General features: G+C 40.2%; 6 protein-coding genes across 10 annotated transcripts in view; 3 read left to right on the top strand and 3 right to left on the bottom strand.

Annotated features, from left to right (window-relative positions):
* Positions 1-2,798: 2,798 nt before the first annotated feature.
* On the bottom strand, positions 2,799-16,079 carry LOC102231105 (neuronal pentraxin receptor). 2 transcript variants are annotated; one of them, XM_005810943.2, is made up of 6 exons: positions 15,786-16,079; positions 14,859-15,595; positions 10,605-11,004; positions 7,884-8,125; positions 6,768-6,947; positions 2,799-4,618 (listed from the first exon to the last, which is right to left on the bottom strand). In XM_005810943.2, the coding sequence occupies exons 2-6, from the start codon at positions 15,588-15,590 to the stop codon at positions 4,373-4,375; spliced, it is 1,800 nt and encodes a 599-aa protein (XP_005811000.2). In that variant the 5' UTR covers positions 15,591-15,595; positions 15,786-16,079; the 3' UTR covers positions 2,799-4,372. The 2 variants fall into 2 exon arrangements, with proteins under 2 accessions (XP_005811000.2, XP_014328756.2); XM_014473270.2 differs by lacking the exon at positions 15,786-16,079 and having other exon boundaries at positions 14,859-15,771.
* A 7,902-nt stretch (positions 16,080-23,981) lies between these two features.
* Positions 23,982-33,372, bottom strand: cbx6 (chromobox 6). Of its 2 annotated transcripts, none has more exons than XM_023333263.1 (5): positions 32,951-33,372; positions 31,710-31,753; positions 31,526-31,591; positions 27,580-27,646; positions 23,982-26,075 (listed from the first exon to the last, which is right to left on the bottom strand). In XM_023333263.1, the coding sequence occupies exons 1-5, from the start codon at positions 33,017-33,019 to the stop codon at positions 24,873-24,875; spliced, it is 1,449 nt and encodes a 482-aa protein (XP_023189031.1). In that variant the 5' UTR covers positions 33,020-33,372; the 3' UTR covers positions 23,982-24,872. The 2 variants fall into 2 exon arrangements, with proteins under 2 accessions (XP_023189031.1, XP_023189030.1); XM_023333262.1 differs by lacking the exon at positions 32,951-33,372 and adding an exon at positions 32,354-32,936.
* Positions 33,373-35,221: 1,849 nt separating this feature from the next.
* On the top strand, positions 35,222-52,724 carry pla2g6 (phospholipase A2 group VI). Of its 2 annotated transcripts, XM_014473266.2 has the most exons (18): positions 35,222-35,306; positions 35,956-36,176; positions 37,575-37,784; positions 39,613-39,793; positions 41,596-41,783; positions 42,118-42,214; positions 43,104-43,286; positions 43,550-43,658; positions 44,761-44,892; positions 45,984-46,068; positions 47,033-47,196; positions 47,289-47,439; positions 48,303-48,439; positions 49,422-49,576; positions 49,674-49,725; positions 50,010-50,125; positions 50,257-50,330; positions 51,548-52,724. In XM_014473266.2, the coding sequence occupies exons 2-18, from the start codon at positions 35,962-35,964 to the stop codon at positions 51,684-51,686; spliced, it is 2,388 nt and encodes a 795-aa protein (XP_014328752.1). In that variant the 5' UTR covers positions 35,222-35,306; positions 35,956-35,961; the 3' UTR covers positions 51,687-52,724. The 2 variants fall into 2 exon arrangements, with proteins under 2 accessions (XP_014328752.1, XP_023190321.1); XM_023334553.1 differs by lacking the exon at positions 44,761-44,892.
* A 7,757-nt stretch (positions 52,725-60,481) lies between these two features.
* LOC111608551 lies at positions 60,482-63,721 on the bottom strand. Of its 2 annotated transcripts, none has more exons than XM_023333379.1 (9): positions 63,535-63,721; positions 63,022-63,336; positions 62,708-62,941; positions 62,538-62,636; positions 62,141-62,356; positions 61,671-62,003; positions 61,000-61,354; positions 60,850-60,910; positions 60,482-60,684 (listed from the first exon to the last, which is right to left on the bottom strand). In XM_023333379.1, the coding sequence occupies exons 1-9, from the start codon at positions 63,590-63,592 to the stop codon at positions 60,496-60,498; spliced, it is 1,860 nt and encodes a 619-aa protein (XP_023189147.1). In that variant the 5' UTR covers positions 63,593-63,721; the 3' UTR covers positions 60,482-60,495. The 2 variants fall into 2 exon arrangements, with proteins under 2 accessions (XP_023189147.1, XP_023189148.1); XM_023333380.1 differs by having other exon boundaries at positions 60,850-60,907.
* Positions 63,722-82,635: 18,914 nt separating this feature from the next.
* LOC102233791 (platelet-derived growth factor subunit A-like) lies at positions 82,636-95,019 on the top strand. Its single transcript, XM_023334597.1, has 6 exons — positions 82,636-83,344; positions 83,624-83,720; positions 89,013-89,120; positions 89,268-89,461; positions 94,065-94,191; positions 94,498-95,019. The coding sequence occupies exons 1-6, from the start codon at positions 83,282-83,284 to the stop codon at positions 94,506-94,508; spliced, it is 600 nt and encodes a 199-aa protein (XP_023190365.1). The 5' UTR covers positions 82,636-83,281; the 3' UTR covers positions 94,509-95,019.
* A 19,247-nt stretch (positions 95,020-114,266) lies between these two features.
* The window catches only part of LOC102233535 (dnaJ homolog subfamily A member 3, mitochondrial-like), a 7,901-nt gene continuing 271 nt past the window's right edge, over positions 114,267-121,896 (top strand). Inside the window, exons 1-12 of the mRNA XM_005810951.3 lie at positions 114,267-114,505; positions 115,530-115,666; positions 115,790-115,873; positions 116,005-116,214; positions 117,571-117,723; positions 117,833-117,980; positions 118,142-118,206; positions 119,203-119,331; positions 119,834-119,949; positions 120,208-120,302; positions 121,487-121,618; positions 121,751-121,896. The exon at positions 121,751-121,896 is cut by the window's right edge and continues 271 nt beyond it. Coding sequence (XP_005811008.1) covers positions 114,307-114,505; positions 115,530-115,666; positions 115,790-115,873; positions 116,005-116,214; positions 117,571-117,723; positions 117,833-117,980; positions 118,142-118,206; positions 119,203-119,331; positions 119,834-119,949; positions 120,208-120,302; positions 121,487-121,605 — 1,455 coding nt within the window. The 5' untranslated portion in view covers positions 114,267-114,306 and the 3' untranslated portion in view covers positions 121,606-121,618; positions 121,751-121,896. The remainder of the gene's footprint in view (positions 114,506-115,529; positions 115,667-115,789; positions 115,874-116,004; positions 116,215-117,570; positions 117,724-117,832; positions 117,981-118,141; positions 118,207-119,202; positions 119,332-119,833; positions 119,950-120,207; positions 120,303-121,486; positions 121,619-121,750) is intronic.

Raw genomic sequence — 121,896 nt, 5'->3', positions numbered from 1 at the left:
CAACTATGTGATAATTCGTCACAAAAAAATATTTCTGAATTGTGAAACTGTTTTCAACTGTAGGTATTGGTAAGCATTGAGCAAATACAGGCTGATTCCATAAACTAGAATATGACTGAAAAGTTCCTTTGTCAGCAGTTCCATCACCAAGTGAAAGACATTATATAGATAATAAGATTATTTCCATTTTAACATATTTATATTTTGTAGTAGGTTTAACACCTCCTAAAAGGTTATTTTTAAAAGGTACTGTTAACCTGACAAGCCTGATCAGGACGTATATCCTAATTTATTGAATAAGACTGTCTGGCATTCACATGTAAGTTTTAGCTTTATTTTTAGAACTAAAAAAACAAAAGGCCTTCCAGTAACTGTGGGTGCATCAGCCCCCTTCCCCCCGCTCCCCCTCGTCCCCGCCAGCTTGCACCACAAAGTTACACCCTTGGTATGGCTTATGTTTTGACAGTACAGCTTCATACACGTTAACTATAAACGGCTCACGCGCCGTCAACGCGAACTTTCAAAAGCGGGACTAAAACAGCCTTAAGTCTTTTTTTTTGCCAAAAGTGATTCCTTCCCTCCCCTGCCCCCCGTAAATCGTCTTTTGCCAATAAATAAATAAATAAAAACAAAAAATTACTTGGTGGGGGTTTTTTTTGTGCAATAATCCCTTTTGGCAAAAAAGGTTGACAACATAATTATTGCTCTATGACAAAAATTTACTTGCATTCAGGCCCCTTTACTCTGATACCCCTCACTAAAAATATTCCAAAACATTACCAGGAAGTCCCAACAAAGATGGGCTGAGGACTGCAGTCTTGGGCGAGTCAAAGAGCAGATTAAAGAGATTCTGACCACAGTCAGAGACTGGTAGATGGCTGTAAGAAGTGTCTCACTGAAGTCGTTTCCATAGTTATAACAGTAGCTTTACAGCAGGTTTTACAGCAGCGAGGTGAGGCGTTCAGCGGCACTAAAATCCATCTGTTACCTTCGTAATCTGAAGGAAGCTTCAACTCCTCATGCCCCTTTCAGATGCCGCAGGCGATATGAAAGAAAACCCAGTGATGAATATTTGAGCTCCTTCAGCTGGGTGAGGCGACAAGCAGCTTTTGTTTTTTTTCTCATGAATCGCCTCCCTCGGAGAGGTAATGAAGGTGGGCCGCATCCATAATTCAGCAGCAGAGGAAGCAGATTGCTGGGGGGGGGGGGAGAGGAGGACCCCATGTGACTCTGCTAGCGAGTTGTGACAAAGGCGATATAAACAGAAAGATGGAGCCAAGAATATCAACCAGGCTGTGAAGAAAATCAAATCTGCACTGACTGACTATAACCGAGTGACTGGCTGATGACTGACTCGTTTTTTTGTCTCCTGAATTAGACGCTTCTACTTCACACTTTAAGCTTTTATGCTAAATATGTTTTTCACACACTTGTTAAAACTGACTCTATGTTGTGACAGATAATCTGTGATGAAAAAAATTGATCACCTTCCCCCTCTTCTTGAGCTACTGTTACCATCTGAGGAAACGCACAGCTCCCGGCCAAAAAGCATCCAATCAGAGCCAGGAGGCGGGTCTCAGCGCTGTCAATCATCCTCTTGTACTCTGCTCAATGGGCTAATGGTGGGGGGAAAAAAATTACTGTTACAGGAAAACCGTTCATCGCCATCATGGCTATGCTTACTAGCTTAGCATTCATGACGGGCTAGCCGTTGGGTAGGCACTGTAGCATAGCAGAGAGCAAGAACTGGGAGTAAGGCAGAGGAGCTAGATATTTTTCACAGATTGTCTGACTCATACTATATTATCACGACATAGTGGCACTTTCAACAAATATGTAAAAAAAAATTTCTAAAAGTTATACTGCAGCCTTAGCCCTCTGCTTAGGCTGTAATGAGCGACAAGAATGTCAAGAAATGAGCTCAAAAGGTCAAACACTAGAAGCAGCCTCATATCGGAAAAACACGGCTTAAGTACTAATGTATTCGTTTGAAAGATTTCAATTAGTTGCAAAGGACAAAAGGATAATCTCGAGAGAGACTAATTATTTTCTGGTGCGTTATCAGTGGGAGGCTGCTTTGTTAGCGGACAAGAAACGTGTGGGCCGATCAGCAGTCACGAATCAACGCGGTCCCAGTTAAAGTCATGAGTAACGCCGTCTGTCTGCTCCCGGGACCAGGCAGACTTTCTGGGGTTGTCTCTAATGAGCGCTGCTACCATCTCACACAGACGCAACACGTGTTCTCACGCTGTAAACATGTTGTTTATGTTGTAATCTGACCACAGCTAAGTGCAACTGCTCGCGCGCCTCAGCCTGCGGGGAGATCTGGATCACACTTTCTCATTGCGGTTTTTATGTCTGCAGGTCCGCAAACGGTCTTGTGATGGTTTTTACGTTTTCATTTCTGTTTATTTTGAAACAGGGGCCCCACACAAAAATGGTTCCCGATGACGCAAATGAGGTGATGAGAAAGAAGAGAAAAAGAAGCGAAGGCGATGATTTAGAACAAAACGTAACAGAGGATTTTTCTTTTCTTGGCTGGAAAAGCAGAGCTGTCATTTTTCTGCATAGTGTCGACTGGATAATTGGTCCTGTTGTTTTGAATAGATTTTCTTTCCCCCCTCTGAATAAATTAAAACACTATTTGAAAAATGATTGTTCTAATTTTGTCGGGTTATGTGTGATTTCAACTTCAAGGGAAAAGCTAGATATGCATAAACATGCAACTTTCCCATTACAGTGTGAAGTCAGTGGAAATGGGAAATTGAGAAAATCAGACACAACAGGGGACGAAAGGGTGCAGCGTTTCAAAAGCATCTTTTCTGTTTATTTGCTTGTTGTCTCTTTTTTCTTCTTCACTTAGATAAAGGCGTGTTTTTTTTTTTCTTCTTCCACATAACAGCCAATTATATAACAGATTTCTTCATAACTCAAGAATCAGTCCAATCAATCCACTACCATTAAGCATTTTCTCTGAGTGGTTATAATTTCCTACTGAAATATTTCCTAATGGGAAAATCTGACTCATTTGCAAGTTTGTCTTTTTCAATTCTCTTTTTTTTTTTTTCTTTTTACAAACAGGAAACACTCATGCAGACATACTTATTTCATCTGGTTTTACATTCAGGGAGCATCACAGTTTCACCAAACATGCCGCGACCGCCTTGTGTCCGACGCGCAGTCAGGGAGGCAAAGTGTTTATTTTTAGAAGTCAGAAGAGATACATGTGTTGTGCAGCAGCAGATTTTTAATTCGTCCCCTGAACGGTGGGACGGTGAAGTATGAGACGTTCTTACGGCGAAGCAGGAGAGCGGACTGGAACAGAGCGACATTACCAAGAGGACGTCACACTTGCACATTGAGAGTCAAACGTTTTACTAAGTTGTGGTGTGCGCTATAGAAAATCTAAAATCACAATTACTCAACAGAATCATGTACATTAAAAAAATAAAAAACAAAAGCAACAAAAAAACAACTCTTTATTTTATAATCTTGGTGAAAAAGTCAAAAAGAAATGAGCACAAACGCCGTCTCAGGTTTCATTTGAAGCGTTTTAGACGAGCGTGGCGAGCGGAGACAGAACCTGGTGTCACTGTGCCGCCTGAGAAACCTTAGGAATGGAATAACTGCAGCTTCGTACGTCACATAACCACACAAAGCCTGTACAATCCCCCAAGGTTACATGACAAGACGCGTCTCCGGCTGCGTTTCCACTGCAAACGTGCGCAAAAATGTCTCGATTTTCTGCCAATTGTCGGGAAAAGAAACACAATTTCGCAATTGCTGTGTTGCCATCAAATAAGTAACGGCATTGAAATCACGCGAATACGTTTGTTCGCACAATAAGTCAATAAAAGACATGCCGTATTCGTCCTCCTACCACCTACAGTGTTCCTGCTGTAGTATTGTGAAATTTTGCCACTCATCCTATCGCAAAATGTTTTTTACTGGAAAACGTAAGTTTCAGCGAAATTGCCTCTAGTTTCCATTAGGCGAATTCCATTTTGCGCACTCTTATGGTCAATGGAAACGCAGCTTTGCGATAAGAAACGTCCTCATTGAAACTGTAAAAGCCAGAAGCTGATCCACTGTGCTGCCTTTGCAAGCGATCCTGTGACTGAAGGCGCTGTGTCTCGCTGCAGAAGTAAACACATGTGCGTGTACACCAACACAAAGAACTAAACGAACACACCACTCTTTACAGCTCGGTAGCACAAACCGTTCAGTTGACCAGGAAGTTTCCCCGCCCGCCTCGAAGCAAAATATACTCTAAACTCCGGTTTGGTACACCTTTAAACATCAGAATGGACTCCTACGTAGACCGCCAAACAGAGCCGTGTTTGGCTGGTTCCCCCCCCCCACTGTGAAGCGTTCACTGCTTGGGGCCAGAGGGGCTGGATCTCTGGGCGGCGTGGCACGGGTCCAGAGACTCCTTGGTGGCGCCGTTGTAGACGTCTATGTCCTGATCGGTCCAGGGGGCGATGTTGCCCAGCGCCGAGGAACTGCAGTCGGCGAGAGCGGCCACTTCGGCGGGCTTCAGCACCCGGTCCCACAGGTTGAACTGGGACAGCTCCCCAACCAGAGCCTGGGACGCGTCGAAACGCCCGCCTAGCGTGTCCTGGGGTAGAACAAACAAACGATTGTGACCAACAAATGGCTGAATGCCAGTTGAATATTTGCTTATTTCATCTTAAGCAGTGCTTTGCCAAATATATTCATCCACTGAACTTTTAGCAACACAAACTTATAAACAGTTATGCTAGAAAAGCATGAAAAATGTAGGAAATGACGGAAATGTATCTCATTTGTCTGAGACTCTTATATACAGTAGAAGTGAGTGAATTGATCCAAAATATCCAAAATATTGATATCAGTATCGGATCAATATCAGCTTGATGCTTTAGTTTCAGATTCCCTGTTGAAATATGTATTTCATTTTAATATCGCAGTTTCTCAACCTTAACTCGAAAACAAAATTGTTTTGATTTGCTCTCATATTATAATTTTTTATTTATTATTGGGAATAAATGCACATAAACTTGTTCTACTTTTCTGTTTGTCATGCTGACATGTTAATAATGTATTTTATAGGCACCTATAAACTTTGTCCAAATTCCGTCTAAGGCTTTAACAAAATAATTAAAAGGAAAGCCTACAAAAACACCTAAATGTCAAAAGCTTGATGATACATCAGACCTAAATAATAAAGAGCACTGATACTGATACTGGTATCGGTATTGGTATCAGCGATACTGACCCTTTATTTACTTCGGATCTTAAGAAAAATAATTATGAGCTACTTTTTTATACTCCTTTATGCAGGGTTTACATTTTGTCTGAATAACAAAAAACTGTGACCATCAAGGAAGAGAGGATAAAAGACGATCATCGGAGTTATACCAAACTGTGTTTTAATCCTTTTTTATCATCGTCATCAACTCACGCTTACACTGACCTACTGTAAGTCTGTCAGGAAACCGGTCTACTACTGTGTCCTCTGACCCGGTTAAACCGTAATGAAAAGGGATCAAAATCCCAAGCCTCGCTCAGAAGCACCGATTTATGATGATTCTACAGAAATAAGATTAAAAATCTTTATTCTACTCCAGGGCTGCCGCTTGTGGTTGTGGGTTGGGGGGGGGTTCCAATAAAATCTAGTCAACACATCCACACAAGAACAATCCATCAGCTGTTTACAGCAGAGATTAATAAAGTGCTAGTGCCATCGAAAACCTACCCATCAAATCAACTTGTTTAGCATTGGCGCATCGCTTTATTGAATTGGAAGCCCTGCTGTGTGCTTTACATGTACAACGACGCAGAATGAGCGTTGGGTTTTTTTTTCTTTGACAGCAGCGAGGAGGGATAACACAAGATTTTATCCTGGTTACGTAACGTAGCTGACTGACTAATGAAGGAGGGTGGCAGCCAGCTGTACGGATCAGCACCGCTGAAGTTCATGAGGCACCGGCTACTCATCTGCTGATCAGACGTCCTGTCTACAGGGTTTCTGCGGACGTTTGATGGTCTTAAAGTGACAGAAATTTACATTAGAAAACAGCATGTTTTGTGATTCTCTCTACAGCCACATTAACCCACATAGTGAAAAAGGGTTTTTTGCACAGATTGCGCCCAGCCTCGTGTGGATGGGCAACAGAAGTGAGCCAATGATTAAGACGAACGTTGTCCGGCCAACCGGCGTCAAATTTACGCTACCTCATGACATACATAAAAAAAAAGGTAGCTAGCTAGCGAGGGTATATTAGCAGCCACTACTAAACACGAGGTGGCCTAAACCACCTCGTGTTTAGTAGTCTACCTGTTGGTTTTTTCAGTTAAAGATTTCTGTGGCATTCAAACTTTTGCCTTACAGGAAAAAAAAAAAAAAACATAGAATGCAGCAGATTAATGCTGCAGTGTGTCACTTTTACAAAGACGCATATTTGTTTAGACTGTCGCCATGTCGTGACAGTTTGTTATGAGACAGATCATTTTTTCTATGAACGTCACATACTGCAGCTTTAAAAGTCCCGCCACAACAACATTTAAGAATTATGATGAACATTTTTAAGGCCAACTTACGCTTTTTGAAAACGCATTCAAGACATCTTGCAGCCTTAATTTTCGATACGTGAATGTAAGACGTTTCTGAGGACACGCTGACACCATGTGTCTGTAGCTGTTATTCATTCATTCATTACAAAAACATCATTTCCACAAAAATGGCCTATTCTCCAACATTTTCTCCATCCATCTGTCCAGCCCACCTGCTCCTGTCCCAGTATGAGGACTCCTCCAGGCTTGATGGGATGCCAGGCAGCCAGTCCCTCTCCTCTGCCCTTCATCTTGCCCCCCTGGTAGGCCTTCCACACCCCGTCTCGCAGGGTCCAGCTGACACAGATGTGCTGCCACTCGTTCTGGGGTAGGGACAGAGGAAGCTGTGCCACCTAAAGGTAAAAAAGAAAAAAAAAACCATGATGGTGGTGAATAACGTTTGTTTCACCTCCTGCAGCTGTAAACAGTAACAGTTGTCTTTGTTGACATTTTCTTCTACTTTAATCAAAGTGAGGCAGGTAGCTATCATATGGCTATCACATCATGTAGCAACTTAACAAATGTAGAGGTGATGAAATGCACAAAGTAAGCGTACATGATTAACTGCACATTATAAGGCTGCAGAGTTCAAGTATTTTTTTGTCTTTCTGATTGGATGAAAACGATCCGTCTGTTAATCGCTGGTGGTGAGGTTTTTTTTATCTACGCTTTCGGTTGCGAACGCAGTAGCTTGCATGTTAACAAAGTACTTTTCATACAACAGAGACATAAAAAAAAAAAATCGCACAACTTTTTGGCCCTCTTGGTGTTCCATACATGAGAAGCAGGAACGTCAAGAGAGGAGCGCAACGCGTCCGACGTCGCAAATTTAGCGACCGAATGTTGAAACATAAAACGCGCGACAGCACAAGTTATTGTTTGCTTACAAAGACTTGCGCGCTCACATCGGTTTCAGCGCACAACTCAGGTTGGTGGCACGAAGACGACGACGCAGAAATGCAGCTTTTTTTTTTTAGCTAAACTGCATGAAAAGTGTTTAAATGTCTCACCGTGGAAGGCGTGGGTGTTAAAACCCCCATGGCTGCGAGGTCCATCGTTATTTAGCTTTAGCTCAAAGAAACCTCTAGGACACCTTTCACCTTCAACTTTTACTTTGCTCAACTTCAGCAAATTTCTTCCGTAGCGTGTCATTTCCAGCCCTGTCGGATCGGCATCGGTTGAGACTAAACCTCAGATATCGGCATCGGTATCGGAGAAAGTGGATCGCTGCATCCCTGAGGGTTCAGCAACATTTAACGACTGATGGGGGTGAGAAAAGCTCTCTCTACCTTGTCATTTATGAGCAGCTCCACAGGATTGTGGACTCCCTGCAGCAGGACCAGCTCGTTGGGCTGCCCGGGCACAGAGTACGAGAAAGGGGTCCCGATGCCCCCCTCTTTGGGCTTGAGCCACACACAGGCAGTGAAGGCGTACATCTCGGTAATCTCTCTCCTCACCAGGCCGTGCATGTAGCTGGTCCGCATGGGGAAGGAGAGGACGAAGCCGTCGGGAAACGAAGGCTCTGTCAGTGCTTTGGAGACACAGAGCAAGGGAAATGAGGAGAGGTCGTCAGAGAGCAAGACGCAATGAGAAAGAGGGACTGACAGGTGTTTACTTCAGTGACAAACCTATTTATTTCAGTAATTTCCCGTAATAGTTTATTTACCCTCATTGCAGAAACTTTTGCTATTTAAATGTATTCAAAATGTCAAAGTACCATTAAGGCATTTTTCTCTTCTTATCCAGTCTTAGAAAGTTTGGGAAAGTACAAGGTTTCATTTCAGCATTTTTTTATAGGACTGGATCAATGTGGAAAATGAAAATAAGAGAATGGAAAAAAAATATTTGTATTTCCAGGCTTTACTCCATGCTCCATTACTTTAAATGTTGTGTTCTTTCTTCCATTCCTTCATTCCTTGTGTCATTATTTCTTTACACTCTTTCTTTTTTGACTCCTGAATGTTTCTGTCCTTCCATCCTTCTTCCTTTTTTTCTGTCCTTCATTCTTCCATTCAGTCCATCTTTCCTCTTTGTTGTTCCAGTCCTTCCTTCCTTTGTTTATGTCCTACATCCTTTCCTTCCTTGTACCCTTCCTTCTTTCTGTCCTTCCTCAACTTCAGCTGAGTTTATTTAACAGAGCCAATTAACTACAATTGGTAATCTTGATGGACTCAATTCAAGCTAAAATTATTTTTAAAATAATACTAATAATTAACAACTTTATTATTGCTGTTATAATTTTATTTGTCATTTATTTATTGTTATTTTCATAAATAAACCTAAGAAAAAAAAATCCAGAATAAACATCTGCTAATTTGAATGGTAGTGCTTAAGAACGTTTTGTGCACATTGCAGCTGTTTACCAATCTGCTCCTCATAGAGTAACACACACATTAGGTGGCTAATTAGTTGGGCTATCTGCTGCGGTAGCTAACCTCCAGCTAACTGCTCAACTTCGCGGTAGTTTATCAGCTGTAGCAGCAAAGCATTGATACATCATCGATAAGAGTGATTGGTTGTGCTACTTTTGTTTCTACACCAGAACAACCGATTTATTTACACCACTTTTCCAAAGAGCTGAACATTTCTCTCTTGTAAGAAAAGACAGGGTGACTACGTCCTCTTTTACTCCTAGTGAAAACTTGGGTCACTGATCAGGCCTTGTATCTTAGCAACGGTGTGATGAAAACATGTTAGACTTTTCAAACTATAAACTTGAGAAGCCTTGCTCTACCTTAAGCAGCCCAGGTTTAGTGGGAAACTGTGTTTGGGTAACTGTGTAAATGACAAACTTTGATTTTGTTGTAGGTTCTGTTTTTTCCTCCGTCTCTGTTAACCTCGTTTAACTGCTTACATGCAGCTTACATAATCATGCTTACATGTGACTGCTGGCAGTCACACTTAAACAGACTGAAACTGATTAGACTAAAGACTAGGAGAAAAAAAAGCTAAACTCGCGCTACAGTCTTTGGCTCACTTGGTTCCATCCATAAGCTGAGCTAACTGTGGCCGCAGCGCTGGACGGTGAATGTAACTCTGTATCTGTTCATGTATGGCTTGTAACATGATCATTTTTTGGCATTAACGTTTGTTTTTATATATAACCAGATCTCATCATTTCTCAAGGTAATTTAATTTCTGGTCGGGTCCTGAAACGGGTTAACAGACCCGCTGGAGCACAGAGACAAAATGAATGAACTCCAACAACTTGGGGGCTCGTCCGACCCGGTTTTTGGGTTCCTGAGACCAGGACCCCTTCAGATGGGGTCTAAATTTGTGACCATATGTAGGGGGACATTCACTTAGTCATATTGTTTAGGAGAAAAGTAAAATGGTAGACAAGAGTATTGGCCAAAGCATTGTTGAGGACGCACGTTTCAATTAATTAGGTTGTTTTGGATCTGGGGGTCGGTTGAAACTTCGGGTAGAATCTGATCAATTCACAAAAAATAGCCCCCTCCTGTTTGAGGGTGAAATTTAGAAAATGTCTGTGGTTTTTGGGTCTAAATGGAGAATAAAATAGCATTGTGAGCTAGAAATTGTGTTTTTGACAAGATAAAGGATGAATGAGGACCCACGGCTATTGCACCTTGTCGGGGATTAGGTAAGTGTTCTTGAAGCTTCCTGCCATTGCTAATCTCTCTCTTTATCCTTTAAATTCCTAGATTTTTGTTTGAAATGTACCTATTTATCATTTTTCGGTTTTCCAGTGGTTTTCTGCCTTGAGACTTGACGAAACAGAGGTTTAAGTGACGAAATCAAATCCAAACTTAATGAACTCTATTTATAGCTGTATTATTCCCTGCTTGACATTTCCCAACCCTCAGCCCTCATTAGCCATCTTATTTTCATCCACACAGTGTGTTTTCCACTGCTGTGATGACCCAGTTCACCCGCGGCGCTCGTTAAACTTTCATTTCGGGCGCCGCTCTTGGTGCTTTCATGTCAGAGCGCGCGGATGCGGTTATCCGCTTCCTCGCGGGTATCGGTTTACTCCCACAGACACTCACTGTGCTCCAGTTCCATGATGCGGTGGTTGACGGAGTCAATGCCCTTGTCGATCTTCTCGTGCTGATCTTGCGTCTCCTTCCTCATGCCCTGGCGCTCCTTCTTCAGCAGTTTTATCTTCCTCTCCAGTTCCCCTTCGAGGTCCTCCACCCTCCAGACGCTCTTGCCCCGGCCGGGGGAACCTTTGGAAGAGGTCGGCCGGGAGCCGTGGGAGTGCGGGGAAGCAGGACCACGGCTCCCCGGGGCACCCCGCGCTGCTGGGGACGGAGAACCGCCGGCCGACGAAGATGGAGTCCTGCCAGTGTCCCCGGTCTGGGTGTTGCCGCCGCCGTTGCTACCGCTGCTGCTGCTACCTACGACCGATGAATCTGTGAGGTTCAGGGCTCCGGGACCTATCTCCGCCTGTAGAGTGGAGGGGAAAGATATTATTCTTTAGCAGTGCGGAGAAGCAAAAGGTCAGACACGTACAGAAGTTAACAAAAAAGAAGGGAAAACAACAGTTGTACTAAAAGGCATATATTATGTAGAAACAAAGACAAGGCTTTTACCAGCAGTTTCAGCTTGATGACCTTTATGCAAGGCCAAACAGAAAAGTTGGAAGAATTTATGGCACTAAATTGGGGCCATAAAGTTTGTTCAAAAGAGAAAAAATTTGAAACTGGAAAAAAAATTTGAAGCTGAAAAAAAAACCCTGAATATGAAAAGTAGTTTTGAACATTTTTTTTTTTCAGTTTCAAATCTTCTTTTCAATTTCAAACATGTTTTTTCCGGTTTCGGTTATTTTTTCAGCTTCAAATTGTTTTTCTTTTGAACAAACATCATGGCCCCAATTTAGCTCCGTAAGACATTTGCGTGTATGGATGACATAATAAACCTGGACAACAGATGATATGAAAATTACAAACCTTACAAATAAACTGATATTAACTTTCATCTTAACTGAGTGGCTCAACATATGGAAACCCTCCAGCATCTTCGCTCTTATTTAAAACGTTAAATCTGATCCCTGGTTGTTCGATTTGAACAACCTTTAAAGTTTTTAAATCTTTATTTCTCAGAAATTGTATCTGGAGTGGAACTAAGTTTTTTATGGGCTCTTCATTTGATGTTATAGGATTTCATTTCCATCAAGCCATTTGTTTGGTTTGATCCATGACCTTATAATGACAGGTTTTGGATTAAACCTCATTGTGTCAAGCCTTTCTTAAGATTAAATCTTACACATAACAATGTTATAAACTCATTTTATTGGTCAGTGGTTGTCTACAATTTCTGGATATGAGGGGGGGAAAACACACTTCCTAAAGCTGCTATTTTTTTTTTTTTTTTTTGCAAAGTAAGTATTTTAAAATGAGCTGCTGCCGTACTGATAATCACTCAAGCCGTTAATAAGATGCAGAGCATAAGCTGCAGAAAATAATAAATAACGTGTCTGCGAGGTTGATGTAAACAGAGGCAAATCCGCAGGAGTGGATGAGACGTTTGCGAGGGCGATGTGTAATATCAAGAGAGTTGCTGAGGCGGTGTATCTCCACATCAAGGACATAAATTCACACTGATGGAGACAACCTTGTGACTGCGCTCACCGAGGGCTGGCAGCGATGCAGCAGGGCTTCTGTGTGTGTACGAGTGTGAGCTTAAGACTTTCTCCACCTTGCAAGGCCCATTTTTTCCCAACGTTGTATGGATTTATGAGGTCCGACGCGATAAGAAGAGCTGCAGTTTTTGGATTGGGTGACGTCGACAGCAAAGTTTTGATGCGAGTTTATTTTGGGTTTAGCGTTAGGGCCAGGCTTCAGAAATGAACGGAAGTCGACGTGAAGGTGGGAAAACAAAACATGCGTGCGTGTGTGTGTGTGGATAAACGTCTTCTGTTTCTCAATCTCAGAACACGCACGCACACGCCTTCGGTCTCTAAACCCCGAACCATCTCCAGCAGCCTTTATCCCGTCCGGCCAGCTTCATGTTTTATTTACGACAACGTCCGAGTGTTGGATGCTGAGCAGGCGGCCGACATAATGGGAGGTGGGGCGCGCTGGGATGTGAGGGCCGGCTTACGTGGAAAGATTTCCCCCGAGTCTGTGGGAGCGGGAGCAAGGCATGATGGACATTTGTGTCAAGACGAGTTGGTTTGTAGAGCGGAGGGGAAGGAATAAAGACGGACAGGCAGCCTGTGAGATGATTCAGTTATTTCTCTCGCTCAAAATATATTAGCCTCATTTTCCAGCAGCTGCCCAATGCATAAGCAAACTAGGATGCTACTTCGGACCTCCAGGCCAGCAGGGGGCGCTTGACTCCATGCGGCGTACAGACGTCAAACTGTCTTTGAATAATGAACCGACTTTAAAATTTGCTATGAATGTTAAAAACACAACCAAGGGCGTAAATCCCATCTCATCATTGGGGGGGACCATAAACAGGAAAATTTCTTAAGAGCAATTTTGAGGGGGTCGGCGAGGTGCCATTGAAAAGTTTATAAACCACATTCAAGCTGCAGGACCAAAAATGACTAGTGATGCACATCAAATGGGTTTTTTTTTCTCAGTAAGCAGCCTGCAGAGAAGTAAAACTAAAATTCAAATGTTGCTTAGATATGAGTTTTGTTCAGTCTGACTGATCTAATCTCTGCTACACCTTTACAAAAATGTAAGGTTCTAAATACAAAAGCTTTAACGAGTAACTGCTCTTAATAAAATTCCTCATTAACATTGATTTATTGTAATGGCTCCCAATACAAGTTATGGCCTATTTAAATTATAACTTGTTAAGTTGCTTTATTTTTAAGCCTTTTTTAGTTTCGTCATGTCCTGGGTGACAGAGATAGAAATTAATATCTGGGGAGTATCATAACTTAAAGGGAGCACTTAAAGCACGAGAGTTTATATAGAAAAATATTCAGATTTTATTTTGTGGTTTTAAAGGCTCTACGTTGAAGACAGTGAGAAATAAAGGCAAAACTTTTTGTCAATTTCTATCTGTTCTCGGCTCCCACGCACAGAGCCGGGTCCACTTGCTCCCTCCCGTTTCAAACTCTTCTAATTAACCAAAAGTTGAAGAGCTAAATATGAATGAGATGTTTGCTACCTTTGACAAAAAAGCTCAGGTCTATGAAAGCAGTGTAGCAGTTTTGCTAATGAGGCAGCTTGTCAAGATTCAGTCAAAGTACCGAAATAACAAACTGCAGTCTGATTTTTATTGTTAATGTGTTTCTTCCCACTGAGCAGTGAAAGTCAATAAAATGTTTACGTGTCTTTTGCTGTAAGTATTTACTTACTGGAGGGGGTTTTACTTGTGAAGCAGAGCCACAGCTAACAGTTAGCTACTCACTCTGACAGCCTGTGCCGTTCAGCAGCTGTTGCTCCGCCCACACTTTGGACTGAACCATTATTCTAATAATGGTAGGGGGGGACCTAAAAATTAATTCTTATTTTTTTCTGAGATAAATGGCAGATTTATTTCGTTTTTTGTTTCTTTTGCCTTTTCATATTGATTTTATTTAAATGCAAACGTTTCTTCAATTGTTTTTGTTTTGGGGGGGGGGGGGGGGGGATTTCTAGACTTTTCCAAGTCCCCCCCTCCCCTCCCCCGGGATTTACGCCTATGAACACAACTATACATCCAGCTCTAATGACAAGAACAAAACGGGAAATTTTAAAAACTACTTTAGCTAAAGAATTAGTAACTAGTGTAGAATAATCAAGTCGAGGCTTCACTGTGTTTTATGCTAATCTATAAGGTGAAACGGCCTCAAAAGCGTTAAAAAAATTCCCCTTTTGTGTTTCGAAACTAGATTGAAGGTTTGATGATTACAATTTTTGTAATTAATGATTACGGGAAACACTAGGAAAGATATGTGACAGGTTATTAAAAAAAAACATATGTCTTTTGAAATGGCTTGGATAAAACCAAGAATTGGGGAAGAAAAATAATAAAAATGACTTTCTTTCAAAAATTATGGATACCATTAGTTCCAATCACCTAATTACTGAAATCAAAAGATTTGGGTTGTGTGAAGTTTTGATTTTCCACGATAAAAATGATATCATGTCTTGGTTTTCGAGTGTCACTCCGGGGCAATTACTGTCCCCCATTTTCTGCCCTTTCCAGAACTTTATAGAGACACATCTTCTTGTTCTTCTTTCAAAGTCACATATTTTATGAAAGGCAACAGGAAAGTTTAGTCAACTTTTTAAAAAATTTATTTTGGCATTTTTATGTCCCTCCTTCCCCACGCCCTCCAACGCAGGCCTACATACCTCTAGTTTTTCGATCCGGTCCTTCAGGTCCATAATGGCCCTGGCCAGCTCCTCCACCGCCCGGGCCGTCTGCAGCTGCGCCGCCGAGGTAGAGCTCACGTCGTCCCCGGCCATCACGCGGCGGTTCCCGCTCCACACCCCGACGCTCCGCGCCGGCGTGGTCCTCTCGTCCTCCAGGCCACTCTCACACTCGCTCAGCTTTCCCGTCAGCTCTCGGATGGTCCGCTGGTCCATGAGGATTTGGTCGTTCTGCTGTAAGACCATCTGCCGGAGGTTCTCCGCGGTCGTCCGGAGGTCTTCGTCTCCGCCGTTCCCGTACGGAGGCTCATCCGCCTGCTGCTGCTTCTGCTCCCGTTTCTGCCTCAGATCTTTGGTCTTGCACTCCCCAACAGGCAGAGGAGTACAAATCAGCCGACTGAAGCTGTGCTGCTTCGCCGACCCGCCTGCCGTCTCCTTCCCCAGATTCAGCTCGTTCAGCGTGGGGACCTCCAGGTCGATGCCGCCCAGCCCGTTGTCCACTTCGTAAGAGCCCGGGCCGTGCAGAGCTCCCAGCGGCCCGGCGTGAGCCACCGACCCGGACTCCAGAGGCTGGATCAGCGCCTCCGAGGTCATGGTGCCGTTATCGCCGGCGGTCACGCCGCGCTTTCGGGGATAGACGCTGGCGATGATGCAGATGACCGCGCCGAGGAAGGCGAGAGAGCCCGCTCCCACCAGCACCACCACGAACTTCATCACGCCTGTGAGAGCCGAGGAAAACAAACCGGATCAATCGCCTTCACAAACATGCAGCATCACTCCGCACCGCAACGAGCAAGGAGGACACGCGCTTACACGCAAAGAGCCTTACAATCACGACAAAATCCAATACGTGTTAACGAAAACAAGAGGTGTTATTTTTTTTTTATCAGGAGAAAACGTGACGCTTACGTCGACTTCAGCTGATTCCAGAAGCGCTGCTGCGTCCTGTCTTTCGTTCCTCCCTCTCGAGTGTGATATCGACGGCACCGCGCTGTCTCGACCTGCGGGGATGCTCTCCGTCTCTGCGTTGCTAAGCTGCTCTCTCCTCCGTGCGTGCGTTGCCATGAGGACGGCTGCTGGAGGAGGAGCGTGACTGGTGAGAGTAGAGGTGAGCCTCCAGCAGAAGCTGCGCGAAGCAAACAAGGCCGTGATGGATCTGTGGGGGCGCGCGAGCGTGTGAGAGCGCGCGCGCGCGCCTCGCCGCGTGCATCTCTGTTACTGAAAGGGCGCTGGAAGAAAAACAGCAAAAGTCCATAGCTGTGGACGCGGAATGTAATGTTCATCTGAGTTGGTTGTTTTAGTTTTGGAAAGAAAACATTTTTATTTTTTTTACTCAGTCAGCCGAACTGAGGTTGTTTGAAGCCCTAAGCAGAATTTAAGTTGGAGGGACGTAAACCACTCACTGCATCAACACTGACATATCGTTTATAATATGGGGCTCCCGAGGTGTCCAAAGTGTTACTTCGGAATATAAAAAAAAAGATAAAAAGAAAATGTTCAATTCATTAAAGTCTGTGTAACTAATTAATCAAAATTAACTTGTTAAACAGCAGGCTTTACTTTTATCTAAAAGTAAAACCTTAATGAAGTACAGTTCATTAAACCGCATACAGTGTCCCATATCCTGGAGTAGCTTCTGACAACAGACTGAATATTTTTCATACCGAAAAAATGGAAAACCCTCAGTGAGTTACAGATTTATTTTCTACAAAACTCAAACAACTTTGTTCATTTTGTGGATATATTGTGTTCAGTTTAGTGTTAAGCAGTTGAAAATGGTTCAAAAGAAACATTATTATAATACAATCCTGGGAGATGGAAGATGACATTAGAGCTAAACGGAAAGCCAGAGCCACAAACCAAGACGACATGGCTCAACAACAAAAAAGGAATATTTTATGATATGAGAACCAAGTAAGACGACATGATCACACAACACAAGGGGATGACATAACAAGCCTTTAGCAGTACAGACTGAAATAAAACTGTCAATGTTTAAATGTTCTGTCAGGTTGATATTTACACAGATATGTTCACATTAAAATTAGTTTTGTAACTTTAGAAGTGCTGTTGACAGTTGTACATACCTAAATGTTAACTCATGTTTAGTGGACATATTATACAATGCATATATATATATATATATATATATATATATATATATATATATATATATATATATATATATATATACTGTATATGTAATATATTTATTTTTGAACCCTCTATTCATTCTTCATTACCCGACACCGTTCTGCATAGACCCGGCATCAAAGTTGAGGAGAAACATGCAACGATGTCTAAGCAGCTTATTCTTTGGGCCGGCCCTGAGGGTCGGCGTCACAAAATCTTTTGAAAGGCACCAAAAACAAAAAACTCAAAATAATCTGTATTCCTATTCAGTTCACTTGCAGTTGAACCCCATCCTTAAGCCCTCATGCACACATGCCATTTCATAAGCCGACATCCATGCCAAGTCACATGTCTGTGCATTCACAGATGTGACACAAGCCTAATATGTAATTAATGCAAAACTGGGTCACAAACACACAAATTGTTTGGGGGGAAAGAGGAATATGGAAATAATAATACCAATTTCACAAACTCAAGCAGTTTTTACTATGTTTTATCCTCCTAGAAGTATTTTTGCAACATGACAAGAAGGGCTACGAGTTTCTGTAAGCTTTAGACCAGTACTTCTCAAATAGTGGGGCGCCCCCCCCCCCTCCCCCCCAAGGGGGCTTGGCGAAGTGTCGTGGGGTGAGGGGTGGTTAGTGGTTAGGTTTCTACACATTAATAGCTTTTTATTTACAGACCATCTTGATTGGAAAAATGAAATATCTGAAAAATAAAACAATGTAGAAAAAAAGTCAAAAATCTGTCATTTAAATGTTGTGGTTTAAATATGAGTCACCCAGTAATATAAAGTTTTACAAAACCTTATAATACTGTTTTCTGATGAGACAAACATCAGAAGAATTGAGTTGCTAATTCAGAATACAGAAACTTACACAACCAACCCAATACACACACACACACACACACACACACACACACACACACACACACACACACCTCGTCACTCAGGGTGCCTCTTATTAAACTGAGACGTCTAATTTGGTTCCATCTGGGTCTGACTGAACGCTGACAAAAAATCCAAATGAAAACAGCTAAAGGTGACACCTGGTATGTTTCAACACCGTCTCTCTACCAGCAAAGTAGAGAGACGGTGGCAGGAGTTGTTTGAACTATTCATCGCAGCATCAAAACACAGAGATGAAAACCCAGGATGCCCTTAATGTCCCTCCAAGCCTCAGTCCTCCTGAAAACACACACACACACACACACACACACACACACACACACACACACACACACACACACACACACACACACACACACACACACACCTCCCCCCCACACACACAGAATCCTGCAACCCTAAAACAGTGTAACAGCGACACCCTGTGGAGGATTTGGGTGTTTAACTTTAATAATCTCTGCTTATACTATGGATAAAATAACCATGACTATAATAAAAACATAGTCATGTTTTTCTATTATCATTATTATTATTTTTACATTAAATGTAACCAGATGTTGGTAACAAGCCAAGTAATCCACATATACAATGACATCAAAACAAACTCATCTTAAATAAAGTTATGCCTAAATAGCTGGAATAACACAGCATATTTGTTGTTGTTGAAATCTGTCAGTATTTAGAAAGCATCCATGCAGCACATCAAAATGATATGACTACTAAAAGCACAGAGAACTGTACAAAAAAAATTTATATTGCTAGTGTTAAGAAACAGTAATAACTTGTAGAAAGCTTGAGAAAGACCTGCAAAAAAAAAGTACATAAACTAAACAGAAATGGTCTTTATGGACAAGCGTTACGCAAGACTCCACTGCTGAAGAAACAAAGCTTACTAGAGCATGATTAAAGATGCTGCTCCAGATTTGGACAAGCCAGTGAAATACTGGGAGATTATAGTCTGGTCACTAGAGAATTAAATCTTTGATTTCACTGCACATGTTTGGAGGAAGGATGCTTTTGTCCCCAAAAACACTCTGATAAAAAGTGAGGTCTGCAGATGGGAACATCGTTGTTTGGGCTGTAGACTTCGCACAGTTGAAGAAAAAATTAATTCTGAAATGTAATGGAACATTCTTGATAAGAATCCAAATAAATAAAATAAATACATGTGTTGGTTTCCACACAAGACAGCTGTCAAACTGACAGTCAAGGAGATTCTTCATTGGTTTTAGAGAAAAGATGCAAAACTATGAGAACGGCCCAGTCAGTAACTTGATTCGTATGCAGCTGGATTTATAAAAGGAAGTTAAGAACCAGAATGAATATAAAGAACCCAAAGAACCTTCAACATCTGAAGACAGTTTGAGTGAAAGTCTGTACAATGCATCTGACTAGTTTCTCCATACAGGAGACGTCTTCGAATGGCGATAAACAAGAAAGAGTTCAACAAAGTATTGTGTGTTCAATACTTATTATCTGTGTAGTATTATTTTGTTGACTCATCTCTTCATTTGCGCTCTAACTTGCATTGCATTATGTGTAATTCTTGAGTTATCACCAACAGTTTTTGAACTTCTTGTCAATAGCGATTTTACAAAACATATCTATGGAGAAAATTACTGAAACCCTGAATACTTATTTTACCCGGTTTTCCATCACATATACAGTCTGAACTGCAGAGAAATACTTTAGATTAAGGCTTCTTTATGTGCTCCAATGGCCTAGTTTAAGTCCAGACCTATAACCAACTGAGACAGATATAACATAAGCTCTAAAACTGACCAAGCACGTTCCCTTTTTTTACAAAGAATGGGCAAAATAAATCAATAAACAAAATAAAATAAAAAAATAATCAGCGTTATAGCTGAAGTTTTACTAAAAACAACAAAGTATCATTTCAGGAGGCTGGATATAAAATGTAACCCAAAATTATAAAACATTATTTTAAAAAATAAGTAAATAAAACATACCTGGAGTGTTGTTGTGATTATTTCAGGCTTTGTTTGAGAAATGTAATCTCCCGTGGCAACCAGCTGTGCAAAACGCCTGGGTGGACCTAGCTCCGCCTCTCAGGACGGAGATCTTCTGAAGGCCGAGGTTTAGAAAAAGAGTTTTTAAAGAGACAGAGGCACAATTTCAAGGTGTTACATAAAGAAGCCAATTTTTTAAAGTCACATTTGATATACACTGAATTTTTATAACAACTGAGTTCCTTGATTGTTCTGTAAAATGACACTTATGTGGCTGGAAAACACATAATACTGGCCCTTTAAGGCAAAGAAAGAAAGAAAACCGCTAATCAGGTTCACCGGTACTGCCACATTAATAACAAAGTTGTGTGTTTAGAATAAATTCTTATGATCTATTTGCAGTTTAGTGCAGCTATATCTCCATTAGCCAGCAGAGCTGGCAACTGGTGGAAAAACAATGACGCCACTCCTAAAGAAACCTTCGAAGTATTTTTAGAGCGCTTTTAATCAAAGGCCTTTTACAAGAAACACAAAAACAACACGTAACAGGTTCACCGAATACATTATCTGTACAGCAAGAGGTTGCAAAAACATGCTTCACAAACATTTCTTCATGTCATTATCGACCTCCGCCTTCTTCTCGTCACCATCGGTACAATGTACTCATTTCAAATCATCATAAAACCACAAACAAAAAAAAAACTTGCAGTCTCAACACATGAAAAAAACCCCAAACCATACGATCATTAACGATGGCTCATTCAAACAAATAGCCTTACATTAAAATAATTATGCATATTTCAGACACGTATTAAAATACAGTACAAATATGAAAAAAAAAAAAAGCTTAAAAAAACAACAATCCGTAATTGAGCATTTTCGATTCATACATTAAAACGAGGATCCTTCAGTTTGTCCTTTACATGCTGATCCAGCACTTGGAAATTACGACATGAATTTACAAATAATTTCAAAGGGGGGAAAAAAACAAAGAAAAAAATTAAGGAGAATATAGAGCCCTATTTGGTTACATAACAGGCCACTAAGTTGAGTTGTGCTACCCCGTATGAGAAGAAAAGCATCGCTCTCCAGACTAATACCTTAACCATCTACTAACTGCTAGTGTCACCACCACCTAAAAAGAGAAGTAAAATACAGAACATGAGAAATATTTTGAAAATCATCTCTCCATGCGGAGAGAAAAGCTGTTTTTTGTTTCGTTTTTTTTTTTAGTTCACAGCATGTTTGGAGTTAAATAAAAGATTAAAGGAGACAGACATCTTCATTCGTGGTTAAAGTAGTTAACTTATTTCTTCTCGTATAACGGAATAAATCCAACAGCGGTGTACTGACGTAGCATTGACGACAAGAGCCATCTGGTACAAAACAAACATACGGATACGTCCTCTACGTCTGTGCCTTCAAGGAAAACAAAAAACAACCTAAAAAACCTCATCAGAAACAGTGTGAACTTCTTACAGTAATGAGATCCTTACAGTCACCAAGCTGAAGTCGCGACTATCTAACAGCTGTCCAAAGAAGAGCCAAGCAAGAAGAGTGGGAGCACAGCTGTAAGGCAACGCATGCGGAAAAAGGTATAATACACAGAACCGAGTGGAGGACTGAGAGGGTCCAGGAAGAGCAGGAAGCACCAGAGAAGAAGAATCTGAGAGTCCAAAAATAGGATCACAGTCAGAGGTTCTTTTGCTGCAAAGAACGAGAAGAAGAGATCGAGAAACTTTTTGAATCATGTGGGCGGAAAACTGTTCAAGATAAAAAAAAAATATTTTGGATCATTTGGGACGAAATGAAAGAAACGAAAGAAGCAAAATTGAATGAGTTTGAGTGAAATTAATGTTTGACGCTCAAACTCTTTCCACTTAATGAGCTAAATAAATATTTAAAGTTAAATAGCTAGCTACACTTTCTCCTTCATTCAGACAATTATTGATGGTAGATATTATCAGGAAGAGAATCGGTATCGGCCATCATTAATCATTTTTTTATTTCGGCATCGGTCCAATATTAACAACCTTTACTTATTTCCTCTTGTTTCTTCAGGGATATATATATATATATATATATATATATATATATATATATATATATATATATATATATATATATATATATGATATTGTTATATATTGTTTATCAGCCACAACAGCAATACTAATATCAGACATCGATATCGGCTCAAATTTTCATATTGATACATCCTCAGAGAAAAGTTACTCAAAAGATTGTTGCTAGGAAACCAAAGAGTGAGTGGGGTTAGTTGATACCAGCAAAGTAGCTAAGCTGGACGTGAAATGTTGAGCAGCTCAAGTCTTTGCTCTGCCTACATCGCCCAGAATGCTGTGCCATTCTGGATCAGTTCAGTCAAATTATGTATGATGTATTATCTATTCATTGTGATCACATGTATGTCGTAATATATATTGTTATATGTAATGGAAACGCAGCTAGTATCATGAAACATGGGAAGACGGATAAAGCTAAATACAGGGCGGTTCTGAAGGAAAACTAGCTACAGGCTAGAAAGCGAGGACAACAAGCCCAAATGTTCAGCCAAAACTACAACTGGATGCTTTAGGAATGGAAATGCACAAGTTATACAGTACCTAAAAGAGAATCCGAGACAAAACCTAAAAAACGATGTGCAGAATCTGGCTGAGCTCAGCAGAAATAGATGCCGACTCAGAGGAGGGTGAATACTAAACCCTGCTTCTTTCACCCCCCACATCACATTTACGCCATACTTTGTTTTAGTGTATTCCAAACAACTCAAGTTTGTGGTCTTAAAGGGAGAAAATGTGGAAAAACCAAACGCCTCTAATGTTCCACAGATGTGAAACATCAGCCCGTAAAAATCACAGAATCAGAAACAGTGGTTGGTTCGTTTAGCTGGTTGCTTCTGGACCTTCGAGACCTTCCTGGGTTGAGAGGCTAAGAGCGAATGAAGCAGCTGAAGAAGGAAGCTGTGAAGGTTTGGGAGAAACTGAAGCAAGAAGTACGAATTTTGGCAAATTCAAAAGTTGGTTTTGCATTGAAATACGTTCCTACTCTGCGTTTGTACCCATGTGTGTAAGACCAAAGAGGGGGAAAAAAAAGGCCTCGAGAAGCGGATCGACTTCACTCAACGTGTTTTTCGATGCAGTCAAGTGCATTGCATTCACCTCGCTGTACTGACGCAGTCTTCAGAGTCTAAGTGCAAAAAAAAACACATCTCTAAGTTAAAACATCGGAACCCCCGTCCGATCACGTCCGGCGGGGTCAATAGCTTGACCAAACACCCCCTGGTGTTGCTGATGGCAACCAACATGGGAATGGAGAGTCCACTTTGATAATGGGCAAACTCCTTTCACTTCCAGCAAGTGTGCTCGATGAGAGCCCGCACAGCAGATGGGTGAGAGACGCGCTGTTAGGACAACTGGTATTTGCGACAAACAGGCACCTCCCCCCCACCAGCATGTGTGTATCAAGTGAAAGAAAACAAATTCTGTTTTCTGGCACATGTGTGGCGCCAGTTGGATGTAATATGGCAATCTAAATGGCAAGAAGGCATGCAAGCTGCCTCTTTTTCTTTTAGAAAAAATATGTTTTCTTGTAGTATTTTATGGCTGAGTGTTATTTAGTTACATTATATTTGAGGGTTTCCCCCAGTCTATTAAAAGCCTGATGGGCCACCAGGCTTTTCTTGCCTCCCACCACCAGGGTAAGAGCTCCTTGTTTATTTTAAAAGGAAGTATTTTTTATAATCACACCAATAACATTGATAGCAAAGATGGGTTTATAGTTAAAGAGACAGTATTATGTTTACAGGCTCACAGTGCCATATTATAGCACAGTCAAGTAACTATGTTAACTACTTGTTAAAAGAAATTATATATACATATATATCAAATACGACTTAAAATAAATTTTACTTTGTAATTTAGCACTTTGAAATTGGACCTCTGTCGCTTTAAAAACTCCTTCAGGAAGTCATCACAACATTGTTCCTCTATTAACCCTTTAACGACATTTTTACCAGGGTTGCACTGAGAAGTAGCTCGCATAACGAGCTCAGCAGATGTGCAGTTACACCAGGTGTTTGCTAATTGCTGACTGGCTAGTCTGAAGGAGCCGAGTGAGAGAGGCAGAAGCTCGGAAACTGCAGCTCAAAGGAGTTGCGTCTCGAAGACAGTGCCAGGTTCACCCAGCCGTGTTACGCAACTGAATGGTTGACATGGAGATTAAAGGATTTCTCAAACATGCATGAAAGAATCAAGGTAACAACCAGGTATGTTTTTGATGAGAGAATATTATAACATGATGTAAAGCTCCAAAAAGTAGATTTTACATAAAACTGCCCCTTTAAAGCATCGAACTGGGTGCAAGGCCGAGATGGCGGACCAATCATCCTCGCACACTCTGGTTGTGTACCTCTGTATTTTTGTAATCGGCTAATTTTCCCTCAAAATTGTCTATTCGGAAGGTGTTCTCGCAGAGCAGCTTCGCCTGTAAATGATCCCTCTATGAAGGCTGTCTTTTCAGTGAGTATCGCACCAAAGTAAACGTCAAGTGCAAAAGACTCACCGCTTGCTTGACTCACTCAACACAACTCTCTAAAAGCGCAACTATAAAGGCTGAGTCTTGCTTTAAGAGGTTTTGCTGAGCGAGCAGAGAGACTGATGTGAGAGCGTATTTGTTTCCAGTCAACTTTTAACATTCTTTAACAAAAAAACATGGTGGGCCGCTGGTGGACTGCCCTAGAGCACTGACCACTGGGTTCAGCAAGTTCTCTGGGGGAAACCCTGTATTTCATTGAGTATCTAACAAATAGATTATCTATAGCGTATCTAACCGCTCTGTAGAGAGGGTAGAACAGGGCTTAAGTGGCAACATTGGCATGGTATACTTTATATATATACATATATATGTATATATATATATAGTTTTCTATCCCAAATGGTGTTACAGTTTGTATTATTGGATTTCTTATGGCTTCGGGACGGAGGAGTCCTCGGACGTTGCGGCGGGAGGAGGTGTGGAGCCGTTTTCCACGCTAGCGGAAGGCGAGGCGGGCCCTGACGCCGGAGAGGGAAACTCTTTTATGGTGACCGTAACGAGGTTGGTGGTTACATCAGTGACCACCACGTCCTTGCAGCTTGGTGCCATTTCCGGGTGCCAGTCGGGGTCTCCCTCGGCGGGGACCCTTTTGGATTCAGGGGGGAGCGAGGATTGTTCTGGAGCCACGGAGGAAACCGTGGAGGGAGCTTTGTGCTGGCAGGGACTTCTGGCTTCCTCAGAGGCTTCGGAGCAGTCCATGGCATCTTCGTCCTGATCTTCCAAAGATGGAGACGGAGAGGGGGGGACTAAGATTTTGTTTGCTTCTGAACATGAGGCATTTTGGGTTTCTGGAGATTTACTGGATTTTGACTCCTTGGAGGCTTCTGTGGCAGGCTGAGGGTGTTTAGCTGTGACGTTGGTGGAGGTGGAGGAAGAAGAAGACGAAGGAGGCAGTGCCTGGCGCTGTGAAGAGCTGCTGTTGCTGTGCCTGGCTCCTGTAGTCGAGCTGGATCCCGTTTGGGAGTGAAAGGACATGGGCCCGCCACACTGCAGCCCGAAAGGCTTCCCGTACATGGGGAAGCCCAGCATCTTTAAAGGAGGCTGGAAAGGTCTGTAGGGGGCCTCCCCCTTCCTGCCGATGATGCGATTACGAGACGGGATGTTTTGGCGACCCGTCTGCACGTTCCTGGAGCCCGCCGCGCCGCCGCCACCCCTGCCCGGCTTGTCGATCACCTTCAGGTTGAGGATTATCCGCCCCCTCTTGACTTCTCGGGGTTTGACCCGGCGGTTCAGGATGCGGACGGTCTCGGAGAAAGGGGAGACGTGCATGCGGGACTGGAAGCCACTCGAACTGGAAAAGGCGGGCCGCGTGGGATCTGCGCGAGGCAGGGGGCGCCTGGACATCCGGTGGCAACGGTGAATGTCTTTCTTCAACTTGTGGGTGGCCGCGAGAGAGTTGAGTTTGGGGGAAGGTGCTGGCGCTGACGACGAGGACGAGGAGGAGAATGGTAAAGCATTAGGAGCAGCAGAGGAGGAGGAAGATGCTCGACTGGAAGCGGTTGAGGAGGACCGAGGCGTGTTCTGCCGGCTGCTGGAGGCGCGACTGGTGGGCTCTGCTTTCTGACCGCGACCCTGAGGAAGAGGATGAAGTTAGAGATCTTACAAAATTAAAAGAACAAGAGCTATTTATCTTTTTAGCTGTATTAAGATGGGCTGCAATATTTTAGTTAGTACATGTGGCGATATTAAGCTATGTAGAAATATTCTATATTAACAAATATCATGTAGGAAATTCATTAGAATCAAAAGATTTCAGTAAACAGTGGACGACCAGGGATTCACTGACACAACTGCCTACGAAAAGCTGAAATCCGAAAATACTTGACTCCCCCCAAAAAATGCGTATAACTGCATATTTTAATAGTTCAAACACCAAATATACCTTAATATGTATTAGCAAGCACAATGGAAACTGTTTTAGTATCTATTTAGTATTTATGGTTTTCCGTTCATGGAGCTACAGCCAATCAATGGCAAGGACAACGAATGGAGCTCCTGGATTGGCTGCTTTGCAAACACCAGCCAATGGCGTGACAAGCAGCACTAAATGTCTAAATATTTCAGTTTTCTCAGCTGCATTTTATTTGTGGTTGCGAATGTGAGGAAACAGAACTGCTGTGTAAGCATATTTCATCCGATTCAAAATAAAAGCATGAAAATAAACATCTAAGTACGTGTAGAATTTTTAACAGCTGATAAGCAAAACGTTAACACAGACTTTAAAACGTATTCATCTGAAAGTTTACAAAAAAGCCAAGTAAATTAGTGCTTTAAAATTCATCTGGAGAAAATCAATTCAGGGTAAGCTAAATGTGCTAACATTTTTAAAGCTAGCAAAAATGCGAAAGGGCTAAATAAAAATTTAGCCCCTCTATTAGCAGAAGTGTGCCCAGCACTGATTGTATCTCATTAAGCACAGTTCTGTAACACATCTATTGGTCAAAACTATTGTTTTAAGACTTCAGAAAATCCACCTTAGATCAAAACACTTTAGAAAAACATCATGATATCAATGATAATAATCACTGACTACAAAAAATACCAAATATCTATGGATTTTTTTGAGAAAAAAATATTTTAATTAGCTTTGACTGAGCTGAAAGTGGTGTGGAGAAAAGATGGAGTTAAGTGGGTCAAAGTTTCCGTCTGAGGAAGGCAGGCCTTGCTACCTAAACACAAAACATGACACGGGACGTGTGCAATATCTGGCTTTTGCGCCTTTCTGACAGCGCTGTGAATTCTCAGGCTGATTTCTAAAAAAAAAAAAAAAAAATGGCTGAGTGAAAAAGAAAGTAGGTCAGCTCAAATGTCTTTCTGCCAGCTCCACCTTGTTTTCATCTCATTTAGTAATGACAGAACACGCGCTGATGCGGGAATCGAAAATAGACATCAAAAGAACTCGATGGCCTGCTTGTAGACGCCACGCTCCAGTTTCCTGCAACGGGCTGAAAAAACTTGGATATTTTATTGTATTTTAGAGTTGAGAGGGAGCTTTCTAATCGCCTAGAACTACAAAATGGACATTTCTATTCATAAGCAGGAGCTGTGTAAAAAAACAAAAAAGTAGAAGTCATACCTTTGCCACAACGTTTTTGGGTTTTGGCCCACGTTTTTTGGGCCCGTGCATTTCCCTCTCCCGTTCCCTACAAAAAGGAAAAAAAAAGGGAAAACTTAATTAGAACTGAATGAGGAGCAGGCAGATAGAGCACCAGAAGTCACATTTTAATTGGGCCTTGTTCTCATCCTCCCTCTCTGTTCTCGTGTCCAATTTTGTTTCCATTTGATGTGTCAGTTTTAGCTCTGACTGCTTGGGTTTCCTGTAAACATCTCTGAGAGCAGCATGGGTCTTTCAAGTGGCTTGGAAGGACACACAAATAGAAAGCTTCCTCAGATAAACTTTTCAGAAGCAGTGACGAAGAACAGAAAAGGCAAAACAGAAAAAGGCAAACACCAGTTTGAAGTACATGAATGAAAATGAAAATCTACATTAACGTCTTTATGGGAAGACGCAGCGGTTTCGTGAGTGACTAAGTAACGGTAACGGATTATCTGGCATGTTTCTCACTACGCCCACATGATGTCTACAAGAACAGTCTGGGGATGTGTCACCCTGCTCTGTTCCAAGCGACAAGGCAAAGACGGGTCTTCTCAGCAAGAATGTACAATCTGACACTTCTGTGTTTACTTGGAAAACCTTCTGATTATCAAGGACTGGGAATATCCCGAAAAGCTCCTTTCATCTTTGGGAACAGAGGATTAAGCCATGTTTTTTCCCCTATGTCCAGCTAAATTGAGATCATTAGTCAGAGAAGCAGGTGACTCTTTTTCTTCCGACAGGAAAGCCGGTTGATGTTGATGGGATAATGGAAGGAGCTAAAAATATGGCAATCCTGGGAGGAAAATCTACTTAGCAGCTTCAAAACACTTCAGAATGAGGCGGTTAAAGACCTTCTGACAGGAAGATGACCCTAAACATAGAACTAGAGCTACAACAGACCGCTTGATGCCTCATTTCTACTGAGTGGTACAACACGAGTCATGTGATTGGGTACGCCGCTTTGTCTCTCTATTGCATAAACGGCTCTAACAACCGACCTGTCCTACACAATTCCCGGCCCCCCTTCATTTGTAAGTCAGTAGCAAAGGTAGGGTTAAGGTGGAGCTACTGCCAAAGCTCCAGGACCGGACAAGGTGTCAGGCCAGACGCTGAAAACCTGCGCCGACCAGCTGGCAGGAGTGTTTCTGGACATTTTCAATCTGTCCCTGCAGCTCGCCACGGTTCCTGAGTGTCTCAAGTCTTCCACCATCATCCCTGTACCGAAGAAGAGGTCCATCACCAGCCTGAACGATTACCGGCCTGTCGCTCTGACCCCGGTGATCATGAAGTGCTTTGAGAGGATTCTTCTGAGGTACATCAGAGACTTCATCCCCGCAAACCTGGACAGCCTTCAGTTCGCCTACAGAGCGAACCGGTCAACAGAGGATGCTGTCTCCATCACTCTGCACACAGCCCTGACCCATCTGCAGCATCCCAACACCTACGTCAGGATGCTGTTTGTAGACTTCAGCTCAGCATTTAATACCGTCATCCCAGACAAGCTGGTGCTGAAGCTACTCGAGGTGGGGCTGCCCGCTTCCCTGTGCCACTGGATCAGAGACTTCCTCACCAACAGGCCTCAGGTGGTGAGAATAAGTGGCTCAACATCGTCCCCACTGGTCCTCAACACAGGCACGCCGCAGGGCTGTGTGCTCAGCCCAGCTCTCTTCACCCTGTTTACACACGACTGCGTGGCCATCCACCCCACCAACACAGTCGTGAAGTACGCGGACGACACAACAGTAGTGGGTCTCATTTCAGACAACAACGAGACCCACTACAGAGAGGAGATTCTGCAGCTCACTCAGTGGTGTTCAGCCAACAACTTGGTGCTGAACACAGGGAAGACCAAGGAGGTCATTGTGGATTACAGAAGGTCCAGGAGGGCGGATCACACTCCCCTTCTCATAGATGGAGAAGTGGTGGAACGTGTGGACAACATCAAGTTCCTGGGCCTCCACATCACGTCTGACCTCTCCTGGAACACAAACACCTCCCACCTGGTGAAGAAAGCACAACAAAGGCTCTTCTTCCTCAGGAAACTGAGACGGGCTGGACTTTCCTCACGGCTGCTCGTGAACTTTTACAGGGCGATGATCGAGAGCATCCTCTGCCTCAACATGACTGTGTGGTATGGTAGCTGCACAGCACTGGAGAGGAAACAACTGACACGGGTGGTGAGAACAGCACAAGGCATTGTGGGATGCCCCCTCCCAGACCTGGACTCCATTTACACAGACCGGGTCAAGAAGAGAGCTGGATCCATAGCCATGGATCCCAGCCACCCAGGCCACAGACTGTTTGTGCCGCTGCCATCAGGCAAGCGGTACAGGAATATACGGACTACAACAAATAGACTGAGAAACAGTTTCTTCCCCACAGCCGTCAGAGCCATTACTCCCTGCCGCCCCCCCCTCCCACACATATCATAACCTCGCAGTCACACATACATATCCCCCACCCCCACACAGCCACACTGTTCTGCACTTTGCACTGTCACATTATCTGTACTTTGCCATAATTGGACCTGCTGCTACTTCTTTGGTGTGGTTGAGTGCCTTTAGTTAATTTAGTTGTATATATTGTTATTATTATTATTGTGTGTTTGCTTATTTATACTGTATATATTTGACCTTTTGCACGGGAGCTGCAATGGAAATTTCGTTGAATTCTGTTCAATGACAATAAATGCTATCTATCTATCTATCTATCTATCTATCTATCTATCTATCTATCTATCTATCTATCTATCTATCTATCTATCTATCTATCTATCTATCTATCTATCACACAACAACTCAAAGCGGATGTCCACCACATATACTGCAAAAGTAAATGGGTAGAAATCGTGGTGTGTAGAAGTTACTGATTACAATACTTTGTTTTGGTATGTAACATAAAATCCCACTGAAACATAATGCTTGTAGCGATAGCAAGGCAAAACGTGGAAAAGGTCTATTTTTGTGGGGAACCTTATCCATCTTTCGCGTCCTTGAGATGACAAGAGTGCAATTTTCTCTGCTTCCATCCGTTGGCGCGGCAACGTCACAGCTCCAATCATGATAACACGATAAACAGGAGAACGCTGTACGCTCTGATAAACATGACTAACTCTGCAGACTCTCACCACAGCACAGCGCTCAAACTGCAGCGGCTTCAGTAAGCTGGAGACAACCTCCGCTCTGCAGAAACAAAGGTCAGCACCGAGGTCGTTTCTACCCACGGCTGTAACCTTTGACACAGAGTCTCTGTGAAAAGCGTGATGTACTCGTCTTTTTTTTTGTTTTAATGCGCTTATTGACCTTTGCGCAGATTTGCCCTCCGTAATGCTAATTCAGACATGCTATTCTGTGAAAATCAAAAGTGCTGTTACTTTGTTGTTGTTCCTTTCACTTTGCTTCTCTTTGGGAAACTTTTGTGCAAAACAAACACGAGAAACATGGACACTGGATACAAGACTTAAAAACATACAAGTTTATGCAACGCATGGATTTTATTCTATATAAAATAGACGATTGGACAATATACAAAAAAAAAATCAACAGCCTTTGTTAATATGTAATATCATAGCTTTTGTTTTATCTTTACTCTGTGTTGAATTCTCCTTGTTCATCTGATAAAATAAATTCTGACAATGTTGTTTGCATAAGTTGCTTAAAATCACATTTATGCTACAGCGAATAATGCATTCACTACTAAGAGTAGAGCATCCCTTTGTTTTATTTTTTAAGACGTTTTCATTACATCTACATCCCTTATACGTGAAATGACACCAGCTTCCACTTTAATCCAAAATTATGTTTCCCCTAATTTTAGAGCTAAATTTCATAAATCTTATTTTATAAATGAACAGAAGAAGCCATATATGAGAAGGTGAAAAGACTCTTTTAAAAAAAGCTGAAATTAAGGAACTGAATTGACTCACTTTTGTTCAAAACCCAGAAGGAGCCTGTCGTCCAGGATGTTCTCCTCTGGCTCCCAGGTGCTGTGCCTACGCAGCAAAGAAAATAAAAAAAAAAAAAACATGAGGTCATGCAGTCGACCAGAAATTAATTTAGCTCATTAGCAGCAGCACAGCAGAATGTGAAAGGATGGGATAAAACACTCACTTCATTGCCCATCCCTTCCATTTCACCAGATATTCAAGTCTTCCCTGTAAGAGAAAATAACACGGATTATAAAAGAAAAGAAAGCAGTGACAAAATGTTTTAAAACTTTAAACTTGACTTGGGAATCCTCTGCAAAAATATATGTGTCCACATGTTACTGACTGCAATTTTTCCATTAGCAGTCATTGTGAGTTTTAAAAAAACAAAGCACTTCAATCCTTCTTTATTAGAGGATCTTTGCACTTTTATTGAATGGAATCTCTCTATTTAGAGAAAAAGAACATTCAGTCCTGATTCTTTGTAACATCAGTGTTGTTTGTTGCATTGTCATAACAAAATCCAGCTACAACAAGTCTACTCTATTTTTTAAATCATCTTTATATTAAAAAATATACTGCTCAGTCCCACATAACTTTAGCCAAAGTTAATAACCCCCATAAAGGGTCTGAAGACCTACATGTGTCTCTAGATCTGCCGGTTGCAGCAGACCCCCTGCTCTCCAAGAAAGCTACGCATTAAAGTCAAACTCCTGTTTTTTGAGTTTCTAAATTCTTGTCTGTTTTTAGATTTCCATGCCTTGTGCACACTGAAGGCGTACAATGAATGTACACAAAGTAAAAAGGCATTTCTCGTCTGAAACTTACAACCGCAGCCCAACTACACCAGTCTGACGTCGGTCCAACATAATCTATACAGCATCTTCCAGAACGTACTGGCCACACGAAAACTTCTGGAAGTCCTTCCTTCATCGACCATGCATGGTAAAAAAAAATCCCTTCTAATGAAGTTTCGGGATTAAAAGACCAACATTTTAGTACGAGCTGCTTTTAAGGTTCCGTTTGAGGCAAACCTCTAACGTGATTCTTGAAGCATTAAAGGTTTTAAAACTGCACACTTTGACTCTATAGCTTTAGCCGCAATTAGCTGGCATGAAAAAAATAAATAAATAATGCCCTCCTCTCTGCTTAGCACAGCCCACATCGGCGGTGCTCGGATGTGTTGTTCTTTTGCAGCTAGCCGCGTCTTTGTGTCGCTTTTCCTTTTATTACTCTGCCCCCAGTCTCGGTGTAAAAGCATCGGCTGGGACGAGCGTTAGCTTTAAGCTAGCCACGGCTACCAAACTATCGGTATCCGTCAGCCACCAGGCCGCCATAGCGCTGCATATGAGACGGCAGACCCGGTCACAGCCTATAGACGGGACCGCGCGCCGTCACCAACATCTGCAGCGACGCGACGCTCACCTTACGGACGCGGCGTTTCAGTATGGCTTCCGCCGCGAAAATGCGATCTCCCGCCGCAGAGAGCTCCATGCTTGCTCGGCCCAACTAAGCTGCCTGGCGTCGGTTTGTTTCTGTAAAGTCGGTGAGCTCCGCGGTGTCTGCTGTAGTATAAGACCAACTGCGAGGGGAACACACACACGCGCGCGCTTTGTCAGTGTGTGTGTGTGGAGCAGAAACAGCAGCGGTGCCGCGGCCAACCCAAGTCACATGTCCGGGGTCATCCCTGGTTGCCACGGCAACTGACCCGCGCGGACCTGGAGGATGCGAAGAACCGCGAGCGGCTCGGAGCGCTAAAACGCGCTGCTGCAACGTCACACTTTACGTTCAGGGATCGATACTTTCTCCACTGAAGGAATAGCGTTACCTTCAGAGCGGCTTCACGGCGTGTTATAAGGTCTTTCCAGATGGTTTTCGTTAGAAAAACAGCCAACAAATAAATTAAACAGCCTGGGCTGGGAGTCAGTTATATATATATATATATATATATATATATATATATATATATATATATATATATATATATATATATATATATATATATATATATATATATATATATATATATATATATATATATATATATATATATTAGTCTTTCATGTAAGAATAAACACGTTTCTGACATTCACACACCGCGTTTCAACATCTGTGTGCTACTGTGTTTGTGGGGAAACTTGCCTTGCAGTCTGGTGAAGGATATAAACTACACAACCACTCTACAGCAGTTAAAACAGAAAGGAAAAGAAAAAGAAGGAAAACAGTGTAAATATCTTTAAAACTAAAGTGACAAAGCAATTGTACCTAATCACATCTTAAATTCAACTGACTGACCAGAACCAGATTTTTTTTTTTTTTACTGACATGGTCATACGGGCTGTCTTCTTATGCTTTTCTAATGTTAATACAGCAACGCCTAGCTTTCCTTTTCTTCTGTGCAGAGCTGATAGGAAGATGGACGACGGATAAACTGAGGACAAATTTGAAAGAAACTGTAAAAAAAAAATAAAAATAAGTCCAAAACATTTGACATTGAGATGTGAGTACTTCTTCACGGCACTATGAAGTCATACTATGAATTTTTAATATCCAGGTACCCTGCAAAACAGAAAGTCTTACTAAATAAATTTGGTCTACTTTCTAGACAGAATGTCTTTGTACACTTAGAGATAAAAATAAACTGACAAGTAACTTTTCAGCAAGATAGAAACTTGTTTTAAGTCAATAATTCCTTAATATTGATGAAGAAGTACTAGGTAAAAGTTTTATAATTTGCAAGTAGAATAAGACATTTTGACTAATGTGGGGAAAATGGCTCAATCCACTGGGCGGTTTGTCCATAAAACATATACACATATAATATACATGCATTAATATGGGGGAATACAACACTATCTTTCTAATAAACATTTGATTAAAGAGAAAGGTAAAAGCTCAAACAGTATTTAGTGAATATGTTTGCAAGGTATTTGATCTATTACATATTTCTGCTCAAACTATTTAAGGATCTGTCTGTGAGTAACAAGTAACCAAAGCTGAAATTTTGCTGTTTTCATTGGCTGGAAATTCACAGGAAGGTAATTAATACTTGACTTTCCTCCTTTCATGCAAGTCCACAAACTTCCATTGAGCGCACATTGCGTCACAATCGCTGCATTTAGGGCTCATAAACAAAATAAATCAGACAAGGATTTACAAAATCAAACATTATTTATTCAGAATATTACAATTATGGCTAGTTTAAATATAATTAAATAGTTTAACATTGATATGCTTAGATAATATGATAAAATGTAACTTAATTTAGATTAAAATACACTAAAATAATTGTTTTTTATTAGAATTTGAACTTATTACCGTTGTAAATAGTTAATAAAAAATATAATGAAAATCATTTAATTTCTAGACTAGGTAAACATTTTTAATAGAGTATTACTGAATTTTATATATGTATTATTTATTTCCAAGTTAAGTAATACTAACAAAATATTACTTTAGAATTTTACATTTAACAGTTGCTGTATATATGACTGTAAACAAGTTAAATCTCGTAGGATTTTTATCTTCAGACTAAAACGGGGCATTGGGGCAGTTAGACCTTCTTCCATTATGATCACTGTTAACACATTCTCCTGTGAAACGAACCGGAGCGTCTCCTTCAATCAGGCCCCGCCCTCCTCATCCAGCGCGTCTCAATCCTGCGCTCTGATTGGACAAGCTCGCGCCAATCAAGGTGTTCAGAGCAGGTTTGGTTGCGGCGTCGGCTGCTGATGTAGCTGTCAAAAGTCAGGCTGTCCGCCGCACCGACAGCAGCTAGCAGGTAAGCTCGCTGGTTTTATGCCAGTTTAATGCGATTAGCAGCAACTGACAACTAAATGTCCGCATCATCTTTACACTGCGATTATTAAGGAACTTTAAACCAGAAACATGGAGGGCTGAATGTGGTTTCTATACGTGATTCTGCAGAGTGTAGCGCTGGTATATGCGCTCCCTATACGATAATAGATTCAGGAAATAGGTGAATATCATTGGTGGAGTTGTTTGTTCAACATCCAGACGATGAGCAGCTGTATTTGTATTTAGTCTTCATAGAAAAATGAAGGTCACAGACCGAGGTGGCGCTGTTAACAGCTACAGTCAGCCCTGCTGGTTAAACCACCAAACACAACATTGGAAATCAATTGTGACTGTACATGTGGAGCTCTTCTTTTCTTAGAAAGGGTGTTACTGAACAGCTAAAGTAGCAACATAATGAAAGTATCTGCTGAAAAAAACAAAAAAAAACAACTTGTTGCTCCACTTAAATTGTGACATCACTTCCCAGGGGACTAAATAAATCATTCATGCTGACAAGAATCCCACAGGTGTTCCTGGAGAAAACTCTAGTAAACGGAGGGATGCTAGTTTAACACACGTTGTAGATCAGAGATCACAGATTTACTCTGATTAATCGTGTTCCTCGTTTTAAGGTAGCGATGCAGTTCCTGGGCCGGCTGCTGGACACCGTCTCCTCCGTGTCGACCCTCTTCATAAACCCTTACCGGGTCAAAGACGTCCAGCTGTCTGATTATGGAGGAGGGGGCAAAGTTCGGCTGAAGGAGGAAGGACGCATGGTCCTGTACAAAAACACACAGTGCCAGTCATGGGACTGCGTGCTCCTGTCCCCCGAAACGCCCACTGTGGCCCTGAGGTCAGTATAGATCACCACTGTAGAACGTTATTGTCCTCATTTTCCTCCACAGTGGCGGTTTGTTTGTTTTTTTATTTATTTTCGGTTACCTTTGACCACCATTGTTAAGCACGTCTATAGTTCTCTCTCATGTAGATTAAAACCTGAAAAACAGGCCTTGGATATTTTAAGATGACCTCAGCTGCTTCAAAACCCGTAGAACAAGTTAAGGGACATTCTGTGTATTTTTCCTAGAGTTACTCGTGGAATGTATTGTTTGTTTTTCTGAATTTTCTAAAGCCACTCCTAAAACGTGAACTGTCTGAGTGTTAAAACGCCAAATATTCTGAATACGCAATTATATACAAACATCCATAAAGTGCTTTGCTAAAATACTCCCATGCCTTAGACATTTTCAAACACAATGTTACCAAACACAAATGCGATTACTTTTACGTGATGGACCGACACAGAGTGGTGGTAATTCTGAAAGTGATACATTGTATTCAAACATTTTGTTTTGCAACAAAATATGTTAAACATTTTACAGCAGTGTTATTGTAGTTAAATAAAACTAACAACATAATGAAAACTGAAATTGAGGAAACCTTTTTGTTAACCAAATTAAATAAAAATGGTGCCTAATGGGGAAAAACTAACTAGAACTATATTGTGTGTTAGTAAAACTAACTAAAACATACTGAAATTATACATATGATATCCTTCAGTTTTGTGTTTATGAATCTATTTATTAGCCTTTCAAACTAATTTTAAATTAATTAATTTTTTCCTGTCACACAAGCAGTTTACGTCAGCTGTTGGCAAATTATAGCACTCAGTACTTCTGGTGGCACTTAGCTGGACCACAAAATGGCGGCGGCAAAAGTTGGGATAAAACACCAGTAGTGTTGGTTGCTCAACAATTATTGAATCAATTTTTTCGTATGTTCTTATTACCAAATTGATGTATACATAATCATAATGCAATACTTTGACCTTTTTGAATTCTGCACCTCAGAACTAACTAAAACTACTGCAATAACTAATCAAAACTAAACTAAAACAAAACAATCTAGCAAACACATGCCAACACTATTACAAGCCTGTTTTTCTGCCCCTTTTTCTCGAATACCCCTAAATAAAACAGACAGTCATATTTTTATTTGCTAATTATGTTAAGTCATGTATTATTTTTCTTCCTGTTTACAGAGTGTTATGTTGGGTTATTGCATAAAATCCCAATAAAATAAATAAAAATAAGACTTGAAAATATTCAAAAGCTGCGCTTAACAGAGATAAGGTGTTATTCTCATTCATAGAAATCAAACTGGTTAGGTTTACCACATTTCTACAGGGCAAAGTTCAGTTTCTCCTTTCACTTCTTGGAAATGTTCTGGCTCACCACTGCGCCGTCCGCAGGCTGTTTCAGGTGGGGTCAGAGGAGGATGCCATGAACTGGTTCCCCCAGTACGCCCTCAAGCTGCGACCTTTCTACGAGATTCTGCCCCTGAAGGCGGACACGGCGCAGACCATCGTGGACTGCCTTCGCAGCCACCCTGACTGGAGCTCTGCTCACATCGCCGTGGAGACGGGCATGAGAGAGTGCCTCAAACATAACTACGTTCAGAGGTAGCTAACCACGCTGCTACATACTTTGTTCATGGTATCTTACCTTTCAGTAATATTGAGAGAGCAAATTAACATGATTTATGAATCACATCCAAAAGAACAGAGGTGACCAAAGTGTTGTGCTCTAAACCTCAAAACAGATAAAAACTATACGATATATGACACATCGTGATTTTTTTTAACATATTGGTATCGGTCCGGTAAATGAAACCGAACAGCCAGTATTGGTCTTCATCTTGTTGCCATTTGCTTCTGGTAGTTTTTGTTTTTTCAAATGTGTTGAAAAGGTAGAGAAATACATATAATATTATTAAATGTCAGTTATCATCCATAAGAGCAATATTAATATTGGATATCAATATCATCTCACATTTCTATATTGCCAAATACAGCCAAAGAGAGATTTAATGACGAAAAACAAATTAGGTGGGTTAGCATTAGCATTAGCTAATGGTTCCTAACAACTCATGCTGTCATTCAGGATGTATCACTGCAAACTGAGCTGCCAGGATGTCATGACGGGTTTGAGACCGCAGCTGTCTTCAGACAGAGGCCTCTTCAGATTAGTTGGAGGACTGACTGCTAGTGGAGAATCTTCTTGCCTTCATCATCATGTACATTGACTCTTAGAGGATACTTGGATGATAAGTTACAAGAACATTTAATTTCCCTTTTGAATAATTAAAAGCATTTTTCATTTTAATTGAATCATAAATATAAAAAATATGAACCAAACTGAACAAAAATGGCAACATAACTAAATGTTATTGTTGCGCTTTTGGTCCACAACACGGGGTGACCTATGAACCTGTGAAATGGAAAAAGGAAAATGGTTTCTAAAATGTAATTTGGTGCCAAACTATATACAAAACTTTAAAACATTCCACAAAATGTTTTAAAATCGATTCTGTAAAGTGGCGCCAACGCAGGAGGGATTCTGTCTCGCTTATTATTTTCAGATTTTGAAGTTATTAAGCCTCGTTATCTTCATGCCTTTTCCAGTGTGACTAGACATCAGTATTGAAATGTAAGGAGGTAATCCTTATCAAAAAGTTAATAAAAAGCGACACCAGCAATCCAGGCTGGAGCCCAATGGAGAAAAATAATGGAAAAAAATGGGAATACAATGTTTGAAGACGTATTAGCCAGATCAGATGAAAATCTTCAATTTGCTTTTGTTTATCTGTAGAATTTAATTAGCCATTGAGCATTTTCCCAATATGGATTCTTGAGGGACACCACAATTGACAGATTTACTCTTCCAAAAACTAACAGATTTGGTATACTGCAGAGAAATTAAGGCTTTGTAAGCTTTCTTCTTGCCAAAGGTAACAGAAGTAATAAACAGTCAGCATGGGCCACTCCAGCTAACAGGCGTTCAATGCCATTAAGGATTTAAAACGCCTTGAAAATGTCAAAATCAATTAAGAGTTATTTTAAAGGTTGAAGCCCGTTAGCCTCTAATGCATTCACTACACTGTTACTTTCTTCGACTAACTCCTAGATCCCTGTTTTACGCATCATGAAAAGAAAATCTAAATATTCTGTTTGTACTTTTGGAAACTTTCTGTTTAGTTTCCCAAAATTCAAACTAGTAGACTGACAAAGATTCTCAGCAAGTTCAAAGCTCTCCTCGGTCTGTGCAGCACGCCATTAAAACACAAGCCAGCCGTAAACCTAAAAGCTCAGCCAGCTGGCCGTCGATTCTCTGTGGATGTAATGGGAACCTCCTGGGAGCCTTTTCTTAACAGCCAGCATAGCTGTTTGGCAAGTCATTCTCCAATGTTGTACTTTAAAATGTCAAACCTTTTACAATTTCTGCTCTCAGCCAGATCAACGCGCGGGACGCGTCGGGCCAGACGCCTCTGCACCGGGCGTGCGAACGGGGCGACTTGGCGTGCGTGAAGGAGCTGCTGGACGAGAGCCAGGCCCGCACCGACATCAGAGACCAGAACGGAGAAACCCCCATGCACTACGCCTCCAAGCAGGATTCTCCCGTCATCATCCAGGTGAGACCTGAACAACGCCCAGGTCAAAGGGCGCTCAAAGCCCGAAGGGGGTTGCACTGATGATTGATGACTTTTGGTTTTGTTCAGCTATTAAATGTGTTTCAGCCCAACTTCTTATTCATATGTTTTTAAAGGAGCAAATATAAAACAAAAAAAAGTCCTGGATATTCAAGGTCAAACCGATGCACTGAATCTCTTGACAGCATGGCGTTGTGTTACTTTCCCACTAGGGATACGTAGTTGTCGGTGACAGGTGTTAACACTTGGGGAAATGCGAAGGTAAAGCCTGCAGCAGCCTGTCACAAACATCACACCTGACTTGTTGTGGGAAGAGTTCTGCAGGTCAAGGGGCGCATTAGTTTTACTGGAAACCGTATTTTGAAACGGGCTGCTAGTAATTGTACATTTTTTCAAAGTATTTGGACAAGTGCACACAGGCTGCGAGTCTGGGAGGAGGTGATCTGTAGCTAGAAGGAGGAGAAATGCTCAGAGAAGTTGACAGATTTGGAGAAGATTCAATGTAAGCTATAATTACTGAGGTGTTTAAAACTGAAGACAATGGAAGCCCAGAGATCCTGTTTAAAAAGAAGCTGCTTTTTATACTAAATGTTGATACGAGGGGTGCACAGATTGGAGTTTTATGATTTTCATTTTTAAATAAACCTAACAGACTGATTCTGATTTATTTTGACTTAAAAGAAGCTAAATGTAACAACAGAGTTGCTAAGTTGTTAGCAACTTTAGCTAACAACTTGCCTGCATGTGGGCGGGTCTTTCACTCAGTCTTCTCTCACAGCAGAGCAAAAGGCGACAGTGACTGATTTTCAGACCTTTGCGGAGGTCTGAAGAAGTTACATTTCTTTGCAGTATGTAACTTTTACAAAAATATGTTTTTTTTTACACATTTGTTAAAACTGTCAAAATGTTGTGACAATTTTGTAGCAGAAAAATAATCTGCGGGGGAAAAAAATCAAGTTTCTCCTCCCGTGCTGCTACTGTGGTCTGAAGAAAAGAACCGCTCCCAGTCAAAAACAACCAGTCAGAGGCAGGAGGAGGGTCTTTGCGCTGTTGATCATGCTTGTGTATGCGCTGCTCGATGTACTAATGGCGGAGAAACAACCTACTGTTCCAGGAAAACTGTCACCAACTAGCCTGAGCACAGCATAGCAGAGATAAAGGGGGAGGGTCTGAGTGGTGCATATATGAGGCTACTGCAGCTTTAAGTATCCTCAATCATGCAAAATTAAGAAAATTAAAGAAATTTGTCCGGCTGATTTATCGGTGCAACTCTAGTTGAGACATCTCTACAATTTAAGACTGTGAGAGACCAAGACATCATCATTTTCAGCTTTTAACCTTTGTCTACTTGAGAGTATACTTTATTTTCGGCTTCCTTCCTTAGGAAATACTCCTGGAGATGGTGGAGTTAGCATGCTAGCGGCGCTAACTACTCTCATTCCTAATATAAAACTCTAAACGCGATTTTGAACGTCAACTGCCCTCTTACACCCACAATGTGACCTCAGCATCCAAAATAAATAACTCATGACAACTCAGGGGCAGGGATACTCAGAAAAATGTTTGCATTCAGTTCTTATTTCTTCCGATAAATTAGCTCTTGAAAAGGAATCAGAATTAGCTTAAATCTGTATCAGCGGGTCAACGGTTTAGGAAAACTGGAAATCAGGTTGGGTGTGGCTCTGATATCACTAGAAATAATAATTAAAGAATACTTCACAACCTGTAATTAAGCAATATTAATATTAATATTAAAATGTAACTTTCCACGCTGTCCTGCACAGGCTCTGTGCTCACGGCTGTGCTCAGGGGTGAACGAGCTCAACAGCAACGGAGAAACGCCGCTCCACGTGGCCTGCCGTCTGGGCCGGGTGGAGTCCGTCAAAGCCCTGCTGGAGGGGGGGGCCAAGTGCGACACCATGGGCAGCACAGGAAACCCCATCCACACTGCCATGAAATACAGCGAGAAGGGGTGAGTGGACAAACAAAAGGAACAAGCTGGAGTTGCCTTTCTTTTCCTCGCTGTGCTACAAGAATTGTCTCCAGGAAGGAAGTGGCTCTGTTTGTTGTTCCTCTGACCTGCAGACTAATTAAATCAGTGGAAATCGATGTTTATGATTCGTTTTGTGCTTTGTAGTAATTGTGTATAAAACATCATTATAAAACGGCCTTACACACGCATAAAACAGCATTTCAGCTAAAGTGAAACTTTGACAAACCTAGCGAAGGTGCCATAAGCATCGGAAATTATAAATGATTCAATTTAGGAAATGTGAGGTTGTCCATGTTGTGTGTTTGTTTGTCAGCTGCGTGGAGGAGATTCTCAAAGCAGATCCGTCCCAGCTGCAAGCCCAAGACTCCGTGTACGGAGGGACGCCCCTGCACTGGGCCAAAACCGCCGAGGTAGAGGCTTCTGCTCTAACTGTTAATGTTACATATTATTAATCAATCGCATGATCAATTACAATGAGCTCCATGATTTACATTCTGATGAGTAAGATATTTTGAAAGGGCAACTTTGTTTACAGAGACTCAGTATGGTTCATTTCCATTTATCAGTTTTGGTTGTCATGTTTTATTTTGGATATTTAAAGTACCTTCTAGATTCCATGTTAAATATTCTTTATGAAATTAATGTTTTACTAGTTGTGATGTACTAGTTGCGATCCACTTTTTTCCATTTCCAATACCGATATCTGAGGTTTAGTATCGGCCGGTACCGATCTGATACAGAGAGCTGGATCTACTTGAAACGTTTTTTTTAAAAAAAACACAGACATAAATGTACTAAATTACAAATTTATTTGCTAACTAAACATTTCATATTTAACGTTTTTACATGCCTCTTGGTCAAACATGTAAAAAAAACACAACTTTAATTTGCTCAATTGTGCATTTAGGATCAGGCACATTGTCACAAATACCCAATGTAGAATTTTCTAAAACATCAGGACCGTTACAGATATTTATAGTGGACTTCTGCATTTCTATTCATTAGTCTTTGAGAGGGCGGACGTGCATTATTATGGCATTACTAATACATTACTTGGAAATTATCTCAAAACAATAATATTATCGTTTATCGCAATAATTACAGGGCCAATTTATCGTCCAGTGAAATGTGTCATTGTGACAGGCCTGTTAGATGATTTGAGGTGATGGCAGGAAGCTACGTTGTTGTTTCATTTAAAGCATTAAATGAATCAGCTTCCCCATTAAACTTTAAATGAAACTTTAACCTTTAAACTTAAAATGAAAAAGGAAGGCGTCCGTTGTGCTTCCTCTCTGCCAGATGTGCCGCATGCTGCTGGACCGCGGCTGCGAGATAAACTACCTCAGCAAGACCGGCGAGAGCGCCCTCCACGTTCTGACCAAGAAGGGCCACTTTGAGGCCGCCATGGTGCTGCTGACCCACGGGGCCAACGCCAACCTGAAGGGCCAGGACGGAAACACGGCCCTGCACCTCGCTATGAAGGTTCCTGTTTTAACAGACGGACACATTTGTTCGTCTTTTTATGGGGTTAAAGCAACACCGTCTCATGGACATTTACAGATTATATTGAAATAAAAAATTTAACTCTTTAGTGAATAACAATCTATACTGGCAAAATGATTTCCACTGTGATTTATTATTAAAATACTTCATATTTGATGTTTTGATGTCATTTATTGCATCAGAAATGTAGTTTATTTCCAAACAACAATAATGCTTATTTTTTTTGTGCCTATTCTCACTAGATGGACCACATGGAGCTGATTAAAGGTTTGATCGTGTTTGGCGCCGATGTTGAGATCCACAACAACCTGGGAGAAACACCCGGGCTGATCGCAGCTCGCACCAGCAAAGGTGGGCGAGATTGACGGTTAAACCGCGACTGCTGCTAGCCTGGTTTGTTAAAATAAAATTAACAATAAAGTAAGTTGTTTTTTCTAAACTAAGATGTTGATACAAGTCATTGGATATCACTTAAAAGCATGTGCTGCAGTGTAAATAACAGAAATGTGCATGCTTACAAGTGAAAACATCCAGGAAAGACTTAAGTTAAAATTCTGTATTTTAAAGTGTAATTTTTGTATTTATTAATGAATCTTTAGAGGCATAAAAAGAGGATTTTTTTTCACAGCTTAAAGTAAAACTAACCCTCAGTTTAGTGTTCTTTTCTGTGACATTCAGAATATTACTTTAAAGAGTTCGTGATGTGATGAACTACTTAAAAGTTAGAGCTTTTAAGTTGCTCATCAAATTATTTTTAATCCATGACGCCTTGGTTTAGTCAGAAATTTCAGTTAATTGGACTATTGTTAATTTTTTTAATATAAAAACACTCAAAATAAATTGATCTGATAATCCTCTAAAAATGTACAGAAATCACTATTTTACTTTGAGTTCCTTCATTTCTCAGTTTAAAAAAAAAATAGTTTGAAGAACCATTTCTGTGGATAGCTAATGTGTGGAAATAAATGTGCTTATATTTCAAAAATAGAACAATTGTAGAGCAGCCTCTATATAAACATGCAAAATGTTGAAAAGACATTAAGTACATTTAAACTGTTACCAACAGATATTATACCAAAAATAGAAATGCTTGCCAAAAGTTTATGTCTCTTAGATGATCCAAACATTATTATTTTATTATTAGTAGTAATAGTACTTTTTTTTTTTCAAAATGGATCTGTTGTTGACTTATAAAGAAGCTTCCAGTAAAATCTGAGTTTGTTCTGAGTGGGAAATTATGCTTAATTGAGTTTCCTGTCATTTATTGATTTGTTTTTGAAGATGCATGACGATTGCTAACCGTTTACAAATCTCTCTGCTTACTCTCCTCCCTCTCTGTCTGTTACGTATCTCTCCATCTCAATCTCTCTCTCTCTCTCTCTCTGTCTGTCCTGTGTTCGTGGCATGCTCGCGTGCCCGCCATGTTGGCTTGTGTTTTGTACTAACCTGAAAGGTCCTAATAGAAAGATCCTGCTGGACATGCTGTGTAGTGTAGGAGTGCAGCGCTGCCTTCCTCGCTCCCCCAGCAGCCCTCCTCCTCTTCCTCCTCCTCCAGTCTCAAACAAGACCAAGCCTCGAGCCATAGGTAACGCCAGCACCCAGGAGCCTGAGAAGACCCGTTTGTTTCAGGAGCTTTAGCACTAAATGAGACACATTTTGATCAGGGCTGTGCAGGGTTTCCCCCCAGAGATCTGGCCAAGCCTGGCGGAGTCCACTGGGTCTAAACCTTGCTTAAGCTTTCTTTGCCATCACTGTGACTGGTGTTTATAAAAAAAAAAAAATTTAAAATAAATAAATTAGACTTAGCCTGGTGGGAACGGGGGAGGGGCAAATAAAGCCTGGTGGCCTGCCAGGCTTATAATGCCCTGGGGGAAACTCTGATACTTATTTTCATTTCACAGTGAGGTCATAAATCTTCATGAAGGGCCGGTTGTGGCAGAAAATATTGAAAAAATATAAATAAGTGTCTAACTCTTTATTCGATGAGTACTTGTTAAAATTAAATTATATTGAACATCTTTTCACCTTGATGTAATTTGGCAGAATACAGATAAAACCTCCTTTGATTAGGTTGATAAAACAGTATTTCAGCATACAGTTGTTATCTTGAAGGTTGTATTTATGTGGCCCGTTAGATCAGAGAGGGCCACATAAAAAGCTATGGCGGGCCGGATTTGGCCCTCAGGCCTTGAGTTTGACATGTGGATTGTATAGATCAACAGCTGGATCTTTCAAAGCCTTTATTTTTGTTAGTTATGATGATTTTCCACTCACTGCTAATGAAAACATGTTTTTTAACATTAGAATATTACAACAGAACAATAAGAAATATTACTAAAAAAATAAATTTGGGCTAAATGAAACTCATATTTACCTCCTGCTTAGAGGTTATTTTCAAACGGTACTTTTAATCTGACAAATGGGCCTCTTATTATTGCATTTCATCAAAGATGACTGTGTTTACACTAAGGCATTGCTTGCAATTTTTCAGTGCTCTGAAATTTAAACTAATTTATTTTTAGTACAAGTGCATCAAGCTTAATAATTTGCTATTTTAAAGTGATACTTGATGCTTCTTTTCGAACGGCTTCATAGCTTTTAGAAATCCCAGTCTCCTCTTCGCTTTTTTATCATTTTGACAGCATGTAGTTACCGGCTTTTATCACTGTTTTACAGGGTTTCAGGACATCCTGTACGTCGGGGCTGCAATGGGAGCAATTGGCAAATCTGAAATTGATGGACAAGTAATGGAGAAAAAGAAGTAAGTGTGTGAAATATTTGTTGAGTGGAAATGTATTTAATTTCTTTAATTTTGGATGATCAGCCGATATTTGCATGAGAAACCGATCAGATCTGCATCCGCAAAGGTCTGAATATCGACCACTGAGCCCTTTGTTCTGTTGTGAGCAACTTGAAAAAATAAAATAAAATCACCAAAAGTTAGAATCAGCAGTTCAGGCTTTTTCAATATCAGTGTTTGGTCAGAAAATTGCAATCTGTGCATCCCTTATTCTGTTATTTTGTTGTAATTCGTGTTGTTCTACAACAGGGGTGCTCAATACGTTGATCGCGATCGACCGTTTTCTCGGAAGTAGGAGACAAACTGAACGCCGCCGTTATGTTTTTAAAAACATAACGGCATAACAAACTGAATGTTATGTTTTTAAAGTAATCTCTGCTCGGCTTGTGGCAGGCGGTTGCCACGGCAACGGGTGTGCTAAAACGACAGAGAGAGAGTAAAAAGGTAGGAGTGGCTTAGAGTTGATCGCCTGTTCAGGTTATTTTACCTTTGCTTACGTTTGCCGTGGCGCATCACAGCCGCTGTAGTTTCTGAACGTTCAATAAACGACAAACGTTGGACTAATTACCTCGTTCGTTGCAGTGTACGTCAAAACAAACATCAAATAGGACAAATATATTTCATTAAGTAACAAACAAATGGCTTCTACCGTGATAACTATGTGAAATTAAATTAATTGTCTAATATTTTAAAATAAAGTTTGGTGCTCCTCTGGCATCTCGCTTTGAGCTCAGAGTCTGAAAGGATCTTCCTCCATCAAACATGCTATTTATTTTTGTCTCTTTATTTAGTGGAAATATTGATGGTTGATGAGATTTTCTCATCAAAAATTTATGATAAAGTAATAATGTCATTTATACACTTATCTAATTTATTTGTAATTTTCTTTAATGGTTAACAGTGTTTAATCCAAATTTAACTGCAGGATAGACAGACTGCTTTGTCTGGACGGTGGCGGTATCAAAGGACTGGTTCTGATCCAGATGCTGATCGCCCTGGAGAAGGAGGCGGGTCGGCCGACCAGGGAGCTTTTCGACTGGGTCGCTGGGACAAGCACCGGAGGCATCCTCGCGTTAGCAATAATCCACGGTGTGTTTTTGGTTTTCTTACCTGGGTGTGTGTGTGTGTGTGTGTGTGTGTGTGTGCCACCAGAACTAAAATGTTGTGTCCTCTGTGTGAAGGTAAGTCCATGGAGTACCTGCGCTGCCTGTACTTCAGAATGAAGGAGCAGGTGTTCAGAGGGTCCAGGCCTTATGAATCCGCACCGCTGGAGGACTTCCTGAAGAAAGAGTTTGGAGAGAACACAAAGATGACAGACATCAAATTCCCGAGGTTTCAATCATATTGTGGCATTAAGAACATTTCAAAACAAGTACTAGAAATGATAAAAAAAAGAATATTTGTAAAGCAGCAAGTGATACAATGCTTTAATTCACCAGAACAGCAATTACAAACATGCATAAATGTGTTGGTACTTCCTCCATGTTAAATAAAACATTAGTGTCCCATAAAGAAGTTCAAATTCACAAAAGGTTAATGATATCACTTTTTCTGAATTAACACAAATGAGATTTTGCTTTACTTATTAATTCGGATGAATATTTTGTTTAAAAAAAATTACCTGATGATAATCCCACAAACTTTTGTGTCAGTTTGCATGCATTATGGGAAATTTCAGGTTGTCTTTTTTTCTTCCGTCAATAGTGGTATCCATGGAGATGATTATGACTTAACATGTGACAGATTTGTCACCATCAGATCTTAAAACTTAAATTGTCTTTGATGGGTTTCTGTTATACGTTTCCATAATTTGCATAAGCAAACAGGTTGATCCAAACTACGACACCAGGCTACCCACCAGCATGTTTGCTCTCTTTAATAAGGCTGAATGCCTCACAGGACTCTGTGATGCTAACTACAGTTGGCATTAAGGGTCATTAAATTTAAAAAAAAATCCAAAGGAATATCAACAAATTTGTTCATACTGTATTTGAAAAATAAACAAATGATCTCAGCATAATTTTACTTGCTTACTTAGTCATACACTAAAAGTACAAAGGTAAAATCAATCATTATAAGCAATACTGGTCATCTCATAATTGAATAAATCTGTTCTCATAATTGAATAAATCTCCTCCTGTACCAGCATCTTAGCCGTCCTTTCTCCATTTCTCGTTTTCTGTCTGTCCGTCCAGGGTCATGGTGACCAGCGTTCTGGCCGACAGACATCCAGGTGAGCTCCATATCTTCAGGAACTATGACCCTCCGTCTGTCCGCAGAGAGCCCTCCTACACCACCACCGCCACCTTCCAGCCTCTCACCATCCCACAAGGTACCCACCGGACTTTAAAAGTAGCTTATCGCTCTCATTTTATATATGTGCACCTTTAGCACCACTAGATGGTGACAAAGTGAGAAGTTCTCCTGCAGAATTAGTTGGTTTTTTTCCCCATGTCACTTTTCTAAATGAATGAAGAAATGCAGTTGTGCTGTTTGAGTGTCAGCCATGTTGTTGTTGCAGGGTGGGAGGATGAGGATGTGTTGATAGTAGGATACACAGATGAGCCGCCCAGAAAGCGTAGGAAGGTGACAGACGAAGGTGTGTAGACATGTATGTAGGAGAAAGTTGAGTCATGAAATTGTTCACAACGAAAAGCCTAAAATATCTTGAAATGTTGCTCATTTAGATCTTAACATCAGACAGATTAGGCATCTCTTCTTTTTTTTGTTTTTCATCTGTAAATTAAAGTAACATGACAATCTGTGTGTAAAGAAGTTTCTATTCTTAAACATGCAGAAAGCTGAAGCTGCTTGAAATGAAGTGGCTTCATAAAACTGCTGTTATCAAGTTGTTCTATAAAATGGTGATATGTGCCTGGAAAATGTATAATACCACCCCTAAGTATTTTGAGATAAATCTAATGAAGAATTAGCATAGTCATAAAAGAGATTTAATAGTTTTGTTTTGCCTTATTTTTATAGTAGGTCAGAGTTCCCAACAGTTCCTAAATTTATTCTGAAGAAGTAACTCAAAGACCAAAAACCCATTGAAAGGAGCACTCACGTTCTTCATCAGATTGGGATTAATTCAGTCTATTAATTAGGACGTGAATTAAAAACACATGAAAAAAATATAGTGTGAAATAGCATGGAAGCAGAATGTTATGGTAAAACCCCAAAATCATAGCAGAAACCTAAATGAATCTTACTTTAGCCCTTTCTGAGCTCATCTATTTTCCCAGAGCAAACCTTCTGCTTTAAACCTAAAAGCGTCAAACTTCTTCACCTTAACATAATCTGTGTCTTTACGTCAGAACAACTCGTATGGAGAGCCGCTCGCTCCAGCGGCGCCGCACCCACCTACTTCCGACCAATGGGCCGCTTCCTGGACGGAGGGCTGTTGGCCAATAACCCGACGCTAGACGCCATGACGGAAATCCATCAGTTCAACAAGTCATTAAAAGCTGAGGTAGCAGATTTGCATGCTTTGTGATGTTGACTCATCCCTATATGTACAGCTGCACTGAGCTGTTCTACAGATCAGTTTTATTTGTTGTCTTTCTCAGGGTCGTGAAGCGAACATCAAGAAGCTGGGCATAGTTGTTTCTCTTGGAACAGGTGGGTCTAACAGAAAACTACAAATGATGTGACTGAAAGATCAGCTTATGAAAGTTTTAAGTCATTTGCATCCATCATGCATATCTGCAAAGGCTGTTTTAAATGCAAACAGCAATTTAAAACAGCACACAAAGGCAGTTATCTGTCTTTGTGTGGGATTTAATTGTCCCGTCATGTGCTGCAAATAAATTTCTATGAAATGCAACTTGCTTTCAGTTCTATTTTCACAGTCAGGGATTTTGCGGTTTCTGGGTGAAGTCACTAGTGATGTTGTGTCTTTCCAGGCAAACCTCCACAGGAAGTGGTGACCTCCGTGGACGTTTTCCGACCGTCCAACCCTCTGGAGCTGGCCAAGACGTTCGTAGGCGCCAAGGAGCTGGGCAAAATGTTGGTGGACTGTGTGAGTGCACCACTCTAATCTTATGCCTAGCTGTAGACATTTCTCATCTTATTTTTTTGCACCTGATTCATAATCAAAACATTCTGCATCGTCTGTTTTGTCTTAAATTCAAAACCTGTCTGGATGCGCAGTGTACGGACTCTGATGGCTGCACCGTGGACCGGGCCAGAGCCTGGTGTGAAATGATCGACACCATCTACCACAGGTCAGCTGATCGCCAACATGCCACTTTCTTTGCTATATCCTGATTTTTCAGTTTTCATACACTTCCCTATTTTTTGCCAACATATCAGCTAAATCACATCTCTTTCTCAAAACCCCGGTCGGACATTTTTGCAAGTTTTCATGCGTACAACAGCTGAATCAAATGACTAATTAACCTTCTGAGGATGCAGTGAACTTCTACAGAATCCAACAAATGACCAAATATTTGACTCGTGTCTAATGAAGAAGATAAATGGGAAATGTCCCGTATTTTCTTGCTCCACGATCAACTGAATGGTTGTGACACACGAGTGAGGAGTTGAAAACATCCCATCAATAATACAGTCCTGATCCTCTGGGGAGGCAGCTGCTGGTAACCTGCAGCGACTATGAACTAGTCGCTAGCGAATTTGGCGTAATTAAATGAAACAATGAAATATTTTGTTCAGCAGATAATAAATCATGTTGAAAATGGTGAACAACTGTCTGGATTTAAAGCACTTGAAGGGATTTATTGAGCCTGCATAAAGACGATGACATAGAGCATCCGCCCTTTGGGGGTCCCACCAGTTTTACGCATTGCTCAGGTGAATCCTTGGAGTGGCACATTCCTCTGGTTCCACAATCAGCAGCATGTTCTGAAAGCATACGGCGCCCGAAACCTTAGCGGCTTAACTCTTTGATGTTAAAGCACTAAGCCATCCGATATGGGCTGCTGATGGCTTTGTGTCTTTGCTAAGACTCATTAATCATTTTTTTCATCTCATGTACTCAACTAAATTTTACTAGATTAAAAGATGATTGTCAAATACTTGTTAAATTAGGAAACAGGATACAGAATTTGAGCTAGTAGTCTGTAGTGGTGCATTGTAGATGGCATGAGTCTGATGAGGAAATGTCCAAAAAAGGCCTCAGAGACTTTGGAGATGACTAACTTGAAAAAAACGTCATAAATATTTCTGGTGCAAACCTCTTTAAGGTTTACAGTATCAGTATGAGTGTGGATTTGTAAAAGTGACCAGAATTAATTGAGCATATGACAGGAAGGAACGTTTTTTGAGTTTTTTTAACGGGCATTTTCCCTAAAATCAGACGAAGTTAAAAGTTTTTGTATATAAAAATTTGATTGCTCCTGATACTTAAAGGTATAATGCATTCAAACAGGTTTGCCAAGTACTGCAGTAATTAATTGATTTGTATGCATGTCTCGTTGTGCAGACTGAGTCCCCAGCTGTCTCAGGAGGTGATGCTGGACGAAGTGAGCGACGAGGTTCTGGTGAACATGCTGTGGGAAACGCAGATGTATCTGTTTGAGAAACGGGAAGTGCTTCAATCTCTGGCGAAAACGCTGCTGTGAGGCTGACAGGAGAAAGAGACGACAGAGAGGGACCGCAGATATAAACCTATGAATATTTAACAATCTACAAGAACAACCACTATTCTAAGAGAACAAATTATTTTTGGTGCTTCCTGAAGGGCCTGTTTGAGGACAAAGCACTGAAACTTTCGACTAAAATAAGTGTGAACCACAGGAAGGTTTAAACCTGACTGAAATCTGCCTGAAAGTAACTTGGCATGAATTTATGAAGGGGAGAGACGTGTAGCACTGACCTTAGCACTGACCTTAGTACTGACCGTGTTTTCTGCTTTCTTTACCAGGTTCACAGTTTTTATATAAACATACATTCAGTTTACACAAAAACCTCTCCAGTATAAAAACTTACCATACTGGTAGGTTTGGTAAGAGGAGTACATACCATAAGTGCAAAAACACTTACACTTACCATAGAGCAGTATGGTAAGTACTACTCTATGGTAAGTGTAAAAATACTTACACTTGCCATAGAGGTACGTGTTTTTACCACTTACCATAGAGGAAGTGCTAAAAACAGAATTGGACACAGAAACTGTCAACGTCTGCTGCTGCTTCCCTCTCTTCACTTTGTTGAAGACAAACGGCTCAAGCGACGTTTTCATTTACCCTCTCATATTCATGCAAGGCATCTACAAAACCACTGGAGTTAGACGTTTTGTTTCTGTGTCGGCGTTTTCTGAAGTATCCACCTGAAAATGCTGAAGGTTATTTTCATTAGAGCAGCTGATTTGCCTTACACGTCTGTAATGTTTTCTTTTCACATATCATCATTTGTATTCATTTATAAGTTATTAATATTGTCGCATTATTTAGACGCACTCCTACGCTCCTTACTGCCTATTTCCAAATGTTTTCTGTCTCCATAATGTGAACTGGAAACTTTCGCAGAGACTTAAATGTAACAGATCACGGGACCTGCTGCTACTGCTAAACATAACGAAGGCAAATAATGATTTTTTTTTTTTTTCTATCACATATTGAGGTGTTTACTTATATGGTAATAAATTTTATTACTACTTTTTTGTTGTTACAGTTTATTGCAATTTTTGATCCCATCAGATTGTCAGCTCTTAAAAACACACACACACACACACACACACACACAGAGAGAAAACAAACAACTCATAAAAACTGATGAAAACGAATTGAAACATGGTCAGCGCGACCACATATTAAATAAATTAATTAGACGAAGACTTATGTTTTAACATCTTTATTTCTATTAGTTATGATGATTATTTTTTTTGCTAAAAGTCAATTAAACAACATTTAGGATTACACCAGACCAATAAAAAAAAAAATAAACCATCTTTAAAAACAGAAATGTGGGTTTTATTAAGACTTTAATGCCTTCCTCAAGTACATTTTTAAAAATTTACTTTTAATGACAAATGAGGCTCATCAGGATATATATTGTAATTTATTGAATATGAATGTAAATTATGTATCTAAAATCATGTCATTCCAACATAGTCAAAATAAAAAGAGAAGGCACTTTAAAAGAGCTCCAGATATCTAATTACATCCAAATATGATTAAATCCCATAGTTCAGGGTTGTTAATTTTGCAAAGATACTTTTAAATAATGAAATATGCTAAAAAAATATATGAATTCCTTTTTAAATCTAATATTTAAAATTACTTCACACTTTCCCTCCTAAAACAATACACGTTTATGAACATTTTCTTAAGATTTGAAACTCTTATTTTCAATAACTTTACCTAAAATAAACAAAAAAGTAATATTCCTTTATGACAGTAAGAAAACGGCAAACTTAAAAACTACACAAAATTAACTTCTGCAACCAGTTATTGTTGCATTAGTTTTTATTTTCAAAATCAGATAAAAATATTTCCGGATTAGTGGTCTGTTATGTAATGAAAGCATGTATCATCCGCATATTGAAATTTCTTTTTATCTTCTTTAGCTTGCCTTGAAAAGCCTTAGTCATTTCAGGTTTTTTGTTGTTAGAGCGAAAGAGAGTTCCCATAAAAAAGTCTCTGGTTTCACTTCCTCAAAGAGGCAGCTTGCGTCCAGTAAGTGTTTTCTTCATTGCACTGGGTCTGACTTTCAAAATTATTTCAGAGTTTCAGAGTTATCACATTTACAACAGTCTCAGCTGACCAAAGTGCTTCACAACAAACAACATCAAAGGCAGATAAAAATAGAAGATAAGATTAAGTTTGGCAAAAATAATAAAACAAATATAAAATTGGCAAAAATACCAAAAGCCATCTATGCAGGAGTTTCTTAAAGAGATACAGGCCCAATTTCAAGGCCTTAAATTAAAAAGTCAAATTTATTTTAAGACATTTAATATTTAAAGCAATTTTATAACTAAAGGTAACATAGTTACTTGATAGAGCTATAAAATGGCACTATGTGCCTTGAAACTATATAATACTGCCCCTTTAAGCCCTTAGATAATAGTTGTCAGAACAAGTAAGAAACGGGTCAGGGCCAAGCATCAACAAGCAGCAGGAATATGATGGTATATTTGAGAGAACAAATTTCTCTGTTCTTGTGGAGTTTGCATGTTGAAAAATTAATTACTAGATTTAAACTTGGCAATAAGACCTGATTTTTGTTGGCCTTTCAAAGTAAAAGTGGTAGAATCTCTTCAAATTAAAATCTTGCTGTAAATAGTTGAATTCTTACAAATATGTGTCCCAGAGTCCTAATATGCTTTAAAACCCAAAGTTGATGCATTCTGAGCCATGCTCCCACCGGCTCAGCTTATAACATGAAATAAGATCAGCTACCATTACTACACGGATGATACACAGCTCTACATTACGATGTCACCAGGTGACTCTGAACCATCCAATCACTGAATAAATGCTTAGAACAGATAAATGTGTGGATGTGCCAAAACTTTCTCCAGCTGAAAATAAACAAAACTGAAGTTATTATTTTTGGACCTAAAGAGGAACAATCTAGAGTTATAGATCTAGAGTCAATGCACAGCTTCAGTTATTACAACTGAAAACCAGCGATCAGGCCTGAAACCTGGGAGTAGTGATGGACTCTGACCTGAACCTCCAGAGCCACATAAAGACAGTTACAAAGTCGGCCTCCTATCACCTGAAGAACATTTCCAGGATTAAAGGACTAATGTCTCAGCCAGATCTAGAGAAACTCATCCATGCGTTCATCTTCAGTCGTATTGATTATTGCAACAGCGTCTTCACAGGTCTGTCCAACAAATCAATCAAACAGCTGCAGCTGATCCAGAACGCTGCTGCTCACGTTCTCACTAAAACCAGGAAGATAGAGCACATAACACCAGTTTTAAAGTCCCTCCACTGGCTCCCTGTAGCTCGGATTATTTAAAATTTTTTTTTTTTTTTCAATTTTCAATGTTTATTAAATCCTTCAACAAGTAAACATACAGTGAAACCGATGTTGACAATATCGGTACTATAAAGTATACAACATTAAGTAGTTATACAGAGAAGGATCTGAGTTTTAACATTTTCTCCCCTGACCCCCCACCCCACCCTCACCCCTCCCATACTCCCCCCACCCCAGCCAACAAAAGGAGCTAAAGCAAAAGAAAATATACTAAAATAAAATTAAAATAAAGTAAACAAAAAGTTCAAACACACTGCATCTTTTATTCTGGACCAATAGTGTTTGAGCCTTATCTCTCTGGTTTTAAGAATGGTTCCCACGTACTCTGATACTCCTCAATCTGACCGTTTATTTTGTGTATGAGTCGTTCGTAAGAGGCAGTTTCTAAAAGTGCTGCATACCATTCTGTATAGGTAGGGATATTTTGACCTTTCCAGTGTCTTAATATAACTCGCTTAGCCGTAGTGAGGGCAATTTTAAGCCATTTTGCCTCCTTTGTTCCTATTCCGACCTTGGATTATTTTAAATATTTTAAAGAATAAACTTTAAAATACTGTTGTTAGTTTATAAATCACTGAACGGCTTAGCACCACAATACATTAAAGATCTGCTGTTGTTGCATCAACCTTCCAGACCCCCTCAGGTCTTCGGGTTCTGGCTCTGCTCTGCATCCCCAGAACCAGAACCAAAGGAGGAGAAGCAGCTTTCAGCATCTATGCACCACATATCTGGAACAAACGTCCAGAAAACAGCAGAAGAGCAGAAACACTGAGTTCCTTTAAAGAGGCTGTATTATGTAAAATATCATATTTATATCATATTAAAATGTTATTCAGTGATTTAAAATCTACCTTGAGTGTCACCTTGATTATTTTCTCAGGACCTTCTTGCTGAAAGGCAACTGTGCTATCAATTGTTCAACCATGCATAACCAAAAATCACTCCAGAAATATGTAAAATCGTCCGACTATCAGGAAAAATTAAATGGATAAAAATGTTTACTCACTAAAATATTTCCAGGCTCCACATGTGGCTCACTTTGAGATCATTAATTGCAAATAAGTTGAAAACCAGGCATCATTTACCTCCCATGACACAATAAAGCACTTCTCATAAAAGCCTGATTAAAAAGCATTAAATACATAAAACTTAGATTCACATGAGCGCTGGGTCAACAGATTATTACGAAAAGGTACATTTTAATTTTTTTAATAAAAGAATTTACAAAGGGAAACATCCAATATAGATTTCTCATCGTCAGTGGTATATTTCAATTATTTCTGCTTATGTGCTTAGATAAGATGCTTATGCCGTCTCTGTTTTAGGAGTGACATGACACAAAAACTATGACAGATGTAGTTGATGTCCAAATAAATAAATAAATTTATTGTACATGTTCTCAGTTTTATGAGAACATGTACTTTGAGTTTCCATTAGCTGTAGACTTAATCCTCTAAAGTGTCATAGATAAATTCTTGAAATATCTCTATTTATGTTTAGTGAGTCTATATGGCAGTTTCCCCTTATAGCTTTTAAATACTGAAACAAATTAAATTTATTGAAATGTACCTGTGATGAAATATTTTTTTTTCCACAAAATTCAAAGGGAAATACATTGTGTCAGATATTTTATTTTAATTTCCAAATATTTTATAAACAACAAATAAATCACATTATTATTATTGTTATTATTATTAATAATAATAATTATTATAATAATTATTATTATTATTCTCAGAAAATTTTAAATCATATCAAAGTATTATAATAATAATATAATAGTAATAATAATAATAATAATTATTATTATTATTATTATCTACCCATCTATTTTCTGTACACCCTGGTCCCTAGTGGGGTTGGGAGGTGCTGGTGTCTATCTCCAGCGAATGTTTCGGGCGAGAGGCGGGGTCACCCTGGACAGGTCGCCAGTCTGTCGCAGGGCAACACAGAAACAGACAGGACACACAACCATACACTCACACCTAGTGAAAATTTAGAAAGACGTATTAACCTAACAGTCATGCTTTTGGACAGTGGGAGGAAGCCGGAGTACCCGGAGAGAACCCATGCGTGCACAGAGAGAACATGCAAACTTATATCTTCGTGGCGCGGTCCATGCTAGCGAAATTAAGTTAATATGTTAACTTAAGTTCGGAAGCAGGGCCACGTCCAGACCACACCTCTAATTATAATATAATTAGATAAATACATATTATGTATTTATCTAATTTCATCCCTTTGTCCCATCCATCCATTTTCTTACACCCTTATCCCATTGAAATCTGTGCTGGTGCCCATCTCCAGTGGTCAACTGGTGAGAGGCAGGGTACACCCTGGACAGGTCGCCAGTCTGTCACAGAGACAAACAATCATATACACACAAACGCAGACCTCAGGAGAATTTAGAGAGACCAATTAACCTGAACACATTTCATGTTTTTGGACTGTGGGAGGAAGCCGGAGTACCCGGAGAGAACCCACGCCTGCACAGGGAGAACATGCAAACTCCATGCAGAAAAAAGGCCTGGAATTGAACCCAGGACCTTCTTCCTGCAAGGCAACAGTGCTACCAACTGCGCCACTGTGCATCATGCCTTCTTTAATAAATCTTTAAACTTATATCTTTGCGGTGTGGTCTGTGCTTGTGAAAGTCAACATGTTACCCCCACACTAAGTCTTCACTTCATCACCTCCCTTGATCCCCTCATTCCCCCATCCTTTCATCCCTTCTTCAATAAATCTTTAAACGTCAATCTTTATGAGGTGGTCCTTGCAAGTGGATTGCAAATCTTCATCCATCCATACATCCATCCATTATGGTGAGAAGCTTCATGATCTTGGCCCCTAGCATAAACAAGGGTTACTCATTTTCTTCAGCAGGCTGCTTTCTCTTCCATTTTTCCGGTTTTTTCAAACCCAGAGCATGTCGAAGCTTTTTCAGTAAAGGTTTCTTTACCGGGAGGGGAGCTTGTGCTTCGGCAATTACCTCCTGATCCTTCCGTTTTAGCTCCTCAGAGAGCTTATAATTGCGTGAAAGTTGGCGTTCAATTTCAGCTGTTGACGCATCCAGCTCTTTCCTGTATTTGACTTCATTTAAAAAGAGGTCGCGTTTAACTTCATCCAGCTCCTTCTGCAGCATGTTCTTCTCCGCGTGGAGGAATTTGGCCCTCTTTCCGTTACGTATCTCGACCTCTGCATGACGATATCTTTCATCCCTGTGCTCCTGCTCCATTGTTTCTATTTCTTTTCTAAGGGCTAAAATTTCTACTTCAAACTTCTGGACCATTTCTAGACTTGCGTCTTTGGCTTGGTCCAGCTCTTTCTGTATGCATCTCTGTGTCTCTAGGGAATCGTCGTGCACTGAAGCCATTTTTTGACTAAGAGTTGCATTCTCAGCTTGCAACTCTGAGTAAAGCATTTGGTTGATTTTCACTATCTCAGCATGAGATTCTCTGTCGTCTTTCAGCTCCCTCTCCAGTGAACATATCCGTTTCTTATGAGTTAAAACATCCATTTCAAATTTCTTTGTCATTTCCCGGTTTTCCTCTTTGACTTTGTCCAGCTCTTTCTGTATGCATCTCTGTGTCTCTAGGGAATCGTCTTGCACTGCAGCGATTTTTTGACAAAGAATTGCATTCTCAGCTTGCAGCCCTGAGTAAAGCATTTGGTTGATTTTCACTATCTCTGCATGAGATTCTCTGTCGTCTTTCAGCTCCCTCTCCAGTGAACATATCTGTTTCTTATGAGTTAAAACATCCATTTCAAATTTCTTTGTCATTTCCCGGTTTGCCTCTTTGGCTTGGTCCAGCTCTTCCTGCATGCATCTCTGTGTCTCTAGGGAATCGTCGTGCACTGCAGCGATTTTTTGGCAAAGAATTGCATTCTCAGCTTGCAGCTCTGAGTAAAGCATTTGGTTCATTTTCACTATCTGTGCATGAGATTCTCTGTCGTCTTGCAACTCCCTCTCCAGTGAACATATCTGTTTCTTATGAGTTAAGACATCCATTTCAAATTTCTTTGTCATTTCCCGGTTTTCCTCTTTGACTTGGTCCAGCTTGCTCTGGAGACATGTCTTCAGTTCTGTACTCTGTCCTGTGGTTCCATCTTTTATCATCTTAAAAAACCTCTTGCTCATATTTGTTCGAGAGTTAGCTGTTCTTTCTACGTCCAGCTCTTCCTGTAAAGTTGCCACCTGTTCTGACAGATTAAAAATGTCAGTTTCTAGCTTAGCAAGGACTTCCTGATATAAGGCCGTACTTTCCTGCATTTCTCGCTGTAAAAGTGCCTCTTTTTCTTGAGAAGATTGTAGCTGATATTGGAGGGCTTTATTTTCCATGAGGAGCTCAGAAAACACGATGTCCTCACTGGCATTGGATCCTTGTTTTGCTTCACGGCACACGCCAACGTCGTTTTCACTAAACTCGCATTTTTTTAGTTTGAGTTTCGCGTCATGCAGTTCTTTAGCCAAGTTGTTTGCTCTTTGGCGTTCCTCGTTGAATCTGGCTCTTTCTGAATTCAAGAGCGTCTTTAGCCTGTTAATTTCCTCCTCACAGGAATCACCGCTTTGGGTATCTTTGCCTTGAATCCAGGCATCCTGACTATGCTTGTTTTTCCGTCCATCTTCCTGGCATTGAATCTCCTCTTCAAAGAATTCCTTCGTCTGAGTCTCCATTTTTCTCAAAAACTGTCTCAAAAATTATCCAAACAGGGTTTTCTGTAGAAGCAGTCGTCACTGGACCTTGTGCTTTCTGACAAGCACAAGAACTAATCACTGAACTTCAAGTGAAGTTCTGTGGTGGCATCACAACATGTCTTGTGACATCATAGGATTGTCCAGGCTATGGTAACCTTTGACAGTGTTCTAGAATTCTGCACCTTGTTTATTTTTAAAAAATGAACGTGTAATGAAGAGATCTTCATTATTCTATTCATTTATTTTTTACTTAAATCACTGTATAGCACTCTTAAAAGCACTTTTTGCACTTTATTAACAAGCACTTTATTTAGCACTGCACTTTAAGCATATATTTGCACATAAATAGCAATTTGCACACAAGAAGTCTTAAATCTCAACTTAAAAACCCAGCTGGTTAGAGTTGCCTTTGAAGTATAATGGATTAAGAATGTAACAATGGCATTTGACTTAATGTAATGTTTTGATTGTTGACTCTATGTTGCATGACTTTGTGTTGTTATGATGTAAAGCACTTTGAAATGCCTTGTTGCTGAAATGTGAGGTATAATTTGATTGATTGGTTGATTGACTACAGAAACGAACCTTTATAGTAATGCCTGAAGTTAACATCAGGTTGCAGGCATTAGCAACATAGTTTTTGTTTGTTTATTAATAAAACTGTCCTTTTAACCACTATTAAACTTTGTCTTGAAAGTATAAAAACAACACAACACATGTTAGACTCACAGCTGTTGAATCTATCTGCTTGAATCTGAACTTGTGCTTGTTCTAGTTCTGACCACAGAATAGGCGACATGCTCTTGCTCTGGATGCTTCTGGACGCTGGAGTAAATGGGGTTCATTTTCTCCAAAGCTATCTGGCTGTAATGAAGCTCATGTTCTGCTGGTTGAGCTGCAAACTCTTCATACATATCACCAGTATGTATCTAATGAAAAATAAATATTACATTTTTAATTCAAGTGAGCAAATAATCATTCTTAAAATGACATAAAGGTATAGAGTTTGGTAACACTTCCAAGTGAAAATTAACATTTTTATGTCAACAGGGTGATATGTGGATAAGGAAAGAAGCAGAAAAAAACAGGTTTACCTCATCCATATTGTTGACAGGTTCACTTTTAGAAGACTGATGAGAGGGCTTGAATTTCCTGCTTGGTGAAATTGATAAAACATAAACAGTGAAGATGGAGCTTAGAGTGAGTATAACATGTTAATAATTAGTAACGGCTGTGATAATCACCTATACAAGAAAACAGTCAAAGGTACCAGGCCCAAAAGAAACACAGAGAGTCCTGCAGCTGCTAGTATCCAGGTTACTGTTGTTGCTAAAAAGGTTGTTGTTGACTGTTGTACAGTCAGAGTCTTTCCAGGTGAGTTGATCGTTTCAACAGAACAGGAGTAGTTTCCTTCATCCTGTCTGCTAACTGCATCTATAATCAGACGGTTGTTTGGTATTTTAGTCAGACTCAGAGGCCGACTGTTCAAGTACCAAATGTAGTTTGTGTTTTCACTGAGAGGACAGCTGGTGCTGCAGGTCAATGTGACTCTCTGACCCTCAGTGACCTCTGCAGCAGGTCGCACGTCCACTAGGAGACCTGGAAGACAGTTGGACTAATCAGTGAACAGAAGAGTAACATTTAGTCAGTGGTTCTATGAGAATAGGCTCAGGAGATGTAACTAAATTGTAGTTTAGTCATTTTATTAGAAATTACCTCCAGTTACAGTATGGGTGTCTTATTGTAATATTTAAAATATGAAATGTTAATTAAATGTACAAACGTTATGTTTACCCAGACATAAAAATTCCAGACTCAGACGTTAAATTTTGTAACATGAACATTTTCAGAATAGAATACAAGAGTAACACATTTAGATGGGAAACCATTACATATAAAAACTCATCATATTTACCTGTTACAATCAGAGTAACTCCAGAAAAATGAGATGATTTTCTGCTGTCTGTTTTCATTCTGAACTCGTATTCTCCTGAGTTTTTCTCATCCAGGTTGTTTAATCTGAGGATGTGTTGGTTCCTCGTGTCATCCTGATAATTCACATCAGTATTATTCTCCAGCACCTCTTCCTCCAGCTTTGTATTTATCTTCATTTTATACCAGCGTTTAGTCAGTGGCTGTTTTTGCTCAGGATGTGAGTATTTGCTGGAGATGTTCATTGATGAACCTTTCAGGCCACAGATTCTCCTGCTGTCATAACTCACAGTCCAGCAGTTGCTACCATCAACACCTGAATATGAGAGAATGATAAATTAAAATAATTATTCAAATTACAATATAAAATGTTTCTGAATGAAATGTTGAAAAATAATACAATTCTCTCTCTTTTAATCAGTATATTAATACTACAGAATAGTTCATACTCACAAACTTCATTAGAAAGCAGATCATAACGATCCTTCACAGTGCAGAAGAAGCTATCTGTTGATGAGATGGGAACTAGAGAGTTTTGAACTTTCTGTTCACCAGTTTCTGTGTTTTTATACAACTGAAATGAAGTTTTGTTGTCAGTCAGAGAACAGCTGGAGTTACACGTCATCTTGATATGGTCTTTGTCAAATTTTGTCCTTTCAACACGAACTTCTGTTGGGACATAATGAACATGTTTTGGATATTTACTTTTTATGTTGATGAGACAAATTATTGAATTATAAAGAATATTATAAGTAGATAGTGTGAACAGGTTGATAAAGTATGAATATTTCTATAGTTGCTGTAGAAAAATTAAAGCCGATGTAAAACCAGCAGGTGATTGTGCCATCACCTGTAGGAAATGTGATGGAGCAGGACTGTTTCTGTGATTTGTAGGAACACATTGTGCCTTCAGCGTAGGTCACACTGAAGCAGCTCCCTGAGACAGAATCTGAACAGAACCAGAGATCAGGAAGTGTCTCACCAGAAGAGACGGAAAATAAGCCAATCACGGTCACTGACCCACTGAGACGTCAGGAGCTCTGAGATCCTCGTAGCCTTTGATAGCACAGGAGTATCTGACTGCCCGATCACTGCTGACCAGCTCTTGGTACCAGGGGGACCAGTCCTCATAGAGGAACGCTCCGTTCTGGTACCAGATGAAGGCTGCAGGGCTTTCAGTAAGAGAACAGCTGCTTGAGCACATCAGACTCACTTTCTGTCCCTCTGAGGCAGGAAACACCTTTACCTGGAGGTCTGAGATATTGTTAATAAAAAACAAGCATCACTTTAATAATATTGTTTAATAACTGAAACGTATTTAACAAAAAACATACCTATAACCTGGAGCTGAATGCTGTTCTGCTGACAGCTGTCGGTTTCATCTGGTTTCTCTTTAGGAATAGTTTCACTACAGCAGTAACTTTTTGTATTGTCCTCTGTTAGATCTCTGATTGTCAGAGTGAAATTATCCTCTGATAAACGGAACTCTTCATGATGCCTATATGCAGACACATCATGATAAACATATTCTGCATTACTCTTCCTCACAATGTACCATTTGATGTTTGCAGCTGAATGTGGAGCTGAGCAGCTCAGATTCACTGATGATCCTTTCAAAGCAAAGATGCTGTTTGGTTTTCCTTCAACACCTGAAACAAAGATTAGATCAACTAAAATTTGATTTTTCTGTTTTTGGTGTAATTGTCTATAAAGTTACACATTCGTCACACTGTTATGGATTGTGACCATATTTCTAAATACTGCTTAAAGGTTCATCAAGTCAAAACTATGTTTTATCAAACAAACTTACAAAATTCAATTGAAACAGCTAAAGCAGTTCAACGTACCTGAGATGCAGAGAATATAAACCATCCACACACATCCAGCTGCTGATAAAAACATCATTGTTGTTGAATACTGCTATTAAAAATAATGCTAGAATTGATTTATATGCCTTATTCCTGCTGCAGTTTATTGAAAGGTTATTAAAATAGTCGAAGGAAGAACAGTTCAGCTCAACAGCAGTCTAGTGAAAGCTGCTTCATGTGAATCTGTCTGATAAACTTGAAAGTCACTTCCTACTTTATCATTTTCCTTTCAGAAAGAGGAGACCTCTAGTGAAAATCCTGAGACACTGCATCACTACTTCTGCTACTGATTTAGGATAATGTGCTGTAAAATGTATACATTGTTAAAAATTCACGTTTTTTTTTTACTTTCTCCTGTTTTAAATAGAACATAAAGACACAAGGCTACATCTTAACATAATCAGAAAAACTAACAGACAGTTGCTAGAGAATCGCAGAAACAGGAAATTGACACCAAACATTTTTTTGGAGAAGAAGCAGAGGAAATAGAAAAGCAGACATGATGCAGGTTATGTGACTTATATTACCAGGGATTCACAGTAAACAGTGAAAGATCAAGAGCTTTCATGAGTGGAAGATCAGGTGAAACACATGATTATGAGGCAGCACAGCAAGTGAATGACATGATGAGTGAAGATCATGAGCGTCAATAAAAACGGGAAGCAAAGCACTTAGTGTTTCAATTGATCAACAGGAGCGAAGACATAAAGAAACTGATCAGCTGGCTCAACACATACAGAAGATCTAAACAAAGATGGTTCAATTCCAACAGGAGAGTGTTTGTTGTGAGGCTTTTATTGTGACATTCAGTAGAAATAATACAAATGCTTAAAACTTTGAGTGATGTAAACCTGTTGCAAAACACCTAAAATTTTCAATTTGAAGTTGACATGCTGAAAAAGTTTTTACTTTAATAATTCACAAATTACATGGAGTTACTGAGGAGTAAACATGAAGAAAGCAATGCAAATCATTGTAATTGACCACAGAAGACTATAAATTACAAGTTATCTTTTTTCTTGCACTCATGCTTGAAACAAGCAACAACATGTTTTCCAAAGAAGGGCATAAAACAAGTTTAGTGAAAGCAAAAGTAACTTTGATGAACATCCAGAAGATGGAGAAAATGGAAGATGGACAGTAGAATTCTCTGACAGTAGAGATTAGATAAGTTGGATAAAGATCAGCTGTCAATACAAGACATGCATTTATTAATCCATCCATTTACTCATTGGCTACACCTGTTTGTAGGGTAGGACTGGTTAAATGTCTTTAGCCAGTACTAGTAGGAAGGACTGGCTAAACACAGTTTGACCTCCAGAGGGCAGCATAACTTACTTTTAATCAAAACCTTTTGCATTTCATCCATAACGTCAGCTGTTACATTCAACTTCTTCCTGTCTTGGTTTCATCTGTTTGTATTTTGGTCTCTGATTGACTCAAGTATGACAACTGATTGGTAACGTGTCTGCTTTATTTCATCAATAGAAACTATTCATAATGTCATTGCATTTCACCTGACCAATATGAATAGGTAAGAAGTTAACAGATAAGTAAATGTCACAACAAATTAATAACAGTTTAAAACAGTGAATCATAGTGGTGGTATTTATTATAAACTATAAGTTGTGAAATAAGTAAATTGCTGTCGTTTAATGTAAACAAATGGTCAGTGCCATTAATTAATACCTTAATATATTAGCATTAAACAATGTTCTATTACAAAGCTATTCCAACTTCTCATTCACTCAAACCATGACTACACAGGGATGTAGTACAGGACAAGTCATAGTGTTTAAACAGGCAATAAAATTGATTGATCTGGCATTAAGTAAATCAAATATAGCAAAACATTTATTTGTCTATATGTCAAAATAGTTAGAACTTTGTAAAATTGTATTACTTTCTTCAAATTTGGAATTTTACATGAACTAAAATTACCATGCTTTTAAGAAATTTGGGAAAGCCCGGATGAGGATGTCATGGCTTTGCAAGGTTCTGACAGGAGGCACATCTCCCTTAAACCTGGTGGATGCTTCACTGAATCTCCAACTTGACATGTTTATCTGTTCAAACAATTACTTTGATGAATATACAGCATCCGTGAGATTCCCATGCTTGGTGCAAATTGTGCGGATCAACCACAAAACACAAACACAAGATCTATTGAAGAAGTGGCTAAAGCTGATAGAGTACTTTTACCAGCGGTGACAGCATAATGTTGTGGAGATGTTTTACTGCAGGAGGTCTTGGTGTAGTTCACACAACTGATGTCATCATGAGGAAAGACATGACCGAAAGAAAAAAAACAAGTTAAAAATTGAGCACTTATGGATCTTCAAAATGGATAATGAGCCTAGCATGCTAATGATCTACAAAGTGGCTATAGGGCACAAATGAGTGTTTTGTAGTGGGCTTCAAAAAACTCTGATTTCAGCCTGATAGAAATCTTGTTGGCAGAGCTGAAGATATCTGTTTGCAGTTTAGCTGATGTTTAACTGACAGCTTAAAATAAACAAGCCATATGGTAGTCCCTCCTAACATCCCTAAACAAAGCTGAAGCAACATCAGTTTTTATAGCTGCTGCAGCTTGACGTCAATCCCACGTACATTCAGCCCTTCAAGCTGCATCTTGTTCAGCGCTTGTGTTGAACTTTTAAAGCCTTCATTACAGTTATATTGTGGATGATAATGAAGTCTGATGAAAAGGGGAGCAAAGCCAGGTCACAAGTCTCAACACAGGAGAGAATTTCTGACTTTCTGCCATCACATGCTGGCTAACAGGTAATAACAAGACTTGTAGATTTGACTCATAAACTGACACAGGCATGCTTCAGATCTGTTCTGAGCCAAACAACAGAAGATTGGCATTGGTTTAGTGTATTCTTAATAACGTGAAATAACAGTGATCACTCTGTCCTTTTAAATAAAAACCATTAGAGGGAGGTGTGTATCAAAGACGTTGTTAACACTTGAAAGAACCTGTGCAATATTTCTTCTGCCTGACAGATTGTATTTATCCAGCTTTGTATCTGTGTTGCTGGCTGCTTGTTACATTCAGTTATTTTTTACTATCTTCAAGGAGATTATGCTTCTGGTCTGATGAACATCCATACATGCTTTGCTTTCATCTATGCAGGGTCGCGGGGGTTCCCATATCTAGTGGGCATTTGGCAAGAGGCAAGGTACACCCTGGACAAGTCGCAAGTCCATCACAAGGCAATACAGGACAAACAAAAATTGCACACACACATACATACAAATCTACCTAAGGGTAATTTAGATTATATAAGTCTGAAAAACGCTGAGCTTTGCTCTCTTCACTATTGCCATCAAATTTCTCAGTTCAAAGTTCTCAAAAAAGTCAGGTCCTGTCATGGATGACTTGATGCACAGAACTGCTCTTGAGGAATCACAATTTTGTCGCTAAAGATCTCGCTTATGTCTCTTTTTAAATTGCATTCACCGATTCAACTTAAGGATTTTGAATCAAACAATTGGTCGTAGTTGCAGGCAGTTTGACTCCTTTCTTGTGTTTCCCTGTATTGGGTCACAAGGTAGACTTTTTGTTTTGGATAAAGCATATAGTTAGATTTACTTCATTCATCGGCTCATTTAAACGTCCCTCTAATGTCGCCTGGATCACATCATGGCAGAGTTGGGAAAGTAACAAAAAATATGCAAGTATTCACCACACCTGCACAATGAATATTAGTGTTAGCTAACAATATAACAATTGACACACTCTGGGTGAAAAACAAACTATAAAGTAGTTGTGTTGCACAAAGTGCTAGCTTAGAAATAACTAAAGTTAGCTTTAGCAAACAAGATGACAGAAGCGCGAGAGTAGCTCAATATAACCATATGAAATACATTTTTGTCAATTAACAGATACAAAACTGTAATAAAAATGTTTGATTAGAAAGTTACTTACCTTATGAAAGTCATTTCTCTGATGTCTGTTGTCTCGCTTTCTAGCCTACAAACAGTCGCCTCCTGCGGTAAATATCCCACAATGCAACTGTACATTTAAACTGTACAGTGCCGCTATGCACATAGTCCAGTGGTCCAATTAAATTTCATATTCTTTCCAGAAGCATTCCTGTTCACAGAAAAGAGCTGTATTTTCACCTTACTGTTTAATCGTTATGTAGCAATTTGCTCTAGTGGATGTTGCTACAGGTCCTAAACTGTTGAAGGAATTACAACTCACTTTTCCTCAATCTACTATTTTACTTTCATTTATGAATTACGTGTAATTGCTGCTACAATATTTTGTATTACACCTTTCTTTGTGGGCCAGTCACTATGTTCAGAGGGCTCGATAATAAATAAATGAAAATGACATAGAAAAGACAAGAAGCCACACGGTCCTACTAACTGAAAATATATTGAATTATTTGAAAGTATTGATTGTTCTTCTGTCTAACAAATATGTAGAGTTATTATCCAATGAACAGAACTGAACAATTTAAAAGTTTTCATCACTGTAATAAAACGAACAAACTCTCAAATTGTTCAACTCAGAATAAGATACAAATCAAATATAAAGTTTGTACAAAAAAAACAACTAAAAAATAGTTCAGAGTTCCTTAACCAGCTCAATTGATTTAAGAGAGTCTCTTTTAGTTTAAACTTGAATGTTCTTTTGTTACTTGTTTTGCAAGTAAAAAAACAAACAAAAAACAGCCATGTCATTGTAAGAGCGCGGGCGTACAAGTCAGGTAGAGAATGTGTGGCTTCGCCAGTCCTACCACAGAGTTGAATTCCTCGATGGAGGAGCAGTCTGGTTATTCCTCGAGATGAATGGGCAAATCCACTCACACCCTCAAGGGTCTGAGCTGGCTCGCCGTCTCCCTTGCCAGGGAGGTTTCCAAATCTCCCTGTATAAAACAGAACTATTACTAACACTACAAATTCGAACTTTTTACGGCCATAAGAATATCAGAATCACTGCAACATAGCCTTATACCACAAAAGTAACAGCATTGACATTCTCAGCATTTCTCTCACTGTACAGTAGCTTCCTTTAAGCATTTGTTTCTCTACATAAAATAAAACAGCAATTTTAAAATTGATAAGATAAAGATATACCAGTACATCTGGTACAGTATCTATATTACTGAATAAAATAATATGCTTTTATGTCATGTGATTCATGGTTTCACTTTTCAGGTGACAAACAGAAACAACATTCAACATTTTTCACTGCTCCCTAAGAGAAACATCGTTGTACTATATGGAAACAAAGCTGAAGATACACTACTACAAATATCACATTCAAAATAAATTAAAATCTATTAAATATTTGAAAAACAAACGAACAAAAAACATTGAGAAAAGAGCCTTAGCTTTTAGCTGGCTGAGGTTCACACAGAAACAGAACTGCTAATGGCGTTAAGCAGCTAGCCATTTTAGACAACTGCTCAAACTCACCAAGACTTCGCCAGAAGTTATATTCTTGACGGTTCTGTTGTCAAAATCATGGCAGTTGCATCACACAATGTACTTCAGAGGTCACAAATAAATTATAGCCATTCTAAATCACTAAAAATTCACAATTTCTCCGTTATTGCCGCGCATCGGCTCATGTCCGTCTCTCCACTAGGGCTTCTTCTCGGAAGTGCCGATTTTGGGGGGCGGGACTTAAACTGACAAGCCAATCAGAGGTCAGCGTTTCTTGATAAAGCAAATCACAACGCTCCTGTGAAACATTGCTATGATTGATACATTTTATAGAGAATAGGAGGTACGTGGATTTTTTTTGTTTGTTTTAAAGTTTTATTACTAAATAACACATTACTAAACCATAGCAGAAATTTTACTGACAAATTTGCTAAAAAAATGGATTATTAAAGCTATTCAAATTACAACATTCTTTTCCACATATGCTAAATTAAGAACAATCCAACTCCATGAACAGATACAACAAGGACTCATTTAACTAAACTCAAAATGTTTGTGTTAGTCTAACTTTATTTTCTTCAACTTTGCCTTCCCTGCTGCTCCTTCCAATCACATAAAGTGATTGTGATTCTCAATGTCACTTCCTCCTCCTTCTGGAAGCTACCGTGGCCTCCAGGGTGACGCCATGATGTCACCTCACCGTGCGGGTCACACAGAGGGGGCAAAACACTACCTCTGCTACTTCCGTCTGTTGCCCCTCTTCAGACAGCGCTGCATTGTTTCTGAGCCAAAGTTAGCAGATCAGCAGCCCTGCAGATCCTTTGCTCCCAAACTGGCCACAACGTGGGAGAAATCCTTCTTTTTGGAAAAAGAGGACAGTTCCCAGCGTGGCGACACCTGCCGTGAGAGCTCTACCAGTTGGGCTTCTAAACTTTTGAATCAGAAAAAAAAAACGAGTGGATGAGACAGGAAAGAACAGATGGACGATATTGTGGAGGAGTTGGATGTTGTGGGATCCTTTGCTTATCTGTTTGATTTCATGTTTTTTTTTTTTTTTTAATCTTTCTCCACATGAGGGTGTGTGTAACAGAGCGATAGATCATTTAGTAAAATATGTGCAGATTTGCTTGTTTGAGGGCGTTTGCGGCTTGTGCATGTGCTTTCAGTTTGCTTTCATGAGTGTGTGGTCAAGAGGGGTCCACTAAAACTTCCTGATGATTCATCATCGGAAAAACACAATTAACTCCCTCACTGCCTCCCAATTATTTCCGAAGAGGAAATCAAAGTCTCCCAACTGCAACGCTGAACAATCGAAGACAGACGAGCGCTGCACTCGAATGTTCCACAGCGATGCCTTGATCTAACACTCCGCTGACATGGCTGCCATACGGATCATCTGCCCGTAAAACAAAAGCCTCTCTTGGTTTTTTGGTTTTTGTTTGTTTTTCTTTCTTCTTGTTGCCTCTTTGTGACTCAGACGCAGCTGTGTTGACTGCGGTTATTGAAATAATCAATTGGCTTGCAATGAAGGCGAAGGTGGCAGAATGGGAGGAAAAGGAAAGAGGAAGAAGGTGTTGGCGTTCTCTGGATCCGAAACCAGGCAAATAAAAACTAAACAGTATATTTACTCAAGTTGAGCATTCACTGGGGTTTTTTTTCAAGCCACTACTCAATCAATCGATCAATCAATCAAATTTTATTTGTATAGCACATTTCAGCAGCAAGGCATTTCAAAGTGCTTTACATCATTACAAACACAGAAACACAATGCAACATAGAATCAACAATCAAAACACGACATTAAGTCAAGTTCCATCAGTAAATTTGTAATTGATTACATTTCAAATACAATCCTAAACAGGTGGGTTTTCAGTCGAGATTTAAAAGAAGTCAGTGTTTCAGCTGTTTTACAGTTTTCTGGAAGTTTGTTCCAAACTTGTGGCGCATAGATGCTGAAAGCTGCTTCTCCTCGTTTGGTTCTGGTTCTGGGGATGCAGAGCAGAGCCAGAACCGGAAGACCTGAGAGGTCTGGAAGGTTGATACAATAAAAGCAGATCTTGAATGTATTGTGGTGCTAAGCCGTTCAGTAATTTATAAACTAACAACAGTATTTTAAAGTCTATTCTTTGAGCTACAGGGAGCCAGTGTAGGGACTTTAAAACTGGTGTTATGTGCTCTATCTTCCTGGTTTTAGTGAGAACGTGAGCAGCAGCATTCTGGATCAGCTGAAGCTGTTTGATTGATTTGTTGGACAGACCTGTGAAGACGTTGTTGCAATAATCAATACGACTGAAGATGAACGCATGGATGAGTTTTTCTAGATCTGGCTGAGACATTAGTCCTTTAATCCTGGAAATGTTCTTCAGGTGATAGAAGGCCGACTTTGTAACTGTCTTTATGTGGCTCTGGAGGTTCAGGTCAGAGTCCATCACTACTCCCAGGTTTCGGGCTGATCGCTGGTTTTCAGTTATAACTGAAGCTGTGCATTGACTCTAGATCTATAACTCTAGATCGTTCCTCTTTAGGTCCAAAAATAATAACTTCAGTTTTGTTTCTGTTCAGCTGGAGAAAGTTTTGGCACATCCACACATTTATCTGTTCTAAGCATCTGTTCAGTGATTGGATGGGCTCTGAGTCACCTGGTGACATCGTAATGTAGAGCTGTGTGTCATCTGCATAGTTATGGTAGCTGATCTTATTTCATGTCATAACCTGAGCTAGTGGGAGCATATAAATATTGAATAAGAGGGGTCCTAGGATTGAACCTGGGGGTACCCCACATGTGACCTTTGACCTCTTTGATGAAAAGTTTCCAATTGAAACAAAGAAATCCCTGTTCTTTATGTAGGATTCAAACCAGTTAAGCACTGGACCGGAGAGTCCGACCCAACTCTCCAGTCGATTCAGTAATATGTCATGGTCAACAGTGTCCAAAGCTGCACTGAGGTCCAACAGAACCAGCACTGTGGTTCTGCCACAGTCGTATTTATATGGATGTCATTGAACACTTTTACGAGGGCGGTCTCTGTGCTGTGGTGAGCACGAAAACCAGACTGGAAGGAGTCAAAGCGGTTGGTTATCGTTAGGAAACTATTTAATTGTTTACACACAGTTTTTTCAATAACTTTGCTGATGAATGGGAGGTCAGAGGTCGGCCTGTAATTCTGCAGTAGTGATTTGTCCAGATTGTTCTTTTTTATAAGTGGTTTGATTACTGCTGTTTTCAGAGCCTGGGGGAAAACGCCTGATGAGAGCCATGAGTTTACTATCTAGATCAGATCAGCAGCAATAACAGGCAGGACTTTCTTAAAGAAATGTGTGGGTAAAATATCCAGACAGCAGGAACTGGAGCTTAGTTGACTTATCATTTCCTGTAGGGTTTTATAATTAAGTAGTTGAAATTGGGTCATTTTTCCTGTATTTGTTTTGTTTGGGCACAGCATTGGTACTGACTTTATAGTGGATGTGCAGATTAATCCTCTGATTTTTTGAATTTTCTCTGAAAAGGAGCTGGAGAAATGGTTGCAGGCGGCAATACATTGGAATTCAGGCGGTAACGTCGTAGGAGGGTTTGTGATTCTGTCAACTGTTGCAAATAAAGCTCGAGCATTGTTAATGTTTTTGTTTATGACATCTGCAAAGAAAGCCTCTCTTGCACTACTAAATATTTAGCAGACGAGTATAAAAACTCCTTGATGCCCTTCTTTTACTTCTCTTTTTGCTATTGTCGAATTTAAAACATAAATAACTAGTACAACTTTTCACCATCCCAACCAGACCGGATTCTTGAACTTTTCGGTACCAATTGCTTTCTCTTCTTAATGAGAACAATGTCAATGTTTTGTGGGCAGAGCTGGAGATGGGCCTATGAGCAAGGCAGCCTAAAAAACTTGACTCAGAGGCTTCGGTTCTGCCAGGAGCAAACTACTGTGGGCAGAGGAAGAATACCCACAATGTTTTACCAAAGTCCTTTAATTTAAAAAAGAAGTTCTTACACACGCTAAAGGAAATGCAAAAAAAAAAATCCATCCATTGTCTGTAACTGCTTGTCCTGCCATGGTTACAGGGTTTGGCACTTATTTCCTGCAGTTGCTAAGACGTTGAACAAACCCCAAAAGGGTTGCCACTAAAAGGTCCATCACAGGGCAACCTAGAGACGCAGGAGACAACCAACCAGGCACGAATACCTAACAGTCATGCTTTTCAACTGTGGGCGAAAACCTGGACATACAGAAGGTCAGGATTTCACACCGAGGACCTTCTCGCTACCAACTGCACCACCGTTCAGCCGGCAAGAAGACTTTCCATTTGAAAAAATTCTCGCACGTTCATGTCATCTAGCAAATGGAACTAATCTTGGTCATGGCACCTGACAAACAAAGATTAGGCTAACATAATGTTCTCGGCTGTAGGCGATTACTTTAAAACACGCCACAGGTGTGAGCACTTAGAAGAGGCAGGGTTATGTGTTTTACAGCCACGTGGTATCATTTTATAGCACAGTCAAGTAACTATGCTGCCTTCAATTGTTGCAGAGATGCTGTAAACTTCAAATATGACTTGAAAAGAAATTTAACTTTGTGATTTAACACCTTGAAATTGGGCCTCTGCCTCTTTAAGAGAGTCATGCAATGTTTGAGAAATCCTTTAATCTCCCAGTGGAAACCATTCAGCTGATCAAAACGCCTGGGTGGACCTAGCCCCGCCTACGAGGACGAAGCTCCTCCTCGGAGCTGCAGTTTCCGAGCTTCTGCCTCACAGAGCAGCTCCTCCCCTGCTCAGCACCTTCAGACTAGCCAGCAGAAATTAGTAAACACCTGGTGGAGCTGCGCATCTACAGTTCCATTATACGAACTTCTTCTCAGTTCAACGTTGATTAAAACGTCGTAAAAGGGTTAATGGAGGAGAGATGTTGTGATGACTTCCTGAAGGCGGAGTTTCAGTAGAGCAAGACTTTTTAGAGCAGCACAGGCCCAATTTCAAGGTGTTAAATCAGGAAGTAAGATTTCTTTCAAGTCATATTTGATATATGCAGCATTTTGATAACAAATGGTAACATAGTTACTTGATTAGGCTATAAAATTGCACTATGTTCCTGGAAAACACATTATACCCCTTCAGGGAACAAGAGAGGAATTCTAAACATGGTTTTAGCTCGAAAAAATGTTATTAAATAGTCACAAACTGACGATTGTCAATTTTACTCATAGATCAAATCTGTCTGTCAATACCAAGCTGAGAACTTAGGAAACATCAGGGCACAGATGAAGGTAGTCTATTAAGACAATCGTTTTTGGTTCCGGCCAATCTTCCATGAACAATAAATCATACAACAACAAAAAACACACATTCAGTGAGGTTCTTAAAAAACTCTCTCCTCTAACATATTGCTAATGTGTTAAATGGGAAATTTGCTTCCCCACTTTGAAACATTCCTAAACGTACGCTGCATTTTCAACAGACCGACGCGAGCAAAACCCAGAGGCAGAGCCGGCTGCACGATACGAGCGTGGATCTGTCCCGCCGCAAATCGTTTCCTGCGTCTAATCTTCACAGCTCAGAGGTCACGTCGTTTACAGGAAGGATCGCAGTGAAATCTGCTTTGATCCTGCGGCCTGAGTGTCACAGAAGGTTTTCCGGGCCACGAGGGCTTACGAGCGGATCACCGTTTAATAGTTTACTTCGAGGTTTTCCAGAGGATTTTCATCAATCCAAACCGAAAGATTAGTGAGACTTACAGGCACTTGGAGAATGCCAAGCTCTGTACACTGTCGCATTGTTTTGCAATAAGCAGATGAGAACAAAGCCTATCATAGATATCTAAATATCCCCCCCCACCACCACCACATTATTTTTTTAGCAGCAGTAAACAGTACCCAGTATTTCCTTTGTCTATTTTCTTCTTTCTCCTGTTTTGCCACCAAATAGAGGCTGTAATTTGGGGGAAATCCTGCTGGCAAATATTTTCCATAGGAGGGATTTGATAGAGCTGACTGCACCTGCAGCCGGTTCAAAAGAAGTCAAACTTATATTGATCGCTTAAACTGGCGATCTTTTCTTTCATGTGAGTCAAAGGATAGCACAGGATTCGTTTTTGCAAACCAACTAAATTTCCGTTCTTCTGGGAGTGAGATCTCAAAAGGATTTCTTTACACAGAATCATGGGAAGTGGGACGTTTCACCGCTACAATGAAACCCAGCAATACAGTAATTTTAGGTAAGTCGGATCAGTTCAACCTTTTGTTGTTTGACAACCGGTGTTAATATTTCATTTTTGTTGATTCTTTCAAGTTGTACTTTTCAAATCGTACATTACATATCAATCAGCATTTGCTTGCAGATACATGAGATTATAGGCAGTTGGCGAATTTCCATTCCTAATCCCATTGACAGGTTGATGTATATTATGTTTAATAAGAAGAAGAAAAAAACATCCTCAGACTCCTGCACAAAAAAAGAACTCCTCATAAAGGACAAAATGGGGTAATAAAACAGTTGTTTGCAATGTGTAGTCTATAATGGTTGAACAATTTTGACTTTAAGTTGATGAGTTAGATGAATAGAGTTAGCAAAACGGCGCTAAAAATTGAGTTGTAAACAATTATGCTAGGCTAGAAAGGCTAATTGTGTGACTAGAAAAATTAGCCTGTGTCCCAGGTCACTGTAGCAAACAAATCTACTAAGCAGATTTATGTTGAGGTAAAACAAACATGTAGTTTTAATTTTTTTTTAATAAAAGCTTTGCCCCACTGTTCGTTGTAAGACTTCAGTGCATCTGGATGAGGTTACAGTTTCAGAGTGCCACCCTGCTATAGTTTGTGCCCCTGTCTGGCCTCCTAGATGTCCCCGAGTTCAAACCGCTGGAGTTTCTTCACATTTCGTTACATCACAGCCACAAACTGCAATTCATTTTATTGTAATGTTTCGTGACACACTAATACATTGTGTCTCTAAATCTGGAGTGGAAGCTAAATTGTTCAAATGAAAATGTACAAAGTATGGAGTTACATTCAGCCCCTCTGAGTCAGTAGAACCACCTTTGACAGCAATTACTGCTGTCAGTTGTTCAGAATATGTCTCTAGTTACTAGAGACCGAAGGTTTTGTCCATTCCTCTTTGTGAACCAGCAGAAGTTCAGTCAGGTTGGGCTTTTAGTTTGATTCGGACGTTTGCTCAGATGATACCATTCTAATTCATGGATTCGCTTTGATAAAAAAAAAAAAACAACATTCGTCTCTGATTGGCTCATTGACCAGTTCTGATCAGCTCCTCTATCCCTGTGAGCACAATACAGCCACCACCATGTTTCAGAATGGAAGCGATGGACAGGGTGATGCACCGTGATACTTTTACACCTGGTAGTGTTTGGGATGTAGGTCAGAAATTAGAGTTTTATGCTCATCCGACCTTCTTTTGCACCTTCTTACACTAATTTACTGCAGCAAACTTCTAATGACTTCCTTTCACCGTGTTCCTCTTTCTTTCCAGTGATATAGTGAGATTAAAATACACACAGGTTATATTAATCCGCTAACTAGGGTGGTTATACTGAGTTTCATTCATGGAGTATCAGAGTAAAAGGAAATGTGAAAAGATTCACAACAAACTCAACAGTTTCTCCGATTCATCGATTTAGAGTCACATATTGAAGTTTGCATGAAGAAAATGTGAAATAGTCATTTTTCTAGGCACTGCGTGTGAAAAGTGAATTTCGGTTTTGCCATCTGCAGTGAGGGACGGGGGATTAGAGACACATAAGGAGGACAGGCAGTCCTCAATGAAACAATGTTTGGTCTTAGAGAGTCCGATAAGACGGTGAGGTTGTGTCTGTCCCGCAGCAGGAAAAATTCCTGCCTCAGCTTCCCACATTCATTGTTTTATTTGACTTTAATCTACGTTATTTTCACCTGTTTTGGCAATAGCAAATCATTGTAATCCTTACTAATGAGGCTACGCCTCATTAATCTGAGCTACAATAAAAACCACATCAGGACTATGAGGCTCGTCTTTGTTTTTTTCTTTCACTTCTTCTTTTAATCTTTTGTGAAAGGCAACCTTGTTCCCATGAGTACGGATTTCCGTACTACGCCGGCATTTTAATCCGGATACATCTGCGACATGAAGCGTGTATAAATATTTATCTTTTCATTGAGTGGCAGAATTTAAAAAAAGCTTTGCGGGCGCAGAGGCATTTTCCCCTCTGAGGGCTTTCCAGTTTAGTTAGCAAATCCGACTCAGACTGGTGGGAGGTCCGGCGCTGCCGACTGCACGACTTCTTCAGTTGAGTGGCCTTTCTGCCTCCGCGACTCGGAGCTCGTTCAGCACAAGGGCCCCGTGTTTTCACTCCCTCTAACAGAAGGACGTCAGAAGAGCCTTCTCTCTGAGTCTGTGACGGACAGACGGTTGGTAGGTGATGGTTTGGTGGAGTGGTTGAGGGCGAATAGGTAAATGCTAGCATGTTTTATACGATAATCCCTCGTAAATCCCCCACTTGGCTCATGACCAGAAATGTCATGTCCCGCGCAACTGGTTCTGGCAAGTGTCCAAGTGTGGAGAAATTCTGGGGACAGCAGCAAAAGAGTGGGGTTTTTTTTCTCTTTAATTTCATGTGAACTGCACTGAAGGGAGAGGGAAAGTTTCTTAAAGTGTTAGTTTTTATTATTTTCTGCCACCGCAAATAAATGTGGGGATAGCCCCTTAACCACCACGCTGTTCATAAAATGCTTTTTTATTTTCCCCCTTGTCTTTAATAGATTAACTTTAATTCCCTCTGTGTTTCCTAAACACTCATTTTACCCAAATCTGCTCCAGCCTCCTCCTAAAATCTGCCTGTGATTTTTATGTATCTTGGTCTCGTGTCCAACGGGAGAGCAGATGGAAAAAGCTGACTCAGTTATGTGTTCTGGCCCGAGTTGTCCTGCGGTCCTTTCTGCATGGTTGTTGGGTGTTCTTGTTTCGGGTACTCCGGGTACCACACTCCCAAAAAACGTTGAGTTAGGGGCAGAATTGGTCTCTCCAAATTGCCTTTAGGTATCAATGTGTGTGTGTGTGTGTGTGTGTGTGGGCGTGTGTGTGTGTGTGTGGGGGGGGTGTCCAATGGACGTCTATCCTGCGTTGGACCCGTGACCCGTCCAGGATATGCCTGCATATGGCTAAGCAGCTGCTGTAGAAACCGTGGAAGGACGAGAGAGGTTAGACCAGGGGTGACCAAAGTGTGGTGCGGGGACCATTTGTGGCCCTTGAAATGATTTTGATCTGCCCCCAAGTCACAAGTTAAGAACAGTACAAATTTTGTCAACAGATATAGAGAATGGCTGATTGTGATGAAGAGACGGTTGGGAGTTTGGAAATTGTCTGTTTTTCTTTTAACAAGGCCTCAGTCTGAAGCCTTGTTTATGTTTTGGATCATTAAGGACTTGTATATTTAATTTTTTAAAAATGTATTATTTATTTAACAGCAGCAAGAAAATAATCATGTATGTGAAAACAGAATCTTGGTTTTGCCATCTGCAGTGAAGGACCTGGGTGTTTACAGACATTATTCATTCATTTAATGATTTTTGTGGCTTGCCGCTAGTTTAAATTTGCCACTTTTGGCCACAGAGGCAAAAAGTCTGGATGCCACTGGTGTAGACAATGGACGCATGCTATGCAGATGGATAAGTGTACACTTTCTACTCAACAAATATATGTTGCTGCATATTCTTGCGTCTTTTGCTTTTTTATAAATTACATATTTTATTCAGAAATTCAGATTAAGTTAAATGACATTTAACATTTGTACTATTTTATTCTTTAAAGGAATTAGCTAAAGAAAATAATGCGACGACTTAAAAGCGATTAGTAACCGCTTTTGCCTTAAAGGGACAGTATTGAGTGTTTTCCAGCCACGTAGTTTCACTTAATAGCACAATCAAGCAACTATCTACACTTTAGTTATTATAAAAATGCTACATATATCAGACTATATCAGCACTGTCACACTGAAGCTCGGAAACTGCAGCTCAGAGGAGGAGCTTTGACACTGAGGGCGGAGCAAAGGCCCACCCAGGCGATTTGCAGAGCTGAATGGTTGCCAAGGGAGATTTAAAGGATTTCTCGAACATGCGTCAAAGAATCGAGGCAACACTCCGGGTACCTTTTTGAGAAAGACCAGTCGTGATAAAGACTAAAACAGGGACCCACAAATGTGTAAAAAAAAAAGTCTTAACATAATCCATCTTTAATTTCAGTTGCATGAATTTGATTATTGTAGAACAGATCTCACATTTAGTTATTAGTTATTATCTTTCACAACATCACCAGTGACATTCTCACAATGTCAGAGCCTTTAGAGGAGAAACAGACCAGAATGTTCACCTTAAAAAAATGTCTTTATGTTGAAATAATTCATGGATTTGTTGGTGATGTAACTGATAACAGCAAATACTTTTATTCGGTCGCTTTCTGCTCTGCTATTATTATTTCTTGTAGTATATTTTAACCATGCAAAGTCAAAGAAAGTGTGTTGTCCTTAATTTTATTAAAAACAATTAGCTGGTGAAAACGATCAACATCTCTTCTGATAAACAGAAACTGGGACTCCTTTTCACAACGACTTTATAACTTTTTTTTTTTAAGACAAAGAATATCGTCTTAAAAAGTAAATGCTTTCTGCTCACTCTCTTGATGCCTGAGTCTTGCTGCCCCCAAACAACTTTGGAAAAAAGAAAAAAAGAAAAGAAAAGAAAAGAAACGGACTGGGGAGCAACGCAGTTCAAAGAAGCTGCTGTCGAGAGGAAGTGACAGCGTCACGGCGCCAGCGATGCCATTCAAGATCCGAGTCGGTTCTGACCCATTTACCCCTCCATCTTTCCGGTTCTTTGTCTCTCCTTCTCTCCCTCTGTCTCTTTGTATATGTGTATTTTTACGCCGAGGCCTCTTCTGGAGGTTCGGAGACAGCAGTGGACTTTTTACTTTTTGTTTTTGCTCTTATGAAGGCTGTTCGTGCGTCTATGTTGGACTAACCGGACTTTTTAATTGGTGTTGGGGGAGTTTGGTCCGACTCAAGCTCGCATTCATCAAATTACTCTTTTCTTCTGAATCCGAGATGATCTCCTCACTTCCATTCTTGGCCAGCAGTTTCTGTCTGTTCCTTTCGCGTCTACTTTTGTTAAAACTTGGACAACACTCAAAGCGAATTGCTCCGAATGCCTAAGTGAGAGTGCATGAGGTCAGGGAGGATGTGCGCGCATGCCAACGAGAAGCAGACAAAAGGGGAAATAAATGTGTGTGTGTGTGTGTGTGCGTGTGCGTGTGTGTGTGAGAGAGAGCTGGAGAGCTTGAGGCTGGGTTTTATGGAGTATTAGATCAGGAAAAGAAAAAGAAAATAAAAAAGCCCAAAATCTTTTATATTTTCCCCACACCCTGACCCAATGAACCACTTCTGATATATATATTTGTTTGTTTCTCACTCACTCTCAGTTTAAACACAATGTCGGAGGGAGTTTGTTTAATTGAATAACACGTTGCAGGAAAAGACTTCATCTGTTTCAGTTCTTCTCTCTAAATGAACTGGGATTTACTTTGATTTTGTTAGGATCCCGACGTTGTTTATGATTCCGTGTCTCTTTCTTTGTTCAGATCAGCCTCGTTTCTGTTTCACATTATCTCAGTCCGTAGTTCGTGATTCTAGTTTATTTCTTATTATTATTATTTATTTTCTAGTGCCAGTTCATCTCTCTTTCTGTCTAGCTCTTCTCACACCTGCAACCAGTTAGCCAATCAGCCCCTGTCCATTGTTCCACAGTCGCTCTCCCAATACTTAAATACTTAAACACTCCTCTCACTCTTTGCTGATTCCTCTCGTTAAATCCTGTTATTTTCTCCGTTTCTTCCCCCGTGCTCCCTGCTGGCTTTTTTCTTGGATTTATGGTTTTTGTTCTGCTCTGGCTCCCTGAGCTCCCTGTGTTTTTTGTAAGCTTATCCATCATTTTTCTGCGTTTGGGTTTGTGATCGAAACACACATCAGATTTGACAGGTTTGTCATTAACGCAGTGTGTGAACGGATCCTGAGTACGATCTAGCAAGATCAAAGTGTGATCTAGTAAACTCAGGATAATGTCCCATTACAGTGACCAAAGGTCATTGTAATGGGATTGAACAGTTTGGTTTGATGTTCCACTCATTTGATTGTCTCATCTCTTCAGGGAGAAATATTTGTTAATCATAAGTCTGAATTTCGCTGCATGTTTCTGATCTCTGGTTTTTAAGCTTTTACTTGTTCATAGTCTTTCTGTCCGTTTCAAATTTTTCTATTGGGGCTTTAAAAGTTATAAGTAGAGCGCTGGAAACATTTTATGCGAATTTATCAAATGTTTATAGTTTGACAAATCGTGTTCAGCCTTCCTGTTATCTACAAAAAGTCTCGCTCTCTCACAGCCTGATTGAACTGCAGACCAAAGACTTTTATCGTTAGCAGCATCTGTTAGAATTAGTTCATTCACTGGTCCAATTTCTTTCTTTTCGGACTGTGTGATCACAAATATGCTGAAAACCATCGAGTTCCGTTTGATTTTATGTCTCCAGTTACTCTAAACACCATACATGTAAACTTTTTGGTTCCTTACTAAAAGTCTCTGCAACCTTTCGCCGTGTGATGGGTCATGGGAGCAGCGAATCTGAGCACAGTTATTATGTCCAGCATGAACAATCATCAATGCCCTTCATTTCACAGCAAGTCAACATCCGACATGGCCGCCAATTTGCTTGACACACACTCCTGCTTCCTCTCCCTCACGCTCCGCAGGCTCGTGCGTCTGTGGTTTTTCCAAACCTGTTTCTAATTGTGTGACTTGGACTCTCCAGAAAACTTGTGTCGAAATGGTTTGTTAGGTCATGAATCATGTCATAAATATCACTGCAGTACATCAACTTCCCCAAGCTGTTGGTTTTGTTGGATTGTGGTTTGTCCCATTTCTAAAAGAAAAGAAGGGTCATATAGATTTTATGTTATGTATGACAATGTTTAATGTGAATATTGCTTATGATAGAGTTCCTCCATATTTTTTTTTCTCTTTCTATCTTCATTGACATTTTTTGGAGGGACGGGGGCTCAAATATCCTGTATTTTATTACTTTATTTTATTATTATTGCATTATTGTTACGTTATTTGGCCCAGAAAGACCCATAAATGTTGAAATCTCATTTAAAAAGGCTTCGTGGCCAAGATGAGGGCAGCTAAAGACATAAAATACAAACAATGTCACAAACGTTTGGGCAAAGATTAACAACAACAAACAAAGCAATGACTTGCTGAAGTGATTATCAAATTACTCACAAATATAAACAGTTCACTTACAATGATAGGACGGACGGATGGAAGGAAGGAGGGAAGAAACACAGGAAGGAAGGAGAGAAGCTGCATGGATAAACGTGTTAAACGTCTAGATATAAAGTCTGAAAATTCAAGCATCTTTCCAAATCCTTTCATTTTCCATATTCCCAATGACATTCTAACTGTTTTCCAAACTGGGACCAGTGGGCAGACTCTACATTTTTTTGACCAAGCTGCGCAGCTGCAGAAACTCGAAGAATTCCTCATATTTTACGCGGCTACCGTTACGCAAAGCGCGCTCACGCGTCCAGAGCCTCGAGGCCGCGCGGCGTTATATATTCCGTGACTGGAGCGCGTCTCGCGTTCATTCACCCACAGCCGCGCGTGGAGCTCGCTGCCATCTCCTGTCGGGGGCTGGACATATTTACCAACGGTTCCAGTTTGGCCGCTGGAGGTTGAGTTGGTTTTGAGCAGAAGAGGTTCCGCGTGTTCGTGGTTCCGTCGAGGGAACCAAACGCTGCAGGTGGAATAAAGTGTGCGAATTTGGACCGGATCCCGCTGTGAACAGGACTGGATTTCTGGATGTGTGTAAAAAAACATATAATAACATATATATATATGTTTTTGATAAACGTCATTTGTTCACCTGTGTATCTGAAGCAAAGAACTGCTGGAGATCATCTGGCTCCGTTTTTTTTTTTTTAGTTTTCCCATTAAGATGTTTTTCTGCTAGTGGGTTTTTATTGGGAATCTCTCTTGGAAAAGTTGTGATTTTGTCACTTAACGTGACTTACATCAGAAGCACCAGACCGCACTCTTCATTTAGTTTCTCTTATGGTCTAAAACCTGACTTGAACGTTGAGCTGGGGTCACCTCGCCTAAGGTTTTGGGGGCAGCTTCTCCTTCCAAGGGATGGTTGAAAGCTGCGAGGATCAGGGAGCAGCAGCCCGGCTCCTGCACCGGAGTTTCGCCCCGTCGTGCTCATGCAGCGGACCTGAGCGGAGATGAGAGCCGCGGTCTTCCACCTCCTGACCGGCTACTTTTGCTTATTGCGCGCCGCTGCCGAGGTGAGCCTTGAAAACAACGACTTCGCCGATTTACCTTCAGATTTGAGACGCCCTACGTTGTCATAGTTTCACGTTGCAGTTTAATTAGGCGCGAGCAGGATTATCACAAATTGTGCTTTTGTTGCTTTGCAAAAGAGCAAACCAGTCTGCTTGAAGGCTTTTTTTATTTTTATTTTTTTAGGATGCATGATGTTTACACGATTAATATATATATATTTGCATCACTTCGCACTTATATATTTTATCCTGGATTAATGTGATAACTGTGTGTCTGCACAGGAGTCTCCTCTCCCTCAGGAGCTGCTGGAGCGGCTGTCCCGCAGCGAGATCCGCAGCATCAGCGACCTCCAGCGGCTGCTAGAAATGGACACCGTAGGTAAAGCACTTTTTTCTTTTTTTTTTTAATATAGCATCTCGCCCTCCTCCAAATCACCAGTTGTTCTTATAAATTTCTTACTAAAAACTAATACAACGGAAGACATGGTTTACATTACTCTTGTTACAAATGAACTACAGTTTTTTCGAGGTAACGAAAACACAATGGAAACGGCTGAATTAGCAATAAACCAACTTAGTTTATTATTATTATTATTTTTTTAGCTAGTCCTCCGACACAACAGGTGAGTTTAAACCGATTGAGTTACGGTTTTAATTTAAAATATGAGATGAGGTAACTCGTGTACAACGACAAAACAGTAGATTAAAGAAATAACGCTTAAAATGTTTTCCAAACCATTAAATTTTGACATGGGCTCTTTTATAGGGGGGGCAGTGGGTGCCCAAGCACCATATACAAGCAACAACCTATTTGTATATCAATGTTGCCTTAAAACATGAGATTTCTAATGTTTGTATTCTCACACAGTCAATGGGGAGTTGGCCGATGGCAACATTCATGCAAGAGCTGGTTTGAAAGGAATTTTCAATAACATAGTTTCATTTTGCATGTAAAAACTGGAAATAAAGTGAAAAAGTACAAATAAATGTAGTCTCTGAGCATGTAAACCATGTAATGAGAATATAGGTAAATATTAATAAATCCTTTTTCTCTGACTTCCCTTAAGGGATCCCGCAAGGCTCTGGTCTTGGATGGGTCTCAGTTACCAGAAATGGCATAATAATTCAAAACAAAAATGCTTGCCGTGATATAATTGTTTTGTGAATCAGGGAAAAAAACACAATTATTTCTGCTGCTGTTTTAATATTGAAACATAGTTATTGTTACTGCAGAGGCCAATAATGTTTCTTTTTATGAAGTCCAATTATTATTGGTTATCAGTTCAAATTCAAAAAAATGTTATTGATTCCAAGGTTAAATGAACTCATATGAATTCACAATTCTTCAAAGAGTTATAGTAGATGGTTATGGGCAGGGGCAGGAAAGATCTCCTGCAGCAGTCTGTTTCACAACACATTTGAAGGAGCCTCTGACTGAAGAAACTCTGTTTTTTCTAAAGAGAATTGGCAGGGACCGGTCGCCCACAATTGTTTTGATTTTACGTAAAATCCTTTTTCTGCATCTCATTAGTTATTCAATATGTTGATATGCAAACTTTTAAAAGAAACATAGAATGTTTGTTATTTTGTCCTCCTTGTCTTTACAGAGTTACAGTGGGAGGTTAGGATGCAGATTTTAGCTGGTTAAGTTACGCTAAAAAAGTGCAGCTGCCTTTTCTTCAGCCAGCTGACCAGCAGTGCTCAGCAACGGTTGGGGGAGGGCCAGTGCTGGCTTACTCTGTGCTTCTTGCCGTCTGAGAAAAACGTCGTCTTTTGCCTCATCAAGAGGTCTTTGAAATGTAGGAATGTAATGACTCAGCATTTTAGTGATTTTTGAAACGGTAACTTTTTGAAACCTTGGTTTATCTCGAAATTTTGCTGATAGACAGGAAGCATATTTGGTTCTTGTCTATAAAAATGTACGTAAACGACATTGACAGAAACCCTTGGAAAAACACCTCTGCTTTCTTTGGCTAGTTATAAAACGTCAGCCACCGGGAGCCGGTGTGTGCCGTTCTTTGCCCTGCCTTGACCTCCGTTTGCTCCTTGAAAGACTGAAGCATTATTTTCATGTGGTTCATGGCAGAATATGAAGATAGTGAATCATCTCATTACTGGGATGCCTTTCCAGATGCTGCTGGAAGCAAAACCTTCTCCTTTTCTCCATAAAACCAGTTTAAATCATCTTTGTTCCTTGTCCACTTGTTAGCTAAATGTTTGACCTGGAAGTGGAAACAGTGAGCACAAAACCACATTTGGATGAATTAGTGGAGAAAAACAAAAACACACACACACACACACAACCCCCCCTGACTCCTGCAGCACGTCAAACAATTTCCTGCATCTTAAATCGTTTCATTTCTCGTGAGACGTTCACTGCTTGTTTTTTCTTCTTCTTGTCTTTCGGTGAAGATCGGTGCCACCATTAATCCTGGCATCATTGAGATGCAAATTCAGAGTGTGACAGCTCCCCAGGCTCAGTGGGGGTCAAGTGGCTCACTTCATTATACTGTTGTCATGCTGCCCATTATTAGTTTGAGAGGAGGGCTCGCTGCAAGGCTGCTGTGTTGCTATGTATAATTCATGCTGGAATTCCAGCGTGTCAGGCCACAAGAGGAGCGAGACGGAGAGAGGGAGACGGTCAGGGGGCGGATTCTGTCGGGTCAGCCAGCACACTGTGTGAATATCTGCACAAACAAGAAAATATGTGCACCGTCACAGAAACAAGTGAGAGACGGAGTCATTAGAGATCTGAGCTGCAAATTCTTGGTCGGGGTGAGCTGTACAAACAGCTTTTTTGGATGTTCTGTATGTGGAAATTATGAGTCGTTTGCAAATTTGTATAATACAATTTTTCTGAACATGGTTTTCTTTGTATAGAATCATATTTCTCCAACAGATGGGATTGTTTAGTTTTTTATTTTATTTGGTTTTTTTTACCCCTTCAGGGGGTCTTTTTGTGGGCTCTAGTGTCCCTTATTTTTTTGGGAAGTAGGCTGACAGGAAAGGGGGAAGGAGAGGGGTGAAGACATGCGGCAAATGTCGCCGGGTCCGGGAGTCGAATCCGCGACGGCCGCGTCGAGGACTCAAGGCCTCCAAACATGGGTCGCGCTAACCGCTACGCCACCACGGCGCGCCCAGATGGGATTGTTTTTGATGGAATCAGAGTCGCCTGTCTCTAATGTTGTAAGGGGTAAATTAACGTAACGTAATGTAAGGGGTGTCCCGCAAAGTTCAGTTGTCGGACCGGTCATCTTTACAGTTTTTCTTATTGATTTGGTAGCTGTCTGGACAAAGGTGTGCAGGTGACTCACACATTTATCATTCGTCTTTGAGTCTCTCATCAACTGCCGGATTCCCTCTATAGAGGCTTAGATGTAGATCTGGTACTTCAGTGAAAAAATAAGCAAAAAACGAAAGAAAAAAAAAGTTTCAATGCAGCAAATGTTGGATTTTTTTAAAGGAAGTAAAATGATGAACAAAGTAGGAAACAAAGCTAGTTAGAAACACTTCATACAAACTGGAAATCCTGACAAAACTGGGGTTTGGTTAATATTTAAAAGAAAAGAGCAAATAACTATCGAAGATCCAGGCAATTATCTGATTCCATAGGTTTGAAGACTGCATCTCATTCTGTACCTGAGAATCAGTTGAATTTTCAAATTTAATTAATAGATTCAACACAGAAAAAATATCAGGCACTCAAATGGTACGGCAGTATTCTAGTCTATAAGTGAAGGATCCATGAATTCATTTTTCTTCAATCTCATCGTGAAGAGATGACAGAGATGGAGACAGATCTGAACTTTGTTATTCACTGGAGGTGAATGGAATAACCTCAGTAGAAACCATAAAACCAAACTTGGACTTTCCACGTTTCTTGGGATTAAAGGACAACTTTGGTTTGACCTAAACTTAAATAGATTGTTACTTCAACAGGTGAATAGTCTTCTATGCCTTAACAGAAAGCTATAACTGGGTTTCATCAACAATAAAATGAAAATAATTGCTCGTTTCCTGATCATATCGCTCCCCAATGGAGCTTGTGTGTGTGGGGAAAAAAACTGGGAACTAAAGCAGAACCCTGAGGGACACCAAAATGTGCTGTATGTTCCACCTGCTGCCTACTTTTTAATTCATCTTCCAAGAATGATGTAGATCAGCTTTATAAATTTATGTAACACCAATTCACAACAAATTTAAATTTCAAAGCACGTTAGAAGAAAAACAAGCATTTTTCATTTCTTATTATACAAAAATACACAATAAATCAAATTCATACCAATACAATCCAGTCAAACAGATTGAAATCAGTGTCTCACAGTCCAATGTGGTGCTTAATGTGTCAAATGTATTATTCAGTCGCTGTCACACACAAAAAAACACAAGTTTCAAACTGTATCCAAAAGCCTTGAACTCATCGTGTACTAAATTGTTTCTGATGGCCAAAATAGGATCAATATTTCAGTTCACAACAACTAACCATCTGTGCTAAAAAAAAACAACAAAAAGCAAACAAGAGGTTTGCTGTGCTTTAAACTCTTACTGACTCAAACCCTGACTCAGCAAAACATTTCCTCAGCTGACGACCTCTGGGTGACCCCAAGCAGCTCCCGTTGGCTTTCAAACTCAATTTAAGAAATTCTTCACACGCTCACGAACAGGTTTGTTTTTCTCAGATGAAATTCACATGGAGAAGACCTGTTGACATGTACAAAACACCATAACTGAGTTAGAATAACCGCGTTAGACTCTGGTCAGGAGGACGTTCCTCTGAATGAGAAATCGAATTCGTCCTGCTTTGTTTTTCCACATTTCTGTTCATCATTCATCAAAACGTATCTTAAGAGGTTCTGATGAAACGACAAAAAAAATGACAGAATTCAAGGTGGAGATTTATTTTTTTTAATTTGTTCTTTGATGATTTTCTTTGAAGCTTATAAGCCCAATACATTTAATTACGAATGTATACATCGTTAAAGGTTCGGTATTATGTAAAATTGACTTTTTTCAGCTTTACATTAAGTTATAATGTTATTCCCTCATTGAAAACATACCAAAGCTGTTGCTTTGATTCTTTTATGAGGGCTCAAGAAATCTTTTAATCTCCCATGACAACCATTCAGGTGGATGGACAGCGCCATTTTGCGCTGTCCATCCAGCGCAAAACAGCTGGGTGGACTTAGCTCCGGCTTCAAGGCATAGCTCCTCCTCCGAGCTGCGGTTTCCAAGCTTCTGAGCTTTCGCCTCGCAGAGCAGCCCTCACTCCGCTCCTTCAGACTAGCCAGCAGCAATTAGCAAACACCTAGGTGGACCTAGCGTCGCCTTTGAGGCACAGCACCGAGGAGGAGTGATGTTGTGACTTCCTGAGGGCGGAGCTTCAGAAAGAGCAGGAGTTTCTTAAAGAGACAGAGGCCTCAATTTCAAGACGTTAAATTTTGAAGTCAAATTTCATTTAAATCATATTTGATATGTACAATTTTTAGCAATGTAATATGGTTATGCGGCTGTAAAACTCAAAATACTTCTCCTTTAAAAATTCAATTTGAGACACGTTTAGACTGGAGAAAATCTAAGTTTCTCAAAGGTCATCGAAATGATGTGATGAGTGTGAGAAGTTGTTTTACCCGGCTCCCAGCAGCACGATGTGTCCTATTTTGTCTCCGTCCAGAGAACGAGGTGATCGAGGAGACCAAACACAACCACCACAAGGACTTCTCTCACCTCTCCCCCACTGACAAGAAACCACACTTACACACAAGACAGAGGAGAAGCACCGGTGAGGCCCGCTGAGTTGCAAAACGATTCTGTTTCAAATCAATTTTTAGTTGTTTGTACAGCAAATGTAGCAGGATTATGCAGCCTAGCCCTTCAACAGCAGCTTGCTGAAAGCGTTTGAGGTCACTTTCCCCCCCCCCCCCTGCAGTGGTGGAGGAAGCCGTGCCGGCCGTGTGCAAAGTGCGCACGACAATTTATGAAATCCCGAGGAGTCAGGTGGACCCCACTTCGGCCAACTTCATCATCTGGCCTCCCTGCGTGGAAGTGAAGCGCTGCACCGGCTGCTGCAACACGAACAACATGAGGTGCCAGGCGGCGCACAAACAGCTCCGTGCTGTCAAGGTAAAATGGAAAATCCCACCTCACTGTGTCCATTACTCTGTCAGTTCTGCTCTGATTCAGTTCTTTGTGAACATTCAGTTGATTTGGGTACCAGATAACAATAATAATAAAAAATCCAGATATACAATTAATAGCACATATAACATTAATCTTGTTAGTGGGAATCGACTTTAATTTGCTTCTCTCTTCCCTCTAAGAAAATTCCCACTCTATATGAAACCAGTTCCAAATCAAATCAAATCAATTCAAATTGCAAATGAAACTGGTTTAAATTATATTGAATGGTTCTAAAAATAAAAAATAGTGCGAGATTGTGATTCTGATTGATTTTTCCAAGGTTTAATCTTTGTGTTTAAACCTTGGATCACTGGAATTATTTCCCCCTTTTTTTGTTAAGATTAAAGATTGCTACACTTAATTAGCAAAGTACATAATTCAAAGTAATTGAAGTCTGTGTCATCCTTGCATCCAAACACCATCTTCCTCTAACACAACATGGCTTTCTCATGACACCAGCAAACAGAAACTGTCGCTGAATAAGCCTTCATGTTCTTTGTAAACACTGATCACTTCTTGACTGATATGTACAAAAGGATTCTGTCATTTGTCCATGAGTGGCACACACTCAAGACTTATACGCACACACCCCCACACACACACTCAAGACTTATACGCACACACCCCCGCACACACACTCAAGACTTATACGCACACACCCCCGCACACACACTCAAGACTTATACGCACACACCCCCGCACACACACTCAAGACTTATACGCACACACACTCAAGACTTATACGCACACACCCCCGCACACACACTCAAGACTTATACGCACACACACTCAAGACTTATACGCACACACCCCCGCACACACACTCAAGACTTATACGCACACACCCCCGCACACACACTCAAGACTTACACGCACACGCACAAAACCAATGAAAACATAAACACACGGCAGGCGTTTATACTTTGGATAAACACAGAATCTGCCAAAAATAATTCCTGCCACCAGCTGAACCACTGTGGGCGTTTGTGTGTGTGTGTGTTTGTTTGTAATACCTTGTGTGGACCGTTTTCCTGACACATACTACGTTGTGGGGACCCACTGCTCCTTGTGAGGACCAGGCTCCGGTCCCCACAAGGGGAAACGCTGTTTTAGGGTTTAGGTTAAATTTAGGTCTAAGGTGTGCATTGAGTTTTGGTTAGGGCTATACTGTAGTAATGGTTAGTGTTATAGTAATGGTAAGGTTTAGGCTGTAGAAATGAATGGAAGTCAATGGAAAGTCCCCACAAAGATAGCCATGCAAACGTGGGCGTGTGTATGTGTGTGTGATTATGAGTGTGTCTACTGATGCTTGAGATTCAGCCAGTGAGTTTGTTTATGAAAATGTTAGCTTTCAGAACAAAGGTGTCTGAAATGTGCTACACAAATAAACTTGATTGATTGATTGGTCGATTGGTTGAACATTAATGGGAATGAAATCCATGTTTCTGATCTTTACTAACTGACCGAAGTTGATTTAAGGAGAATTTTTTTTGAAATATTTGATAGGAAAAAACGAAAGCTGGAAGGGGATTTTGAGTGCTTGAGAGTTGCCAGAGAAAAAGAAGAGAAGGAGAATTTTACTTTCGAAGCTTTGGAAACCCAATCTCAGATGAAAGGAGTCGTTCTTTGTCCGCTCACAGAGGAAATCAAAAATAAAGTCGCTTGTATGTGCCGAGGGTCAGCATTCAGAGGGTAAACGGTCACAACTGCCTCCCTGCTCCATATGGCAGGACTCAGCGTTGGTGTGGCTTTATAAATTTATTTCCAGCCTGATGAGAATCAACAAGTCTTTTCTGATTAACCATTTTTGTTTTAGCAGAGGTCTATTGTCAGATACTTTTTGAAATTTAATCTCCATCAGATCTTTAATCAAATCCTTTTATTTTATTTAACAGGTGTATAAAAAATCTAATATACAGATAAAAACAAAAAAAAAAAAAACAGATTAAAAACAAAAAGCTTGAGATAAGTACAATCATGTAAAATGCACCACGTTTAAGACCCTGCCAGCATTTTCTCGGCCTGAGGCAGAAAGCCGTGCAGCCTTTGAAGCTGCTGCACCGTTTGCCTTATAGCATTTTTCTATAAAGTTCACAGTGAGGGTGTGAAGAGTTCCTGACAATGTTCAGACAATTCTGATAAGATGCAGTGTTTCTCACTGCATGTCGCTCTAACGTACAGTATAAAAGAGCAGCTACCCACACAAGGTTAGCATCCTGCTAAAAGAAAACCATTAAACAACTCTACCTACAGCAGAGACTCTCAAACTTGTAGCAAAGGATAGTTTTACTACAAAAAAACCTGTATTGTTATTTTCCTTACTGGGTTCTCTTGGTCAATCTGCATGACATTTAGCAACAACGTGGCTGAAAGCCAGAAACGTTCCAACTCCAGACATAAACTGTGCTACTGAAGATAAACTTCATAAATACTAAACAAGCACCAGCCTGCCACTGTAAACTTTCAGCTGCAATTAATTTTTTTTTCTCCATTCCCAGCAAAGATTTTCTTTTTAACATCTAAACCTTGAGGGCGTTTTAATTCCCGTCCTTGATTTCGTCTTTGTTACCGTACATGCATATAAAAAAATTAAAAAATGAACTTCAAAAGAGCAAGAAAACCACATTATTGACCTCTAATCTGCTGTAGAGGTTTGAAATTAGCCAACGCTACAAGTGTGATAATGTTCTGTCTTTGTTGGTGCTGAAGACTTTCCCCCATAAAAATTAAAAATAAGCAAAATAGAAAGAAGGGAAGAAAATTAGATTCTTCCAGATTATGTGTCTCATGCTAAATTGACACAAAATAGCGACAGTTTTGACAAATACGTAAAAAAAAAAAAAATAAAAGTTACATTCTGCAGCTTTAAGCGAAGTGATCAGGGTAACTTTGCTCATTCTGTTTTTACGTGACCCCAAAAGTGTTAATTGCTATAAATCATCCAAAGCATCGACGCAAACAACTCTGTGTAAAGATGGATCCACCGCAGGCCTCAGCTCAGACTCAACTGATGAAGCAACTTTGCGTTTTACAGTCTTATGATGAACGAATGAAGTAGTTCACTTTTACAGGTTTTCAACTTTGCCTCTGAATCCTGCAGCTTCCAACTTTGTCTTATCCAGGCTCAAGGTTAAAAAATAAATAAATAAATAAATAAAAATCCCTGAGAATAAACTCAGAGTTTTTTTGTTTTTTTTCTAAGGCCAGCCTCTGCAGAACAGCAGGGCTTACCTTTCAGCGGCGTCTCACCCTTGTTTCTCACCTGGGCTAACCCCGCTCTGTCCCTCCTCCAAGCCTCGGCGGCTTGGCTCTTTGTGAATTTGTTCAGACTTGAAGCGGAGACGCTGTTGCAATCAGACCTAAAGCTCCAACCAATTTGGGAATGTGAGCGCGAAGCACTCACGCTTTATGTAACTGCTTTAGGACTAGATTACTGCGCACACACGAAGACCAGCTCCTGCCGCACTAAGTGTGTGTGTGTGTGTGTGTGTGTGTGCGTGTTGACACTGAAATCAAGCCTCTTGTCCTTATGAATGCAATTCATTCATCCAAACAAGGGGAGCCACACCCATCTGTTTACATAGGGCTGGAGGTGTTACATAAGATCAGGAAATTAAGGAGGAACCTCAAGCTGATGTGTTTTTAGTTTAAGTTGAAGTAATTATATTTTGATACAGAAGAAAGCATTCACATGCAGATGGATCGACTTTAAATGATGCAGCCTAGATATTCTGTGCAGCACCTGTTATGGTTTTCCTTTTGTTGGTGTAAAACGGATCTGTTCATAATACCGATGGCCGCAGGTATCACATTTGGACAAGCGTGTTTCCTCAAACTTGCTGCATTTCTCCATAAATTTGGAAGTTTATGCAAGTTTATGTTTTATTGAACATTGAGCGCAGGGCTTTTCATGGACATTTAAATACTCTATATTTAAAGTGGCGCTATCATGTGTTTTCCAGGCACATATGACTTCAAATAAATTTTACTTTCTGATTTAATGCCTTGAAATTGGGCCTCTGTGTTTTTAAAAACTCCTGCTGTTTCTGAAACTCCGCCTTCAGGACGTCATCACAACGTGGCTCCTCTATTAAGCCTTTAACGTTGTTTTTACCAGCGTTTTCCTGAGAAATAGCTCCTATAATGAGGGCGTGCTGTTCCACCAAGTCGTTGCTAATTGCTGCTAGCTATTCTGAAGGAGCCAAGTGAAATGATGTTGTTTTTATTGGTTTATCTTCACCTGCTTCTTTGTCATCTGCATTTTAATCAATCTGAAATGTGCTTTTTGCATAGCACATTTCAGAAACAAAGCAGTTCAAAGTGATTTACATCATAAAATCATTAACATATTATGCTGTCACCAAATTTGGAAGCCAGTAACAGATGTGGCATTTTGTTAAGCGCTCCCTTTACAGTCATCAGTGTTGGGTTTTTAGTCTTGACTTAGAGGAAATCGGTGTTTCCGCTATTTTGCAGTCGTCTGGAAGTTTGTTCCAGATCTGAGCAGCATAGAAACTGAATGCTGCTTCTCTGTGTTTGGTTTCAGGTGGCAAAGGTGGAGTACGTGCGGCGGCGGCCCAAGCTGAGGGAGGTGGAGGTGACACTGGAGGACCACTTAGAGTGCACATGCAACACCAAGCGGCACACCAACCAAAACGAGGACAGAGATAATGGTGAGCAAACCACCGAATGCTACCTGTTGCTAATGGCTCAAACTAATTTATCAGCACTTCTCCTGAAATGTGCTGCTGGACTAAAACTGAAACACGTCGAAAACATTCCCCCCCTTTACATAATAGTCATTTTTAAATCACATATGGGTTTTTAGTGTGTTACGTTTTACTTTAACTAAGCACATTTAAGCACATTTATTTTCGTTTTTTCAGTTTGCACAATTTTGTGGTTAATGAAAACGTAATTCTTCTACTTCTGCATGAGTTTGTCCATCCTCATATTCATAAAGTCTCTTCTTTTATCAGGTATCAGGTGAACAGAGACAGGCAGATGCTGCGGTGGGTGGGACAGAAAATCCACCTCTGACTTCCTCACCGCCCGCTGCGGAAGGGACGCATTTTTCTCGATCTTTTGTGGGATTCGTGCGACTCATTTGGACCTGAAGTGTACACTTAAGAGTTTGCTGCCAAATAGCAAATTCTGAAAATCTCCCAAGCCCAGAGGCATACCTCGGACAGACAGAACGTTTCTCAACTCAGAGGACGAACGTTTGGATGTGTGATACGTTTCATCACTACATCAAAAGAACCAGTGGCTCTGCTTCTTCACCTGAACAGTAGCAGCTCAGCGCTAAAGATCGCCATCTGGTTGAACTCTTTTCTTTTTCTCAAACAGTGACTGGCTTGAGGTTTTCTACTCCAACGTTTGTTCTTCCTCTGGTAAAACATTCAATGTATATCCCCTGATTTTTATAATCATGTTTTTTTTTAATGCTGTGTTTTTTTTCTACTTCTGGTACTTTTTATTCATCAAAAATGGAAGCAGGATTTTACTGAATCAAATAAAAATATTTATGTAAAACACAAGTTAGTGTTGTTATATAAAATCAGACTCATAGGGCTTGCTTTTAGAGTACATGCATGAAAATGTTGAGAAAATTGCGTTAAAAAAATAAATATATATATTCTGGACCCCCTGAAAATGGACACCCTGGGCTACCTGCCCTGTAAGGCCCTTTTGCAGTCTGGGCCACCCTACAGCCTTTTGTTATCGGGAAAATATGGAAATGATTAGTGTTTGCTGTAGAACAACATGTAGGAAGCTGAGCAAAGAGACAAGAACTACAAACTGTTGCATCAATTATACTCCAACTATTGAAGTTGGACTTTAAATGTCTCAGTTGTGACAGGAGTTATAGGCCGACCAAAAACAACACAAAAAAAATTCCCATTTCCAACATATTATATTTTGGCTGAATGAGGAGTGTTGTCCCACCTGATTGTCCGGTAGAGTGGGTTCGATTGGGGATAAAAATTGTAACATTTGTTCCTTTTTCAGCTGTTGCATTTCTCTTTTATACTGCACTGTGTCAAACCAGCCAAACTCTTTGACCAACCTGTACCCCTCCTCGCCTGTGGTGGCGCTGCACCGAGGACCACTGAAGGAAACAACACAAAAACCTCTGAAGAAGACATTGAGCATGACTTCCTCCTTTGGAAACAAAAATGGGGTGGGGTAAGACTTTAGCGGTTGTGGGATTTCTCTTTTGTCTTTGGTAAAAGACCACGAGCCATTTCTCTCACAGGTGCTAGACTTGTGGGTTTGTTTTGGTCCTATTTACCCAGAATACTTTTGAGCGATCTCCGGTCCACATATGCGTTCGGACCGTGCCAGAGTTAATTTGAACCAAACTGAGACCGAGGTTTGTAGGCGGACCAGAGTTTAATTGGGCATTCACACCTCCCCAAACAAAGTGGACTCTCTAGACAAACAAACTGGAGTGAAGATAATGCGGAATAACAGGAAAAATGTGAATGCACCCTAAGAGAAAGATCTCTCTTAAGTACTGTAGCTTTCAAGTAGATGTTCTTGGACACCTTGTGTTCATTATTTGGCAGTATTTAGCTTACTGACGCAACACCTTCTTGCTCCTTAGGTGCCTCTATAAATGGTGGTGGAGACATTTCAGGTGACTCTTATGGAAGATATTCCCAGACACAAAGAGTCTGTAGAAAAGCGGTACCCCGGGGCAGAACATGCTCTTGGACGTCCTCCTGGTTGGAGCTGATTGCTCTTTAATTTAAACCCGACTGAATTTAGACCATAAATCCAGCATCAGTTGGAGGCTGGGCCCATCTTGCCATTCTTTAGTATCTGTCGGCCTAGCTCCAGCCGGAGCCATAACAGCTTTGAGCTTGTCTGGAGCAAAGTAAGCATTTAAGTTTTTTATACGAGTGTCCAGACCTCTGGTTCTCAGTTATGAAACGTTGCTGGGCAATCAAGTAAGTTTCTGCTGTCTGGACTTGAGTTTGTACTTCCATTATTTCCCATAACATGCGTCAGTGGGTGACTTACATTGATTTTTAACAGAAGACATCTCAACTGCTTATTGGTAGGCTGGTGAAAACTTACATAACTTTGCTGGCATATTGCTCTTGGTAGAGGTAAACCACGCGGAGACACTGGCCAGCAGTGCTACCAGACTGAATCGTTGGTGTAAATACATACATTTCATGATTCAGTGGTTGTGTGTGAGCTGAACAAAGAGGCTACTGTTGGAAAACACATTTTTAAAGGTTTGGATTTGCTGCCCTTTTCTGCTGTTTTCCCACAATTTTGTTAAAGTAAACGCATAAACCAGACCGGTATCATATGAACAAGGGAGCAACAAAACAATTTTTTTTTTTTTTTCGTTTTGAGAGAGGGAACAGTGAGAGAGCAGAGACAGATGGGGGATAAGACTGCAACAGGGTCTGAAAGGTGAGAGGGGGGAAATGAAAACAGACAGGATGGACTACAGTGCAAATGTGTGTGTGACAGACTTTAAATCAGTGTTAGTGTGTCTTTGTGTGGATGAGATGGGATAAAGCGCAGGTTTGCGTGTGTGTGCGTGTGTGTGCTTGTGTTCGGGGGTGTGTGCGTGTGTATGCGTGGTGTGCGTGTGTATGCATGGGGTGTGTGTGTGTGTGTGTGTGCGTGTGTGCAGTACAGGGAGAAACTCCATCTCTCTAAAGCTCCGCTAAGCAGATTAACAACAGGCTAGTGAAAATGCACTGAATGCTGCGCAGGTCAAACACAACCTGATATAGATTGAAAAAAGCCTTTTTTTTTTAGCACGTATTTCAGATCAGATTACAGAACCGTCATACCTTCATAACCTTCACAGCCTTTAAGAAGCTGAGAGTAAATTCAATCAGAGATCAAGAGTTTTTTTTTTCTTTTTCTGCTGCTGTTGCTGCTGTCGCCTGGTCACAGCAGATAGAGTTACTGGAACCAGTTTAAAGGAAAAGCCACAGGAACGTTTATGCAAGCAGTTATTTTACAAGCTTCATGTGAAGATCATGTGATAAGCTTCTTTTCACTGGACAATTATGTATTTATTTTTAGCCATTTTGTTGTTTATTTGAACCTTTTTTCTATCTATCTATCTATCTATCTATCTATCTATCTATCTATCTATCTATCTATCTATCTATCTATCTATCTATCTATCTATCTATCTATCTATCTATCTATCTATCTATCTATCTATCTATCTATCTATCTATCTATCTATCTATCTATCTATCTATCTATCTATCTATCTAATAGCTAGCGAGCTATCAGCTATCTAGCTAGCTATTTATTGCTACCTACATAGTAATAAATAGCTTCTTCCAACAATGGCTTCCAGCTAGGTAGTTAGCATTTTTAAATGATGTGTAGCTAGCTAGCGATTTATTGTATTTATTACCTCCTAATATTTTGCCCCCTTATTAAATTCTCAATAAATGCCGATTCTATTAACTTTTTTGGGAAAGCTGAGTTCAATTTCTTGAGCAACTCTCTAACCCTCAAATGAACTCAGTTAAACAGAAATGACATGAAGTAGGTTAAAGAGCAATCCTGTTCCAATCCAAAGAGGCAAATAAAATAAAACAAGAAGCAAAGACATTGACATCTATTAATCCTGAGGGGTTGATATGTGTCACTGAAAAAAGCCACTTATGAAGCTTCTGGATGCCAGTGAGCTACAATGAAAGACATTGTCCATAAACTGGAAAAGACGCTGAAGAGCGTTGAACAAAAATGAAAACATGAGGGTAGCCACCAACACCCCAAAGCAATATGTGTTGCACTAGAGGCCTCACTTGCCCGAGTTAAGATAGAAAAGTTGGTACATGTTTCTTATGTCTCTCCTTCTTCAAACGACAGTCCAATTCTGTGTCGTCGGAGCGTCAAACATTTCAACAGCACATTTATCTTGTCTATGTGGGTAGATGCTTGATGATGATTTTGGAGGAGGAGCTTCTCTTTTGGTCAACTCTCTAAAAATCCATGGCAATGTTCAACTCCTTTTGGGTGAGCTGAACATTGCCAACTTCCTTCTTTGCAAAATGTAAACAAAAATAGAATGGTGTCTCATTTGTCTTTGGTAAAAGACCAAACGCCATTTCTCTCACTAGCGATAGACTGGCTTTGATTTGGTTGCATCTACCCCACAATGAGTGGAGTAGAGTTGGATCGAAGCGGACTAACCAGGTATGGTGTGAATGCATCTCTTCTGTTGACAGGGACACTCCCAGTTCTTGGCTGATGTTAGCCTTGGTTGTTTGCTCCTAAACGTCCTTTTGTCTTTCAGTAACGGTTTAAGTCAGATTGTTGAAACTTTGGCACAACTGGGATTTTACAGCAGGGCAACGATCCCACACATTAAAACCGTTTTTTATTGGATAAAGAAGACTGATATAAAGCCTCTCAAAGGGTTTTCCTGAAAACACGACCCTGTTTGGAATCTATCATTCATGTAAAGTAGGGAATGTAGTGAAACTGATTTCTTAAAAATGTTTGAGGTTGATGAGCAACTGACTAAAAGATATAAATATATCAGCGGGTCTCTTCAAATCGACGCCTCCAAGTATATTTTTGGCTTTGCGCGGATTAAAGAAAACGCCCAATGAACTCAGGTTTGTTTTTCTTCAAAGTCCTTGAGGTTGTTCGTTCTGCGACCTTTTGACCACAAAGCAGAAGATTTCAAATGTGTCATTAAAAGCCCCAAAATGAGAAACACGCCTGTGACCTAACTCATCTATCACCTGCCTGCTGCCTTGTAAGAAATCAAACTCTTTATCCCAGCCCGGTTTCATCTCTGAGCGGCTTCTTGTTGTAATTTTCATGAGTCAGAGCTTTTTTCTTCTTCTTCTTCCCAGACGAATATGTCCGCCTCATTCCCACCACTGGACACAGCAGGAACACAGAACCGGACAACTCGGGCTGAGGTTTGGCATTCTGCGGCAGGGATTATGTTTTATTGCTGGCTGATGTTGTAGTGCTGGATCCCGTCTACGTAGATCTGGTTTCCAGAGAAGAGTGATGTGAACAGAAGGAGGAAAAAAATCACTTCTAGAGTAACCCGATTGACTGGTGACATCTTGAAGTATCAACCTGCGTCCCACATATTTATAATGAGAACAGCTGGAGCCGCCTTAGCCACCCACCAATCAGCTCTGAGCTCTGGATCCCCCGGTGGAAGGGACGCAGGCGGACGGTTTGTTTGCCTTCTCGTGTTTTAATAGAGCATTGCAAATCCATTTACACACGTTGGTCAGAATCGTTTCAAATCCCTGCTTAAAGCTGCAGTATATAACTTTTATTTTTAAAAAAGTATATTTTTACACATTTGTTAAAACTGTCATTATGTCTTGACAGTATAGTATGACACAGTCTGTGAAAAACATCAAGCTGCTCTGCCTTTTCCCATGTGCTGAGTGTAGAAGTACACAGCTTGACCAGAAACAGCCAATCAGAGCCAGGAGGAGGGTCTTAGCGCTGTCTATCATGTTTGACTGACAGCTCTATAGCTTCTTCGCTATAGAAGAAGCTATAGAGCTAATGTCACAAATGCTCATGCTAGTTAGCATGACCACTGATGACAACGGGTAAACAGATTTTTTCTGAAACGGTAAGTAGTTCCTCTGCCTTTAGCACAAAGAGCAGTATGTACACTAATGTGATTGACGGTGATAAGACCCGCCTCCTGGCCCTGATTGGTTGTTGCTGACCAGAAGCGGTGCATCTTATTCAGATGGCAATAGTAGCTCTAGGAGAAATTATGTCCGTCTCATAACAAACTTTCACAACATGGTGACAGTTTTAACAAATATGCAAAAAATATATATTCTTTACAAAAAGTTAGATCCTGCAGCCCTAAAGGCCTTCAGATTGAAATATAAATGCTTTTAGAGACGTACAAACAGCCTTACAGCAGATATTCATGAAGATCCACTTATTGGACCTGTGACGAAGCCCTGAGGCATAAAATGTTTGATGCCAAATGTTTAACAATGTGTGATATAATTCTATTCTATGCTTACAAAGACATGGGATAAGTTAACACAGCATACAGAAGTATCCATGAACAGCAGCAGTGGTGGTTTGAATGTTATTACAAAAACTTTATTCCAAGGTTTCACTGAGTGTTTGCAGATACGCAGACAATTTCTAATGGTTTCACTATGATGACCACAGTTCATCCATAACTCTTCTTCTGTGGTTTGTGTGCTTTGTTATTGTGTTCTAACTTGGTAGTTCTGCTCAATTATGGGAAAAATCCTGATTATTTTGGTCAGTTCTGAATCCAACCATGCGTCCGTCCGTCCGTCCGTTCAATCTATTACCACTTATCCTTAAACTGCTGAGTCATTACATTTACCCTAAAACACATTACTTTGCATCTCAGTAACATAACAGTACAAGGTGTGTACACAGCAAAATTCTTAGACTTCAAAATTTTTGAGACTAAATATTTTTAGACTTAATTTTTAAGTCTAGAAATTAAGTTTTTGGACCTAATTTATTTGAATATTTTCTGTGGCTCTTGATTCCTGTTGATGGGTTGATGAGGTTGTTCAAGAAAAAGCCAGACTTTAAGTTGAAGCTCTTGTATTTGACGTGATAAAGCAATGAAGAGATGTTTTGTTCACGTTGCATATTAAAAGGAGAAATGGAAAGCAAAAAAATATATATATTATTAAAAGTATGAAAAGGAGAAGAGACATTTTAATTAAAGCCAGGATTATCTTGTGGTTTGGGTACTGCGTCAGACATTCTCACATAGATCGTATCTTTAATGTTCGCGGGTTCCGTGACGTTTAAAATAAATAGAAAAAAGACTGAACCCGGACATTTTAACGTTGCCAAATCTATTAAACAGATTGTTCTTTCCTTAGTAAAGACATCTCTGCTCACGTCAGACATCCTGGATTTTCTTCAGCTTTATAAATGAGCCGGTCTCGGTCCCGGGTCTGTTCCCACACGGCTGATTGAAGCAGGCAAGGCGCTGGTGGCTGCAGGTCTTCATTATTATGAATCCTCGGGGGAAAACAGCTGCCTGATCATTATCAGATACTCAAACACCCACTTCACCTTGTAACCACACGCCTCCTTTTTCTGCTCTTCAGCACTTGACTCCAACTCAACGTTTTTTTTTATTTTTTATTTTTTTATGGCGTAATACTCACATACCGACACCGTGGAAAAAACTAGCTGTCCTGCTGTCAACAGCTCCAAATCACTCAGCTAAGCGAACCCCCTTCTCGTCTCCCTCCTCTTCGTCTCCGTCTCCTGCGGCTCATCAATTGTCTTTCTTTTTTTTTTTTGGGAGGGGCCGAGAGAAAGGCCTGCTGCTGCCGACACAAAGAGCAAGGAAACAGTGGGACTGAGGAATAAAAACAGAGCATCAGAATGAGTTTTGGAGGCTTTCCTTTTTTAGGATTCTTTGTTTTTGTCTGCTTGTCTTTGCAAAATTCAGCAAAACGTAAGGTATATGTTTTTAAAAAACGCTATCGATGTTTTTGTTAACTCTGTGTCAAACCGAGTCACCCGATACTTTCACACAACGAGGAGGCTTGGAGCATTAAATGTTTTCACATCCACGATCTGAACCTTTAATAAACTGCATGAAAGCCCCTTTCCATCACTTTGATGGAATAAAAGAAGTCAGATCTCATAATTGTGACTTAATTATCTCGCAATAATGAGATACCGTCTCATAATTATGAGATGCCTGAGTCACAAAATTGAGATGGTATCTCATTGTGATTTAGCTGACTCACAGTGAGGCAAGATTAGATGCTCTTTTTCCATCAGAGTGGCGGAAACGGGCTTCTGTATATAATGTCACATATACGACCTATTTTCCAGGAATGCATTGGTGAAGATTAAATCTAAAAGCAGTGGACTGTAGTTATTTTTATGCCTGGCATGTTTGCCTTCTTTAATCCTCCTGTGAATGCAGCCTCATTTATGGCAAAGCCATCATGAGCCACTTTGAAACCAGAGGATCACCAGAGCATCAGCAGGGAATAATAAATTGATGCTTTTGTCTACTTTTTTAACTTTATTTATACTGATTCAGAAAATGTATTCCCTTCGAACTTTATTACATTTCTTTGATTTATAACCACAAAGTGAATTGGATTGATATATATATATATATATATATATATATAAAGAGAGTGCATGAGAATGATTGACAGCGCTAAGACCTGCCTCCTGCTTCTGATTGGTTGTTTCTGCTTAGTACTGGGAGCACTGGGAGAAGACAGAAGAGGTCAGATTTTGTTACGACATAATGACACTTTTAAAAATTTGTAGAAAACATTATATATATATATATATATATATATATATATATATATATATATATATATATATATATATATACAGTATATACAGGGGTTGGACAGGTGTCTCAGTTTCATTGTCCAACCCCTGTATATACAGTATATATATATATATATATATATATATATATATATATATATATATATATGGAAGTGATACGGCCTCTTCTTTAAAGCCAAATAAAATTCGTTGGACCAGTTCAACACTATATTCGCTCTCGGTTTGCTGTTCCCAGGAGACGTGACACTGTTAAAAAGTAAATGGATGACCCTCACATGACCAAAGGCAGTAAATGTGCTGCATTCAAGACTTCATGAAGGGGGTCTGACTTCAGAGAGACCGCCACACAGCGACCCATCAGACCTAACAATGACTCGCCTCTTTATAACCCACAAACCTTGTTGTTCAGCTCTCTGAAAGTGGAGCACTGCACTGTTGGTGCTGTTTCCAGCATAATCGCACTTGGCCTTCGGGGTTTTTAGAGTTAGGGTTTTCTGGGTGAGGATCAACAGCATAAAGTGGTACGTTTATAAACTTTGCGAAGGACTCGATTTTTGGAGCGACTCGTCAGCGTTCGGGTATTCATTTCATTGCACATGATCATTTTTCCCCTCAAAAATATTCACAATATTGATTTGTAGAAAACAGTCCAGTACCTCAGTACAATCGCAGGCCTTCATGTTTGCTGTAAGGATTTTATGACGTGATGGAACAGCATGTTGCTGCCACCACCATGTTCTGCCAAAAGGATGGTGTGGTAGATGCGCATTTGCTGTAGTTTTTTGTGTTTTCAAAGTATGAAATGTCCTACTAAGCTTTAGCTTTTTGAAAATAACTATGTAAAGAAATCAAAACCTGTCCTCTACCTCAGTATTTAGCAAACAGAAATGGTATTGGAAACTCTTTTAAAAAAATCAAACAGAAGTAGGTGTAGTCTGGTTTTTATTTAAAATTAAAAAAAAACAAGTTGAGCAAAGGTACAAACAACAATAAATGTGTGCAATTCTTTTTCAGTGCAAATAGGCAATGCTTATTTATCTTCAATTTTCTTTTTTGCCAGAACTTTGTGAAATAATTGCATAAAATGTTTGGTTCCTCTTGGAAACTGCTTCTACATTTCATCCGTTCTGTCATCTACCTTTGGAAAACCATCAGTGGATGTGCGATTTTCTCTCCTCACAAGTGCTTAGATTCAAATTGAAAAATAAAAACAATGAATTCACAAAATGTTTTATTTACTGCTGTTATAAATAATGTAGTAACCTCTCAGTTTGTATTCTGTTATGAAGGTTGGTGGTGTTAACCATTTTTGTAAATAAATCTTAGGAATAAAAAGAGCTTCCCAACTTCCTGATGGTTAATAAGAAAAAAAACAAAACGGTCTGAGGTGTCTCACTGCCTCTTTCTCACTTCAGTATCGGGCTTCTGCTGACCCTTGACACTCAACCTTTTGACCTCTGCTTTGTCAGGCCGTCAGGTGCCAGCTTGCAGGTCCACAAAGATCAGTGTTACTTCGAGGCTCTCTCATTCGAGGCGTGTAGCATTGTCTGTCTAGACAAGAAAAAGAATCACCAGTTAAACAGTCATGAATAAAACTACAGATAGTTTTCTTTTAGCAAACTTTGTTTTTGTGTCACCACTTGTTTTCTTTAAAGGGACAATTATATGTATATTCCAGTCATTTTATAGCACAATCAAGTAACTATGTTACCTTCAGTTGTTACAAAAATGGCATAACCATTGTGCTACAGCATTTGGTTTGTAGGCTTGTTATGAACCCTCAAAGTCAGTCGAGTGTGAATATTATTCTTTATAGGTTATAAGCAAAGATCGTATCTGACCTTATACATGGTAACAATGCACTTCCAGTAAATGGTGGTTTACTTATAGCAACAAAAGTCCTACCCTGAACATTGCCTATTCCTTGTTGTGGTCCAAACGACCTCTCTGTGCTGTGATTTATGGTAATGCATTAATACCTTGTTAAACTGCTTTAAACTGTTGTATAAAATAGATCGAATTGTTGCTGCAGGCTGTACATTACATAAGGTTGGTATTTTAGGGGGAGTGAAAAACATTTGAAAATTCCTTTGTCAAATACCAGATAAGTTGAGAAGGCAGATGATGTGTGATGTAAGTCTCATGCCAGAGGGGGTTCACAGATAGCAAGCAGCACTCTGGATGTTCTGTGAAGATGACAGGTAATTTCATGGAGGGCTTTGCGAGGATTTCCGCCAAACTCTGCAGAAGAAGTTATGATGATATAGGGTTGTCACTTGCCGTGCCATGCCTGGCAGAATAAGACCTCAGGATCAGATGCGTAAGAAAAGTTACCCTCTGATCTTTGCTTTATTCTTTGCTTCTTCACATAAAAGTTGCAGACCGCTATGCAGCAGATGTGAGGTTACAGGCAGTTGTTCCAGCCAATCATTGTGAAGCTTTAAAACAGCCTAACAGCAGTCATTCCAGTATAAGTAAACCAAGAATGAAGAACAAACCCTGTAATGCTCAGATATAAAAAAAAAGACAGATGCAGAAACAAATCCAAAAACCCAAACAACCCAATTTCATCATCCCAATCAAGGCGGATAGTAGACAGAAGTCGAAAAACCCAAGAAACAAAACAACCCAAACTAGTTCAAGTTGGCAACATGTCGGTTGTCCTAAGGAGGCATAGAGTTCAAGTGGTTGGCCATGTCTCTGAAGGAAGCCACGAAGAATCTCAGGGGGACAACCAGGCGTCTGGCAGAACTCATAAAGACACTTGGGAGGCAGGAAGACATGCTGGTGGTCAGAGGTGAAAGTGATTAGTTGGTAAGATATGGCGCGGATTGTCTGGAGGCCTGCAGCGCAGGAGCTTAGAGTCTGGAAGGATGAAGGTCAGGATGTTTGTGGGGTGAAAGGTGAGGATGCTGGTGGAAAAGGTATTCAGCCTGTGGCTGTCTGGAAACTAACTTTGGCGGCCAGTAGTCAGCTTCCACCACTGGCCACCACCATTAGAGGCCAGTGGTGGTGGAGTCTTAGCGGCCAGCCTGGAGCCTTGGTGGACCAATCAGAGGCCTCATGAACATTAGTACAAGGAGTCATTAGTGAAGTTGGTAACATGAGTACAAGGCGAGTCCAGCTGGAATACCTTGTCAGAGAACCCTGGAATATGAGTACAAGGCAGATCCAACTACACCTGCCTTACTCCAGAACATAATGGAGGGTTAGGGGGTTAAGGTTAGGTCTTATATTATAATATAGAAGTCTGGAGCGGTATCATGAGCTAAAGGTCATTGAGGTAGATGTGGAGCTGGAGAAGAAGGAATGGTTTTAGGAACTTATCTCCATGATGGCATTGTCTGCAACAGAAAGAGGAAACAGGAGGTATAGAAATAGGTGGTGGAGAGTCACAGTGAAAGTCACAGTTTGTGGCTAGAAAGTGTGACTATGATTTTGTCATCCTTGATGCCAGGTAGGTGACTGGCCCAGGGAGTGGGCATATTGAGAAGATGCACAGGCTGTGGAGTTTTGAGTTTGAATGTCCCCTGGAGCCTCTTGAGACCACATCCAGTTGGAGCCAAAACCATTTTTAGCCTCAGGAAAGCTGACTCAGGTTGTTGTACTTGATCCTGCCTTTTTCACATGAGTACATATTTCTGTGCAAAAGTCTGAGATATTTGTAATTTAATGCAATTTAACGCAAATTATTCCAGATGTGTTAATTATTTCACAACTTTCATACATAATGGTGACTTTTAACACCATGGAAACAAATTACTCTTGTTGCCTTGAAATAGTCACTTGTTTTTCAAAGTTAGGATTGTTTCCTGGAGAATTTTAACAGTCTTGACCGATTGACGACAGCTCTTCTCACTTCTCTTCTTTTCTTTTCTTTTTTGTGGGGTGAAAGGTGAAACTATATCAAACTATAGGAATTGCAAGTTTTATTTGATTTAAGATTAGCAAAGACTCTCAGTTGTCTGACTTGACATCTCATTTTCTTCATTTTTTTTCCCTTTACTTGTCCGCTCTTCACGGTTGCTGAGGAATGGTGAGAAGGCTTTGACAGAAGCAAAGGGTGCAATTACATCTTCTGGTGTTGACAAAACAGCACAGAGAAAGTAACATCCTGCCAGCTCGAGTGTTTCCAACCGTGGCTGCTCCCTCGGCCCCCCGCCATCTTCCTACCCACTACAAACATCTTTCAGCCCTCCCCTACAACCTTAACGGAGCTTTGCTTGAGTCGGCGTGAGGCTTAAGTGAACTTGTCAATGTCTTGTCAAAGATGAAAAGAGCTTTCTTTGGTGGTCCCTGATTGTGTCTGGAAGTGGGAAGAGAAGAGTGAAGACAAGAAAAACAAAAAGAGGACGAGGCAGGAAACGCTTAAATACTTCAACGATGCACTTCTGGTGTAATGTGCCGGTAGCTTTCTGGCATTTCTTGTCAAATTTGACGGGTGACTTGAGGAGATTTAATGCTTTGAATCATTCAGCGATCGCTTTAGGGGAGGAAATGCTTAAATTTATGAGCTGGAGCAGGTTGTGAGGGTGAGACACCACACTACCCTTAGCTTCAGGCAAGATTTTAGCGTCAACAACAAGCGGACCTCTTTGTTTGAGGGCTCAAAGGGTAGACGTGAACTTCCTGGGAAATAGACAGTCAGACGTACAAAGGAGACGTCCTTTTTGCAAATTAGGGACGCACGTACACGGTTTTAGAAAGTAGAGTGGGCCAGTTGACCCTGGCGTAACACCGACGGCGGCAGATACTCAGGAGGAACTGGGTCAAGCCAACACTGGGGCTTTATGCGGAAAACTTTTAAACAACAGAAATGCTTCTGTGCCTGCACCACGTCCAATAATAATGGCATTGTTTGCGGCACGGACTGCAAAGGTCAGAGAGCAAGAAACATTTGTAGTCTGACGATCACTCAACAAAGCCAAAGGAATCCATGAAAATGAGGACGGAGGGTGTCCTCATAATACGAGACAAAAACACAACTGATCAAATTTATGAAATAAGAAAAGATTGGTGACATGGTTCTAAAAATTGGCTTTAGGACAGAAAGCGATCATGGGTAAGTAATGCGCCCATCTATTTCCCTTACCAGTTTTATCCTATTGTTAGAGGATTACAGCCAGTGGGACTATAGGCAAGTTATAGCAGAAGTTAAGTGGTGCATGTCAAATGATCTCAATAGAATATTTAATAACCCTCTGTGTAATTGCAAAACAAGTAGCGTTTCTACATTCAACTTTCACCAATCACAGCTTTCCACTAGATTTTGTTTTGGGGATTTTAAAAGTTTTTATCAACCTTTCGAAAACATAAAGACATCCCATATGCAATAAACAACACAACAAGTTTAAGCTTCTTTTTTTTTTTTAGGTTTGAGAACATACAATTCTGTGCAAATGTATTCATACACCTAGAACTTTTTCACCATTTATTTATATTCCTTTATTTAATCAGGTAAACCCTGTTGAGATCTAGATCTCATTTTCAAGAGGGACATTTATGACGTTACAAGAACAGTATTGATCATGTTTTAAGGTTTCATGTGACAAACGCAATGTGGTGCATAATTGTGAAGGAGGAGATCAATTATTTAAGGTTTTCAAATTGTAGAACAAATATAATCTGCAGGACGTATTAATATTTAGCATTATTTAAAACACCTCAAATTAAACCCAATGTAAATAATTCCCTGCAAAGGTTACTTCACAGAAGGTCAATGGACGAATTAATAACTTTTTTTTTTGCTCTTGTGATAAAGAACAATCAGTGATAAAGATTTAATCAACTGATGGCCAATCGTGTCAAATTATAGATTTTTAGAGTGAAAATGTTGCAGCTCAATGAATGAAAACTCACAAGATGTGAGCAGAACGGAGATTAAAAAAAAAACTTTTCCTGAATTGACAATATAGTTAACATAATCAATAACATTTTTTTTAAGTTTCTACGAAAATAGTTAAAGAAAACTATTTTCGTCCGTTTTTTTTTTTTTGTAGATAGGGTCCAGATGGAAAGATCATAAGTGTCCTGGGTAGGGTTGGCCCGCTGTGTAGGAGGAAGCCTGGGAACAAACCAGCACTCAGTGGGTCTGAGTGGGTGGTCTCATTCGTGGTTTTATAGTCTACACATCTCTTCAACACATCAAGGTACACTGGCATGTATCACAAATATGGAAAATGTCAACAAAACACGATGTGCTCAGCTAATCACACGCCCCTGTCAGCCAGAAATGCTTCCCCGCTGTGGAAACAGCGGAATGACTAACCGCGGAAAACCTGACATTAGACAAAAACAAACTTGCAAATTCCTTAAGCGATCAACCACAAAATGTCTGCGGGCTATTTAGGGTTTCAGAGCTCGGATTTATGGTAGGATAAAGTCTGGCAAATGACAACACAATTAAATTGAAAGAGGTGTGTGTTGGGATTTTAATGTACAGCCATCTCTCAGGTTAAGAGAAGTGGAAATATCCACAGGGACGACATAAAAAAAATTCCCTGTTGATATCAGAGAAGAAAGGGAAGATTGGTTTGAGATGATAGACAGGCGGCAGATTGTTGAACCAGGGTCACGTCTAAAAGTTTCAGAACACCGACCCTTGAAGACTGGATTTGAGGACCAACGCTTGTTGTTTTATTACTTGATCTTACTATTTAAGCTTTTTTCCCCCCCCCTTTGAGTTAGTTAATGCATTCTCTTGCGTATTGGATTTATTTCCTCAGATTAGTGTTCTTTCTGTGTATGTTAGTATCAGCTTTTTGGTCCAACTTCAACACCACCAAACATGACAAATACCAAGTCTGAACACACAATAGTTAAAACCTTGAACCAGATGAGCGTCATTAGCAGAGAACCTAACCAGGAAACTGAGGCCTAGTGGGCTTTCTTTGAAATTTCTTGGATTAGCATTGCTAAATGTAGCGGTAAGTTACTACAAAAAGAGAAGACAGCGACAGGATAACTTGTGCCTCACTGCACATGGGCTCCAAAGCCAAGAATAGTCATGCCTCCTGAAAACCAAAATGCAGAAAGCAATCAGAGATTCTGGATCAGGGAAAAAACACAAAGTGTATTTCTGCACAAAGAGCTTAGGTGGTGTCCTTAGAACTCGGGACATGGAAGGCGGCGTCGCGCAATCTCTGTTGATTTCGTATCGAACTTCAGTGATGAAGTTCAGCGATGAAGTTCGATACGAATCCCTCTTGGCAAGCAATAGACACAATTCGCGCAGGTGAAATTTTGAGCTCGTACACATGCACGCAAGGACTAGCGACGAACACAAGAAAGTTGAAAGATGTTCGTCTTTTGTTGCTTGCATCCGTCGCTCCCTGTGTGTCGAGCCCAGTACTCCGAGCTGGAAGCGGTTGATGCAACTAATCGATGACTAAGCATTTTTTTAAAAACTTGTTTATGGCTGCACAGTTGACAGATAAAGGTTTTGTTTATGCCGTGTTCTTGTGTAACAGTGTTTAGGTTGTACAATCCCAATGCTTTATGTGTATCAGTGCAATGGGGAAATAGCGCCCCCTCTCTGTGTGGCTGGTTATATGTTGCTGGCCTCTGCACTCAGTGCCAGACTGTGAAAGCTGCAGGAGAGGTGACTAGCATTCTTCAGCACACAGTAGAAAAGTGTTAGCAACACATTAAACACAAGTTGTATTAACTTAGATAAATAGAGTGTAATTAATATTGACTAGACTAGACAATTTTTGTACTTTTAGTTTCTTTAATTCTATAAACCACTCTATGCGCTAAGGTTAAAAGCTAACACAGCGCTCTGTTGCACTGTGCTGAGTGAAGTTGAGCCGCTTGCACTGATTCGAACCCTGATATGTTCTCATTCAGATACATAATTTATTATTTTATTCTTCATTGCACATTGAAAATATGATTTTTTTTTTAATATATATATGTAATTACAGCCAGTCTGTGAAAGCTGCACGAAGAGTGTGCTGACTGAAGCTGAGCCGCTTGCACTGCTCTCATTCAGGAAATAAACTGCCTGATCACCCAGAAACTCCCTGTCTTCATTAAAAACATCTCGGTAACACAAGACCGAGTCGAGGGGCCTGGTATGATGGAGTGAAGCAGAAGCCGGTTACACTTGCACCCCTCTCTCTTTCTAATGCCGCCCTAGGTAAGTGCCGATATGTCCTATATCGAAAACCGCCAATTGGTTTAAATACAGATACACTGTTGGGGGAAACAACACATACGGAGCTGTTTCTGCCGTAACAGCTTGAGTCGTTTAAACGTCGCTTCATCCTTCCAGTTCTTCCAGAGTTAAACTGAAACTGCTTCGTAGCACCTAAAGCCTCCTAACCTCCTCTTACATGTGTCATCGTCCGTATGTCAGGATTCTACTTCATGGTTCAACACATGACATCACATGTGTTTGAATATCGCCACATCCTAGGCTTGTATAACCGAATGAAAACGATCCGATTGGTCGTCGTGCATTCCCAGTATTCCCATAGTGAGGTGACTCATCGTGGGAAATTCCTTATCTAATTAGAAGACGGACCACCTACATGCAGCTAGGAAGACAGTGATTCTGATGGGAAACAACGTCATTTCATACGGAGTGGACTGGTTTAAGAGAAAACAAAGAAAATCCACAGTTTTAATGAAGGAATGAGACGAACTATGAAACATAATTTTAAGGGTTTTGAAAAAGGAGACTATGTCAGTTTCATAGAACCTCTTTTGTATCTGCTAAGGTTTATTTTATTTTACCACTTGTCCTAAAATATACTGATATCAGTTCATTGTCACTTTTTAGCAGGAAATTTCACGGACCCAGCTAGTGCAATTCTGTTTTGTTTCTTGGACTCAAGAAAGTAAAATGGAAAAACTGTGATTCTTTTAATGTTTTTGTTTTTATCAAAAAAAATAAAAATAAAAATTCTCAGGTCAAAGTTTATGCAAATCTAAGCCACATCTGCCTTATTAGTATTGACTCTTTTTTTTTTGATGAAAAACATTTAAAATTAATTTATATGAAATGTTTTCCCTGCTAATTTCCAGCCTTCCTCAAACCATACATCCCTTCACTGCAGCAACACAAAATCTTACAAAAAGTATTTTTTTGTCTATTTTCTTGTGCAAATATCTAAGTATGCCTGAAATAAGACAAAGTTAACTGAAAAATAACTTTTCAGCGTGTGTTCAGTCATTAATTCCTTAATATTGCTGAAAAACTACTGCTTCCACTGGCAGATAAACTGACTTATTTTTCCATATGATAAATGAAATTATCTGCCAGTGGAACTAGAACGTTTTCATCAATATTAAAGACTCATTGACTTTAAACAAGCTCCTGTATCTCGCTGAAATGTCACTTGTGCGTTGGTTTTGTCTTATTTCAAGTGTACTAAAACATTTTGCAGTAAAAACCAGTCCAAAGAAATACTTTTATAATATTTTGTGTTTGATATGCGGAGGCCCACACGACACACTGATTGCAGTAATTCTGAGAGAGCGTTCGGTAACACAGTAGCTCAGCCTGTTGCCATAACAGGCCGATCATCTCCACAACAGAGAGGAGTGCGGAGTGTCAGACTGGACATGGTTTGACATTTTGCTCCCTCTCACTGATGATATATGTGCTTTGCCCTGGAGCTGCATCACCAGTTGTGTGCTTCTGAATGCGAGACGTTCGCTTTCCACTGGTCTGTGAGACGACGCCGTTGTTGTCACATGGGCGTGCGCGCACAAAGGCGGCTTAATAGAGATTAAAAGAAAGCATGTGCTCCCGTCTTCTTTGATACTTTATTTGTGACATATTTATGAATGTCACGGTGGCTGTGGGGCTACGTGCGATCCACATCAGTGGGAAAACTTGTGACTCTGTGACCAAGGTTTAACTACTGCGCCCACAGGCCCCTGCAACCCTATTGGTTCCCCTGGGAAAAATATGTTGAAATAAAAACGTTTTACAAGATTATAGCTGTACTCTATGCAGTGGTATTCCTTTAAAATACTGATAAAAATTTGAGTAACTGAAGCACTTTACTGGCTGGCTGGCTGGTTCCTGGCTGGCTGGCTGGTTGTCCTTTATGTTCTGGCGACAGGCGATCCACTAGCATGTGCACCTTGTCTGCACCCTAAGTGGGCATAATCAATGGATGGATGATTATATACTATATTTACTCTTACACTTAGACGCACACAACTTGGATGCTAATTTGGAGTTTGTTTTGAAGACGGCTGGAACTGACGGGAAAAGACACGAGGCAAGAAGACACAAAAACAGAGTTGAGTGAGGCATACTAACATCCAATCAACACTTTCTTGTGAAATGTCCAGACACATGACAGCGTTGATCTTTGTGTTTTCTAAGATCCCAACCACCTGACAAATCAAATGACTGGCTGTCTTTCCCTCGTGTTGTTAAGTAAGCATAGTAGAGCAGGAATGACTCTATTATGTAACGCCCATTCTATGTTTATTTTCTGCTGGATAGTTAGTTTTAATACAAAATTACCACCCAAACTAAAAATTTAACATAAATATTTAAGTGAAATGCAAAACTCATTCTAAAGTAACCTACTTTTAGTGATATTTATTTTCCTGAACAGATGATTTCTGTTGACCATTAAACTATAAACCTGAATTGTTATTATTATTTGTTCCCCCTTTCTCTATATCAAACACATAATGCATTTTATTAAAGAGAACCACTCAATAACAGACATTGTTTAAGCATGAAACATTATCTTCATTATTATTACCGTATAATAAGTATTACATAACATAACATTGTGTATTTCTCAAATTTTATTCTACAGTATGGCTTTCTGATGCACAATTTCCAGATGCCTTATAAAAAAGTTAAACCTTCACAATAAAAAGCCCATAACTGTCGATCGACGCTTATCTCAGCGCCTGTCAGCTCAACATCGCCATCTAGCGTTTATAAGAACAAGCGCTGGATTCATTTTTTAAATGTAAAACTTCATCCATTCGGTAATGATTCATAATGTTTGCGTCCCTCAACAAAGAAAAAAAGAATCATTGCTTCAAATTCAAAAATACTTTATTAATCCCAAAGGGAGCTATTATTAATTATTATTGTTATTATTAACTTTTGTTTTGTTAAGCTATTCGCTATGAATATATGACATAAATTAAATGTTTTCACGGAAGTCAACTATACAAGCGAAATCCATTTGAAAAGAAACATTTTAATAAATCAGGTGACGGTCTTCACATCTGTTTTGACCTCAATGTAATCAATAATTGTACTAATACCACAACAGTTACGTTTAAACCTTTCCTAACAACAATGTATTTATAATAAAACTCGGTGGGCTTTTTTTCTTTTTCTTTTTAAACTACATTTAGTTCAATTTAATTTTAAAATGTCTAATTTTGAAAGGCAATTTCCGTTTCAACCTACCACGCATGCGCTCTCCTGCTAACCAACAGCGGTAGTGACGACAAAAATGGCGTGCTCCGCTAGCCGGCTGACAACACGCTTGCTGCGAGCTTCTGTTTCGCCTTTCTCCGGGCGCCTCCTCGTTGCCCCAAGCAGACACGGAAAGGCTCTCCACCCGGCAGTCTTGCGCCCTGACCGGGGACGGATAGCGGTCGGCTTGAGCTCCTGGGCTCCCCGTAGCGTGGTGACATTGAGGGCTCTGTCAGGTGAGAGGAGTTACCTAACTCCAAACAGAATAGTGAGAGAGAGAGAGAGTCTGACAGCACAGCAGCGCGTCTTCTGTGGTTCATGAAGCCCGCAGGCTGCTGTGACATCCAGCTGTTTTGGGTCTGAAAAGCTAAGTAGCGTTCAGCTGCTTTTGTAAGGTTAGCTAACCTTGGTGTGGGGATGATGCAACAACTGTTGCAAAAGTTTTGGAGATAGAAAAAAAAACCCTAAAGGGTCTATTCCTGGGGGGCTCGTCTAATTCTTCTGGGGTGTTGCAAAGAGGATTATAAACGCACTGTTGCTTAATTTATCATCAAAATCTGTGCAGTGATGTATACAAAAGATCCTCCAGGATATTGGAGAGCATGTTGCTATGACATTGTGTCTGGAAATATCACTTGTTTGCATGAAACCATTTGCTGTGGCAGAATAGAAATGCATATAACGAGCAGAAACAAGAAGAAAAGCAGCTGTGGAAGTGCCTAAATCATTGTATGAATTATGGTCGGTAACATTTCTGCCCTACGTTTCAAGGTTTCCCCCAGGAAACATGCTAGTCCTGGTGGTTGGGCCGCTCAGCACTCGTTCATCCAGCGGCCTGCCATGTTTATGAGTTAAAAATGTTGAAAATATCACTTGATAATTATGTGTTTTTGGAAGATCGGAAGAACACCAACTATAAAGTCTTTAAAAATGCAAACATTGAAAAAAAACCAACCAACCATAAATAAATAAGCAGTGCTAAGCCGGGTGGGGGCACAAGTAAAGCCTGGTGACCCGCCAGGCTTATAATACACTGAGGGAAATCCTGCATTTAAGTGAATTAAATTCACTTGCATATAAGGACTTAATCTGAAGTTCTGTTAAATGGTTATTGTTTGATTCTGTTCTTGGGAGCCGCCATGACACCTTTGTGGATTTGTGTCTAAAGTATAGATGGACTATGTTTTGGTCAGTGTGCAGAATGACACACATTTCCATCAGCTTTATAATGTTTAATCCTCTCTTTCCTTTTCCCTACAGGAGTGAAATGCCCCCATGGCGTCACCTGCCACCCCTTCCACTCCAGCTGCAGACTCCCAAACAAACAGGACTTCTATGAGACCTTGGGCGTCGCTCGCACTGCTTCGCAGAAAGAGATCAAGAAGGCTTACTATCAGGTCCAGGACACATTCAGATGTTTCTTCAACCCAGAACTGACTTTTATTCCTAATCTAAACGCATTTAAATGTTTTTTGGGTTTTTTTTGTGTGTGTGTGTGTGTGTGTGTTCCCTTCGTCCAGTTGGCTAAAAAGTACCATCCAGACACAAACCCAGATGACCCAGAGGCAAAAGAGAAGTTTGCAAAGCTGGCTGAAGCCTATGAGGTACAAAACTGTTTGTTTTTCTTTAGTCCTGTGACTAAGAGGTGTTGGTGAGTTAGTTTGGAAATTCAGTAATTCAAAGGGGATCTGTCAGTATTGTGGTTCTGCTTAGCTAACTGATTTGTTTTCTGTAGGTGCTGAGCGATGAGGTGAAGAGGAAACAGTACGATACGTACGGGGCTGCGGCCTTCGACCCGAACCGAACTGGAGCGGGCCAGCAGCAGTACTACCGAGCGGGGGGGGCCACCATAGACCCCGAAGAGCTCTTTAGGAAGATTTTTGGAGAGTTTACGGGGGGCATGGGCTTTGGAGACTTCAGCAACATGTTCGACCAGCGGCCTGAGGTAATACTGGAGTTATCGAGCTCATTTTAATTTATCTCTGATAAAATAAAATAAAAATGTATAAATTAAGATACATTTGAAATTATCTTTGATGAATTAAAATGTACTTTTAATTTTAATTTATTTTTGATAAATTAAAACGCTTCATTGCGACAGGCTTACCTCTAGGGAAGCCATTTTGTTTTTGGAGGTACTCACTGCGCTGCTGAGAAATTAGCAGCTGATAGTTCTGGGACAAAACTGGTCAGGATGCAAAACTTTTGATAATTTCATTGTTTTCAAATTAATGTTTTTGTGTATTTATTTATTTATTTATTTGCTTAAAGACAAGCTTAGTTTTATTACACCTGTAACACATTCTCCTATACATGGGAGATTTAAATTGTTTTTTTTTTTTTTTTTTTGAAAGAAGAGGCATTTTTATTGCAACCCTACTGTCTAATACAGACATATGAGGAAAACGGGAGATTGTTGTAAAACACAAACAGTATTTTTTTCAGATTTAAAGGAGCAGCATCGTGCAAAATCGACTGTTTTGAGCTTTACTATATGTTATATTATTCCCACATCAAAAACATACCTGGATTCTTTTAGGCATCTTTTAGAAATCCTTTAATCTCCCATGGCAACCAGTCAGCTGTGCAAAACACCTGTGTGGACCTAACTCTGTCCTAAAGAACGAAGCTCCTCCTCGAAGCTGCAGTTTTTGAGCTTCTGTCTCATTGAGCAGCCCTTCTCCTGCTGAACTCCTCCAGACTAGCCAGCAGCAGTTAGCAGACACCTGGTGGAGCTGTGCATCTGCTGAGCTCATTACCGGAGCTACTTCTCAGAGCAGCGCTGGTAAAAATATTGTTAGAGCGTTTATGGAGGAGCCATGTTCCTGATGGTAGAGTTTCAGAAAGAGCCGGAGTTTCTTAAAGAGACAGAGGCCTAATGTCAAAGCGATAAATCAGGAAGTAAAGTTTCTTCTAAGTCACATTCGATATATGCAGCTTTAATATAGCAACTGAAGGCAACATAGTTACTTGATGATGCTGTAAAATAACTAGAAAACCCATAATACTGCCCCTTTAAGTCACGCTACAGCTTTTGCTAAAATATGTAAATGACCAGATACCATCAAAACCCTTCCAGGACAGCTGAACTTTAAGTATTTTAACAAAAAATATTTTTAGTTTGAGTTCAAAGATGTATGCTAATTAACTTGTGAGTTTTACAATGACTTCTTTTTAGACCCACTGTCCCAGCTCAAACTTGGAAATCCTTTTTTGAAACACGTTTTGAAACATTGATTCATGTACTTGAAGCATGCATTTACATTGAATAAAGTCCATCACATACCGCTTTCCTCCGCAGTATGTGATGGACCTCACGTTTTCCGAGGCAGCGAAGGGGGCGAGCAAGCAGCTGAGCGTGAACCTCGACGAGGACTGCCCCCGATGTGGCGGCAGGGGCAACGAGCCGGGCACCCGGGTGTCTCAGTGCGGCTACTGCAGCGGCTCCGGAGTGGTTCGTTTCACACCCGTTCTCTCTCCGCCTCCTCGGATCGGATCCGCAACGAGGAATTCATTCTTTACACACGCAGTCAGAGTCTTTCCATCCGTCTCCCTCCCCACAGGAGTCGGTCAACACTGGACCCTTCATGATGCGCAGCACGTGTCGAAGGTGCGGCGGGAAGGGGACCATCATCATCACGCCATGCGCGCTGTGTCGAGGGTCGGGCCAAACCAAGAGGAAACAGAGCGTGACGGTGCCGGTGCCGGCAGGTGGGTTCTCACATTCTGAAGAAGGATAAGTATACAAATCTGCAGCTGCTGCTTCTAAAGTTGGTTGTATGTAAAATCTTGACTGCTGTTGAACTTGTCTTGTCTTTAATATCGAAGTCCTTAATCTTGAACAAATTGTGTTTGGGGTTTTTTTATTGCAGGTGTGGAAAATGGCCAAACAGTGCGCTTGGCTGTTGGGTCAAAAGAAATCCTTATTACATTTAGAGTAAGTATTGAAAGCTGAAATGCAGTAAAGCAATGTTATAAGTTCATATTTTTTAAATAGACTATTTATTTGCTTTAAGCAATCCCTCCAGTTTTTTTGGGAGGTAATTCCCAATCATAAAAAATCATGCAAAATCATGATTTTGCATGATTTTTTTGCGTAATTTCGAGTTTGCTACAAATATTCCACAAAAATAGACAAAAACATTGGCTTTAAGTGACTAACTCCCACCTGCAGGTGGCAGTATTTCTGATTTCTACTACAATGCTGCTTCTGCTTTAAGTGACATCAGGTTACTGTCTGTGATTGATATGGCGAGTAACAAAAAGTCATGTTTATTGTCATACATAAGCGCAAATATTGCAAACTTCCATGCAAATATTTCTAAAGTAGCGCCACAAAATCAATTATTTATTTTTTTAAGGCAAAAAATTACAGAAACAATTGCAAAATCTCGATGGGATTATTTATGAGTATTTAAACACATCAGACAATCCAGGATTTGTAAACCAACCTGTCTAGATTGTTTTTTGTTTTTTTTCACACATACTATTCTCTTTTGTCAGATTTGTGTCTTAAAGAAGCTCAACTTACCTTCAGTGTTCAAAATATTCAACTTAGTTTGAACATAAATAAATAAGGGTGAATTCATAATAAATAATCTTTGCAAACAAATGAGCAAACAGCTAATCAAAACTAATAAAACATAAGTATCATGTTGAGTTAGCAAAAATGTATATTATTAAATTTTACTGTTGAACAATTATGATTTTCAGGACTTATTTTATTTTTGGATATGCCTTATCTTTTTCTCTTGATCTGGTTTCATTGAGCAGCAGACACTTGGTACCCAATAAATCTTAGTCACGAACATGAAGTACTAACTCTATATTTAAAGATAAATGAACAAGAACAATCAATGCTGCGTATCAAAATCAAGCCGTAAGCGGTAAATTTGATCTCTGTTTGGATGTTTTGTGGATTTGAAACTTCCAGGTCCAGAAAAGCTCGGTATTTAGACGGAATGGAGCCGACATCCACTCTGACGCTTTCATCTCCATAGCCCAGGCCGTCCTGGGAGGAACAGCCACAACACCGGGCCTGCATGACACCATCAGTATAGCAGTGAGTAACCCACAGAGATGGATCTCAACTATTTGTTAAAAATGTAAAAAAAAAAAAATAAAATTAGGGGTTAACCGATTTATAGACGCCGATTTCCGTGATTTTGGGAGTCCAGTGATCGGCCGCTACTTTCATCTTTTCTACCTCAGCAAATGTCTAAAAATCAGCCACAGGTTTGACTGCCACATCGGCCCACCAGGTCATGTCTACACGTTTGCAGTTAACAACAGTCACCCCATTGTTGCCAACTCGGCGACTGTCTCGCTACATTTCGTGACATTTCAGGCCAAAATAAGAATTGGTATCGGCCAAAGTCGGAATCGGCAGGTCAGGCTTTTTAAAGATCGGCGATCGGCCAGAAAACTACAATCAGTGCACTGCTATAAAAAAATGAAATGAAGAAAAAAAGCAGAAGTTATGATTTACATTCATGACTTCATTTGTAGTTGAATTGCTTGGTGTTGTCTATTTAATCACACAAACTGCTGCTTTGTGTCCTCAGATCCCTTCTGGCTGTCAGGCTGATCAGGTGATCCGCTTACAGGGCAAAGGCATTCGGAGGATGAACAGCTACAGTTATGGAGATCATTACGTTCACATCAAAATTAAAGTACCAACGTAAGACCCACACTTTTACCTCTCGGTTGAAACCTAAATCTGCTTGGGTATGAATACACTTAGAACTAACTGTTTGTTATTTGCTTCTTGTTTAATCATGTTTCTTAGGTTCAGTTATTTATTTATTGTTTTGAGGAAATGAAAACAGCTGAAGTATTTCGTCACTATTGTCTGAACATTTGAATAAATGGATCATTAACACTCTGTTAGTGTTCGAAGACGTCCCGATGTGAGTTTGTTGTCTCCTTTATCCCGCAGGAAGTTATCTCGACGGCAGCGGTCTTTGTTGCTAAGCTACGCAGAGGAGGAGACGGATGTTCAGGGGTCGGTCAACGGCGTCAACCCTTCAGCAGGTCTGGAAGACTGTTCCGATCTGTTGTAGATAAAGCTCTATGATGCCAGCGAAAACCCAAAATTAGGTTTAGGCGACGAATAAAATGATTCAAGCATCCAAAATGGCCACACCCTCTTTTAGGGGAAGGCAATGTTATTTAAATAGGAAACACCTGGGGTTAAATAAGCAACTGGGTTTTAAGTGGTAGGTGTTTGAATGACTTGACAGAGCAGCTAACAATAACATGATGCCTCTGTCGGCTGATTTTCCACATTCAAATGAAAAACATTGATGCAACTGGACAAAAAGTTAGTCTTTTCAGCTTTTTCCCGATGAAACTTTCTTCCATGTTGAAATTTTTCTTTGTAACTTTGCATATCAGTGACTAGAAGGTGACAACTTGTAATTCCAGCACTTATATTTTCCAAAACACATCTGTTTTGTTGAGCTTTTTACTAAAACTATACAGCCCAAAAGTTGCACCGACTAACATTCAAACCGCAGTGTCTGCTTGCAGCCCAAAGGAGGCGCTGCCATTTCGCAGAGGAAAATCACGTAATGTTGAATCCTGACTGGAAAATTTAGAAAAGTATGTGTAAAGACAGCTTGTATGTTGGAGATTACCTTTCATCTTAAAGAAAAGGACATCATGTCTTGTTTTGTTTTGTTTGAGCATATTTTGTAGTAACCAATAATGAACAAACTTTTAAAATTAACTTATTTGTCAGTTTTTATTTTTTGTTCCATATTATTTCCTACCAGAGGAAATCCTCTTTCCACATAATTTTAAAATAGCGTTAGGGTCATTGTAAATGGGAAAATAAAACAGAAGTATATTTCTACCAAAATGTAGACATTAACTCAGAAATTTTGAGATTAAAAACTATAAAATGTCTGGATTTGAATGGTCGAGAATTTGCTTAAAAATCACAGAAATTTTCTATGAAGTAAAATTAGAAAATTTGAGTTTGAATGGTCGAAAATTTGCTTGAAACCTCTACATTTTTTCCTTGCAAATTTTTGACTTTTGAAATTCAGAAATTTCCATGTTTTCTGAGATTAATCTCAACATTTTTGGCAGAAATGTATTTTTCCCTTTTGTTTTTTCCTACAATGATGACCCTAGAATGCCAGAATGTAATTTAGATCTGTCATTTTGGCCACTACTGTTTTCTCACGTAATAAAATGCCTTCTTTGTCCAGGAGGGGGCAGCAGCGCCTCAGACTCCAGCACAAAGTCGACATCATCTGAGGAGGAGACGCAGGACAAACAGAAGGAGGAAGGAGGCTTCTTTTCCAAGCTAAAGAAAATGTTTAGCTAACACTCAGCTGCAGGTCAGCTACTTAAACTCCCAACTATTCTCCTGACACATGAAGGATGTGACGAGTGTTATTTTAACTAACATTAGCGATACAGACTCAAGTATAATGTGCTTTATTCTTCTACTCTGAATTCTAATTTTGCAGAAACCATGAAGGAAGAAAACAAACCTACTTCTACTGGCTGGACCTCCATGTCACTTTCTGGGGAGATTAAGCAAAGGAAAAGCTAGCTCATGCTCACGGCGTTTGTTGCCGTAGACACACATGCTGGTATATATTTAAAGCCGAGG

The sequence above is a fragment of the Xiphophorus maculatus genome, chromosome 5 (assembly GCF_002775205.1).
Source record: "Xiphophorus maculatus strain JP 163 A chromosome 5, X_maculatus-5.0-male, whole genome shotgun sequence".
Taxonomy (NCBI): domain Eukaryota; kingdom Metazoa; phylum Chordata; class Actinopteri; order Cyprinodontiformes; family Poeciliidae; genus Xiphophorus; species Xiphophorus maculatus.
The sequence above is the reverse complement of the archived record's forward strand: the minus strand, read 5'-3'. Positions and strand labels throughout refer to the sequence as shown.

Coding starts and splice junctions, on each gene's coding strand:
- LOC102231105 (XM_005810943.2), bottom strand. CDS start 15,590: ATGAAGTTCGTGGTGGTGCTGGTGGGAGCGGGCTCTCTCGCCTTCCTC. Junction 11,005..14,858: donor ACCGGATCGAAAAACTAGAG/GTATGTAGGCCT, acceptor TCCACTCTACAG/GCGGAGATAGGTCCCGGAGC. Junction 4,619..6,767: donor TCATACTGGGACAGGAGCAG/GTGGGCTGGACA, acceptor GTTCTACCCCAG/GACACGCTAGGCGGGCGTTT.
- cbx6 (XM_023333262.1), bottom strand. CDS start 32,458: ATGAAGGAAGGACTTCCAGAAGTTTTCGTGTGGCCAGTACGTTCTGGA. Junction 31,592..31,709: donor TGGAAGGGATGGGCAATGAA/GTGAGTGTTTTA, acceptor TTTGCTGCGTAG/GCACAGCACCTGGGAGCCAG. Junction 27,647..31,525: donor CTTCTGGGTTTTGAACAAAA/GTGAGTCAATTC, acceptor TCCTTTTTGTAG/GGAACGGGAGAGGGAAATGC.
- pla2g6 (XM_014473266.2), top strand. CDS start 35,962: ATGCAGTTCCTGGGCCGGCTGCTGGACACCGTCTCCTCCGTGTCGACC. Junction 43,659..44,760: donor CGCAGCTCGCACCAGCAAAG/GTGGGCGAGATT, acceptor CTAACCTGAAAG/GTCCTAATAGAAAGATCCTG. Junction 49,726..50,009: donor AGTTGTTTCTCTTGGAACAG/GTGGGTCTAACA, acceptor GTGTCTTTCCAG/GCAAACCTCCACAGGAAGTG.
- LOC111608551 (XM_023333379.1), bottom strand. CDS start 63,592: ATGATGTTTTTATCAGCAGCTGGATGTGTGTGGATGGTTTATATTCTC. Junction 63,337..63,534: donor TTATATTCTCTGCATCTCAG/GTACGTTGAACT, acceptor TCTTTGTTTCAG/GTGTTGAAGGAAAACCAAAC. Junction 62,942..63,021: donor CATTCAGCTCCAGGTTATAG/GTATGTTTTTTG, acceptor ACAATATCTCAG/ACCTCCAGGTAAAGGTGTTT.
- LOC102233791 (XM_023334597.1), top strand. CDS start 83,282: ATGAGAGCCGCGGTCTTCCACCTCCTGACCGGCTACTTTTGCTTATTG. Junction 83,721..89,012: donor GCTAGAAATGGACACCGTAG/GTAAAGCACTTT, acceptor GTCTCCGTCCAG/AGAACGAGGTGATCGAGGAG. Junction 89,462..94,064: donor AACAGCTCCGTGCTGTCAAG/GTAAAATGGAAA, acceptor GTTTGGTTTCAG/GTGGCAAAGGTGGAGTACGT.